Consider the following 144179-nt stretch of genomic DNA (forward strand, 5'->3'; position numbering starts at 1 on the left):
TTGATATTAAGATCTAAATGGTAAAAATCAAGAAAATTACCTCCAGTGAGCAGAATTGCCAGTCTGTATGCCCAAGGTAAGCCCAAGTCCTGACTTATGTGTGAATAGGGCTTTGGAATGGATGTCTCAAAGCCTTGCCATAAAGGGAAGGATTGTCTGCGACTTCCACCCAATGCTTTGTGGCATGGGGCAAGGAGGAGGGTGTGATTAGAGACACAGAGACACTACGGGGAGACTGTATGAGAAGGAGGCTGAGGCTGAGGCTGAAGCTGATGCTGAACCAAAGTGTTTCAGTTCCAAACAAGGGTTTCTAACAGCCTCAAGAAACTAGAATACCATGAAACATGGAACACACCCCTGCTAACCTTTTGAATTTTTGTAGTGTTCGGGATCAAACCTAGTCCCTCAAACATGATAGTCTAGCACTTTTACTACTGAGCTATATCTCTAGCCTGACACTGGATCTCCATCTTCTATAACATCAAGTTATTGGATATTTAATGTGGCAGACCTAGATAAAGACAAAAAAACAAAAATACCCCTTCTGCACATATTTACACTTGATACAGAATTCTCAGGAGATGTAAGAGAATAGACCCCAAGTCTTACCCACTTTGCTTCTTTGGCCTGTAGATAGCTTCTAGAAGATTCTCCATGGGTGTTATGGATGGACTAAATGGATCTGTCTTTCCTCCCCTCCCCACTAAGAGAGATAAGACCAAAGGTAGATAACACCTTCCCTACAGACTCAGTGATAAAATACTTAAGGTTGGCCATTTTGACTACAGGAATCATGCTGACTGGTTGGTATATCTTTATCTTCTTCTCTTATATAAACAGTTGAAGGCTTTGTGAGGAATGAAGGTGGTAAAGGGTATTACAGGATGTAGCCTAGCATGAGAGTGTAGGGATAGGGAGGAGAGAAATGGGTGGTAGTGACAGCCAAACAAAACAATGTATGAAAATGCAAAGGGAACTTTGCTGCTTGGCATGCTAATTTAAGATAGATACAGAAGTTCTCAGATGACCATAGTTAAAGGAAGACAAGAAAGATTACCTTGCTCTATTTCTACTCCTGTACAATGACAGTGTGAGCAAGACAGAGGGCTTGCACAGGACAAGACACTCGTTCATACAAATTTAGTTCCTGAGCCCTGTAACTGCAGGAAGTCTTTTGCTCAATATTGGGTTCAAGGCAAAACAGTCAAAGGTCCGAGGAACCTGAGGAAAAAGAAGACAGTTAATAAAAAACTGCACTTGTATCTCATTAAGGACATTATAAAAGAGCAAGAGGTGTGGTAATGGTAGTGTGTGGTGTATGTGCATGTGTGTGTGCAAGTGTGTGCATATGTGTGCATGTGTGTGCACAAATGTGAGTGTGTGTGTACATGTGGGGAGAGTGTATGTGTATGTGTGTGTATCTGCATATATTTGTAACTGCATGTGTGTATGCATTTGAGTGTGTATATGTGCATGTGTGTGCATGTGTGCGAATGTGTGTGTCTATGGAGTGTGTGTATGTGTGATATTCTGGTCATAGGACATTGATTTGTGCAGTGCATATCTGTAACTCACCCATGAAGAAAAGGCCAAGAGCCATTTCTTTTCACACCTTTCTGATTACTCAATTAAATAAATATGTACACATTAGCATTTGATCATCTAGACTCCTCCAGTTACAATATTTGGCCCTCTTCTAAGTGGCTTTCATTGTAGAAAGATAAATGCTTTCTTCTCAGAAGATCAAAGAGAGGAGCCAGAATTTCAGGAAACCAGACATCTGTAGAGAGGCAGTGAGCACCTGCTCTCAAGGACCTGGCTCAGAGGTGAGGACAGTGGGCGGAATTGCAGGGACTAGTGTCTTCGCAGCAAAAGGAAACCACATCTGCAGTGCCAGAATCCTGCCAGGCCATCTGCTTTGGCAGCCTCGGGCACCTGTTAGAACATGCGCTATCATCCAGTGCCGTTATCCACATACACGGTCTCCGAGGGGGAATTACCAGTTGAAGGAAAGAAGAAATCAAGGTAAAATTTTCATGAGACAATTCTACAATGTCTTTATTTTTGTCTGTGATAGATGATATTGATTGACAGTAAATATGGGTAGCTGCCACTCAATTGGGGTCCAGGCAAAACATCCAATGGATGCATAAACAAGGTTTGACCCCAAGGAAAGCACACAGATTTTTTTTCCTGGTTTTGCTTATTTCTGGGTGGGGCAATGGGCCTTCTTGGGGTGTTTGCATCTCTTACTGCAGAATTTCTTCCTTTTGCTTTGTGTCCACTCTGGAATGTGTGGCTGAGATCAAAACAATCAGCACCATCTTCTCCATTGTCTATGAACTTTGGCTGGGAACATGTTACCCAGATTTCCCTGTTTCCTGTGGAGTGGGCCATGGTAGCTACTGACAATTACCTTATGCCCATGTGAAGCCACAGGCATAGAACTGGGACACTGAGACAGGAAAAGCAGATTTTAAGCACAGCTTTTAAACTCTGCTCAAATCCCCCCTGAAGCCCATGAGCCAGTTTCATTTCTGTGTTTTAAACTTACCTAGTTTGGTTATTTTTCAATCACCGACAACCCAGCAAATGTCTTAATTTACACAGAATTGCTAACATCCAAAGGGTGTCAGCCAAAAATGCACAGGCCACCAGAACGGCCCACATGAACTCCAGATAGTCATGAGAGGCAGAAAGAGAGTTCAGGGGCTCTCCAAATGGGCTGGAGAGTGGAACAGTGTGACTTAGGAATATCTTGGTGGTTGTAGAGGAGACATGCTGTTGAGGCCGAAGCCAGTCCATTGAATGGTTGAAATGTGCATTTGGAATTGGCCTAGGGGCACTGAGGGCTTGGACCTTTTGGCATGGGAAACGATGTTACAAAAAGAGACGAATGTGTAGGTGTCCTCCTCTGTACACAGCCAGGAGGGACGGCCAGCCTGGCCAGAAAAGCAAATGGATGACATGTTTGTTGAGCTGTCCTTGTCAGAGACCTATAGCCCATCACAAAAGAGGGTCTACATTGAGACAGTTCTCGTCAGTGACAGAAAGCAAATATAAGAAGCTACCCACTGAGGAGAAAGAGCCAGGTAAGGGGGCTAATTATCCCCAGAGACTGGTGGTGACCAGTTTCTACATATCTGTGCTCTTGAAAGTGCATCCAAGATAAGGTGAGGGAAGTGACCCAGGCAGGAGTCTTGAAGTCTTGTATGTTAAGGATCTTCACATAAGATCCTCTCAGCACCTCTTTCTCTCAAAACATAGAGACAGATGTGGCTCAACCACACCTGATTAGAACCAGACCTGTGACTTGTCTTTAGAACACTCCCAAGTGAGACCTACCGTCACCTCATAGCCCTGCTTTATAAATTGGGTGCAGAAGAGAAAAAAAATAAATCAGAGGGGTTGTTTTTCTCCCCTTCCAGTAGGTCTGTGGAATCTCTGACTCTACCACTGGGGTGATTATCTTTCAACAGCACTTGATTTCAGAATTACAAAGCAGGCATAAACAGTCCCTTTTCTGTATGGCCTGCGTCTTAACGTATTATTAGGAACAGAGAGGAAGGGGGGGTTTCTTACAGGTAATGTTTCAAAGGAAGAGAGAGTGATTTCAGAGGGGCTGTCTAAAATTTTGTAGGGTTTTAAGGATAACATGAGACTCACAGTGGTATTATGTGAAAAGATGCAGGAACATCTGTTATGTTAAGTATAACAACAACAAAACCAAAATAAACCTCCCGAGAAGAAAAACTCATCATAGATTTCAAAGGGGCTTCTGCCTGATTTACAGGGAAATCGGCAGAAAACCACGGCAGTTAGGAATGTGACCGGCAACGGTCTCATCTGAATAAAGTGGTGCCAGCTTCCGGGGTCCGCTAGCTCAGCCCTCTCGTGCTTGGCATATTTGTGCAAGGAGTCCCGAGTTACTGCTGCCAGCTCCCAGGGAGGCTGCTGTCGGTCACGTATAATTCTGCTCTTCTGTGTTTGCTTCATTGTTTTTGACATGGGCTTTTTTTTTAACCTATTAATAAGAAAAGTGTGATCTGACTTGTGACAAAAAGAAACAAGTGTGTTCGCGATCACTCACACACACACACACACACACACACACACACACACACACACACACAGTGGAGTCCGTCTTTCTCCGTTCATTATAATGCATTGCCATTCGAGATGAAAAGACTTTAATCTGCCTAGATATTGAGAAACAAACAGATGAATTGCTAAAAATCACAGCAAATGTTCAAAATCCAGATTGGCTGAATCTGACTTAGGAAGATGGTCCTGAATAATTTCCCAAGTGTGTCTAATTTGGTCACACTTCCACACCCTTGGGGTGGAAAATGCCCCTCTTTTGGCTTGGATCTGTGAAATTTTAGCAGCCTGTGATATGTTTCAGCATTGTGTTTGTGTGTGTGATACAGGAAGAGATAGATAGATAGATAGATAGATAGATAGATAGATAGATAGATAGATAGATAGAGAGAGAGAACATACATGCACACACGTGTGCAAACTGAAAGACTAAATGGGAGAGACCCAAACTGTATAAACAGCAACAGCATGTATAGCTCTTAAACCCTAAAAGCGCCAGCTCTTGAAAAGTTGGTGAGCTACAAGCCCCCAGTCAAGTGTGACCACATAATTCTGTGCCACTATTATTTCCTTTTTACATTTATTGATTGGTTAATTGACTGGCTGGTTGGAGGGAGGTGTGTGCATTCATGTGGAGGCCACTATTTGGGTCCTGGGGATCAAGACCAGGCCATGAGACTCGGCAGCGGGCCACTTTACCAGTAAACTTGCTGGTCTGTGCTGTCACTATTAATGTAGAGAGTATGTCTCTGTGGAACAGAGTAGCTGCCCTCTCACGATTTTGGTGAATTTAAATAAGAAGAAACTGCTAGACAATCTCTTAAGTAACAACCTGTTGCCTACTGTGAGGAAAAGGAACCAGAACGGATTTTAAGCCATTTTCCTAGAACGTTTGGTGAAGAGAGCCGTGTGCACGCCTCCCACCTCACCAATGGCACTGGCACCCTGACACATCACCTAGGCGCACAGTGTCCAGGTGCTAGTCTCTTATGAAGAGCACACTTCTTGCTCTACTCTTTGCCTGGCTAGCATTTTTTAAGACCAAGGCCCTCTGTCCAGCAGACCTTGTATATACCTCTTGTAGTCTATTAGAGACTTTCTGTGCCTCACACTCAGCCAGTAAGATGTTGAAAGAAGCTGCTCAAATCTTCCCATGAAGCTAAAAGGCACAGACATAAATTGTTGTATGAGACTAGTAGCCAGTAAAGACCAGCCCCTACACTCTAGGAGCCAATGAAAATCACAGTTCTATTTCTCATCTCTCTCCACCCCCTTTCTTTTTCCTTTAACTGATTTGAACTCACTTATTGTATCTGCCCCTCCCATTCTCTTGGTAAAACAACTTTAACCACATGATGTGCATGCTGGCTAGCTCCTACTGTAACAGGAATTTCTTGAGATGTTAAGAATGCAAGAGTAGGAAAATATTTTGTTAAGTGGTCATTGTTATGCCCATGAAGGAATATGTACAAAGTAATGGTCAGATGTGAGTTTTCTTTAGAACAGACAAACTACAGAGTTCAAGACAGTAATGTGTTAAGAGATAGATGGATGTAACTGTGTGTTTTACAATCTGGGTCTGCTGCCTCTGTTGCTGTGGAAGACACTATTGGCTTAGTAAGAACAATGTTTCAGGGCTAGAGAGAAAGCTCAGTAAGTAGAAACTGAGTTCAGTTCCCAACATTCACAGGAAGAAAACAAAACAAAAACAGGTGTGGTAAGGTAATCCCAGAGCTGGGGAGGTGGAGAAAAGATCTCTCGGGTCTGATGGCCATTTTTCCTGTCATCTGTATGCCAGTCAATGAAGTTGTATTTTAAAAACTATGGGAAGTTCCTGAAGAATGACAACCAAGGTTGTTCTCTGGCTTCCACCAAAAAATGTTCATGAGTACTCACTTACAGAAGTGCATTTGTAAATACACACACACACAAGCACACATGCACACACACATGCACGTACACATGCACACACATACAGACATTAACAAATATACACATATATACACACATAAACAAATATACACATACATACAAACATGTACACAACATACACACATGGACACACACACACACACACACAAAGATGAACGGACAGAGGGTTTCATTATAAGGTCAGCTAAAGAAAGTGTTGGCTGAGCCTTGAACTTCAAACCTCCTCCTGATACACATCACCACTGGATTGATGAATCATCCCACCTCTGTGGTTTTGGATGGGACATGATTTCAGGGCACAAATCAGAATAGCAAGGAGGCAGAGCTGGCTTCCAATTATGGGAGCCTCAGCTGGGATTCTATTGCTGCTGTTTAAATTCTAAATAACTTTTAACAAGGAACTTCAATTTTTCATTTGTTCTGGGTCCCATGAATTACATTGCTTGTCCTGCCTAGGGGAGTTTGCAAACACACATGCTCAGGCCCTACTCCAAAACCTTGATACAGAAGAAGTCACACTGTTTTCAGAGAGGTCACCTCTAGCACAGAACCTAGGCAGTGCTATAGTGAGCAGCCTCTGGAGAGACAGCTGCACCAGTACTGAGCATAGACTCCCTTAACAAACGTCTAAGGAAACCTGAGGTCTGGGAAGAAGAGAAAGCAGGCACTGGAACCTCAGTAAACAGGAGGAAACACATTACTATTTCCTCTTGGAAACAACTTCAACTCTAGCTTGTCTCTGATCATTGCTTGCAATCTTCGGCTCCATAACTTGCTAAGAACTTCCTTCTATGGAAACTCAGAAATGCCAAAATTATTTTCCTTTGCTGTCCAAAAAAGAGAGGGAATACAAGGCTCCTAAGTGCATGAATGATTCTCATGGTAAGTAGACAAATGGCAGATACAAAGAACCAGTCTTTCCAAGGCCCTTTCCCTAGCAGACATTACTAATCATTCCCCAGGCAGTACTAATCAACCACAACATTTATTTCCTATGAGTTCAGCTCTTGCCTCAGCTCTGGTCTCAATAGACAGCACATATTACCACATTAGAATTGACAATGAAGTTTAGGACTAGTTCCTGTGTGTTGGGAAGTTGAATGGGAAGCTGAAGCAAGGCAAATATAAAACAGTAAGTTTTTCTAAGTTAAATTAGTGCCATTAGAAAGGTCATCCTTATAAAGGATAATTTTACTTACAAGTTACTCATGTTGAAAATAAACAGAAACCCAACAGTTTGGAGGATGATAAATATTACTGTTAGCTTCTTCCCATGGGGTGGTAGAAACCAGGGTCCATTTTGATAGGAAAAGTACTGGCTAATTTTTATTAGCATATTTAGCTCCGGAATGGAGGACCTCTCAAAGCTGAGGAGAGTTCCCTCTGTAGCCAATTCATTAACTACCAGTACTCTCAAAAGAAAATTAGGAAATTTGCACTCTTAAGTCGGAAGTAATAAGGGCCTTACCTCTGAAGTCAGGATCTCATTAAGAGGCAAGAGCACAGTTGTGAGAGTCTCACCAAACTCACATTCCTCTGAACTTGGCTTTTGGCTCCAAAAATGTCACACATACTAAAACTCACTAGAAAGTATATTAAATCCTGAGACTCTGCTCTTGGTTAGGGAGGAGGAAGCATATGGACTGAGAAGATTCTAGGATCCAGAGCTCTGGTCTCAACCACTACACCCTTATTGATCACTTCATCAAGGCAGGAATACTTTCTCTCAGGCATGTTCTGACACGGCGGCAAATAGGGGTCGGGCAGGGCCAGCTGTCAATCCAGATGCATCCTTGGGAGACTGTTGGAGTGAGAAAATGAACCCTTCTCCCTCACACACGAAAGCCAATGACAACAAGACCCTTTTGTGACTTTCTTTAATGTTCATAATATGATCTTAAGACATTGAATCATACTGATACAGAGGAGGATGCTTGCAGCTAACCATCAGACTGAACATGAGGACCCCAATGAAGGAGCTAAAGAAAGGACTGAAGGAGCTGAAAGGGTCTACAACTCCATGGGAAGAACAAAATCATCAACTAACCAAACCCACCACAGCTTCCAGGGACTCAAACACCAATGAGTTTGTACTGAGAGACCCGTGGCCCCAGGTGCATATGCAGCAGAGGATAGCATTCTCTGACATCAGTGGGAGGAGAGGGCTTTGTTCCAGCGAAAGCTCATTTTCCCAGTGTAGGGGAATGCCAAGGTGCTGAGGTGGGAGAGGGTGGTTGGGAGAAGGAGAACCTTCATGGAGGCAGTGGGGAGGGGGAGATGAAGAGGATTGCAGGAAGGGGATAACACCTGAAATGTGAATGCAGAGAATATACAAACAAACAACAAACAAACAAACAAACAAAAAACCGTCGAATCCGGTGTGTGTAAGGTGCAAACCTAGAAAGGCCATAGAGACGGATACTGAGCCCCAGGGATTTGCACATTTCAGACCAGAGGTGGCTCAAGCTATTGCCTCCATAGAGCACATTTCCCCCGGTCAAGAGCACCAGAACCCTACGTGACTACACACACACAAAGGTACAGAGGGGAGACTGGAAGGCAGTAGCATTTGGCAAACACATAGATACCACAGTGCTGGGCCACCACGAAGTGGAAATCCGTGGTGCTGATATCACTGAGAACTTGGCTGGATCTAGAATCAGCAGACAAGCCACTACGCATACCTATGAGAAATTGACTCCATTCGCTCTGCTTTGGTGAGAGGGAGGAGGGAAGGAGGAAAGACACGGTCCGGTCCGTGGGAAAGCTTGTCTTTATGCCTGCTTACCTTTCTGTCTTGATGGTCTACTCATCTACTCTGTTGTCGCTGCTGCCCCAGCTGCTTCCACCACAGCTGCCATCTTGTGTTGAGGTCACAACCCGGCTACTTCAGGGTTCCAACTTGGACCTGGGGTGTTGAGATCTAAACCTGCCCAGTATTACAGCAACATCCTGGACTTTACAGGATATGGGGGCAAAAAAAAAAAAAAAAAAATAAGATGAGCCTGTAAATTAACCGCACATGGCGAGAAATGAGAACATGGAGAAGAGCTGAGGGCCTGGGTGTGGTGAAGACAGCCTTGAAAACAAGCCAACTTAAGATGCATTTTGTTTGTGTGACTGTAGTGTGCATGCCTATGGAAGGGCACATGCCTGAACACACATTCAGAGGCTCAGGGAGGTCAGGTGTCCTGTTCTATTGCTCTCTGATTCATTCCCTTGAGACAGTGTCTTTCACTGATCATTACCCAGGCTGGTGGCCAACAAGTCCAGGAACTGTCCTGTCTCTGGCCCCAACAACACTGGAGTTACAGGTGTGTGTGAGCAGTCATGCCCAGCTTTTTACGTAGGTGCTGGAGATTTGAACTTAGGCCTTCATGTTGGTACAGCTAATCCTCCTCTCACCTACTGACTGGAGATTTGAACTTAGGTTTTTATGTTGGCAGAGCAAATTCTCTTCTTACCTACTGATTCATCTTCCCAGCACCGTGGGCATCTGGAGGAGAAGGAATGAGATGTGGCTGGTGAGAACTGTGTTAGTTACTGTTGCTGTGGCAAAACACCACAACCAAGGTGACTTAGAGAAGGAATTATTTATCAGGGCATATAGTTCCCAATAGATGAGAGTCTGGCATGATGAGGAAATATAGCAGCAAGCATGCATGAAGGCACGAGCTAAGAGCTGGAAGTTCATGTTCTCAACTGCAAGCGACAGAGAGAGCACACTGGAAGTGACACAGGCTTTTAACCGCAAAGCCTGCCACTGAAAACATACTTCCTTCATCAAGTCTGTGTTCTCTAAATCTCCCCCAAACAGCACCACCAACTGGGGACCGATTATTCAGGTGCCCAATACTACAGGGAACATCACTCATCCAAGCCACAAGGGCCTGTATGGGGTTAATCTTCTAGAAGCAGCTCTAAGCAGAGGGTGTGGTTGGAGAGGAGACCATCTATCTACATGATGTTAGCATCTACAGGATGTTGGCCGGATCAAGTAATGGGTTGGGCGAGGCAGCAAGATTGAAGGAGGGATGAATGAGAGAACGGGAGCTTTATGTCTAGTCTGGTCTGTGGACAGTCCAAAGATGATATCCTGAAACCTGGTAACATCACCGGAACTGCCATGTATCAACCGAGTTCTTTGACTATCTTAAGTTCTACAGAGACGCCACAGGGGAATGAAAGGGACTTTGTATCCAGATATTACAACCAGAACTCACACTGTTAAGTGCCTAGTACTGTAAGTGACTATTAGAATTTGCCCATTTTAAATTTCTCAGAGTGTAATGGGTCAGTTCCTCAAAATTAGCACACAATTATCTCCCTCACAAGTATTGATCCTGATCCTTCGACAGTCACATGTAGATCTGGATGTATACTTTACTCAGAACTGCAAAGGCTTTTTCCTATTTGGCTATAAGATAGTCACACATTTCCCCTTTGAGTGATGATAAAGCTCATATTAAATAATGTTATTAGTGTTACTGAAACATCAGTGAATATTGTTTCCACTAGAAAAGGGCACTGGGGTAAGAGCCAAACACGCCCTTCTGCTTTCTTAATGAACAACTGAGCTATCCCAGGGCCCACTGCAGTATCATGTCTCATAAGGTCACTTGAATCATTTCTCAAGCTGTATTTTCCACAAGCTATGTCTGTATTTAAGGGATTGAGTATTTGTCTGTATTCTTAATGGCAATTACTTCCATAACTGATTATCATCTGAAAACAGAGTCCTAAATAAAATCTGCTCACCCCAAGTGAACTAGGGGCACCCCCCCCATTAGTTCTCTTCTTCCAGAACCTCACCAAGAGGGGTATGCTTCTGCTGAATAAGTTTGGCATGTGTCAAAAATGTACAATGATATTCTCTTAAAATTAATACATGGGATCTCTTTAGTCCTACTATGTGCCTGATGCTGTATGATGGTGTTTACCCTACTAGGTCACTTTCTTTTACAGCTGGCCTCTCTCTCTCTCTCTCTCTCTCTCTCTCTCTCTCTCTCTCTCTCTCTCTCTCTCTCTCTCTCTCTCTCTCTCTCACACACACACACACACACACACACACAAAAGTCACCCAAAACTCCAGAAGTTAAACTGACCTTTCAGAGGCAAACCCAGCTGCTGTGTGTCAGGGCATGGATTCAAGTCCAGGTCTAGATGCCCAAGACTGATCTCTTTCTAAACCGTTACCTTCCTCCTTTGCTGTAAAGAGGACTTTGCTATGTACCATTAAGTCTGTTTAAAGTGTCTACATTTTTCTTGTTTGACATCCCCAGTACACACACCTTCGTGTAAGGGTTTTGGATCTGACTTCCCAAGTCTGTAGACAAGAAACCTCTCACATAAGAGTTCTGAAAGAGGATGAGCTGGAGGACGAGTTCAACTTGTTCTCGGGTGAGGAAGGTCCAGAGACTGTCCCGGGAGCTGTTTGGCCACTTCCATTAAACTGTGAGGATGGTTCCTATCCATGGTGACCGCCTTGTTCTCACCTCCCTCCAGGAGAAACTGAACACATCCATCTGCAACTGCTGTTCATTTTCTCTAGACACGAGCACATTAAAGCAATAGACGCCCACGGACACCTCCGAACCAAGAAAACCCTGTCTTCTATTATGTGTGCCTTATGACCAAGGTTCTGTCACTAGTTATTTCCTCTTGGACTGGGGTATTTACTCTGACCATGCAAATCCCTCTTACCATACCAGCCTGGGACAGCCTTGAATATATTAAAAAGATTATTGGTGTCCACTATTCAATTAAATATAGGAATACTGAAAAATCCTTGTATTCAAAAAGTTTGATCATTTTCAGATTGCTCTTCAGACCGGGACTTAACCTTATTCTCTCCCAACAACTTTCAAGTATGCATTCCCTCAAACTCTGAGTTTCATAAAATGCAGTAAATAACCTTAAAGCCCTTTATGAATAATTATGAGTTTTTAAGTTTTTGTGAATCTGCATATTAATTCTTTCCCATAAATAAAACATGAAGCAAAATCCACCATGTTCAGTGTCAGGGGAATAGAAGAAGAGAGGGAAGGATAATTATCAGTTTAATGTGGGAACAGACTTAACCTAAAAGATTACCTTCAAAATTGGTGACATCCTAAGTATATATAATTTACAAGGATGTTTTCATTAAATAAAAGGGGAAAAGATTGACGCTGAGTCTCGGAGTCCTTTCACGGCTCCCTCAATGGACTCTGGTTAGAAAAGCAATTGTCAGAGTTTATTTGCTGGGGATTAATCCTCCTCACAGGTGTGGTTTCTTTCACAAGCGAAGGGTATCTCCTCCATGATGCCTAAATTACATTTTCACATTCCTTGTGTGTTACTGGGTTATTTATCTGGAGTGATAGGTTTGCTCAGAGAAATGAGTGCTTAAAAAAATGGCTTCCTTTTGCTCATTCTCAAACCTATTCCGTAGGGGAGGAGCATGGTCATGGTGGGTCATGCCTGAGATTTCAGCACTCTGGAGGCTGAGGAATGATTGTTGTGTGTTTGGGGCTATCCTGGACTACACAGTGAGGCCCTGCTTCATAGCAACAATAATAGAGGTAAATAAATAAGCAAGGCAGGAAAAACAGAGCCAGTGCCCAAGCCATTGCAAGTCACTTGCATTTGCCGTTGATGCCATAGTTAGCATATGACCAGCAGCACCCAAGGTGAGAACAGGGCCCCCAAATCTCTCCAGGGTGGGATGCTTCTGGGGCACTGCATTTCTTCCTCATGGCAGTTTGCACACACAGGGATTATGATAAATCAAAGCTTGTAGGCTTACCGTCTTACCAAACTGTTCATGAAAGCCGAACAAAAGCATCTAACACCTCAGGCACCTGCTCATTTTCCCGTGCCTCCGAGGACCACTAGGACATAGCTAACATCTAGGAAGAGATCAAAGTCTTCCAGGACTTAGGAGGTACCATGCTTGCTTCTGTCTCCAACCCAGACTTACTGGGCAAATTTATACTGTCACCAAAGTGACCCCTCTCGGAGAGTCTGAATTGCTTTCTCCAGGACATATGGTCACCAGAAGTACATGGGGTTCAAATGGCTTTCAAGCAGGTCATTGCACTGCGTAATGGGTGAAAAATAATGTCAGATTTTTTTTAATGTCTAGGAAGAGCTGTTTAACTAGTGTTGATTCCAGAGAACTGCAGACCCCGTATGTATCAAAAACTGCTCTTCCTAAAACATTGACTGCCGCAGAGCAGAGCAGATGGGACAAGGAGGTATCTTTCCCAAAGTGGGGCCAGCGTGCATGAAGTCCCATTCTGACACTACCAGACTTGCTCTCCTGGTGTTTTCTCTCATTGTCTCCTAGTTTTTCCTTACCCAATTATAAGGAGATGGGACACTTCAATCTGTGGGACAATGAATAGTTTAAGAGAACAAACAACCTGGAGACTTAGTTTCACCCACTCTGCCCTCTCTGGCAGCAAGGCTCACATTTTATGCAGCTGCATGACCAATACAGACTATACATAGAATTCAATACATACTGGGAAACCTCTCATAGGAAGCCCTTAAAAAATGGTGATTTGATGCTAAAAATTCATCAAATAGACTAAAATTTGGTAAGAGGAGGGAGGGGTTTGACCTCATTTCAAAAATAACTCTAATCCCATAACACCCCAGTGTCTAGACAGAATGGACTTCTGACTTAGGGTCTTGGAGTCCTGGTTTTGAGATGTGTAAAAATTGGGGTCACTTGAAAGATGCTATGGGAGTTAGAAATGAACTGTGTAACACCATTTTGAGAGGGGTCTCTGCTAAGTTCACTATATCCTAGAATGACTGAATGAGAGACAAGTCTTTCTCTCCAAGACGGAAGAATAGCATCTTTGTCCAACCTATGACCTTCTGGAGACTTTTAGATCTCTGGTACTGTGCTTGGTTCAAGAAACTCAGAGTTGAATGTCACAAGATCTCTGGCTTCTAGATGGCTAAGGGCACAGACAAACACAATTAATTTATCAGAGAAGAGAGAGTGGCTGGCATTTCTGCCCTTCTCAGTAAGAGACCTGACAGTTGAGTTCAGAAGTTAGAGGAAAGATTGTTAAAGATCTGGTTGTAGAGGTGGGAACAAAGGTTGTTAAAGATCTGGTTGTAGGGTGGAAACTTTACCTGCAAGGACATTGCCCACCTACATTAAATGTAGACAAAAAGATGATGCATTTGAAAAGAACTCATTTTCAAAAAAATAGATGGCAGCTTCCCATCTTAATCTTCTCAAAGATGAAAAGAGATGTAAAAACCAATAACTGTAAAACCAGTAGCTGGTGTGTTCTGTGGGTGGGAGCTTAGACTGACAAGGGCGTTCTAAAGAACTTTGGAGCTGAAAGAGCCCATTTTAACAATCATGCTGTAGCTTATAAAATCTGTCACTTAATTATCAACTTCCAATAGATGGCAAATCCTTCCTTTGAACTGTGCCTTTGACCTCATTGTTGAAATCTCCCTTAATTGAATCAGCAATTTTATTGACAGTACATAAATCCTGCCCAGGCTGTGCCTTTTTCTACTTGTATTCTAAGATAAATCTTATATGATGAAATTTTACTTTTTCTGGTGCCAACATAACTGTCATAAAAAGCAAAATTTTGGTAATGTGCCTCTATTAAACAAAATCAAAATGCATCCCATCACTCAACACAGTCAACAGATACTGTGCTCCACTTGGAAGGGCCCGAGACTCTGCCCTTCTCTCCCTATATTAAGGCCTTTCCAGCTTGTACTCTGTGGTTAGCCACACACTAATTCTGCCATGTGCAGGACACTTGTAAAGCAGAACAAACTTAATGGTGCAAGCTCTGCTGCAGTTTAAACCATGGAGCAAACTCTTTTCATGAAGCTCCAACACTTTCAAAATCCACAACAAAAATAGTAGGCCAGCTGCCGGGGCTGTAAGGAGAGACCCTCATTAGATGTCATTTGCATTCCATTATCCGCCATGAAGTGGGCCGGTCACTGCCTGTCAGACGTTCAACTCATTCTTTTTGTGTTAATTAGTGGAGAAATAAGGAGTTAATGAAGATCTTTGGATCTGCCATAACTCATCTGGCTGATTCTTCCCAATCCCAGGCTGGACCACTGCAGTCACTCAGCTAGGATGCTTGAAGTAGGAAAGAGAGGCAGGCAGAACCTGGGGCAGGCGTTCTGAGGTTCTCAGGGGCCTTCAGCCTGGTGGGCTTTGTTAGCTAAAGATTAGAAGGAGTTAATTGCTTCAAGATCACTGGGAGATTAGGTTACTGGGTGGGACGTATCTATATAAGCATATGTCTGCACTAGTTAGAAGATAGGAGGTGCTTATTTTAATAAACTTATGAAAAGAAGAATTAATTTGTCATTACATCTGAAATCTTATTTTATTAACTTAATTTGAAAATGTAAAGCTGTCTGAAATGCCGGGTTTTCACTCACTTCTTCTGAATATGTATGAAGTGAAGATTAGTTCATGTGCAACACTGTTCCCTCAGGGCTTCCTTCCCAGGCTCCTCCCAAAACTCAGTGTGGTAGTAGATCTCTCTTTCAGGAAGCAAGCTGACCACCCTGGGTTCTCCTTCTAGATAGGAGGGCCTTGGCCTTAGAGAGACACAGCCTATCCTGGGACTGACTGGAACTCATCTGCTTCTCTCTACCCAGCTTCTTCCACAACCGTGACAATCAGGAAGAAGTTGCTACTTGTACTTGGGCCTAAATGTGTGTGTGTGTGTGTGTGTGTGTGTGTGTGTGTGTGTGTGTGTGTGTGTTAGTTTTCTTGTTGTGATGACCAAACACCTGACAAGGAGAGGCTTATTTGGGCTTTCAGTTCCAATGGATACAGTCAATTATAGCTGAGAACACATAAGAGCAGAAGTATGAGATGGCTGCTTGTATTGCATCTGCAGTCAGAAAACAGAGGACAGGGAGTGAGATGGGCTATCAAACCGCAAGGCCTGTCCTTACTAATTTATTTCCTCCAGCAAGGCTCTATTACTTGAATATCCCAAACATCAACCTTCTAAGCATCACTTGTCCAAACACATGAGTCTGTGGATCATTTCTCTCCCAAACAATAATACAAAACAAAAGTGAGGCCACAAGGACTCTTAAACTGAAGCTGGCAGAAATGTTTGTTAAGTGCTCTCTTTACAGCTCAAAGAGAGAATCCACCAAACTAATCGTTTAAAGACAAGGCTCAAATAGTACGACTCTTCTACATCCTTAGGAGCAGACCTGTTTATAGAACAGCTACTATGTGTCTATGTTATTGTCCACAGTATGTAGAATCACCTGAGACATGGGCTTGAGGACATGCTGTGGGGAATTGTCTTGATAGTGTTGAGTTGGAAAGACCTGCCCACTGTGGGCAAAACTATTACCTTATTGGGCTCCTAGACTGTGGTGCTTGTGGTTGTTGATACAATGCTACCAGCTACTTCAAGCTCCTGCAGTCTTGACTTGCCCTTGAATTGTGAGAATAAAACATTTCTCAGTTAAGTTGCCTTTTCCAGAATACTATATTATAGCAAGAGAAAAGTAGCTAAGGTATCAGGCAACTGAGATACATATTTATTCTTATTAGTTTCCTCAATCTTTGCAACAAATACATACAACAGGGAAAGTGTCTCAATTTTTCAGATCAAGAAATGGACACAGGAAGATTCAGGAACTTGCTACAGTGGATACAGGAGAACTACCAGCTGTTACCTTACAAGATGTCACTCACTAAAATAGCTTTACACACTGAGACATAACCGAAGGAGCCTGGCGGATGAAAGAGTTGGGAGGTATGTGGGTGGCAGTGATGCTGATGAAATCTGCCCTAAGCACATGATTTGCCCCAGTGTAGTGTAGGCAGGAGATACTGTCTGTTGTGATGAGGGTTGTAAAAGTTTCTGGCCTTTGTTTTCACTCTATCAAAAAGACTGAAAATATGGAGTTTTAAATAAGAGCACCGGAATTTTATATTCATCTTCCCACCCCTCCGCCCAGTTTTTAAAAAGTACTATGCAGGTCAGAGGGGAAAAAATGTAGACAACCACTACAGAATAGCAAAGCTTTCTGAGATGTTTCCCATACAGCACCTTGCCGGGGTTTTGAAAAATCAATGAACAAGTCAGTGGTTACAGAGGCGAGTATCTACCCTGTTGACACACTAAGGCAGTGTGTTACAAAGCGGTAGTTCACTTTTTAGCTCCCTATACCAAGAGTCCCTTTATCTGCACTGCAAAGGGGAAAGTGGTTACTGGGACTACCGTTTCCATAGAAATTACTTAGACCATCGTCCTGGACATCTCATTCAGTTTCCATTTCCTTATCAAGGTGTATATGTGCTGGGTCAAAAATATTCCTCAACTATTAAGCAACCACACTGTGATGGCTTGCTCTTGGGGCCCTGAAGACTACTAGAGAATTGTGTGATTCTTTTGCATGAATGGTCACATGCTTGGGGTTAAATTAATTTCACATCATCTCTGCAAAGGGGTCTAAATGCAAAGAAGAAGGAAAGGTATGTGGTGATGATTCTTTACCAGCCCTCAGCGAGATGACAGTTCCCATTGTGGGTTCATCGTCCTTATGATTTATGTGCATTGTTGAATTTTGTATAACATAGATATATGGTCATCATCATTATCACTACCATCTTCATCACAATACCATTCTATAGATGAGGGAATTGGGTTACTTTTTAGGATGACACAGATAGAATTGTACATGTGATAGACTTGAGATCAAACCAGCCTTGCTCCCTTCACAGCACAGGCTGCCTGTGTGCCCAGGACCAAAATGTATTAATATTTTCCTTTCTCTTTCCTTTATTGAAAATTGTTTTTTTCTCAAGTATTATACCCTTGATACAATTTACTCTCTCCCTTTACCCCCCCCCCCAGTTCCTACCTGCCTTCCCTTCCATCTGGATCCATTCCCTTTCTATCTTTCAATAGAAAACAACAGACTTCTAAGAGGACAGTAATTAAATTAAATTGAATAAAACTAACACATCAGAACAAGACAAAATAAACAGAAGGGAAAGAGCCTGAGAGAAGGCACAAGAAATAGACACAGATGGAGAGACTCCCTTGTTTGTGCATTCAGGAATTTCATAAAAATGCTGAACTGGAAGGTACATGTGCAGATGACCTGTAGAGTAAAAATAGGAAAATATATAAATATATAAAATAAGCATTAAAAAGATATTTTTTCCCAAAGGTAAAGCCCTGACATATTTTGAGACAAGGAGCCTCCAAAGATACTGTTGAGTTTGTTTTCTGCTGGCCATCCACTGCTGGGTAATATGCTTAAGAGTTGTTTGCTTCCTGATTGGACAGTCCCTTAGAGAAACAAAGTTATTTGCAAGTATCAATTGGAGTTTGCTTCAAACTGGGTTAAGGATGGAGGCATGTGTCCAGTTCCCTCAGCTCTAGGACCATCTGTGTTGGCACATGCCCTTAATGGTTCTTCCTCCCACATAGCCTAAATTTCTTTTTTTTTAACATTTTCTTTTTCTTTCTTTTCTTTCTTTCTTTTTATTGTTTTTCAGTGCCAAGGAGTGAGCCCAAGGTTTTATACATTGCAAGCAAGTACTCTGCCTGCGAGATACCTCTTAAACTTATTAACAAACTCTTATTAACTATAATAATCTAGTTAAGTAGTTCATGCTTAGATGACTCTAACAGGTTTGTCATAATCATAAAACTCTAACATACTAGAACAAAGTTGTCTATAAACAGCCTATAAACAAACAGTCAGGGGTGTATCCCGATAAAGCTTTACTTAAGAGTAGATAGCATCTGGGTTTGGCCCACAGGCTGTGGTTTGTTGAGTCTTATCCAAGACTCTACTATTTCTCATGGCACACATTCTACTTCTCCATCTTCTCACCTTGTGTGCCTCTAATTTACTAACCTGTTTGCTCTGAACAGGTGGATTTTAACTCTCAATGATCTTTCCCAAATTGTACTTAGACACATGGTCCCATTGGACTCTCCTTTCCACCCAGAACTCATGAGGAGCTGAAGCTTTGTGTAATATTGGCCCAACCATAGACCTCTAGCCAGTAGGACACCTCATCACTCAAACTATAAGTCAACACCATCAGCATCTCCAGGAACTAGCCAGGAATACAGGGTGACTCCATGCCAACAGAGTCAGCCTGCGCCCACATGTATGAACTGTGAATTCATATGTATTAATTTAATTGAGAAGCACCCACTGGCATAGTTCTGAAACAGAATCTGGGTGTTGTTTGACTTTGGTTCCAGATGTGAAACAAGACAGATGAACGAGAGTATTTTAGCCAATAGTAAGTTATATGACGGATAATTTCTCAGAGGCCATTGTCCAGAGAGCTCCCTGTCAGGTGCTCAGATAGAATAACTGAGTAATAACTGCTGTTGCTGAGTTTATCTGCTGTGCTAGCCAACTGGGATTCAGGAAACACACTCAAGGGCACAGCTCGTTGGCGAGAATCTCAGGCTGAGGATTGTGTTCAAGATAATCCCCCACAAATGCCAATAAGAATTGAAAGTGGATTGTGCACCAGCTTCTATCTGTCACTGGGTAAGAAAGCTGAGTCCTGCACAACAGCTGGACCAGCCCTGAGCGCTTCACTTGTGATGATGCAAGAGATGACCCAGGAAACTGTTCATGATGTGGAGGAAGAATCAGCTTAGAGAGGCAAAACCTCTTTTTTGGAGACAGAAATTTTCATTTTTACACCATTTTTGTCCCAGGGGCTTTTGTGAATGACAAGATTTTGATCATGGTGTATGAAAATGGCAAAACAGTTTGAGTCAGTCTGTGAGTGCAGTTGGCATTGATTTGAATCCCACCATGTCTGCTTCACTCCATTCCGCATCTCTCTCTCTCCCTCCCTCCCTCCTTCCCTTCCTCCCTCCCTCCCTCCTTCCCTCCTTCCTTCCTTCTTTTTTTCCTATCAGAAAAGTTTGGAGTCTAAATCCCTACACTCTTAGCTAGGTGATAGTTCACAGCCTCTCTGTTAAGGAACCGTCTTAGTTGTGGTCAAGTCAAGGATTCTTAGGCAACTGTAAGCAATAGAATTTGCAGAGGGGTTAACTCCAGATTGGACCTGAATCAAGCTTTGACTAGACTTTGCATCTCCATCTTCTGGATCAGCACTGCTCTGGCGCAGACTTTCTAAAACACCTGTGCCCATGACTTTGCAACTCAGACCAAGACTGGCACTTACTAGTGCTAAAATTGTCTCTTGTTTTTACATTCTATCAGCAGTATATTTTTAAAATCCCAATGTTCTCTTTATCCTGCAGTCAAAAGGTTAGTAGAAGCAGATTGGGAGGGAAAGAGAAAGGGGGGAGGATTGAGGGAGGAAGGGGAGGGGAGAAGGAGAGAGAGGGAGGGAGGAAGGGAGGGGGGAAAGGAGGGAGGGAGGGGGGAAGGAGGGAGAGTAAGGACAGGCAGGTACCTACCCACCTACCGAGAGGGAACTTTACACAAACATGGGTGAAGAAGTTGTGAAGCATTTATAGTTTTAAAGAACGTGCCTCTTTGCAATTAAAATGTTCCTGTCATGTTTAATCACTTTTTTCTACAATCACGGGGGCTTCATGAATCATCCTGGCTTTACAGAACCATAAAAGAGTTGCTGAAAGATAATAAGACATACCCCCTGAGGAGAGAGAATTGTCTTCCCAAATGTCTCATATTTTCTTTATTTCTCCTGACCTTTGCCAAGGAGACACAACCTACAGGTGGCTGAGAAAGGCTGAAAATGAATGATGCGTGTGTTTATTTGTACAAGGACAGCTACGCCTGACACCTAGACAGGGTCTGACAATGCCACCATCCCATCTCTTCCTCTGGTTCTTCTTGCTTTAATGTACCATTCTGCCAAACTTCAGGTGTCATTGACCTTTGGTTGTCACTGTCCTCGAAATAAAATTCCTAGAAAAATTACATCCCCTTGTTTTAGTAATCGTTATCATCGCTATGATAGAATACCTATTAAAAAGCAAACTAAGGACAAAGAGATTTGTTTTGGCTCACAGCATGAGAATACAGCTCATCAGGCTGGTGAGGGATATCAAGGCAATAACAGCTCCAGTTGTAGAGGCAAGAATGTTGCACTGCACCTACAGTCAGGAATCAGAGAGGAGTGAATGCTGGTGTCTCACTATCTTATAATACAATCTAGAAACCCTGCCATGGGATGATGCCCATTTCTAGAGTGGGGCATCCCCCTCTGGAAACACCCTCAAGGACCCATCAACAATGGATCTCATAAGTGATTCTAAGAAACACCAAGCTGACAATCAAAATTGAGTATCTTAAGTCTGCCACCTGTTATGGACATCCCAAAATAGCACTTTTAAATTGCACCATTCCATCCCTGGTACAGTCTCACAATTATCCCATAATGGAAAGTTACATTTAACAGTAAAAACTTAGTTTGTCTTTAGTAGTTCTCCAAATCTTAAGAGTCTAAGACTTATCTTAGGCAAGCTCTGCTCTGTGCCTGAAGCTTTCATTGGCAGATGCCCCTCGGGGCTTCACCTTCACAGCTCCAAGCAACAGTGTGTCAGTTTGAGGTGCAGTCTGGCAGCCTTTCATTGTAGATGTAGCAGCCCCTGTGCACCTTGGGCTGAACCTAAGCTAAGGCTTTCTTGAGTGGTTCTTTTCAAGCAGTGAACATCTGCAGTGACATTCTCTCTCTGCTATAAATAATTTGAATCTTCACCAGCCCGTTAGCTGAGAAAGCTTCACAGATTATGTCATTGGTCTATAACACAGGTCTCGAGGTAGAGGTAAGAGGGTATCTTCAGTTTCAAAAAGATGGAGAATGGTTAAGAAGGCTTGCAGATGCAGCTTCAAAGTGAGAAGCTAGAGAAAGAAGAGAGAGAGAGATAGAGGAGGGGGGAGGGAGCAAGGGGGGGCTGAAACACAGAGTAAAGTTAGAGAAACTGGAATTGAGCAGAAGACACTATGACCGAGAATATCCTCTGGGTTTCTATTTATAGATGAGAAAACCAAAGCTTTGAGTAGCTTTTGGGCTTCTGTGGTATCTGGCCAGTAAGTGGTGATGGCAGATTTCAAGGTCTGACTCCAGAAGCCAAGCTTCTTTCCTCTGCTTTCTCAAACACGCAGCTGCTGACTGATGCACTCTTCTTATCTGGGGGGTTTGACCATGTTCTAGTCCTCTTCCTTAAGAGCTGAAAACACTGATGGTTGCTGGGGCACACAGAAGTCCTTGGCTGCAATCCTGATCCTGTACCCCAGTGTCCACTTATTCCATATGCTGGGTAAGAGGGACCATTAGAGGTTTCTCTTAGTGTCTGAGTAAAGAGTGGGTGTTCTTCTCACTTAGGAAACATACAAAGATTGGAACCAAGCAGTTATGTGTTCTGAATTCCACCTACAGTCCACTTCACAGCAATGGCTGCTGTCCAACTGTTCCAGGATCCAGTTTGCATGGGAAATAGCTTCGTGGGTAGCCCAGACTGTGCACAAATGACTTTTTAAAATGTCTGCCTGGGTCTGTGGACACTGGTAAAGTACATGCTGAGCATGCAGAAATTTATCGGCTCTACCCAATACGAAAACAAAGACACTCAATGCTTATGAGTAGTGACACAGTTCATGGGCATGAAGTTGTTACCGTCTATTGTATGACCTGCATAAAAGCTGCTGGACCAGGTTTTTCCCCAAGTTCGGAGAGTATGTGGAGGATGGACAGATGGACTAAAGTAAAGGCTTCTTGGCATACATTAAAAAAGTTAATGGCTTGGGATGCTAAGAACACTTCACCAGGCAGCGATCTTCCAAAGCACCAGGAACTGCCCCCAAATCAAGAAGTCTTGAAGACTTGTAGAGCTCTGTCCTGCCCATAGGATGCTCAGAAGAGAAGAACATCAACAAAGCCTTTCAACAGAGGTGAAATTAGAAGGAGGCTAGGGCTTGTGCTGCCAAATACAAGTGCTGTTTCTCACCCAGGGATCTGCATCAGGCTCCAAGCAAAGAGCATCAGGGTCCTCAGATACTCAGCAATGCCCAGAGTTCCCTCTGAGTAAAACAACAGCTGAGGTGACTGACAGCTGCTGACTCTAAATAAAGTTTACAATAAAGATGACATTTTGAACTGTCAATGTAAAAACAAAATAGCAAAACAACAACAAACAACTGTTTAAAAATAAAACACAAAACAAAACAACAACAAAGCACATCAGTACTGTGATGTGCTGTGCAGCATAAAATCTAAGGTCTGAGGTTTATTTCCCAGAAGAGCAAGGTCCCTAGCACCCATTCTGTCTTATGGACACTGGTGCAAACGTCAATCCTTACGGCCATTTACTGCCTTTAGCCACAAGGCCCAGACACTAACTGCATTTCTTTGTCCTCAGTAGATGGAAAGCCACACACAGTTTTTCTCCAAGAAGTGAGAAACTGACAAAACCTCTTCCAGTCTTAAGAACAAGCCAGAAACTCTGAGATGGATAGTCCAGAGTCAGGGAAGCTTAATATTCATGAGGACTGTCTGACCACATCATGAATGGATAATGAGAATGCCGCTATCACCAAGGGATCAAGCCCAAAGCCCTGGGGTAGCTATGAAATACAGTATTGTGTTTACACACTGTAACCTCATCCCACAAAAGCGAACAGCAAAGCCAGGCTTCTGTGTCCTGCATCTGAGCTTTCCTCTCTCTGGGTGGGCAGTGCCCACCCTGCCCTGCCCCGGTGATCCAAGAAGCACCAAATGAACAAGAGGAAAAGAAAAGACCAATCAAAAGTCTGTTATGTCAACATCAATAAAACCAGGCTATTGACATGTTTTGAATTTAACAGCAGAAAGAACATACAACAAAAACAATTTGCATTCTTTGACACACACACACACACACACACACATACACACACATACACACACATACACTCACATACACACACACATATCAGATCCATAAATACTTGGTGTTAACTTGCTAAAAATATCCTGATGGTGGATCTGTATATGATTTACATAAATGAGGTATTTACATAAATTAAATTAACAAATATAAATACATGCTTATAGAATGCTGATACCACTTACTACTCTCATAAAAATAAATTATGAGGTCTGATATTTGATAGACTATGTGGTTTCTGGGTAACTGACTCACACTCCTGATGAATACTCCACTCTCTGTTGCCAAAATGTAGCAGGAAGCTACAGTAAACTAGTCTGGAATTTGCAGAGGCCTTGTTCTCCTGAGAAAACTATCAATCCTGGGAGAGAGGCAGTATAGTCTATGCAACGGAGAACTCACCTTTGAGCCTTGACTATCCTGGTGGGCTCTGCAGACAGATTTTCTGAATTCCTGTCCTGACTCTACAGCTGAGTCAACGTTCAGTTAGGACAAGTCAGTTCATATATTCTTCCACTTTCTCATCTTATAGATATATAGCTGGATGGAGGCAGTACCTGTCCCTAAAGCTGTTAGTTGAAGGGAGTTAATATATGAAAACTTAATATAGTACCTTTCCTATGGAAAAGCAGACAGCGACTGTCTGCTCTGTTAGTGTTAATATGCTGCCAGTGGCTTGTTGGAAAAATAGTCTTCCAGAGCCAAATGCTCGCCTACCTACTCCCTCTAGCGCTAGTCTCGAAGCCCTGGTGTTGTGAATCTATTTGCTCCAGTTGAAACATTCATTTACACTTTGGTAAGCAAACAAAACATATAAGAATAAGAACAGCCTTGAAACTCACAGGATCCCTAAGCCCCTGCCCCAAGCAGTAACAATTGCTGAGGAGAGGAAACTGTCCACCCAGCAGAGCTGGGCCATGAAGTGGTGTGGCTGCCTTCACGTCATCCACGCTCCCGAAAGCAAGACCAATAAACCCAACGGTTCACTGAGTTAGACTTGGCTGGAATCATTTCTTTGGTTTTTCATTGGTACCCTATGTGGGTTGAGGTTTGTCTATGCTTCCCCTGGAAAAGTCACACAACACCTGGGATTTGAGGAAGAAGAAGGAATGCCAGAATTTAAGCTTCAGCTGAAATATGTCAGCTGGTGACTGGGGTTGGGCGATCATGAGAAATAGCAGATTTTGATATGAAATAGATTTAAATAACACCACAAGTGATTAATTTGCTTCTAGAGCATTTGATGGATCATTTGGCTGACTTGTGACTAAGAGGACTATTAGTGGTTAAGTGGCTCATCCCGTTCAGATCGGGGAAGAGACAGGAGAACCTCATCCTGCCAGTGTGTGTTCCTTGTGACCAGTTCTGCTCAGCCTTTGTCACAGCCATGTTACCATGTCACCCTTTGATGCGGCCTTTGATGCGGGTCACCTCAGAAAACCGAATACTGAATTCTATAGGGCTTCTCAAAAACAGCTTCACTGTTGGCTACCATCTGCTTCCATGCTCACCTGTGGGATGATCACTTCTTTAAAGGCTGTTATTTTCTTCCCTAAATTAAATTGGGTAGTTATTTGTGTGTTTATCTATACAAAACGTAGATGTAAACATATTGGGTCTCCCTATTTTGGGTCACTGGAAAAATGGACTGTTATCTGGTGAAACCTCGAACTTGCTTAATGAGTCTGGACCAGTCCAGCTACTCATTTATGATTATTAGATGTTCTCCAAACCCTTTTACAAATCAACTTCCAGTTTCTCCTTGATAGCCCCCCCCCCATTTGAGAACAAAGTTGTCACAATGCCCCTGTTAATTAGGTCAGGTCTCCATGGAGGTCACCTACCTCCAGCTGTGGGGCCTGGGGGCACCAGAAGTATGTTCTGCAACCATCATACCTGTTTCACACTGGACCTGGCTGAACTGTTCCCTCAGGCAGTGTTTTGGGGTCAGGATCATATTTATCATAATAGCAATTCTCGGTGACTCAGCCTTCAATGGGGTCCGGCCATGTGCTTTATACATGCCACCTCAACCACTCTCCAAAGCAGCTTTGTGAATTGTATAATCATAGAGACAGAATATTGGAATTAAGGCTGTAACACATCTCATTTCTAGCAATGTACTGTTATACTGATGGTAAGCCTAAGTTACCTTGATGGGACCATGGATGTCACAACCACAGTGCGACTTCATGTTTAAAAAAAGAACTACTCAGGATTCTGTTCTCTCCATGCCACACTGATGTTCTGAAGTCTTCTTGTCCATAGACTCATGATTTTCATCAGACTCTCTGCATAGAACTATTGTACAGCTTCTTACATCTGTACTATGGGAAAATTAAGGTCCTGCTCAGAGTTTCAAAGAGTTGTTGCAACGATCAAAAGAGGAAATGAGTGTGTAGAACACTAGCACCAATGCCAGCCATCAATATTAACATCCCACTGTGACTTAGGCACTGAAGACAAATGACACATGATTGAGACTACTGCTTGAATTTCAGTTACAGAATTCCAGACCTAATTCTTCTCCTAAGTTCCAGACTTAGATGACCCACTGCAGGCTGGACCAACATCTGATGGAGCAACATCAGCTAAGGCTCCACATGCTAAAAGAGCACTGACTGGCCCCAGTTGTTACTGTGTAGGGGAGGGACATGATGGTTCCTCTCTTCCCTTTCATATATCTAGTCCAGAGTCCAGAGGCTTCTCTGTGCAGGGCGGGGGGAGGGGGGCATGATGATTCCTCTCTTCCTTTTTGTATATCTAGTACAGAATCCAGAGGCTTCTCTGATGTGTGGATTTCATCCTGACAAAAAGATTTGAGCAACTTTAAAAGAAATTGCGCATTCCCATAAGAGCATCATCAAGTCTCCTAGGGTGATAGATACTGGACACAGTAGTAGATTTCTGAGCTCATCCATTTGGAACCTAGAAAGTGTATTCCACTAGCTTTTTAGACAATGTTTCAGAACCACAAGTGTGGTAATGACCACTCTGCTGGTTACCTCTCTCATTTCTGAGACAAAATACCTGGCAAACTTAGTTTAAGAAAGAGGTTTCCTTAAGGCTTATACTTCCAGGGGATACAGTGTATCATAGTGGGGGTGGGGGAGGGAAGTAGTGTGGTATTAGACAGCTAGTCACATAATATCTACTTCAAGGGGATACAGTGTATCATAAGAGGAGCAGCCCAGTAGGAGGCAGCTTGTCACACTGCATCTACAGGCAGAAAGCAAAAAGAAAATAGGAAGTTCAGCTTGGCTATAAAAATCTCAGGTCTTGCCTTTAGTAACCCTCTTCCTCCAGCAAGGCTCCACTTCTTAAAGGCTCCACAACCTTCCAAAATAGTTCCACCAGCTAGGAATGAAGTGTTCAAACACATGAGCTGTGGGGACTTCTTACATTCAAACCACAGCCACCACTGTACTCTTCTTCAGTGACATTTATGCTGAGCACTTAAAAGAGAATGTTAAGCGGTATTTAAACTTATTTTTGTAACTTAAATAATTGTGGAGCTTGGAGGCATTAAGAAATGGATAGGCTTTTGAGAAAGTCTGCTTATAGGTCTGAATTTTATTGCTTTTGGTCCCAAGAGGAATTTTCTTTAGAAGAGAATGAAGTGTTTACATTCATTCATTCGCACATGCATACATTCAGTTCACTTAACACTTTCATATGTCAGTTGATAATGAAATGGGTGAAGAAGACACAATTCTTGTTTTGAAAATAAGAGCCGTCATCTGGCAGAGGAGAAAGACAACTTATTTGGAAGGGCAAAGCGACACGTCTTAGATTTCCCTCTGGGTCACCCACTGCTTGGCCACACTGTTCCAATGTTTGCATGACAGAGGGGGAGGGTGGAACCAATGCTTAGCAGTAATGGCTTGAAATAGATTCCTGCCACTTGTCTTACTTAACATGATGCTATAATCAGAGTCTGCATTTTATTCAAATGGCAGGGTTACATTTTCCACAGAGCATATGACAACCCCTTTGGCAATGGAGCTCCAATTTAAAGCAAGCTCTGCAGTCAAAGCAACAAATCGGTAAGAGAAATGGGTGGGTGGGATTTGGAGTGTGTATCTGAGTGAAAAATGGAAGGTGGAGATTCCTCAAGAACATGAGGCTGGAACCGTAGCTCAACAGTGTTCGCCTAGTGTGTGTAAGGTTTTGAGTTTAATCCCTAAGTGAGTAAAGTTGATGGTATGCACCTAGAATTCCATCACTCAGGAGACTGAAGCAGGAAAATCGAGAGACTAAGGCTAGTTTGGGATAAATAATCTGAACCTGTCTCAAAAACAGGGTGATGGGTGTAGTGGAGCACTAAGTCCAAATTGTACAAGGCCCAACTTGATCCTTAGCACTACAGAACCAAACCATACTATCCAAGCAACCAACCAATCAATGGGCTGAACAAACAAAACCCACCAAGCAAAACAGCTGGGAGATAAAGTGCTCAAATGTGTGCCTCAGATGAGAAACAGAAGGCGTGGGGAGGGAGGGAGCCACAGACAGATTAAGGTGTGCTTGCTAAACTCAGGCCATTGACTCACAGGTAAGGGCTGGTTCTTGTTCCCAACCCTCTCCCATTTCACAACAGTCCATCTGGTCCCCTCAAAGTGGAATCTTCCCACAACAATGACAGCAGCCACCAAGGAGGCAATGGGAGTGGGTTGGGACGGGTGCCCCCCTCTCTCTGTGACATCCATCAGAAAGGGCTTGCTTTTGAGCACTGAGAGAGGAGGGAAAATAAGCAGAAGTAATTTATTCGGGATCTTTGAGAGGATAATAGCCAATTATTTGTTTATAACACTGGTTAAATTTTCATTAGGCAGATTAATGGAATATCATGTACTGTCAACATTGGACTGAGGGTGGTCTGTAAGAGATAAACGGGCAAACAGGCGCTGTGTCTCTCTGAGTAAATTAGTTTCTGCTTTCCTGTTTTTTATATGAAAATGGGAAAGGTGGTCAAGGTGGCGCATTTTAAAGCAGGTCTTGAGATGGGCCAAACTGGTTAAATAGGAAAGCAATCCTGGTAATAAATACATTATAATAACTTAGCATCTTGGACATAATTTTGACTTCATAAAAGTCTGGGATAATGTCGATTTTTAACCCGCTCTCTTAATACACATTTCCTCTCCCTGAACTCAGATGCAGCTTGCTGTGAGGTGAAAACACATTCCTTCAGGGGGGCCTAATGTGTCTGTGTCACAGGCTCAGCACTACAGCTGGGAAGCTAAGTGTATTCTTGGCGCTCTTGAGTCTAGCATTGTCAAACTGGATGGCAGAATATGCTCCCCCGGGGGGCTGCTGTAAGGACCAGAATTCCCTTTGCTCAGCAAGCCAGGAGAGTTGCTTATCCTGGAAAGGAGACTAGAAAGCACCCACTCAAAGGAGCATTTGATGCCACCTCTCTGGTCGAAGTGAAGGCTCTTAATGGCAGGTGAAGAAAAGTGACCTCACTCCATGAAGGAATCAGCAGGTTGAGCTTTAGGTTAAACAATTCTGCTAGCAAATTGGATATTCTTCTTCTCTCTATGTCTTTGTCTCTGTCTATCTATCTCTTTGTGTGTATAATTCCCAATTAGCTGTTTAATAACAATTGATATCTTCACTTAAGAAAAGCAATTGGCAGTTACAAATGTTACTGTAATTAGCATTCAAAGGCCATTAGTCTCTCTGTGTGTAGACTTCGACAGAAAACATATTTGCAGCAGAAATCTGGATTTTTTCAGAGCTGTTACTCAGGCTGAGGAGGTAGCTCAAGAAGTGAAGTGCTTACTCTGCGAACAAACAGACTGACATTTAGATCCCAGCATCCAGATAAAAACAGGATGTGCCAGTGCATGCCCTGGAAAATAGACAGGGATCCCAGAGGCTCACTGGCAAGCCATGCTAGTCAAAATGGAGAGCATCAAGTTCAATGAGAGACCCTGCCTCAAAGAGAGAGAGAGAGAGAGAGAGAGAGAGAAGTGATTGAGGATTTTGACAACTTTTGGTCTTTGCATACATAAGGGACAAGGGTGTAGATGTGTGTGTGTGTGTGTGTGTGTGTGTGTGTGTGCACATAAACACATGAACACACACAAACATGCATATATACATATGCATGCATACACAGACAAACACATATACACTCACAAACACCCATACACATGCATGCATGCACACACACAAAAGTGCATACACACATATGCAGGCACACACAAACACATGCACACACCCATATAGGTGCACACACATATATGCATATACACATATGCACACACACACAAACATGCACACATGTACACACACAAACTTACATACATGCATATTCACACAAACAAACACATACACACATTTATTTAGAAGGCAGATGACAGAATGTAACTTGTGTGTCATCACGAGGAGGCAAGGAGAGTTTGAGAGATGGAAATGTAGAGATAGAAAGAGGGGAGAGAAAGAAAGGGAAAGAGTGAAGGAAGGTTATAGGGGAGAAAGAACGTTTGAAGGCTGGCGAATCAATGAAATGAGAGCTATTGGTTTCGGTTTTGCTTTTGGTAAAATGTCATTATTTTTTAGCAAATACACCATTTCTGGCCTACCCCTAGAAACATAAGAAACCGTAAGCAGCAGCAACATCTGTAATTGGGCACTTTTGGGATAGGGGCATTACCGGGCCTGTCTGCAAGGCATTTTTCAAGTTTGTATATGAACTTCTCTTCACAGGAAGACTGTGGCCCTAAAGTAATTCCCTTCATGAGATGGTTGCAAAACTACATGTTTTCTAAAAAAGAAAGTTGACACAGGTTAATGGTCTGGTGTGAAAGGTCCTTTTGAAAGGTTCTACTAGGATTACCGGCTTCCTGTGCAGCTAGACATGGGCAAGACAGTGAGTGAGAAGACAAGTTATGTTCACTCCATGGCCTCTTCTCATTCTTCTCGATCATATTTCTATGCTTTTTCACAGCAAGGGCAGAAAGGATGGTAGATGAGAAGTTACCTGGATAGACCGTAGTAGGTATCGGGTGTGATTGTGTGACCAGGGTTTACAAGGGAAGCTGGTTGGTTGTCTTGCTTTCAAACCAGATCACACCCATGCTTAGTTGTAGACTCCAGGTCAGAGAGCAAGTAGGATGTGTGTTATTAGCAGGTGAATTGCACTTGGGTGAGGAGGAGCAGCATTCTGAAGATCCTGTCTGTCTGTCTGTCTGTGTCTGTCTGTCTGTCTGTCTGTCTGTCTGCAGGATTGATGCTGTGGGGAGATTCTTACACAACTCAGGAAGCAGGACAACAACCCTCCAAAGCTTTAGGGAGTTCACTTCTTCCACGTCCAGCCTCTGTTTGTTACACACGGATGGCCTCTCGACCACAGCTTTGGGAGAAGTATTACCACATTAATGAACAGTTCAGTTGGAGGGCAAAGTAAGTATGAGATTATTTTAAAGTCTCTGAGAACTCAGGGAAAACACCTTCAGATAGAAGCTACGTGGATCTCAGTTCTCAGTGACTGGACTATAAGAACTCTTCTTTGATTATTTGAAAACTAAAACCCGGAGCCCAGGGTTGAGTCAGTAAAATACTGGCTGTACACATTAGGACCTAAGTTCCCATGTCCAGAATTCAGGTCAAAGGCTAGGCATTTAGCCATGGGTTTGTAAGCCCAGAACTAGGGGACAGAGGCAGAGAGATTCTCCAGCCCAGTGGGCAGTCAGTCTAACTGAACTGGTGAGCTCCAGGCTCTGTATGAGGTCCTTTCTCAACAAAACAGAAACAAAGTAGGGAACAACTGTGGACAACAACTAACACCAGCCTCTGGTGTCGTTGAACACCTGCAGGTACTTGTGCACACATGCATGTGCACCACATACACAGAGACGGGGGACGGTGGAAGACATAGAGGGAAAAGAAGGAAGAGAGAGGGAGGAGAGGGGAGAAGTGTGAGAGTCAATCTCAGGTTTCCATGAACACCATCAGGCACATGTTCACACATGCATGTGCACCACAAACACAGAGACAAGGGGAATGGGGGATAAAGATGAATGGAGGGAAGAAAGGGAGTAGAGAGGGAAGGAGTAGAGAGGGAGAGAGTAGAGAGGGAGGGAGTAAAGAGGGAAGGAGGAGCTAGGAAAGAGGCAAGAGAGAGGGGGAAAGAGGAAGAGGGAGAAAGATAATAAGAAAAAGTGAGATGGATAGAGAGGGGAAGAGAGAAGAGAGACAGAGAGACATAGAGACAGAGAGAGACAGAGACAAAGGCGCACACACAGAGACTAAGACACCTTTAGTGGGAATATCCTTAAAGATAAAGCCTACCAATCTCTTAGTAGCTTGGGAAAGGACAGTGGCAGAGAAGAAGGCAATGCTGGGCTTCCTAATTTGAAATGTGAAAGAGATTCTTTGGGCTATTACATCCTTTTAGTGAAAGCAATTCACATTCTTTTGGTGGTTTATCCTACTTATAATGATCAAATCCCAGAGTCAGAGCTTTTAACGCAAACCACTTTTACAGCTGTAATTGGATCTAAGGGGAGTATAACCACCAAATGGCCCAGAACTCTCTGGCAATGTTCAATCAGGATATGATATCACTTATGAAAGTGATAGCTTACTATTGATACTTCTCCCGAGAGCAGCACAAATTGGAGACATATTCCCACGATTCCGATGCCTCTCAGACAGCATCAGCATATGCCACCGTGGAAGGGGGAGCTGGAAATACAGTCAGATGCACATGGCAATGTGGGCATCCTGTGGAAGCATCATGAAAGCGTTCTTTCGGGGATGGGGGGGGGAAGAAGCTCTAATATTTATGGGGCCTCATGAAATGTGGTTCTTTGGAAAATTCAAAAACTGATACTGCTAACAGCATCTGAAGGCAGACTTCAGGAGACAATGGAATACATGGTCTCAAAGTGAAAACACATGGACCTTCCTCTGCAGTGTCCACCGGGACGGGACTCTGCTCTGAGCTCATGCATGTACCCACACAAATCTTCTTTCTCCCTCCCTCCCTTCCTTCTCCTCTCCTCTGTCCTCTCAAAATCCCAGAGGCTTGCTGATGTCACTAATGATATCCAAGGTGCCCACATGTGACCTCTATCAAGACATGGCTTTTGCTTCTGAGATTTCAGATGCTGACATAATAAATAGCAGGTATTCATCTCAGCCTGCAGAACTGGGTCTATAAGGAAACAGGATGCCGTGTTGATATTTCATAGATGTTAAATATTCAGTCTATGGTTCCTGTATTTTGTATAATTTCTGATCTTACCATAACCTCACTTGCTCTCCACCCTCATCTATCCTGCAGACTGTAATACAACTCCAGGGTCTTAGTCAGTGAAGAAGCAATGCCAGGCATTGGACCACCTCACACCAGCCTGCACAGGTTGCAATTGAGACATCGACTCATCAATCCCCCCTCATCTGGCTCCTTCAGGTCTGAGCTCTCTGTTGCCACCTCACTGTTCTCAGAAAATGGGCAAATGTCTCAAGTTCCCTTATTTTTGTTTGGTTTGATACTATAGTCTGGCTGACTTGGAAGTTCTGGCAGTGGGTAAGACGTCCCTTTGCTGCCATAGAAAGAATCCTCTTCTCTTTCATTTAAACCTCAAGTTCTTCATTTGTACAATGGGAAGGATAATATCTTTATGAACATTAATGTTCCAGGATTTGATGCAGTTACTTGTGTGTGCGTGTGATTTTACTCACAATTGCTAGGCCTAATAGTGCTGCTCTGCTATGTGTTCCCAGATGCTACCATGGCCTTCCTTCGTGATTTCTAACGCTGTATCAAAAACACACGTTAGTGTGTAGTTCAGATACCGAGTTCAGAGCATAAACGGGTCCCTCAGAACCTCCCCAACCACATCCTCTTCTGGTCCTTCTTTATCCTTCCAGGATGCCCACTGTTCTGATTCCAAGCAGAATAGAAGTTCAGCTCTCTTCACACTCTGTACGAATGGGGTACTAAGCCATACATCCCCTGCCTCTTCTGTCTTTCACCTCTTTGCCTGTTTGTAAGGTTCAACCCTGTTCTGTACATAAAGTATTCTCTCTGGTTACAGGACACTACTCTATTTCCACACATTTTTATTTTAGGAAATTTATAAGTTACAGGCTTAGAGTTAATGCCCCTCCCCCAGATGAGCCTGTAGGTTGCAACTGTGGCCCGTCACAATGTAGGTGTCTCTTACATATCAACAAATCTGGGTATGCTTGGCCTTGTTTGCTGGGACCTTTCTTGGATTCTGGAAGTTCTCAGCTCAGCTCATTGTGTCTTCAGTACTGGTCCTCCTGATGTGTTTCTAAGCTGAGCTTTGAGTAGCCCTGTATGGGGAACTCTCATGAAGCCTCTGACACAGAATAGCTAATGAGGACATAACATTTACATGGTGACAATGATGACTTATGTTCTACAACACATGTGCGCGCACATGTTACTACCTTTAAATCTCACAAAATCTCCTGTCATGGTGACTCAATGGGTTGCTGTTTTGGACAAGCTCTTTCTATAAAGTCTGGGATAGCCTTGAGTCTTGCCTTTCTACCTTCACTTCCCAAGTATTGGGGCTACAACCTTGTATCATCACACACCTAGCTTATTTTTTTTTTTTTTTGTTATATATTGGCTGTTATTGAATGCTTGAAGTACCTACTGTGCCCCTGGACTCAGAGAGCCTATGGTCTGAAGAGACACATGGGGATAAATTAGCCATATTTGTCATATCAGACAAGTGTTCAGGGACAGATGAGTGGGGACCTAAAAGAACAGAAAGGTTAGAAAAGAATTCCTGGAGAGAGTGACAGTGGCTTTTTCATTTCTTCTTTTTTAAGGTTAGAAGAAATTTACCTACAGGTGTAAAATCACAAGAGCAAGGATATATGGGACAGGAAGCAAAAACTTACATTGGCCTCAAACCAAAATGGACAGAGAATCATCCTGCACCAGCAGTCTCAGAGAGGTGCATAGAGAAAAGCAGGATTCAAAGAAAGAAAGGCTCAGCTCAGGTGTGAGGAGAGGTAAATGTAAGACAGGACAGAAGCAGGATAAGCCAACACTTCTGGTGTGTCTTCCATCCCTTCTTTTGAAGCTTGTGGAGAAAGCTTGAGGGAGAAGCATCTGTAGTACCGGCATGAAGACCTGAGTCCAGGTGTCCAGGATCCATAGGACAGCCTGGTTTGGAGGTTCATCTTTAATCTTAGCACTGAGAGAGGAGAGTCAGGAAGATCTCAGAGGTGAAGCTTAGCAACCAGCAATCTGGTCAGTTAGTGGGATCTGGGATTAGTAGGAGATGCTGCCTCAAAATAAGATGAAGTGTGATTAAGATTAAAGGAAAAACCCAAAGCCAATCTCTGGCCTCTAAACATGTTCACACACTCACATTAACATATATACATGTATAGAACACACACACACATCATAGGCAGATTTCGGAAATCTCATTGTTGGAAATACAGTTCCATTTAAAAATTCAAAGAAGGAGGCAGAAAGAGTCATTATTACTCACTCACGTACATGGACAGACAGACAGACAGACAGACAGACAGACGGATGCTGTCTCCCTTTAATATAATAAAACAACCTTTTGTTTAAAAGTTTAAAAAAATATTATAGTCCACATCAAATATGGTCAACCAATGTAGTAATGCTCATGACAAGAAAGCGAAAGTCTCAGGTCCCCTCTGCTTCTTTCTGTCTCTGGATGTGCAATACCTTGGTCCATACAACGAACGGAAAGCCTTCTCTGGCCTTCTCTGCATATGTGTTACCATGGCATCTGATTCACGGTCTGTGGAACTGACAGTGGTCTCAACCCCAGAGGTCATGGAGCTATTACAACACACGTGACAGCCTGACTACAAATAGTATTGTTTTCACACATGCAAAGGACAGCGAGCTGTTCAGCTGGCAGAGGGATGGTTGCCCTTACCTGACCACTTCAGTGCAATGGGAGGAAGCCAGTTATTCTTACCACATTTCAAAGAGAACTGGAACCAACCAGCTATGATGAAAGGAAGGGTCAGTCAAACACACTCAGGACAAAGGAGCCTGCAGCTTCCCCGACTGTGCCCAAAGGGAGGGGCACTCATTGACCCACAGGATGGATGAAGATTTCCTGAACTAATTTCCCCAATTCTGCTTTATATAATTTAAAAAGAAGTGAAAAACCAGTCAATTTGAGTCAGTTTCAGAGGTGAGATTTTTAGTTATCTTCTGATGGGCCTTATAGATCAATCAATCAATCAATCCAACTAAGTCAGATGGAAAGCCAGTGACCAGAGGACATGGGTTCAATTCCCAGCACCCCCACAGCAGCTCAAAATTGTCTGTAACTCAAGTTCTAGAGGATCTGGCACCCTCACACAGAAAGGCATACGGACAAAACACCAGTGCTCATAAAAATAAATAAATTTTAAAAAACAAAGGAAAGAAAAAAATGACCATCCAGAGGAGACACTCAGATTCCCAGTGCTCTGTGGAGATCAGTATCAGCTCATCTGGCTTACACCATGTTTGTCTTTGTCCCTGGAAATCCAACAATTCCTCAGAAGTTGCTCAAACATATTTCTATGTCAGGTTTCCAGCTTTCCAAACACTTTCCACAGTCAGCGAGCTTCATGTTTTCTCACATCTTTAGACCCTTTTATATCACTGTTCCCTCTGCCATCCCCAGGAAAGGCTGATTAACCCTATCCCACCCTGGTACCTCTGCTCCACCCCCTCCACCCCATCCCTAACCCCAGCCCCATGTAGGATGGCTCTCATACACTGCACTCTGCAGATATGACAAACCCAGGCTCGATCTAAGATAGTTTGATCCCTAGGATAATGGACTGCTTTTTGCATACAACCCACAGCGCATGGAGGTACTTAATAATATTTCCCCAATGAATGGATAGTTGAATGAAGGAGGGAAAAAAGATTAGAAAAAATGGAGGGAGGAAGAGAGCCAGAGAGACTGACTTATGTTCTGTTTCGATGGCCCACTTTGCTTCGAAATCAATGAAAATTTTTATTATCACTTACTCCTTTTGGGTGGTGACCCAGCTTCTAGATGTTCCCCTTTAGGGAAACACAGCAGTCCTTGGGTTGTGCTGAGAAGTTGTGTTCTCTGCACAGTGGACATATAGAAACAGACTAGAGCCGGACAGGCCCAGATGGATGTGGCCGGGCTGTGGAAGAACATCTTGAACTATTTTTCAAACATTTCAGTTTTCGGCAAAAACCAAAACATGCATTGCCAATCACTTTCCCTTAATTTTAAAACCCACGGATTTCAAAGGAAATTTAATCTGAATGTTTTTACTTCATTTACCCCCCATCTTTTCAAAATGCTCTTGTGCAAATGTGAACTGATGTCCTCAAAGCTTCCAGGACCTTTACTTTTTACTCCTCTGCTGCTTTCTTTTGAACAAGGACTCGTTTTGAGATGAGGGGTGGTGGTCGGGGTTAGTCAAAAGCCCTAAACCATGAAGTCAAAAGGGAAAGGCAGTGATAATTTAATTTGGGGTGAGGAAAGCGGGGTGATGTGTCTTTCCATGTTGGGGGAAAAAAGAAGAAAAATGGCTAAAATTTAAAATTTAAACAAATGCAAATCTTTAAGAAGTGGATATAGCCCGATTGGCCAATCAAACCATGCAGAGATCATTATGGATACTGGCTTTTCTATAATAGAGAATAATACAGCCTAGGGCCCTGCCATGCCTGATCTCACCTGAGCACTGATCCTTCAAGCTAGGCAGAAGCAGGTCTTGTTAGTACTTGGAGAAGAGAACATGACAGAGATTATTACACATAGAGATTTGTCTGTGCTGTTTGGCTTGGTGCAATGGCGTCTAAGCGTGTGCTGTCAATAGCTCCTTAAACAGAAGGTCAGGGCATAGACAGAGCAGGCAAAATGCCATGGGACATTAAGGGGAAGTCACAGACCTTAAGGTGTACGGATCCCCTTAAACTCCTTATAATTAACTAATTATCTTCCTATTGATCTGTAAGTTATGTGGGGTGTGTCAACAATCTACTTCCTGTCTTTCGGATATGGAGTGGATACTCCCCGAAGACCTTACCTGATGTCCTTTTGTTCTTCCAGTGTTTCTGCTATGTTAAGTTATGTACAGAGAAGTCACAGGAGGACATTTTAGGGACAGCAGAGAACCAGTCAACACTCTCCTTCTCAATAATATAGTGTCTGACGCCATTGTGGCCAACAGAAGAAGGAGTCCATCATCCCCAGACCACCCACACTGCTAATGGTTAATAGCTAACACATGGGGAGACCATGGCTAATACAGTCCCTGGGTTCCGTGGTATGGCATGTTTTGATCCCTCACCCTGTGTATTAGCATTTGTTCTTTCAATTAATTATCCACAGAGCACCGCCAAATGCCAGGTGCTGAGCAGGGCATTTTGGAGATGAACATGCTGATGAAGAAAGAATAGTTCCATGAGCCCTCCTTCATGATCACCATTATTAACGGGATGCATGCTAAGAATGTTTTAATTTTTTTCAGGCACTTCTACATTTGAGAGAAAATTTTGTCCCACTAGGGAAACCTCCAGAGAAATAAACTACACAACTCCAAGAACCCATTTATTCACAGACTTGGGCAAGGCCAGCCCAGGAACAGACTTATAACTTAATAAGGCTTTACTTAGGGGCTGGAAGTATTGTCAAAGCCTCTTCTCAAATACAACAGGAGTCCTGGGGATAACTAGCCAATATGAGGAAGATCACAAATCAGAGATTTCTAGAAACAGCATCCTTAAGAAAGCTAATAACACTTCCACACAAGACCAATGATTGAAATCTCCCATCAATCAGAACACCATCTTCTGACCAGAAGTTATTGACTTCTGTGAGCTTGCCAAGCCTAGTTGGCAACACCCCTGCCCCACATTAACTTGCCTCCCAAACAGAGATTCCAAGAACTGCACGTTTTTAATTATATAAAGTAAAGGCTGTTGAATGATTCATACAACTAATCTAAACTTGGGCCAGGTTAAAATAATACCGTGTAATAACTTATATTTAGATAGCTTGTAAGAGGACTTTCCTTCAATACTAAGAGTTAATTCAGATACCATCACAGTCCTTCTCATAATAGACCCCTGAAAGACAACCAGACCCTCCTTTTCTTCAGATATAAGACATAAAAGAGCCAGAAACCTTTAGGGTGAATATGAGCTCATATGGGATGGCAGACAAAAGTCAGGACCATGCTTGGGTTAAGTTAAGAAGTGAGTTCAACATCCAGGGGACCAGAGGAGAGGAGACAAGAACTGGAAGAGACAGTTGGGTACACTAGTAGTTGGGGGTTGGGTAGTGACAGCTCTTGGCTGTAACATCCTAGGTTTTGATAGCTTTGGAGTATGTGGGGTTGTTTGAAGTATACCTTTGTGAGTCCTACCCGATAGTACATCATAAATTCCAAGAATCCCCAGTGGGAGGTGAAAGATAGCCTTGTAGCAGAATCTGTTCCTTCCCTGACTCCCTCAGCCTTCCTTCCCTGTACATTTGTTCTATAGCGTTCGGTGTCCCCCGACTTCACTCCCATACCTGCACAGTTATATCTCAGCATCCCATCTCATCATCTTTTGGGCAGGAGACCTGAGAAAGACAGAGTTGTCCCTGATGCTTCTCAGAGTCTACACAGCCGAGTGTTCCCAGCTGTCTATCACGAATTTTAGAACTATCTACTCGAGTCTATCTCATCCTGTAATGGTTTAAATATGTATGGACCAAGAAGTGGCACTATTAGGAGGTATGGCCTTGTTGGAGTAGGTGTGTCACTGTGTGTTTGGGCTTTAATACCCTCGTCCTAGTTGACTGGAAGTTAGTATTCTGCTAGCAGCCTTCAGATGAAGATATAGAACACTCAGCTCCTCCTGTATCATACCTGCCCGGATGCTGCCATGTTCTCTCCTTGATGATAATGGACTAAACCTCTGAACTTGTAAGCCAGCCACAATTAAATGTCATCCTTATAAAAGTCGCCTTGGTTGTGGTGTCTGTCCACAGCAGTAAAATCCTAAGTCACATCCCATTGGGGTGACTTGTACAAAATTCCTGCCTCGGGTTCTGCTTCTTGGAGAGGATGCACATGACATCCTGGACGCCTCAATGGTTTGTGGCCTCAGTCCGAAGACCAATCCTATATGGAAGCCTGCACCTGCCCATCTGCCAGGTTCTACAGCTCCCTCGACCCCATAGACCTGCTGCAGAAACAAAATTAGGAGTGAATATGGATGTGTGTTCTGAAAATCATCTCTGCTTCTATCCAGATGTCTTTGCAACAGTCAGAGCTGTGTTCAGAAGTTAGCAATGAGTGGACCTCCGAAATTCATATCTTCATTTATTCTAAGTAGCTGAGGTTTTTGTTTGTTTGTTTGTTTTGTTTTTTTAACCTACTGTATAGCCAGTGACATGTGTGAGAGGTACCATGCTGTCTGAATTCATTCATAGGTATGACAACAGCATGTGGCACTGCCCTCCATGTGCCGTCAATATTTGCCCTCTAGTGGCCTAGTATTTATATGCAGAAAGTCAATTCACTCATTCCTTCCTTCAGTCAATCTGTTAGCCAGGAGCCTACAAAGCTCATCGATAATGCTAAAAAATAAATCAAATTAAGAGTTTTTGTCTGTCCCCAGCTTTGGAGAACTTACAGTTTTATGGAGGAGACACAGAAAATAAAGGAGCACTCACATTCATTGATGACTATGACCAGACCTGTGAGGAAAAGCCCTCTGTGAGAAAATCAGAACACAGCTCACTTTTGTGGTACAAGATTCACAGAAGCTTCTCAGAGGAATGTGGGCCGAACAGCCAGTTAGACAAATGGTGATAGAGGGTGTTGTGCAAACAGGAACAGCATATCTGAAGTTCTTTAGAATGCCAAGAATCTAGAACATTCTCAGAGGGAATATAGACTTGTAGTTAAGGCACTCAGTCTGATCCCAGCGGACTGTGTGCAAAACACACTGCTTCTCAAACTAGCTTGGTGAGCTTAGGCAAACAAACTTCCTGTTTCCCATCTCTAAATCAAGTTGTGCTAACACAGACGGTCTCTCACAGACCCCAGCAATCTTTGGGGACTCAAAAGTGTTCTCTATGTCAAAGTTATTTATTGGAACAAGTGTGTGAGGTGGCTTTGAACTGACCAAGACTTAGGAGGTCATTCTTACCACATCCACATGCATGTGCACATGCACACACATAGATACAGACATACACAGACAGACGTGTAGCTGCACATAGACACAGACACACAGACATGCACACACACACAGAGACACACACAGATGCACACAGACACACACAGACACACACACAGACACAAACAGCCAGACACAGCCACACAGATGTGCACAGCACACACACACACACACACACACAATTCTTGAGGTCCCACCTTTCATTATCTTGAACACCAACATCCAATTCTCTTTACAGCTCTTGATACTCAGGATGAGGTCAATGACCGCAGTGGTATCAGCCTTATTTTTGGATAACCACTCCACATCTGCTGACACAAAATTTGCATTGACCAAAACACAGTCAAGGTTGAGAAACACTACTTTAGAGACTCCAAACACCAGGCTGCTCAAAGTCTAGACAGAACACATGTCCCATGATTACAGGGACCAGGGGACATCACTATTTTGACTTCACCACAGTGACTCTGACTCTGAGGAGAAAGAATTCCTTGCTCGTTGGAGATTGGGATCAGTGTCATTGTGGAAAGGTCGAGGAAGGGAAGACTGAGAGGAAAACCAAGAGGCAGCACAGCTTTTCTCTGTTCTACTCCAAGTGTGTCTTCTGTCTCTAAAAGTTATGGATAAACATGATTGAGAGCCATCACAACTGAAGTCTACTCTCTTGCACCTCGAACCCGTGGCTGGCACCACCATTCCGGCTGTGAATGAAGGCTTCTGTTGCTATGAGAAAGAGAAGACTTTCATTAACATGATGAACACACAGAAAAAGAATGCCTATTTGCAGTCCAAGACTAAAAAGTATTGAGTTCTTTTTTAAGTCATCTAATTTTTGATCTGTATTTTATAAATAACTCACATGCTTCGGATACAGCTAATATTATTTACAACCCACGGCACTAAAGCACAAAGGCTTATAAACTGCTTATCGTGTGAACATCAGGCAGAGGTTTGCATGCTGCCTCTCCTGGCTGTGTACAGTTTCTTTTTCGCCACATTTGGTGTTACTTTGAACACTTCATGGGTACAGCTCAAAAGATTCCAATGTGGCATTTCCTTTGATGGCTATTGTGCTCTGTGGGAGCCGTAAATCAAATCTCCTTGTTACCAAGAGATATTTCTCGGGAGAGGTTTCTCTGAGCTTATTTGCAAAAATGGATAAAGAAAGCCCACAGTCATTTCAAATGGAAACAAATCCAAGTCTTAGTAAGTTGACACCGTGCTCAGTTGTTCGTGAGATAAGATTTGGGTACCCCTTAGCAGAGATTGGCTGGGAAGTAATTTACCAGCCGGACAAGCCAGACTCCTCTTAAAACTTTTAAGTGCATATTTTAAATAACATCCTTTCCAGGATGGCTCTCTACCTGTGTTTAAAGGCCACTTTCTGGGAGTGTTTGAAGAGTCTTGGTTAGGAGCTCTCCAGAAAGCTTTCCTCGAGCCCAGTTCCCATGTCTGCGGCAGAGTTCTGAATTGCTGGAATACTGAGTACTCAACAACTCTTCCTGACCCCAGTCAAGTGTTTTTCAGGGACAGTTCAGAAGATGTGCACATCCGAAGGGAGCTTAGATTTGAGAAGCCATTCCTTCAGAACTATGTGGCTTTACTCAGATAAGGGGGGACTGAGTACAGGAAATGGTAAGAATTCTTACATTTTAAAATGTAAGCTATTCACCATTTTTTAAATTTTAAAGATTTATTATTTTATGAGTATTTTGTCTATATGTGTTCACACATACCTCGTGCCTGCTGTCCTGGGAGGTTAGAAGAAAGCATAAAGGCTCCTGAAACTGGAATTCCAAGTGCACAAGACACAAGTGTAGCACTTACGCATATGTGCAGACAAAGCTAAAAATGCAAAGGGTTGTGAGTCACCAAGTGGGTTCTGGGAACTAAATAGAGGGTCCCCTGAAAGAGCAACAAGTGTTCCTAAATGCTGAGCCATCTCTCCAGCCCCCTCCACACTATTTTAAGAAACTGTAGACAGTTGGTATATAGAGATGTTTAAGAAACTGTCCCTAAAGAGGCGTCACTCCATCCGTGACATTACGTTTTCAGTTATTCTTCCTGAGGGCTGCGGGAGGTTTAGTTATGCTAAATATGTCTGTGTCTCCAAAGGGAGGGATGTGTGTCTCATTCATTCTGGTTCCTTCTGTATGTGACACCACATAAGTGCTCTGTGGAGAATGGATGGATAGACTAATGGGTGGATAGATGCTATTGTGACTCTTTGACTATGTTTAAATTATGGGAAAACATAAATGAAACGAGGTGAAGGGCGTACTGTTTAAGACTGAATTCACAGTTGCCTATTCAAACTCATCAGAGCCAAAAAGGAAAAATAAGAAAAGTTTATGGGTCATCATAGAACGATGAGGTAAAAGAAGTTAAACCTGGTTCAGGCAGGGCTGGACCAAAATATCAGAAGTACATCCCTGGGGGCTCCATTGCTCTCTCTCTTCTTGGCTTGCCTCTGTTTCTGTCTGGGTTGTCTTCAGCCTCAGATAGAATCTTTCCTGTGTTCTCTCCTCCTCCCTTTCTGAGTTAATTCCTTATTTTTCACTCCAGCAACACACAGAGAATGTTCCCCTTAGAAGTATGTGCAGCATTTTTAAAATAATGTCGCAGCATAAACTCATGTATAATATGATGTAAAAGATTATTTTAACGTGCATTTGACAATATTCCTGTCATGAAGGAGAAATTTTTATCTCAAACACCCTCAACTATAATTTCACACTGTTAACCAAACCCCAGAGAAACAGCATCTTGGTAGCAGCTGAAATGCAGGGTGCCTCAGAAAACTTGCCTAAGTCCACCCAGCTGTTCTTTAAAGAGCTGGGTTACAAACCAAGGGAGGTCATCTCATGGAGACAGAGTCATGAACAGTTCTTCCCTGGTGGTACAAAATTTGGTAGGATAATAGTGGCTAACCACAGAGTTACAAGAAGCAGTCTGTGTATTCAGGCACAAAAAGGTGCATTTCCCCAGTGTAGGGGAATGCCAAGGCGATAAGGTGGAGAGAGAGGGAGCACCTTCATGGAAACAAGTGGAGGGAGAGAGGGGATGGGAGTGGGGGAAAGGTGATAACATTTGAAATGTAAATACAGAGAATATCCAATAAAATTATTAACAAAAATAAAAAGTATTATCTATAATTTTACTCATACCCAAAATTCGGGGCATCATATTTAATTTTTTTAACATTTAAAATTATCTTTTATATAGTTTCTGTATTTATATGATGAGCCATTTCATAATAAATATAACTTTAAAAACATTTTAAAAGTACTTATTAAAGTGTGCAACACCCAGTGGCATTTAATAAATACCAAGTGTTCTATGCTCTTGCATGTCCCTGGGCTAGAGTCTAGGCAAGCTGAGAAAGAGGGAAACCAGAGCCTAATTAATTGAGTGTTCTAGTTAGTAGGTTTCTGGCTCACTGATAGTAGACTATATTGAGTTTGTGGATGTCAAACATTCCTCTGTCAGACTGCATTCAGCACGTGTTTAGGCAGCCTGGCCAAACCTCACAGAGCAGGCTCTCTCTGTGGGACTGACTTCTGCAGCCAATCAGAAACGCAATTTTTTTTTTTCCTGCAGCTGAGGATAATTTTAAGTCTGTTATGGAAACTGTGTGAATACCATGCAATAGAATTCCAAATGCTTTACTTTGTAGGGGGAAAAATAGCACTAGAAAATAAGCATATAGCTTCTTAAGGGGAAAATACTGATGCCAAAAGAATACAGAACACTTAAACTGTGGATTCATAGCTTGCCCTGGGCACATGTCCCTCCTCTGTTTTCTAGCTTCCGCCTGGAGAATGGACACCTGACCTGTATAAGAACGTACTCCATATCTGGCAACTCACACAGCCACAGCTAACATTATCCTCCCCATGAGTCTCCTGTATCTCCCCACACCAGGGCTTGTCTGTAGTGACCAAGTATTTATTCTACAAGTGATGAATTCATTCCTGAACTCCCTGCAATTCCAGGATTACTTAAGATGGTGCATCTAAACAGGCTCCTGGCTGGCACTGACATCTAATAACAAACAGCCAGGACAGGTGTCTTGCATTTCTAACTGAGAACAAAGAAGGGGGTCACAGCATTATGATAACAGGGCTATCCGGGTTGCTATAGGCTGTAGTTGTGTGTTCACACTTCCATAATAAACCTATTTTCAGGGGCTTATGATTCAACCATAAAAATCTGTTCCACGCTTGAACTTGGCAGGCTGTGAGCTAGGGATCCCTCTCTTGCTTTCAGACATGTTTTGAAGAAGTGTTTTGAGATGAGTTTAAATTTACAATGACAAAAATATTAAGGATTTGAAACGTACCCCCCCCTTTTTTTTTTCATTGAAAAAGTCCAGAGAAAGCTAATCTATTTTCCTGAAAAGGGAGCTCGAGCTTCATGGAGCAGGTTTTCCAGAAAGGTAGTCAAGTTAGAAAGAAGTTAAACACCAATCTGAAATGAATTAGAGAGCATTAGACAATAATTAAACTGAAATTAGGGCATCATTTATTCATTAAGCCATCACTAAGAAAGAATCCAATCCTCATAGACACCTTTGAAATATTTAGATATCTTAAACATCTTTGCAAGAGGGAAGAGAAGGGTGGGATTGTTTCTGCTCAGAAGGGGTTGTCAAGGCTGAATTTTAAATGGTACTGAATGAACTGTGGGCAGGGGCAGTGGGAGAGGGAACTGTGTTCCAAAAGATGTCCTACCCTCCTGTTGAGAGGTACAAGTGGAGGCTGAGGGTTGCAGCATCCCTGAGGTCCTATCCGTGGGTGAGTCCTCTAGCTTCCTCCTCTGACAAATACAGAGTGCCTCAGTAGGGCACTGAGGAGTCCCACATAGAATGCAACTTAGAATTGTGTCTCTAGGGGCAGGGCTTGCCCAGCATTCCGAACATCCTGAGTTCAACCTACAGTGCTACATAACCAGGATGTAAAATGCTTGCTTGTAATCGTAGCACTCAGAATGGAGGGGCAAGAGGAGTTCCAGGTCATCCTAGGCTATATAGTAATTTGAGACCAGTCTGGGGTACACAAGACCTCTCTTTTTTTGAGAAAAAAAAAAGTCTCTCTAAAGAAGAGGCTGAGGCTAATCATTGGTCCATCTGCAGGTGGTAACTCAGTCTTTTGGGAGCTTTGGCTTCTCCATCTGTACCAAGCAAACCTTTATGAACTTAGGTCCCAGTACTCTGGGAAAAGCCTTGGTGCAGAGAGGACAGTGCAGTGGTGAAGAGGAGCCCTTTTAATCCCACAACCAGTTGTATCTGAAGCAGCTGAGGGAGAAAGAAGCAAAGGGAAAACCACACCAGTCTGATTTGACCAGGACTTTCCCATCGTAAGCAATGTGAATACCACCTTTTGGGGATCCCTCCACTGTGTGGCACCCCGTCCTTTATCTGCCAATGGAACCCATAGCAGCTGCTGGTGGGACTGACAGCATACAGGTCAGTGGTCTAGAGAGGTGGTCACTAGGGGGACTGTTCTAGAAAGAGTGCATCCCTAGGGCCTGGGTTCTCTTAAACAAGATGAGAGAGCCAGGACCTGGACACTGTAGGCATTGACACTTATGGTCCAGGCTCCCGGTCTTCATTCCTCTAAATAGATACTTTATTTTCTCCAAATAGATACTTCATGTATTTCAAAAGGATACTTCATTCCCTCCAAATGGATTGCTTCAAATGGATACTTCTTTCAGCCCAAATAGATACTTCACAGATGCAAAAGACATTTATTTGCAAGAAAGATTTCTTTCCCAAATCTTTCCTGTGACTAGTGTATTTCCAGTCTTGTATCTTCTACCCCAATTTTCAGGCTTCAGGATACCACTGTGGCCTACACTCACCCTTTCCTAGGTCCCTCTGTTCCCTGCTCTACACACTCAGCTTGTAGTTTCAGTCACTACCACCACTTCTCCTACTTGACAGTGTCCTTCTGGACACCTCAGGTGTGTTCCTGTTTCCTGTCTAGATAATCATCAAAGACTTCCGAATTTCCCGATTTAGCTCAGTTCCCAACACGACTACTTCTCTCGGACCTGAAGCCCCTACTGTTAGAGTAATGTGTCTGCCCATCCCTGATTATTAATAAAAGTGCGTACGTCTTTTCCAAAGTCAGCCTGTTCCTTTTGCAAACCTACCCCAGAGAATACCTGTTATGAAAACTTTCTTTCACAGAGCAATCAGAACATGGGTATAAGTTTAGAGCCCAGTAGTCTGAAGGCAAACACATGAGCCCTTCCTGCAAATGTGCCTGGTGTCTTGCAATGATGGACTCTCACTAGGTGGTTGGTGAGTATTGGTGGTGCTTTAGAGATAGTTTGAAAGAGATATTTCTTCTTGGTTCAGGTGGAAAAGATAAGGTTCAGGAATGAGTACAACAACTTCTGCCTTCAGTAAGGAGATGCAGCAAGGGAGCCCCACTTGTGCACTGCACCCTATTTTGTTCTGTGAAATGACAACTTTTGTTCTTGGAAGACTTTGACGCTGAGATCTTGATGTCTCCCCAAGCCTCCCTATCCAAATTCTGATGCCTGGACCTGTATCACAAATCTCACCCTGGGTCTTGTTAGAAATATAGGCTTGGGGTTCTATTCATACAGAAGCAGTAGACCCTGGTGCTGGGTATGCATGTGGGCATCCCAGAGGCACTGAACACCTTAAGTCCTCTTGGACCCTCTTACATAGCCCTACCCCACTGCAACCCTAAATGTGTGAGCACACCCAGAAAGTGGCCAGTCAATTCTAATGTGCATCAGCCTTTAATTAGTCATAGTCTGGCTCTTTGTGTACATGGGCATGCCCACGAGCCTCTGTTTTAGCCACACTGAAGATGGAAACCTACTACTTCAAAGCTAGCAGCACCTGCTCACAGTTAGATTCTCCCATGGGTGGTAGGAAAGGTCTATGGGGTGGCCCAACTGCCTTGGTATTCTTGGCTGACTTCCTGGTCCCTGCTTTGGTTCATACTGCAGGAAAGTCAGTTGTCTTTGAGGGAACCACGGGCTTGGCACAGATCTTTACAAACTTGGTGTCTTTCTTTCTTCATGTCCTTCTTTTATATCTGAGGTTTGTGAGCTCTCCATTCAGTTACTGTTTCTGAGAAAGCAATGTTTCACAGTCCCAGGCACTGGGTAGGAACAATGTCAGGAAGAAATCTTTTCTGTATAGTTTTCAAGCAAGGGCTTGTTGTAGTTTCTTTGCTTTCGAATATGCTATGTTAAATAAATGGACTTCCTAAAAAAAAAAAAAAAATCAGTGTTGCTGTGCTGAGCCTTATCCATCAGTCCTTCCCTCTGTCTCCCTGATGGTATTGTTTTTAGTGTGATTCAACTTTTAAGATGTATCTTAAAACTAACCTGAAAAGAGAAAACACTGGAAGACTCCTTATTCACAGTGATCTATCCATAGAGGTAGGCGAAGTGAGTGTTTCCCACCGTGGTCTCTGGGTGAATCCTGGTCACCTTTCCATCCAATGTGTTCCTCCAGCTTTTGGAGTTCATGCAGTTCATGTCCTGTGGATGCTGAGAGAGAAGACAGCTCCTTCTGCTGAGCCAGGAAAGTCCCCTCAGATGAGGAACAGATGAACACTCTAGAAAGTGTAGCATTTCAAAGCTGCCCAAAGCTTGCAGAATACTTTACATTTCAGGGGATTCATCTGTTTCACAGCCATTGTGAGCCTAGTGTATGCCCCCTTTAAGACATGTGCTTTTGGTTTGGCCCTTTATTGGGTTTGTTCTTTATTCCACTTTTTCCTTTACACAGGCTCCTAGGAAATCACGACTGAAATCATATTCGTAAAGTGCTGTATGGTGTGAATAGAAACAAATATCCTTTCTTCTGAGGAAGAGACAAGTCTAAAAACAGTTAGGGGCGATTGATCATCCATCCCGCTGCTGGGGCTGCCTTTGATAGGCACGGAGGAGGAAAAGCCCTGATTAAAGGCCATCTCCCACTCTGCTCCATCAGGCCAGTGAAGGTTCCAGAAAGTTCAACTCATGGTCATATTCATGTGACTGCCATCAGAACCAAATCGGCACTTCTGTGTTCATAGCTTCATTCACTGCCCCGCCACACACACACACACACACACACACACACACACACACACACACACGTGTTAAGCTGCATAAGAAATGTGGGTCTTTGAACATATTAACTTGTGCCAAGGTAGTCATTTGCTTTGCTGGCTCCTATAGACAAGGCATGGCTGGTTCTGCATGTGTGTGCTGCACTTAGGTGTAGTGGCTATTTCTGGTTGTCAACTTGACTATATCTGGAATGAACTACAATCCAGAATTGGGAGGCCCACCTTTGATCTTAATCTTGAGGCATAGAGGCTGTGAATCTTAGGAAACTAAGGCAAGGAGATCACTGAGCTCAAGGTCTGTGACTCTAGAGAACCTTGACTAATACAGAAGGTGTGGGATTTTATACTAGACTGCAGGTTTATAGAGAAAGTGGTGAGAGGGAGACCTGAATCCAGTAGGAGAAATGAAATAAATAAATATCCTTACTATCGATGCCCTTGCATTCCATTCTATGGACCAGCAAGATGTCGTAGCAAGGGTCACTAAACTAAAGTAACAACCAAAACCCCCTCACAAAACTCACAGGCTAAAGTCTATTCGACTCTCACCCGCAAAACATATACACAAACAATCAGGAGATTCATGTACATGTTTTGGTCAAGAATAGTTAGCAGTAGTCTCATGAATTATAATGGTGCTGAAAATTTTTATTATTTACAGTTTATAGTATACTTTCTTGTTATGGTTGGATCTGTAATGTTCCCTATAGCTTGGATGGTCAAGGCTCAGTTTACATCTTATGTCACTGTTGAAAGGTATAATGCAAGCTATAGGGTTTCATTGCTCTTAGGGACAATACTGGGACTCCAGTCCCTTCTTTTTCATCTTGGCTTCCCAGGTACCATGTGAAAAATTCCCTTCTCTACACACTACTGTTCCAGTGCCTTATGTCACACTGGTGTAAGGTAACTGATCTCAAGACCATGGACTGAAGCCATGAAGCAAATAAGCCCTTCTTTCACCCTTAAAGCTTGCTAACCTTGGGTATTTTGTCATAGCTGCTGACAGCCAACTAACTCATCTCCATATTGAGATATGCTTAGACCTAGTGATACTTACCATTGGACTGTAGTTGCCCACAGCATTTAGCACAATAAATGCTGTAGGCTCCGAGCCTCAGAACAACTAATCATCATATAGCTTAGGCATGTGGTAGGCTATACTGCTTGGGGCTGTGAAAGTTTGATGGCCTCACAAAGATGAAAGTGCCTATAAAACACTTCTTAGAATGTATCAAAGTAGTAATACCTGGAAGTGTGTGTGCATGTGTATGTATGTGTGTATCTGTATATGTGCGCATATGTGTATATTGTATGTGTGTGTGCATGTGTGTGAGGTATGTATGTGTGCATGTGTGTGCATGTGAATGTAAGTATGTGTGGATGTGTGCATGTGGATGTGCCTACATGTTTGCATTTGTATTCATACATGTGCATGCCTGTGCTTGTGTGCATGCAAGAATGTGTACATGTGTGCTCATGTGTGTATGTGTATGCATGTATGTGTATGAATGTGTGCATGTGTATGCATGTGTGCTCATGTGTGTACGTGTGTGTGCACGTGTCTGTGTGTTTATGGTTGTCTTCCTCAGTTACACACTACCTTGGAGTTAGTTTTTGGTCTTTGGTTTGTTATGTTTTGTTTTGTTTTGATGACAGGGTCAGGCACTGGCCCAGAGATCTAAGAGATTCCAGGATCCCCTCTCTGCCTCTCCAGCACTGTATTACAGGTGTGTACCAGTGACAGATTCCATGGATAAAATGCAGATCTCTATGATTGCAAAGCTAGAATTTTACTGCCTGAACTATCTCCCAGCACGTATTAATTAAATTCTGAGTCTGACACAGATTTGATGAAACCAGATAAACTTGGTAGTATAGGATTGGTTAAATTATAATTTCATATTATTTAATCTTATTCCTTTATGAACATCAAATTACATCAAAATACACACCTAGCCTTGGGTAAAAAAAAAAAAAAAAAAAAAAAAAAAAAAAAAAAAAAAAAAAAAAAAACTTGAATTATTACCATTCTTTCATTGGTTTATTTTATTCAACAAAAACCTCTGTGTTCTCTCATAGGCTTTAGACCCTCTGAAAAGCACTTGGAATGAGGGAGTAACCCCACCACACACAACCCAGTGCATTCTGTTTATATTAATACACTGCTCAACTAGAAGAAAAAAGTTTGTGGAGCAGGAGTTTTTTTCCTGAAAACCAAATCCTGTTTTTGTAAACCCAGGTTGTCTTAAATCTAACTTCTCACTATCAGAGATACAACCTGCATTGTTCACTTCGTTATATTTCTAAAGTTAGAAGTGACAGGTGCATTAAAAAAATAAAGATTTGCCTCATGCATTTTAGAAATGAAAATGCCTCTAGTGGAAAACATACTAGTCACTTAGGTCTTTTAAACTGTCATAAAGTGTAGCTTCCTGTCAGAGCTCTTGATTCCTAAGAAGGGTCCATTTGCATGTAATTTGCATATTGCTCATAGAGTTACTAAATGAACCAAGATTTGCCCAGTGCACCATGGACTCATTCTATCTGCGGTGTTTCTCACCAGTTTTAAAACAAAGGTCACTGAGATGTTGAGACTTTGTGACTGGGAAGGTCTTTGAGAGACTGCATGGTATTTTGCAACCTCATTATAATGAAGAGGTGAGTTTTACAGTAAAACATGTAGTTTGAAATGAGGATCTTTTCAGTGGCATACAGCTGAGTCTACATGGTTTACCTGCTGGTGGAATTAACATTTAAAGTGGGTCTTTGTGGGGTGGGGGTAGTCATTTTTGACTCATAGTAAATTTGTGTTTATATATACTCTCACCAGCCCCCTGCAGATGCTCTGGAGATTATCACCACCCACCACCACTACCATGATCACCACCATCATCAACAGCATCATCATCACCACCACCACCATCATCACCACCACCACCACCATCATCACCACCACCATCACCATCATCACCACCACCATCATCACCACCACCATCACCATCATCATTGTTTTGTAAAGATGTTTGGAGCAGAAGGGGAGGAGGGAGGGAGGAAGGGGAGGGAGGGAAGGAGACAGACAGAGAGAGAGAGAGAGAGAGAGAGAGAGAGAGAGAGAGAGAGAGAGAGAGAGATTATTAGGAATAGAATAGACTTGCTTGAATCAAGATCACAATAAATTCAAACCACACACATTCACTTTATGACTTCAGAAAAAAATCACCTCAAATGTCATAAAGTAGTACTAAAAGAGAAAAATCACAGACCACACTCCTGTGTGGTTACAGATGTGTACTGAATCTTGCAATACATTTGTAAATGAATACATCACGGCAAAATAGAATTCAGCCCAGGAGTAGGAAAATGATCTAACATGGTGGGGGGGGGGGAGTGTATCTGACAGTATAACTCATTACATCAGAGGAAGAAAAACATTACTACACTCTATCATTTGGGGAAAAAACTGAATAAATGTTCTGGATAAAATGTAGTATAATAAAAACAGAAGAAAATTATTTTAATACAGTAAATTCCATTTACCCCCAAATCATATCAAATGGCAAAATGCTAAAGTCATTTGTGTGATATCACAGTGGCCTGTATATTTTTGTCATGGCCTCTGGGAACTCATGATTAATAACTCATCGGGAGTTATCCATACTTGGAACTCGATTCTTATGGAATAACCCATGTGTCCAGAGGGGAAGCATTGTCCACCCATGTTCAAATACCTTCTGAGACTCTTTGCATTCACAGAACTTAGTTAAGTGACTAGCTAAAAGAGATGCCATTAAACTTTAGTAGCTTCAATACTCGGAGTGTTCTGTCAGCCTGTCACAAGCTGCAGTTGTCTGGGTAGGGAGACCCCAGTGGAGAAGATGACCCATCAGACCATCCTGCAGACAAGTCTGTGGGGCATTTCCTGCATTGATTATTAATGTAAATGGGCCCAAGCCGTTGAAAGCACAGTCACATTGGGCCAGTAGTTCTGGGTTCCATAAAAAAGTGAGGTAAGCAAGCAACCGGGAGTGAGCTGGTGAACACCATTCCTCCGTGGTCTCTGCTTCCAGATTTGAGCTCTGACTTCTTCCCTCACAGGAAGACCATAGGCTATAAGGTAAAATGTACCTTCAAATACCAACTTGCTGAGCAAGCTGCTGTGGCAACGGCATGAAGGTTAGAGTATAGCTCACTTTCTGACTCTTCCCCCAACACAAACACAATTTTAAAAGAAAAGAACATAAAAAGTATTTGTTAAAAGAAGACTTGTCAGCTATGGCTATTGGGACAATGTGGTGTCCTGTCCTACAGGACATGGTAGGGTTTTGACCAAAGCCACCAACACCTCATTTCTGTTCCTATGGTCTATGCATTCCTCTCCTTTGTAGGTTCAAGTCTTTTCGCAAAAGAACAAGTCCAACATTTCAAACATTCACCCCAGTGTGTTCTGAGCTCCTACCTCATCAGACTATTACTGTTCATTTGTGGTTACCACCAGATACAAAGAATTAATGGAATCCTAGGTATAATCTTTGTCATCCATATCATGAGCCAGAAACTGTCTGCATAAGACAAAAGGTCTAGTTACTCCTGATATTACAGACCTCCCCCCCAGCCTTTCACCAGCTGAATAAGTTACTTTTGCATCTTCTTTAATAAAATAAGAAGCAACTCAATGGGAGAAATGTCCATTGTGGATTACAGTTTGAAGAGAGCCAGTCCATCATGATGAAGAAGGTGCAGTCAGGAAGCGGAGAAATAAATATTGATATACACCAGCCTCTCTCCTTCCCCTAGCTTTTATTCAACCTAGGCTCCTACCCATTTTAGGTTGACTTTTCCCTCTTCAGCTAAATCTCTGAAACACTTTCATGGACAAATGCAGGGGTGTATCGACTGGGTTCTTCTAACTTCAGTCAACTTGGCAATGAGTATCAAGCAGCCCAGATGGGCTTATTATGTGGGACACAAGGATCTTCACATGACCAGCCTGACCTCTGGGACCTACCCACACATCTCCTCTCCAGATTTCTGTCTCTTATTTAATTTTTCTCTTTTCTAGATTTTTGACCAACCAGATGACTATTTACCACTAGGAGTTCAAATATATCCTTCAGTAACCTTGCCTTCTACTACAGCCAAAACATGCTTCTTAGAGCAATACTCAGCAGGAGAAGCTTCCCTTGCTCTCTTTTTAGGGGCTCTCCTAGTGGAGGTATAGCTTCAACATGTGGTTTTGTAGACTTAGGTCTAGTTCTACCTCCCAGCCTCATGCTCCCAGAAATAAGACTCAGACTCAAAATACATTTACAAATACCAAGGCCACATGGCTAAGCTATTCTCTGACTAGATCGTGACTTAAAACAACTCATTTATTTTAACCTACATTCTGCCATGTGTCCATCTTACCACATCTTCCCAGGCAAACCTCCCACACTTCCTTTATCCCAGAATTCTTTCGGCCTCCTGGATGGTCCACCTTCTATTCTACCCTTTCCTATAGGCCATGAGCTTTCTCGTTGACAGGTGACACATCCATACATTACACAGAATACATACATTACACTCTCTACATGCTATAGTCTCCACAATCTTCTAAGCTAGGATCCCCCCAACCCCTATCAGTTGGTCCTCAGGAACTTCCTCTGTAGATATGTTGGGGCAGAGGTGGATGTCTGGACATTAACTGTATCTGCCATCATTCTTGAAGGGAATTTTTATTCTCTGACCCTTCAATAAAGTGTGGTTGGGAGCACAGTCATGGAGAGATCTTGAGAATGTGATTCAACCCAGCACAGCAGGGCCCATGACCCTAAAAACAAAGAGTTACAAAGTTACCATAGGTGCTTACCTGTAATGTTAACATTCAGGAAGCTAAAGAGGATTTTTGAGGGCTGGAGAGATGGTTCAGTGGTTAAGAGTACTGACTGTTCTTACAGAGGTTGTGAGTTCAATTCCTAGCAACCACATGGTGGCTCACAACCATCTGTAACGGGCGTCTAATGCCCTCTTCTGGTGTGTCTGAAGACAGCAACTGTGTACCCACATACATGAAATAAGTAAATCTTAAAAAAAAAAAAAAAAAAAAAAGAAGAAGCCTGGTGGTCTGCATGGAAACACTATCTCAAAAACTGCAGCAAAAAAACAAAATACAGCTTCAAGCTAGAAATTCTTTAAAAATTGACATATTTAGCTGCTAACAAGATTAAAGGCATTAAGCCTGTATTGAGAAAGCTGTAAAATCTTACTGAAGATCTTCAAATGAGATCTGAAAAAAAAAAAAGAAAAGAAAAAAGACATATCATGTGTAGGGTTCAGAAAGACATCATACTGTAAGACCATCTTCCAATCAACTTAGAATCAGCATTGCAATACTGCTTCTTCTGGGACTGGAGCACATGAAACTATTTTAAAGCTTTTATAAAATAATGACTGGGAATGGCAAGGAGAAGTTCACGAGAGGAAAGTGTTCAGGAGGTTTCCTGAAAGTTATTAAATTCTATTATATACACATATATTTACATACATATATAAATAATACTAAATTACACTATTATCTAAACAATATGCCTCCCACAGGGAAATGAAACAACAGATTAACAGTAAAACAGACCCAGAAATGGTTTGCAGCCATTATGGGGACAAAACACATGTACCAAAGGCACTTACCTCTGATATGAGGAGAACCTGACATTTAAGTCATAAGGGGTAACTGGCCATTTGGGCTGGGGTTGGACAGAATGTCAGATCTCAGGCCTCACACCAGAAACAAAATGACTTTAGAGGAAGCTCAGTCCCTGCTGTCAGAGAAGTGGGAAAAGACTATGTGCTCAGTGCTGCAGAATCTGAGGCTCTGTGACTTCCTGACAAAAAAACTCCAGGGGACTGTGATGGTGAGTTCATCATCCCAACAGGAACCTGTCCCAAGCCTGGGACTGCACATGAGTCAAACCCAGCCATTTCCAGAACTCAGTGGCCCAATCCAAAGGAGACTAGGACGATTCCTTGGGGACTGAGCATGCAGCTCAGTGGTAAAGGACCCAGGAAGAGATGACACAAGAGACATTCGAATAATCTGTCAACACCCAGGGAACACTGGGCAGGACTTTTATGCATTCATCTTTATTCTTGCCTTTGGCATGTCTTCTAACAAACTAGTCATTCCTGGGAGGCCTCTTACCCAGCATCCTAGACACCAGTGGCCTCTCTTCCAGTCATTGATATCCAGACACTGGCCCTGCAGAAGAGGCAGAAGCAGAGGCTCCTGGCTCACCTATGGCCAGTACCGCTGGCATGCGCTGCTTGGTTTAGTTGGCTGTTCTACAGTCAGCACTGCAGTTCCCATGGCTCGACGGCTTCCACCTGTGGGACTTTCCTCCACTGTTATGCACAGTCATACCTCACTCTTGATGAAAAGTCCAGCCTCCCTGACATGCCATCTCATTTGCTACTGGTCTATGTTGTTGTTTTCTTTTTCTTTTTATGGTCAAAAAATTTGTCTCCGCTCACTTAGAAAGTGACTCCATTGAGTTAGACCAGTCCCTGTGTCACACCGAATTCTCCTCATTAAATGTCCCAGCAGCTTTCTTAGTACAAAGCTGAGATGCCTTAGAGGTCTTGGAGAATATGAGATTGTTCTTCCATAGAGTGATCTTAGAAAATCAGAAATCCCAAAACAAAGCTGCTTCTTTATGTCACTGAAGACCACGCCCTAACAGAGGAGACATTCTAGTAAAGGAATAACCACAAAGTGACTTCTTATTGACCAGGTTTGATGCTCATTCCCCCCCCATGTCTACAGAGTATACCAAGAACTATTGATAATTATGTTTATTTTATTTGTATAGGAGTGTTTTGCCTGCATGTATGCCTGTGTGCCATGTGTATGCCTGGTGCTCATGGAGGCCAGAAAGAGGGCATTGGATTCTCTGAAATTAGAGTTACAGACAGTTGTGAGCTCATGTGGTTGCTGGGAATGGCACCCGGGTCCTCTGAAAGAGAAACAGATATTCTTAACCACTGAGCCATCTCTCAGCTCATTCTCAGAGTTCTTAATTTTAATTGTCATAAAATAGTTTAAGGTCCACACAGAATGGAAAGAAAAAGATTCAGAGAGTTTCTTAGCTCCTCTCACCCTACTCTCAATCCATTGCTAGCTTGCTTGAGACTGGGGAAGCATCCAGTGTCTGTGGCAGTGTCCCTTGATGGTTCACAGTATGGGGGCATTGCTGTGAATGGAGAAGAGCAGGAAGTCAGACATGTGAGGGTAGCAGGTCACCCAGGGTGTGTCCTTGGGGGCTGTATCTCACCCTGGGTCTTTTCTATACCTCCTTTTCTCTGCCTCCTGTCTACCAGGAAGCGAGGGACAACCTCTGTCGCCGGGTTCTCCCACCATGATCCTCATCTCAAGTGCAAGGGCCAAGCAACTGCGGCCTGTGCCCTCTGAAACCATAAGCTAATGTCTTTCCTCTTTTGATTCTTTTTCCAGTTATCTGCTCACAACAGCATGAAAGCCCAATATGCCCTCTCTCAATGATTAAATATTCTATAGCCATGGCATAGTTCCAAATGTAACACTAGTCAGTATTCATTGTCCTGTTGACCTAGGCATCAGCCCTTTAGAGTTTAGCTGTGCTACTTAGATATATTTTCTCCTCCTCTGACTTCAGGGGTTTGATTGTATAAGACCTCTTTTGGGTGACTGACCATGATAGATGTAGCAATGAACCAGTCTGAGGGCTGTTTTCTCACCATTTTGTTTATAAGAATATGACTTCTGCCACATGAGTAAGCCCAGGCTAGACTACATCAAGATGTGTAAGCCCAGGCTACCCCACATCATGAGGCAAGACTCATGACCAAAGTCACTTATAATCTTAGCCTCCAAACCCTGGAGGGAAACGTGCCGATTGGCTAACAGAAAATAAAATATCAGAGCCCCAGGATGATTCAACTGGGTCTAGCCAAGAACTTCAAATCTCTCCAAATCTCACTTTCGGGAGCTCACAATCTTTGTTGGTGAGCCTACTACTACTATTTTGCTAAGTAGACATAGTGTCAAACTGTGCTCTAAATTCGTTTCTCTACCCATTGGTTAGTGCAGCTCTTAGATCGTATCAGAGAAGTATTGTTGCATAGTGGAGAGTAATTAATTAACACAGAAGCTCTCAACTACTCAAAGTGCTGGAAAAAGATGCCCATGAAGTGGCCAGCCATACATGGGACAGCTATATGACACATCCTCCCCAAGGCCTAAGAACCTCTACAGAGGGGCTAGAAATACCGTAAGAGTCAGAAGTCAGGAATGACCAGGGCAAAACAGTATCTCCTAGACATGACAGGAGCCTGCAGCCATGACCTCACAGCAGCTGTGGTTGCCTGTACAAGACCAATGCAGGATCAGTCCAGTCAGTGTTCCTGCAAGAGTAGAGTCCGTGAGCTCCTACCCTTAGCTGGGGATCGGTAGACAGTTGATGGCATCTTGTGGAGGAAAAGGAAGGTTTCTGGGCTCCCAGGAGGTTGAACATGCACACCCATAGGTGGTCTCATACCTAGGAATACATGAACAGCACAAACTGAAGTCAATGGGTTATTATTTTTTAAAGGTATACAAGGCTATGTGAACAGGGAGATGGGAATGAATCTGGGATGGGTTAGGAAGAGTCAAGTGCAGTAAAAAATGCACTGCATAAAATTCTTACAGAACTGAAAAAGTATTTTTAAGTTTGCCAGCAAGCATCTGAGCCTAGCCCAAAGATAAGTTTGATTCCAAAGCCCTGTACTGTTTACCACAGGAAAATCTCTCTTTGCTCTCCTCTGCAGCTAGATATTCAAATCTAACTTACCAGGGTGAAAACAGCAACACAACAAACTCTGATCTCACCTTTCCCCATTCCACAGTGGAACCCACAACATTTTCTTGTTCAGAGTTGGTGATATGAATATTTATCCATACCTGTATATTCATAAGCAAGGGAAGTTGTTTGTAATATGTAGTTACTCATTTAAAAGGGAGACATTCGAACTTCTCAATGTAGGAAACATATGGGACAGGGCCCAGAGAGCCCTAGGTGACCATATATTTGGAGTGTTACCATTGTTTTAAAGGCTGGGAAGAAGCCAGTTGAATGTTCCTGAGGGGAAGCAGGAAGCAAGACAGAATGAAAATCTCCTACATGATGTAATATAACACCTTGGTGCTTTCTCTATCCCAGGGCATAGCATACACAACCACTATTAGTGTAAGTACATAGGCAAAATCCCAATAGAGGATGTCAGGGGGTGGGGACAGGGTGGGGGCAAGAAGCAGGGGTGGGGAACCAAAGTGGGGTTGGTTGGGGGAGGGTGATGTATGAACTAGATGTACTGTTTCCATTTTGATGAGAATTTGTTTTCTAAATACCACCAATGGCCAAGTGTGATCATAGCTGACAGCCAGTTTGTAGTGATGCTTGTCTGAGCATCTTGGCTCTTGGCCTGATTTCCCTCAGTTAATATTTGAGTGACAGCTTAAACTTTGCTGCACTTCCATTTCTTCATCCCTGGAGTCTGTAGAAGTGTGTGGATGCATCACAGGTGAGGTCGGGCCACACGTAAAGGGCCTGTCGCAATGAGCGGCCACCAGGAAAGCCTGGTGATAGGCGGATGCGTTCTGCAGAGGTGTTACGGGTAGATAAGGGTAGTCTTACACTGCAGCTGCAGTGTCATTTGAGGTAATAAAGCAAGCTGAGAGCTAGCATGTGAAGTACTCTAAATGCTATTATAAGATGTTTGGATTCTAATCTATGTAAAGAATGTATTCACATCATCCTGAGAGGGATAGTAGCGTGAGACCATCCATGTAGTATCTGACAGACAGTGTTAGAGATGAAATTAACTTGATATCAGTTATTAGCTTCAGGGGCAGAGGGTGTTAAATGAGAGACAAGACTGTTGTTTGCTCAGAAATTAACTCAATATCTTCAGTAGCAGCAATGAAAGGGTTCGATGGGGTGGAAGGTTATTTCCCACATGATGTCTGCCTCATGGGGGCTGATGGATCCCTGAGTGGGAACTTGCAGTTTTCCCAGTGCTTAAGCTCTGGCTTGGTGTGCTCCACAACCCCCTCCAGTGGACTCTTCTGTACCCTCCCCAGTCTACTATAGACACCATGGGTGGTTGGTTGGTTTTTAACTCTGTCATTGCCTATCACCTTCTCCAAAGATCCCAAAACACTTCAAATCCCAGGTGCAGCAACTACCATTGTAGCAGACACCAAATCACTTAGTGAGAAAGAGCATTCTTCTAAGGCCATTTTTGGCTTGAAAACAGGAAACTGTAATTTGCTTCCAATTTTGAAGCTAGCCAGGGTTCCACCTTCAAAGAAATGATGTATCATGTTTTAGGGAGGTGTTCTAGGCACAAGCTACTCGGTGTTAACAGTCCTGTCAGGGTTAGATTACATAAAAGCCACCATTGAGTAGGTTTTGCTTTCCCTACCCCATTTTGATATAACCAGAAATCCAAAGTTATAGTTATTGTTCATTAAATCTACCCCAGCACTTAAAAAACCCAATGAAGAATTTGAGCAAAATGTCAGATACAGCCTCTGCTGTTACAGATGTATGGGTCCCCAGATGTTTGGACTTGAGAAATTTTTAGCCACTGAGATGCCATAGGCTCAATTCTTTCTACTGTTCTGGGGGGAAATATCCTGCCTAATGTTAGAGGGAACCAACTTCTGGAAGTTTTGTGTTTCCAGAACCAACACTGTCAAGCTGGTAGGGATTTCTTGGAATTTGTGGGCTGAGATTGTGTGAGGTCCAAGAGGGGCAATGGACTTAGTGGATCAGTAATGTTTGCCACAGGTCCACAAGTGTGGTGAGGCACAGCAAAGACCAGGATTGTTCATTCCTGAGGATACTGTCTAAGAGAAAGACAACATGGAATTGAAGGAATATCAGATTAACTCTCTGTGTGTTCACTGATAACCATTTTGTTCCCAAGAAAACTAAAGGCACCTTGAAAACATATAGATTATATGTGTGAGAATACAGAACTTTTGATCTAGGGAAGTCTTCTGGCTTTTACTAGCTAAGATTGTCCCTTTGGGCAATTGAATGCCTTAGGGTATCTTCAGTTTCTTTACAAAATTAAGTGAGGTAGGCCAGATAACTCTGAGATCATTTTTAACATAAACTCATACATTGTATGTGTGTACATATATGTGTACATGTATATACATGCATGTGAATATGTATATATGTATACATGTATATTATACACACACACAATAAAAAGTCATCTATGGGATATGACCCTTTAAAACTGTTTGCTCAGTGCCAGCTTCCCTGCTAAGCCTCGTTCCATCTTTAAACAATACTCTGAATTAAGCAGCTAATGTCACCCCAATTATAAAATTAGGACTCTTAAGTGTAGAGAAAATTAGGAGTTTTTCCCAAGATCAGAACCTTAGTGAGGCCAAAAGCAAGAGAAGCAAGTTATGAAACTTAAGGTGAAGTGGGAAGGCTGAGGGAAATGCCATTAGAATAAATAGATTCAGCAGAATCTCCAATTCATGCCTGTTGTGGCTCTTGAGTAGCTGCGTCACCAAAAATCCCACCACAGCCTGAGTACTGACTCATGATGCTGTCTCTCTGAAACTCCCTGCTCAAGTTGCAGGCAGATCTACTAAAGAGTTTCATTTTCCTCAGCAACCGATTGTTGTTTATGTGACCTCTGAGCACATCCTTGTGAGCTCTGACTTTCTGAGCCAGGTAAGTATCCTTAGCTTCTGGAGTCTTATAAGCCACCCTCTTCCTCACGAGGTGAATGTTTCTCTGGGAGTAGGTCTCATTGTATCTTTGCTACCTACATCCAATAGGATGGACTTTTTATCTTGCTTGTGCCCTGTTTCTGTAGTATTGTCTTTAGGATTGGCCAATAGACAAAATGAGGTAAAGTTGGAACAATTATAAAAGGCAATGGTAATTAGGTCATATTACATTCTTGGCTTTACCATATCCTCCAGCATTGTCTGGGTCCCTATGCCAAATTTAAGCCTTCTGGTCTACCACCGAAGGACCAAGGTAACTAAAGAATATAAATGCAAACAAGCAGCAAGATGTACCAGCGGCTACCTCGAGGTTAAGGATTTGTAGCCAGCCTTGGAGCTGTATCAGTCTTATCCAAGACAACCCTCCTAGCACGTTCCCAAAAGGAGTGAGCCCCCCTCCACGAAATCAGGCTGGAAACTTTGCAGGCCCAAGGAAAAGCCCTGGACTTCTGCCAAGTGCCTAGAAATCTTGTAGTGGAAATATTTATTCTTTTGGCCTTGGTTCCCTAAGTCTATGTACCACTACCAACAGCATCATCAGAGAGCTGCTTAGACAGGAAAAATATCCATTCTCACAACTGATACATATGTGGGATAAAAATCTGTATTTGCACAAGATTGGAGATGATCTGAAATTGATTTCTGAACATTAAGGCAGTGGTTAGGAAGTTAAGGCCATAGCTCATTTGATGCTTGCCCTGCAAGCATAGGGACCTGAGTTCAATTCCCAGGTTAAAAAAAAAAAAAAAAAAAAAAAAAACAACAAAAACCAGACAGACATGGTGGTGTATGGCTGTGAGCACAGTACTTGTGAAGTTGGCCATGTGGATCCCTGAGCCTTGCCAGCTACCCAGCCTGGCCTATTTGGTGAGTTTTAGATCAAGACAAGACCTTGTCTCACAAACAAGGTAGACAATCTCTGAGGAACAATATCCAATGTCCTCTGTCCTCCACATGCATGAGTACACACACACACACACACACACACTCATGAGGGGAAAAAGAGAGAGAAAGAGAGGGGGAGAGAGGGAGAGAGCACAGTGAATTTTCAACCATTTAAAAACTTCTGATATCTGCTTGCTAAGTTATATTAATCAAACCCCTTGGGTGGTGCAGGAAGACGTCAAGACTCCCCCAGTTAATTTTAAAGAGTAGCCTATATGGGGAGCAACTGCTTCAACACAACCTGCCCCTTATTCTTACACCAAACTCAGTATTACCACTTCTTGACATGAAGTGGCGGCACCATAGCAGGGAACTCTCCATGTGAACTAAGAACAGCGTAATGAGTTTCATAGACATAAGCCGATTCCATTTAAAGCATTGGCTTTTTCTTCTGCGATTACATCCTTACTATTTTCTTCTGTCGTGGTTTAAAATGTCCTTTCTCTTATGAGAAGTTATAAGGCATAAATACCACCCACTACAAAATAAAGAACAAATGTGATTTGAATGGCAGGGAGACAGGGTGTCAGGTAGTCTGGACTAGCCTCTAACTTATAGCTGGGGTTGCCTTTGAATTGATCCCTAATACCTGAGGGGTATTTGTGTACTCCTAAGGGCTGAAATAATAGGCCTGTTCCAATACACCTGGTTGATAATGATAATGGTGCAGATACTCGAATCCAGTGCCTCATGCATTCCAAGCAAGCACTGTGCCTCCTGAGCTATCCCCCTCAGCCCTCCAAACTTATTTTTAAAGACAAGATGGTACTAGCTGATAGATCCTGGGTGGGAGGGGGACCTCTTATATTGGAACTAAGGGGCCAGTTTCACTGGGGAGTGGTCTTCTTTGAAGTGTGACTAGTGGGCATTTCCCTGAATCCAACCTCTACTTGTCTAGGGCCTTTACCCTCTATGGCCCCTGCGGACTGCAGCCACCTGCAACCAACCACAAGGCTTACCTCATCCAGCTGCGCAGTGCTGGCCACAGCGCCCTCTACATTCAGCGGAACTAGAGGAGGTCGGCGCAGCAGCTCCACTTCGGGGTACACCTGAAACCTGATGGACAGCCATCCGGCTCCCCAAACTTCTTAGCCAAATGAGGCTATCTTTCATTAGTTATCTATCACGAGGCCTCCACCAGGCTGCAGGATATGAGGGCCATTTAATTAGGCCCTGCACCACTCTCCGGTGTGAAAAGGCTCTCAAACGCTTTGATTCCCTGCCGCTTCTCAGCAGGAAGTTGTCGGCGATAATTGACATAGGATTTCCTTGTTAACCAGCAGCAGACATGCCGGATTAAAGCGACAGAGATCTCAAGAAGAAAGTGGAAGAGATAAGGAGCTTGGGAAGACTTCTGCTTATTTGGCACTCGAGGACCGGAGGAAACAGCAATAACCCACTCGAGTGGTGACTCCGGAGTGGAAGGGCGTCCCCTTATCAGGCCCATTTCAGCTTGGCTGATCAAAGATTGACTCCCCGTAAAATCACATAGGCCTGGGGTTTGTTAGTTTATTAAGCGGCAGGTTTTGGAAATTATCACAGGTTTAAAGATGGATTGCAGTTTATGTGAAGGGGGAGAGGACTATCGGGTTTTCATCTTAACAATTATAAAATATCACAGCTGAAAGCTTACTTGCAAATGACATAATTTTCCACCGCCAACTAAACAGGTCATTGTGAGGCTGTGTGTAGGCGTTCTTTCTCCAGGAGGGAAGAAATTAACTCTGAGGAAGAGGGAGGACCAGAGGCCTCCAAGCACCTTGTTCTGCTTCAGGAGCCCGTGTGATCTCATTTGCCCTGTGCGAGCCTATAGGTAATTATATTTAATTTCTTACTGGGGCCATTTGGGTCAGCTTGCATTAAAAAGAGAGATATAAGACACACAACCTGCCGAGGCGAGTCTTGCAACACTGTTGTGATAGGGAAACAGAGCCTCGTGAGTGGAGGGAAATAAATGTCTACTTTGGAGTAGAGACAATTATTATGTGTCAGTTAATCAGCCAACCTTACGAGAGCACACGTGGCATTAATATAGGGCTGGGAGCTGTGAAGGCATGTTAGGGGTCTTCCTTTTGACAACTATATACAGGTCCTAGAACAGTGGGGCCAGGACACACATTTGAGCCCATGCTTCAAATAAAAAATAGGATCATACCAGCTCACACATCTGCCAGCTTTTTTAAAATTGCGTCTATTGGTTTGGGATTTTAAATTATCCAAGAAATAGGTGTTTGTAGTAAAGGATTTCAGAATTATGGCACAATACAAAGTTTGACTGAAGACAATATTCCCTCTTCCCAGTGCAAACACTGCAAACGGCCTGGAGGTTTGTGAGATTTCTTACAAAAGAAAGCTTGCTCCTTACTTTAAAAAGTGCATAGTTCACCCAATAAGCCGTTTTTTGTCTATCTAGTAAATATCATTTGAGAGTCTTATTTGGGCTCCTGGCATCATATAGGATAACATAATTTCCTTAGCTAGCACTCAGTGGGTCAGGCGTCCAAAACTGAAATGACCTGGTCTGTGTGTCAGTCTCTGCCTGCACATTTTACTGTTTCCTTGGCAGAACTCCCAGAGGGCCATGGATGTGACAGCAACTCAGATTCGCATCTTTCCCACCCAGCCTACAGACCATTTCCTACGCTGAGATCCCAAGCATTGTGTATCTTCCAACATGAAATGCGAACAGAAGCCCGCTTTCTGTCTCCCTCGGCTGGGTTCTGCTCCTGAACTGACCTTCTCCAGCTAAGTCAGGGGACAGTGGTAATAAATGGTGCTCAATAACCCATGCTCAGTGACCCAAGTTCACGGGGCCAGAGTCTAAAGGTAACCGCATCCGCACTGGGGACTTAAATACATCTTGTATTCAAGAACTCCAGGCTAATTGTCAAGCCCATGTGCAGATAGGGTTGATTTAAACAAGCCAGCAAACTGAAAATGATCTAGGGAGAGGAGGGGAGGGGAAGCTCACTTCCAACAAGTCTTCAAAGGTGAGGGGGTAAAGCTAAACAGAATAACTCCCCCCCCCAAAAAAAAAAAAAACCCTGAGAGAAGTCATTGATGTTACTCTTTGGCAAGTTTCAAAAAAGCCCTATGGCTCCTCAGTTGAGATGTGCTCAATATCTCTTATGTGATGCTCCTCAACAAAAAGGGGGAAAGGGTCTGCAGAGACCAGAGATTTTTTTTTCCTCGTAGATTAGACCTGGTGATACACTTCTGTAATCCCAGGAGTATAGGTGAGACAGTAGAATTCAAAGTTCAGTCATTTTCAGCTACCCAAGGAGTTCAAGGATAGCCTAGGCTACATAAATCGCCTTCTTAAAAAAAATAAGTTAAATTAAAATGAAACAGTTTTTGTTACTGAAAGATCTTTTTCTGGCATACTTTGTTGTGAAGAAGATGTGGGGAAATTGGCCTCAATACATAGCTCTATGAAAATATTATATACATGTGTAAAAATAATCTTTAGGAAAATAATTCTATTATATATATATATATATATATATATATATATATATATATAAAATCAATGCAAATGCGCCTTGTGGTTCCTGTTTGTCCTATGGAATTACGTTTAAGACCACTGTCTGCTACCACACTGTCAGCAGTATTTAACTGTTTGTTATTCTGAAATCTTTTGTGCTGTTCCCTCTACATACAAAGCTGGACCCTGGCCACTTAACTCCTCAGATCCAGACTAGAGCCCACTGTTTGTTGCTCACAGTGAGCCTGGACACAGGCTGTCATGGGCCAGGCACCAGTTAGCTGATTCTAAGCTGATTGCCTTTTTTTTTTCTATCTTAAGATTTCTGGTTCCTTTTAGTTTGGTGGGTCCCCAGTGATAGTGTAAAACAGATGCAATGACATCTTTATCCACAGTGTAGCCTCAAAGATGAAGGCAGGTGTGGCATGTTTCTGTACCAGTAACTTTCAACACTTTGTCCATCTAAAGGGCTCAAAAGGAACCAGTATTTTGTCCCTGACCCTGCTGATGGGCGACTTGGAAATCGTCTCAGCAGTTGATTTGCTCAGACAAACATCTGTCCAGTGAGGCAGGCAAATGGAGTAGGATCAGAGACTTAAATAAAACACAGCAAGGATGTCACCCATCCACCTGTGCTGAAACAGGACTTGGGAAGAATAGCCCTGGACCCCTTGAACCTCTTGTGCCCCTTGTAATTCAGGGTGCCAAAACCAGAGACAAATTGATTTGATTGTAATCATTTTCTCACCTCAATCTTGGGAACTTTCCCGCCGAGTCTGGGAAAATAGCACAATGTCCCCAATGCCAGCAGCACTATCCAACTCTGGCTCTCACAGCACCATGAAGATGTATGAGAGACTAAAGCCTATGCCAGAGTTTAAGGATAGATGTGCAAATCACATCACAGAGGTGGCCAAGAGGCTGCGTCTGAATGTCAGTGGTGAGTTTGCTTTTTTAAAGGAAGAAGAGGTTGGACTTTCAATTTCACACACAAGGGAACCCCAATTCTGAAAATCCCTAGCTCTTTCCTTCCAGAGCCCAGCAAAACGAGATTTGTTTTAAAAATCCTTCCCCTTGAGAGAGCCTTAGATTCCTTCCATCTATTATTAAGCTGCTTATTTTTTACCCATAAGGGAAAAGACATCGTATAATAGGTGGTATAGTCTATGGTCTCAATGTATAATCAATAAAGTATATGTAGCATTTAGTAGATAACATATAATTCTATATTAAAGTAAAATAATTTTTATGTGAATTTGTTCATGGGCACTTTGTTAGATCGTTATCCTTCCTTCAATCCTTCTGTAGCAGATACTCTGCTAGATTTTTCTGCAGGCTGCTGAAATACCTCCAGGAGAAGGAGCAAGAAGAACATGCTTATAGGCAAGCCAATTTCCTCAGCACTCACAATGGAAGGACCACATAAAGAGTGAAAAAAAAGACACAAGTACATAATCATTATTAGCATCCTTAGTATTGTAACAGCCCAGGAAAACATTATAGAAGAACAAGATTTTAGACAAGAAGTTTCCATTTGTAACCTTAAAACATTACAGAGTTACAAGATTTTACAATGACAAGTTTCCATTAGTAACAATGCTCTCACTCCTCAAAGACTGCCTAAGACTGTGCAGTGGTTTCTGTGCCTGTATCCTAGAGCTAATAAGTGAGACCACTTCTTCAGCTTTTCCCCTTCCCCGAAATCACATATGCCAGATATACATGACCTTTTTATGTTCTTTTAAAATTTCATGTGTGTACAAACATTTTCCTTTATATGTAGGATAAAGGGAAGCTCCACAGAAGAATAGTAGGAAGTCTACTGGAAATCTTATACAGAGAACCCCTCCCACAGTTATTGCATCATTGGAATCCCCAGAGCAAGACTGTAAGGGTTAGTAAACTATGCATCTGCTTTTCATGTCTCAGACATTAGCATGGAACAGAAGTCATCTCTCATGCACTAGGTTTTCTTTTTCTTTTTAAATAGCCAGAAGTCTTGATGATAAAGACAAGCAGCCATCTAATAGAGAAATGATTCCAAGACAGCGTGCCCCGGCTGCCTGGTGTTGCCTTCCTGACAACCTATAAAATCGCCATATTGATGAAGTGAATGAGACCCTCTCTGGTCATTTTCAACTAGGAACTAATAACCCCCCTCCCATGCTATCAGGCATGCAATAACCTCCATGAAAACTTGGCTCATCCCATAAATCACTCAGGAATTTTTCTATTTTTTTCCTCGGGAGACATTGCACATCTGCTCAATGAAAGGAGGAAAGAGGCAATATTTCTTTGATCAGGATTGCTCTCTCTCTCTCTCTTTTAATATTCTCCTATCTATCCCTCGGGATGCTATCTTTTCAAGTGGGTGCCGAGAGTCCATCACTTTCTAATGAATGCAGAGAATTTATGAATTTGAGCTATAAAACCAAATATGAGGGATTTTTAGTTCATCTCAATCTATATTTTACATTGTCACAAGAAAATAAAGTGGGCCACAAAGCCGCATTGTGCCCCGTTCACTAAATCTCCTGATTTCTCATGACCCCTCAATGTGTTCCATTTGTGACCACATATGGAAGAGGGTTACAAACAGATGATTGCTTCGTGTTTTTCCTCAAATATGTCTAACTGCATAGCATGCTTTTCAGACCATCTCGGTTGTGGACAGGGAGTGTTTGGCCAACACAGCTGACATCAGCCTCAGCTAGTATTGTCATACATTAACATCTTACTGATTCAGTTACTATTTGCTAGGTACTGGAAGCACTTTGGAATTTGTAAAGTGGACTTGGTTGTCATCTTGAGTCCTGAGGAGGTTTAAAGCCTGAGGTCAGCTCCTGAGTTAGAAGGAATTATGGGGAGAAGATATCTTTTCTGCAGATGAATTAAAAGAAGCTGTGCAGACAGCTAGGGAACTGTGGGTTCTTGCTCTGTGGGGAAAGAATGGGCTGCTCTTTCAGGCTGCTCCTGCTGCCTCTTGCCCTGGTATAGAGAGGCTGATGGCAGAGAGGGCACAGTGGTCCAGAAGGCCCACATTCTTCTGAAACTCCAGTTACCATGGGAGACATTTATCATTCAAACCAACATGGCAGTGCTATGGTAGGACAAGTCCACCAACCTGGAGCCCCTCGTTTGAGAAAACAGCATTGACCTGGTGGAATGGTTACAAGATACTCAATAAGTTAAAGAACCAGCTGTAAGGCTGGAGAGAACAGCCTTACCCATTACATAGTAGGTGCCCCTGAAAGTGGTAACTGCTTTTCTCTCTCATATTGAAAGCCCCACCTTGCCACTTTCCAGCTGTGTGATCCTGAGCATGCCACTTACCCTCTCTGATTTTCAGCATGCTAACTGTAAAAGACTATCAAATATACCCCAGAAGGTTGCTATACAGGAGATACTTAGAAGCAAAATGTGGAGGACAGGACCTGGCACAGAGTAGGTATTACATAATGTTACTTAAAAAAAAAAAAAAAAAAAAAAAAACAGATACTAGGATTTCACCTTAGCTGCTACTGTTCCTATTCCTGTTCTGTTTTGTTTGTTTCTTTTTTTTTTTTTTCCTAATGGGTTTCCATTTCTTCCCCTAGAACACAAGATGATTGAACCTAGCCACATGCCCATCCCTTCTTGTTCAAAGCCACTTTGACTTCCTGGTAAATAAAGTTGGCAGGAACCATAGTCCTTTGTGAATTACCAAGAAATGAAAGAATTTGCTTTTCCAACCAAAAGGAATAGTGATTAGCTTGCATTGAATTTGGAATGCTTGTTTTAGTTTAACACAGTCATAGCTTTCCAGAAACACACAAAGCGCATAGCCTTCTTGTGTCTCTGTACTGAGTTTCACTGTCCATTTGTGACACCATCTTATGTCATCATGACACATGTGTTTAAAACAAGAATCCAACTCATAAGGCAGATTGAACATTCCTAATAAGAAAGTCTAGAATGTTCTAAGAGCAATGACTTGTGTTAATGTTAATACAGCCTCAATGTTTTATATGGATTCTACCAGGTTTTTTATTAATATATTTTTTGATAAATGAGATTATGCATATTCTACTCCACAATTTAGCTCATTGATTTTGCTCTGTCTTCTCTTCTTATCTCCCTCCCTCCTTCCATCCCCCTTCCCTCCCTCTTTCTCTTTCTTATTTCTTTCCCTTCTCTTATTTTTTTCTCCCTTCCTCTTCCCCTCCCTCCCTTTCTTCCTCTTTCTCTTTTATTCCCTTTCTCCCTCCCTCCCTCCCCCTCTCTCTCCCTCTTTTTCTCCCTCCCCCTCTCTCTCCCTCTTATTCTCCCTCCCCCTCTCTTTTTCTGTCTCTCAGTTTTGCACTTCTTTGCTTTACTCCAAATGTTGCTAGGGCAGGCTCACAAGCCTATTTTCAGGCAAGCAGATGAGATTGACACAAATTGATTTCATTCCTGAGCCAGGACCCAAACTTGATTCTCATTCTCTGGGAACAGAAGAAGAACAGTCTAAATTTCAGATACAGTAGGCACTAGGCACTCATAACACTAAAGTTCCAAGGTGACTCTAGATTGTAGTGTCCAGAACATCCTACTTCTCCCTACTATAAAGGGAGAGAGAAGCCACTGCCTGGGCTCCAGGGAATCTGACATGGACCCTGATAGGCTTCCTTAATGCCTCAACTCCTCTAGTAACTACAGGAAACATTCTGATTCACACCAGAAAGAACACTGCTGGATGGTACCTAAAAGGGCTGTAAAAACTCTCTTTGGGGGCCTCATTATTAAATGAAGAAAATTGGCTTATGAAACTTAAATATTGTAAATAAAATAAACACATTTAAATGGATCAGGCTAGTGGATGTATAGAAGCATCCAAATTCATTATATACTTTACATTTAGAAAATAATGTTTGGACTTGGGGAGATGGCTCAGTCAGCAAAGTGCCAAGCAAGCAGGCATACCTGGGTTCAGTGCTCAATTCTCATCACCCATATTTATCTTTTAAAAATCTGGGTCTAGCACTGTGTGCCTACAAACCCATCACTGGGGCATTGGAGACAGGATTATCCCTAGGGCTCATTAGCCAGCCAATCTAGTCAAATTGGTGGCCCACATTGCTCACAGGACTCTGTAGCCCATAGAAAGTGCTGTTCTAGAGTTTCATTGACAGGCACACCCTGTCTCAAAAAAAAATAATATTGAATAAGATACCTAACACCAACCACATACACACTGTGTGCATACACACAAAATCATACACACTAATACATGCCCCAAACAATTATCACAGTAATTATTTTTTCTATTATGAAGAAACATTTAACAAAAACACCACAATAATTTTTTTTCATGCTGAGCACTGGATAATTTCAGTGTATAACTTAGAGTTCAAAATTCAGCCTGGTAAAGAAAATTTACCCAAGACCACCTTAAAGGAGTATTAATCCATGTGTAAAAAATATATTAGTGTATGTGTGTGTGTGTGTTTAAATTATAAAACATTTAAAGCTCTCCAAATGAACTAATGTCAAAGAAAGATACATTTTATCCTTATCAAGTTCAATGTTACTAGCCTTGCCTGTGGTGGATTTGCCTAGTGTGAAACTAAGGCTGTTTTCTGAAATTTAAGCATTTTCAATAAGAACTTGATATGACCCAGCTGAGCTGTAAAACACCTGTCAGGCCTGTCCCCCGGCACCAGGATGACAAAGGAGGTCTGCCAAACACAGAGGGCCTCGAATGAGCCTGGTAGAACACACCTTTGTGGGGGCCCTTGGGGACTTAGGACTAATGAATTCAAAGCTGTAATTTGTAATTAGGGCAGTGTTAGAGCTGAGTGGGTGTTTCCAGATTGACTGAATGTATGTAAGTTGGAAAGAGCTAATGCTAATTACATGGGGCCTTTTCTCCTCCCCTCTAAGAAAATCTATTTTCTATGGACAAAGGAAAGAGATGAGTAGCAGCTATTTATAATTAGGAGCCTACTATGTGTTTGAGCACCTACCACGTATTACCTTACTTGAATGCCACAGAGAGTGTATAAAGACAGTCCATTCTGAGATGAAGGGCATTCAAAACCAAAGTTTCCAGGTCTCGCTGAGGAAAATGAGGTCATTTCCTATAAAGCCATGCTGCCTTACAAAGTTCTTGTAACCCACAGAAAGTGCTGTTCAGGGGCTTCATTGGCAGGCACACCCAGGAATTTTATCTGAAGTCACTGTCCAGGTTGGGCAGTCCAGGTTGCCCCTTTCTAAAGCTCCTGTCCTGTGGTGGGCGAGGTGATATTCTTGTTATTATCAGGTGTTCTTATGCTTATCTACCAAGACCTGGCCCAGTGGCTTCAACATCACCCACATCTACCAGAAAGCTTCTGAAGGCCCACCTCAAGGGTTAAGCCAGTTCCCACTGCCTATAAGAACACAGTGCTTGTTTACTGACACATGGACACCCTGTGCCTGGATTGACCCACTTTGTTACTTACATTTCCTAATATTGGGACCCAATTCCTGGTAAGTAGACTCGGGAGAGGAAGAATTTATTTGAGCTCTTGGTTTTAGAAGAGTGAAGGCCCTGCCTTGGGAATGAACAGGGCTGTTTATAATTTGTCAGCCGTCCACAAGCAGACATCAGGAGGGAATGGGACAGAACTATAACCCTAAAGGCTGGCCTTTTGTTGATGTATGACCCCTATCTGACCTCCACCTCCTAAAGGCTTCACAATGTCCCAAAATGGTGACACTAGCTTCAAGCATGCAAACCTGCCGGTGACACTTTACATGGATGTAATCATATATTTTACTTGTAATATAACCACTGCACAAACAAACTCTTACCCTGGCTTCTGAGTGCCACGTGGTCCCTCCCCTTTCAACTTCCAGTCCCCTTTCCTCCTATATCTGGCCCAGCCCCTCAGCTCTGCAGCATTCCACCCTGTATCCTGCGCACTCTAAGCCCCGCCCCCTTTCTCATCCCTTAGCTTAAACACTGACTTGTCCAAGTGTCCACGTGTCACCTTATTTAACAGCCTTCCCTGGTGGCATCAGTAGGTGCTTCTTCAGTTCTGTCTTATGCCCTGGCTATTTCTTTTGTAGCATTTATTCCTTCCTCTAATTATACAGTTACATATTTGCATACTTGGATATTTTTGTTGTTGTCTTTGCCTGTCTCCTTTTGCTAGCTACAACACCCTACTTTGTTTTCAGTACCCAGGGGGTCCAGCACACATCAGACACCAGAAAGGCATCTACTGAAGGACTGAAGATGACGATTGACACTTGAACCAGGTCCCGGGACTGAAGCACAGCCAGCATGGTGGAACTGCGCATGCTCGGTGGCCTTACATCCCTGCAGACTCGTCACATGCATCCCTGTGTGAGACAGGAGCTCAAGGCTTAGGCAGACCCAGATTTTCTCTCTGGTGGTGACTCAGGGGGAGAGTTGCTCCATCTGGAAAGCAACATCTTACCTTCCATGTCTACTTTCAGGTCTGGGGAACTCTTGCCCAGCAGTGGTACATGGATACTTTATGATTTACTTTCCCTAGTGAGATGGCCAGCCAGGAGAGATGCCTCAGATCAGCAGACATTGTGTTTGCAGCTGAGTATAAGGCCCGGGTGGTCCAACGAGGATTCTCAGAGGCCCTCCAGGATAGGGAATGGGAACACACATCTACGTAGAGGAAAAAAGAAAATGAAGACCAAGGAAGGGGCGGCACATGGAAGCTACCATGATAAGTGCTTTCAGTGGGTGCTGTACCATGTCAGAATAGGGTCCTTCATTTAGAGCCACAGAAGACATGGTGGTACAAAGTGCCTGGATTACCTAGCAACTAAGTATCGTAGCTGAAATCAGATACCTCGAAGATGACGTCATTTTCTAAGAAAAGTTTTTATTGGCTGAGCAGCTAGCCAAGCTCCTTGCACCCTGGGCTCCCTTCTGTCTCAACTCTGCCTCCTCATACGGATGTATACAGACACATACAGATGATGCTCTGCCCTGTGACTGACGAGCTGAGATGGGAGTCCCAGGCAACAGACGATTAAAGATTAATAACAGCTACTGGGACATTCTTTCTATAGAAATCACATGCTCGTGTTCCCGCTAGGATGCTGGTCACAAAGAGGATAATGCTGAGTCATGGTGGTAATATATGACTAAACCGCCGTCACCATGCCAAGTTCTAGAAGTAGGTACTTGCTCCACTCAGCAGTTGTGAAAACTAGGGTGTTCACAACTAGGGAGTCTTAGGACCTGCTCAGTCTCTCTCAAGGAGCTATAACTACCATGAGGCGCTTCAGAGGAAGTTGTTAAAAGGGAAACTGACGTTTGAAATCTTTGGTCATTGTTTATCATGTTATTTATCTAGACATGGGGCCTCAAAGGTATGACTAGGAAGCAGTGGTCACAAACCACAAGCAGCCTCTAAAATGAACAGTCCCAAACTCACCATCTTGTGAGGTCTACTTCCCAGATACCCCACCGTACCCCAGTGAACTCTCTCGGCTGAGTGGAAAGCTAATGGTGACTTGCTATGTTCTATTAATGTCCCTCTGCCACCTCCTTCCCCATTCATGATCAGGAAAGGCCAATTCAGAGTGTTTTCACTTTGCTATGCCTCACCTACTCCTTGGCAGTGCAAAGAAAACCACTTCTACACAAATCAGGATCAAAGATGGTGGCCACCCAGAGGCAGTGACTGCCATTTTGCTGACCAGCACCACTTAGTATACCTTTGTGGTGAGGATATCATGTGAGGGCCAAAGCAGGAGTGTCATAGTTAACACCACTGCCCCCTTCAGTATAGATTTGTTTGTTCCCACCCTCTGGGACATGAAGCTCAGCATTTGTATCTAACCAAGCTAGATTTGGCGTCTGCTCTGCGGCCTGTACCTGGCTGACCCTTTGCATTTTATTTCTCAGTTTCTTCAGGGTGAACTAACAAAGAAAAGCGACGTCAGAGTTTTCCTGCCTCTGGCATTACTCAGAGATGGAACCATCTTGTCTCCAGGAAATCACATCCTGCACAGCCTTTCCCCCAGGAAGTCTGACCCAGGATACAACAAGTCCCTCAGCTCACAACTCTGGATGTCAACCACCTCACCATCTCACAAGTCCTGTATTGTTCCAGTTTGGGCCAGGTAAGGAGAAACAGCTGCCTACCTGTTCAGCAGCCACCCTGCCCGGAGGAAAAGCTGTGTTCCTCAGGGACTGGAGGAGGAGACAGTCCATTGAGTGACACACTTGAGGGCCCCACCCTGGGGGAATTCCCAAGAACAGATTCCTAGTTGATACTTTTAATGATGGGTGGGAATGGGGAACATGGGCTGAATGGCAGCTTAGACCTGGAGGTGAGGAGGGATTGAACTATTTCCAGGTAGCTGACACCTATAGGCTAGCCATTGTTACAGAACTCTGTTGGGATGGGAAGAGAAGCAGGTAAACAACAGTAATCCTAGAGAAAATGGGACTGATTTAGCTGAGGCTGAGATGGATGTCCTGGTGGGCTTCCATGAGAGGCATCTCTGAGAGTTCATCTCCTCTCTTGCCCTCCTTTTCTGAATGGTTGATTCAAGGGAACCATGAGACCCAAGGCCTTGCCCTCTCATCCTCACCCTGGGGTTAAGAGCAAGGGTCTGGAGCTGGATATACCTCCTTTTCCCTGATGACTTACTATCCCTTATCACTAATTCTCCAACCTTGGCAAGGGCTTTGGCCTTTGCAAGCCTTCCCATCATCTCTTAAAAACCGAGGCAATGGTAGCATCTGTCAAACATTCTGTGAGAGAGCACATAATAAAATCTCGGGATGTGATAAGTGATTTTTTTTATTAAAGTTTTAAGCCAGACTTTTAAATCTTTAGGTTGACCTGACAGGACCCACATAGTAGACATTCACTAGTAAAGCCATCCTGCCAACTGAGGCTGGGGAGCAGGACCCCAGCACCCTGCAGGGTACACAAGAGAAAGGCTCTGAAGCCAGTTTGACGTGATGGACTGAGTGAGAGGACACTGTAGCCTACAGGGAAGAGCAAGCTTTGGAAGGCAGGTGGAGAATGTGCCACACATGGCGGATGGATGAAGTGTGAGCAGAAGATTATGGGCTGCTGAGAGCAAGCATGAGGCAGCAAGGAGGGAGGAGGCAAAAAGGAGAGGCAAGAATTCAGCCAGGATCAGGCGAAGGATCGGTGGTAATGATGTGCCAGCTGGGAGCAGACACATGGGAAGCAAGACATTGAAATCCAAGCTATGCTTCTCAGTGTGGCTGAGAACAACAAAAACATCTCCTCACTACCTGCTTATGCACAGGCCCTTGAACTGGAAGCCTCGGGCGTACACCTTGATCTCCAAGCACAGGCAGAGTCAGCACCTTGAGGTCCCCATTTTAGATGTAGCAGTCAACACTCAAGGCCAACGAGCTGTAAGAGATGGTGTCACACCACCTCACTGACTTGCCAGTACCGTGGCCCCAAACAGTCAAGGCAACAGGCATGGAACAAGCCAGGAACCCAAAGTCTCCACTTGACATTGTTACAGAATAGTCATTTCATTATTTGAGACAGGGCCTTGCTGTGTAGCAGAGGGGTGCCTGGAAAGGGAGATCCTCCTGATCCAATCTACCATGGCTGACTCTCAAAATGCTTTTTAGTAATTCTGTAGGAATATAGTGTGACAGTGACTGGTAGAGTTTAAGAAAAGTGATCCAGGGAAGGGTGGATACAGGTGGCTTAGTTTGATCGGTACATATTATATACAGAAGTAGAACCCAGTCACGCATAATGTCATGCATGTTAACACAAACATTATTGTATATGCACTACCAATACAAAATGAAACAAGACATTAGTAAATTTTCATTTCTTGGTTGAAAGTAAATAGCCAGTGACCATAAGAGGCAACCAGGCTGGCCAAGGGTTTGCTAGTAAGAATAAATGACCAATCCCCCAGGATCTCTAGGGTCTCAAAATGCCCCCTGACACTCATAGAGCATCATTGAAGAATGAAGCCAATAAATGTCTATTGATGACACATACTTCAGTGCCAAGGTGGTTATTATCACTAAGCATGAGACAAAGATACCATGTCGAGATGATATGATGCTCATGTCATATCATATAAGGGTTTATTGCACTCTGAGTATAGAGCAGTGCTCTAAGCCTCCTGTTAACTCATAGGAAATCAAAACCTTGAAGCAACCTTTACAATACACAGACCTTGCAAACTGAATCAACCCCAGATTTCCCATGACTGTAGTAACATTTGTTCCTAATCTCCACGTATCATATTCATCACTGAACTTGGAATAGCAATAGGCTGGTGGCCAGACACTCCTGCGTTGTGATGCTTGGTAACCCCAAATACTACATTTACCAGCATTTATTAACACCAGCCCTGGTCGGCTGTGTTGCCATTTAACAGTTGGGGTGTCATTTCTCAGTGTTTAACCTTTCCTGGGTCCTATAAGAACCACAGGACATAGGAGGAAGATACTGAGAATAATAGGCAGATAGGAAGACAGAGATTCTGTCATGTATTGAACACAGATTTGGCCATGGGGTTTTGAGAAGCCAAGCTCCCAGGGCTGCTGCAGACATTGAATAGGATGGTCTGTGTCCAGAGTCCAACAGAATGCTACATGGTCACCAGTGTGTGCAAGTGGGGCTGTTTCTCTAATTTGCTTCCTAATGCTATAGATTTGGCCAAGTCTGAACTCAAACCCGAGTGTTTAGATTTCATCGTGCAGCTGAAATATTTTATCCATTTATTGTGTATAGAGAGGGTATGTGAGCTGTGGCGGGGGAGGGCACCTAACATAGGAGAGACACATGAGTACAGCTGTACTTGCTCATGGATACTCTTGTGGATGCTAGAGGCTGAAGCCAGGTGTCTTTCTTAATCACCACCTCGTGTTTTGGAAAAAGTCTCTCACTGAACGTGGAGCTCGAAGATATGGTTATATCAGCTGTCCACCAACCCCTGGGGATCCTTCTGTTTCTGCTCCTCCAGATCTAGAATTACAGGAACACAGCACACAGGAAATTCAGACATGGGCCTTGTAAGCTATCTACCTAGCATCATGCTGCTGTCTTTACAGAATTGGGGACAGAGGTATTCGTCTGAATCCAATAAGGAATATATCCCTACTAAATGTTACACACTAGCCTTACACAGTCCTGGAATAGTCATTGCATATCAACTGAACATTGACACCATCTCCTCTGGGCCTTTAAGGAAGTTAAGTCTGATGTTCAGCTCTGGTCTTAGGATCTTAATACTCCATTTATTTATCATTCAGTTGTGAGGAGGAGGCAGGAGAGAGGTGTCTGCCCCTTTTTCATATCTATCCTGAGAACAATGTGTCTCCAATATGGATAGTACCCACCCATGGAGGGAATAATTGCCAAAGACTGGAGGCATTTTTGGTTGTCACAAATGGGTGGGACTACAGCTGGCATCTGGTTGGAAGAGGCCACAGTTACCGTTAAACATCCATTTGAGGACACCCAAAGTCAAGCATAGCATAGCTAAGATAGCAATAGTGTCAGGGAACATTGCTTTAATGTTTTTGATGGCTCAGAGAGAGAGAGGCACTGAGGCACCAGCAACTTAGACATGCTCACATTTAAACAAAGGCAGAGACCCAAAGAGACCTCTGTGGTTAGTGTGAACCACTGTAAGAACTTGACCAGCCCTGAGCTATTCTGGTGATCTCAGGCAGCCACTGATACCAACGCTCTACAAACACATTCCCACCTCAGGATTCTGATCCCTCCTGATGCAGCCAGACCAAACACATCAGGAAGCAGGTCAGGCTTCTAGAGAGTACTCACCTATAGCTGCAGTAGCAATCAAAGCATACGGTACATGCAAGCTAGCCTGTGCTACTCCAGGCTAGCCTATGCTACCCCAGGCCAGCCTGTGCTACCGTGTGAGACCCTGCTTCAACAAAACAAGACCACAGTGCCAGAGAGATCCAGGCAGAACAGGACAGGGTGCCCTCCAAGTCAGTGTTAAATGCATGGGAAGACTGAGGAACCACATATTTACAAGTGGTTAGTTCTGAAGGACATGGGTGAGACTAGGTGCTTTCCTTTCATTTGAGCTGCCAAATCTCCAACATTAAACAGGTTTCTATAGGGCTAAGTCTCCAACATTGAACAGATTTCTATAGGGTTCTCACTTAATTGGATATAATTTCAAACTTTAAAAGTTGGCTACTAAGACAGACCCATAAGCCTGCACCCAGGTTTACAAAATTGGGTGCATTTTGACTGCGTTCATCTTGTGTGATCTCTGCTTCTTCTCCATTAGATCGTAAACCGCAAACACTGCAGATCCTTTTGTAGGTGAGCGGCAGGGACCTAGAGGGAGAGCCTCACCATCTACAGCTCTTAACCTTGATGGTTTTGGAAGAATCTATGGCTTGTTTGGCAAAATGCCCCTTGATCTGGGTTTGTCTGTTACTTCCTGGGCACTAGACTCTAGTTATCACTGTCATTTTTTTCCTTTTTCCTTTTTTTTTTTTTTTTTTTTTTTTTTTTGTTTCCTTTTAACTATGAAACAGAAAAGTCAATGGAAAAGATCCAGTTTGACCTTTATGTGTGGCTCCCTTGCTGCCAGACCTCCCAAGTCTCATGTCTACCAGCGCAGGAGCTTGGCTCTCCCTATCATGTGTCCTGTCTGTGTTGAAAGTTTATCTATTTGCTTTTATTCCATTCCCTCCATTTGGTAGATGTTTCTGGAATATTAGCTCTTTCCAGCTTGGGCTATGACTATACCCCAGGTATAGGAGGTGATTAACTTCTTACTGAATTGAATTATGGCTTCCTGTCTCATCCTGGCACATTTGTGGGACTTTCTGGGGGGCCCCACATGGTCTTTTCTACCTCTCCCTAACTGCATATGATGTGACACAATATCAAAATAACAGTCACAGTGCCTGGTGTCTCTTCAGCTCTGAGGAAGCCTGCCCAGTGCCTGAGTCACTGTTGGTGCACACTTCCAGAGTACAGGACATTTGCAGAGCCGCTCCACACAGGTTCAGGGCAGGGTGCATTGCACCCTGATAGAGCTTCTTGAGATCTGGGTTCTCTGAACTAATCATCATGGGATCTAATTCTGAAATAGCCAACTGCCACAGTAGAAACCTGTAGTCCGTCTGCCTGCCTTTGTCTCTCTGTCTCTGTCTCTCTGTCTCTCTGGGCTTGGTGCTGCCACCCGGATCACATGTCTTGAGTCAAACTGGCCCACTGTGTGTGCCCAGCCTGGTGAGTTCTGTGCCTCCTGTGCCTAAGGAATGGGACAGCATATTGCTTTATTTGATTAATGTTTGCTTTTTTGAAATCTTTGTGTGTGCACATGTTTGTGTATGTGATTTCAGGTACCTATGTTCTGTGGAACAGGTGTGGTGGAGGTTGGAGGACATGTTAGGGTGTCAGACTCACCTTCTGTCTTATTACTGCAGGATCTCTTGTTTGATGCTAAGCATTCCATGCCCAGTCCATGAGCTTCTGCGGTTTCTCTGTCTCTGCCCTCCATCTCTTCATAGGAGTGTTGAAATCACAGGCATTTGTGACAAGTTCCTGTTATCCCCATGGGTTCTGGGGATTTGAACTCATGCCCAAATACTGTGTAGTGTTTATCCCTTCATTGGTTTGTGTGTGTGTGTGTGTGTGTGTGTGTGTGTGTGTGTGTGTGTGTGTGTTTGAACTCTCCTGTGCATGTGGAGTGGACACTGAATGTCCTGCTCTACTACATTCTGTCTTATTCCTTTGAGATTGTGTCTTCTCTCTGGTGACCAGCCAGCTCCAGAGATCCTGTTGCCTTTACCCTGTTCAATATGGGGCCCTGCTTTCTATGTAGGCACTGAGATTTGAACTCAGATTCTTACTTTTGTGCAGAAAGCACTCTTGCTTACTAAATCATCTCTCTGCTCCTCCTTGCTTGACTTTGAAGAAAGGGTCTCTGATAGTACATGCCTACTTCCAGCTTCCTGTAGCTGAAGCTAGCTTTAACTCACGGTCCTACTGCCTGCACCTCCCCAGTGCTGAGATCACATGCTGTACCGCCATGAGTGGCCACAGCAGCATTTCATTAAAGTCACGGGGATCTGAATGTGGCCATTCTTAAGCTGTCTCTGGCACTGAGAACCTTGCATCTTCATTTTGTAACTACGGTTTCTCTGGTAACATTCTTCACTTTTTACTTTCTTCCCATGCAAAGTAAATGGGAATGAGCTGCTTTAAATAAAGGGAAGAGGGAATTAGATTTTGACATTTTAATTGCATTCTTTCTCCAGCCTAAGGTTCTAAACAAGGCACTATACATATCAAGTACTCCGACTGTATTTTTAGATTCTCTTACAATTAACAAGAGTCCCCGAAGGAAACAAATTAGACTTGGTGTCCCACTCTCGGCTCCTCAATGGTAAGGCATGGTCTCAGAAGGCCCCAGAGAGCAGAGCACACCCAGAGGTAAGTGATGGATGGTGGGTGGAGCGCTGAGTTCCACTCCTTCATCTTTTTATTATCAGAAAACAAGTTGATGCCCCATGTCTTTCTACAGAGTCAAACTGAAGCATCACAGACTCTCCAGCAGCTAGAATTTGAGCCAATACACCTCGGGTATTTTGTTAAAGCAAATGCAAAATGAGCCAATAAATCAGTATTGATTGAGTACCTTGTATATACAACCACTTGTATGCTGAGGTAATGAACTGAGCTCAGATCTCGCCTTGCAGGAGTAGAGCTAAAGAGACTGGAGCTGGCTTGCTGACAGTTCAGGGCAGGGTCAAAGGGTCACAGGAAAGATGAGGAGGAGTCTGCTCAGTTCAGATAGCTTCATACCCATCCCTCACCCACTCTAGAAACAGGAACTACTGGTGTAAGGCGTGAGATGCTGGTCAACAACAGGCTTGAACCCTGTTCTCTGCCTCCTCTTTCTACAACACCTAGCCGCTGCCAGAAGCACTCCATGTGATTTCCCTACAGTTAGCACAAGTGCCAAGGGAATACTGAGCAGGTGCGTGTTGTATTCACACCTGGGGATTAGCGAAGGCTGCAGGTGCATTGTGAAGCAATTTTAAAGGCTTATGTTTTCAGCATGAGACTCCTGAGTCACACAAGTAGAAGGGCATATGATCCCTGAGCCAACAGGACAGGGAGCACATGGCCAGAGCTAGAGCTGCCTGGCAGAGAACGCATCGGCCCTGGATATTTCCCATAACATTAGATGTGACTGTGTCCCTGTCTGTCCTAGAGCTGCATGGGCTTCTCCAGGAATAATAATGCCTCTGCATGTGTGTGTGTGTGTGTGCGTGCACCTGTGTATGTGTGTGTATGTATATGTGTGTGTCTGTACATGTATGTATATGGGTGTCTGTATGTATCTCTGTCTTTGTATGTATGTGCATGTATGGTGTGTGTATATATGTGTGCCTATATGTGTGTTTGTATAAGTGGTGTGTGTCTGTCTGTGTATGTGTGTGCCTATATGTATGCATATGTATGTCTCTGTGTGTGTCTGCATGTATGTGTGTGTATAATGTGTATATGTGTGTATGTGTATATGTGTATGTCTGTCCATATGTGTGTCTGTGGGTCTGTATGTGTGTGTACAGTTTGTGTCTGTGTGTTTGTCTATATGTATATGTGTATTCTGTCTATATGTGTGATTGTTTGTATATGTGTATTCTGTCTATATGTGCGATTGTATGTATGTGTATGTGTATGTTTGTCTATGTCTGTCTATATATGTGTCTATATGAGTAGTGTGTGTGTGTGTGTGTGTGTGTGTGTGTGTGTATGTGTATGTATGTCTGTATATGTATCTGTCTGCGTAGTGTGTGTGTATGTGTCTGTCTGTCTATGTATATTTCTATATGTGTGTGCCTATGGGGAAGGTGACAGTGGAGGAAGTTGGTAGTTCTTATTGTTTCTTTGTTTCTTTGTTTGCTTGTTTATTTGGGTTTTATTTGCTATTTGGATTTTGTCTATTTGCGTAAATGTCTCTCACTTTTAATGGGAACTCAGTGGTTTGACCAGGCTGGCTGGCCACTGAGCCCCAGGGATCCACCTGTCTGCCTTCCCAGCTCTGGAATCAGTACATTCCACCACACCCAGCTTTCACAGCCTAGAATCTGGGGATCCTGTCCCCAGCCCTTTCATCACTGATTATATACCTGTGATTAATTGTCCTTTTTAATATTTTGACCAATATAAAGAGATTCCACCTTCAGAAACTGAAATGAAGATAAAACCCAACTAAAGTAGGAAGTAGACCATTTCATTTCCATTGGTAAGGAGACACTGCTGAATGTGCTACCAATCAATTCTGTGGTCTGATGGGTTTTGCTCAGTGCCTGAGACCATCTCCTTCATTTGGCTCAGAGAAGTGGGTTCCTCCAAAGTTCCTTTTCGTTGTTAAATATGGCTAAGCGGTAGCTAAGATCAAATCCTACCTTACCCTCCCAGCAAGTGAAGCTGTCCACCACTGCCTGCACCAACCAATCCCAGAATCCTTTCTCCAAGGAATAGCGGCTTCCTGCACCCCGCTGGCCAGTTCAACACCATTCTACTTACGTGTCAAACTCACTCAGGCCTGTTAGTCTGACCGCCCCACAGGCCATCAAAAAGAGGTACCAGACTCTATTATAATGTCTCTTAGCACTTTCTGCACTTCTGTGCCTTGCTGGTGGGGTACCTGGCTGAGTGACAGGGGACTGCAAATGGGATTAGAGGCATAACATCACCTTGTCTCTCCGTCCAGCCGGGTGAGGGAAGGCGGTCACACTGTGTGATCATACACATCTTTAGCTTTTCTCAGAGGTCTCATGCCAGGTCTGCAGCCTCCGAAGTTCCGCTCTGGTGGATGAACCAGCAATCTTCAACTCAGAGGCTGCCACCTGGGGCTGCTTAGCTTGGGAAACGGTGGAAACTGAGGCACATGTATGAAACAGCGCATTTCTGTGTCCAAGGAAGGTTCTGACACCTTATTTCTGCCTCGCCTGTGAGTCATGATGGTGGTGCTTGTGCTTGGGTGAGGATTGTTTTATTTCTTTCTAATGTCTGCAACAAAAATGGGGTAGTCTAGAGAGGGCACATGATATTCTGGTAAGCTGAGGCCAGATGAGGGGGACAAATATCTTAGCAATATAAAAGAGAAAACAGCCATAGCATGCCCAAGTCACTGGGATTCATCCGAGGGATGGGAGGGGGAGGAGACCGGATTTGAGTCACTAGCCTTGCCTACCCAAGTTCACCAGAGTTGACAACTTGAGGTGTACTTTGTGCCACTTGGACCTTGCCCCACAACCCTCCCAACTGTCCCAAGCAGAAGAGAACAGGCCCTCGGCTAATTACCCCAGAGGCCAGCTTTCTGCTCCTTTGAAGAGCTCGCTTTGATGTGATGCAGCTCCACTGCCAGGCCCGGCTGTGCCCAGATTAAGCACATAATGAGCAATTATCAGCCAGGCTGGAGGAGCGTGGCTGAGGCAGCCGAGTGGAAACCTGCCCTGTGTCTGCCTATTCTGAGGTTCCTCTGAGTCCCTTTGGGCTGGAATAATTCACTTACCCACTGCCCTTAGTATGGTTGTTCCCATCTGCAAAATGGGACCAAGGAGGCTCTGGAGATTACACTTCTGTTTCCTTACTGGAACAGTGAATACTGAGAGAAGACCTGCAGACTTGTTGGAAGGAACCTTTGGTCTACGTACATGCAGTTCCTAGTGCATGGTCTCTTCACTGGCATTGTTAGGGTGCTTTTATGATTATTCACAGTGGGGTAATATTTCTGGGGTCATTACAAGAATAAGGCATCTGAGGCACTGGCTGTCTAAGGGTCTGCTAGGTCTGTCTGTCTCAATTTCAATGGCCTTCTGTAGAAGGAATCTCACCAACTCTTTTTGGCTGTTAGGGATGGGGTCTGGGGTGCTTGTGTGACTGCTGACCAATTTTCTGCTTACCTCAAGGAATGAAAGGCCCAGGCCTTCCAGGACCCGTCTGCTCCTAAATTATCTTTTGTCCCCACCAGATTGATAGCCAGAATTCTCTAGCCCCCAGCACTACCCCGTCTTTCAGTGCTGACCTGTGTCTAGGACTCCAGCTTATCCCTAACTCCCATCACCTCCTTCTTGAGCTCTGACCTGTGAAGGCTTACAGAGATACCTCTGGGGAAAGTTAGTAGGTTCTGCACATCTTGAAGCAAAGGCCACATCTTGTCCCTATGCTGAAAAATCTATCTGGTTTTTAAAGACAACAGGCTGACCTTATCCCTCGGGGGCAGATCTGGAAATGAAGGTAGCCAGCAAAGGCAGACACACAAGGAAACGAAAGGCAGGCCCACCTCTCAAATTTGTGGAAAAGCCAGCCTTGGCAGGTTCTAGAATGTTCTATCTGCTCACCTTCCAAGTCTCTGCCTTGGCCCCAGCCCTCCTTCTGGACCCTCAAGTGAAGCACATGCTTCCCTTGACCTGTTTCTCTCACAAACCCTGCTGCTGTTTGCGTTTATCTCCAACTGAAGTCTTTCACGAAGAACCTTCTCCTCAGGGAGGCTGGGTTTCGGGCCATCTCCACTTCTCCTCAGACCCCTTGCTTTTCCTTCATGGTCCTCAAACCACCCCTCCATCTTGTCTACTCATGGGACTACCAAACTGATACATCTCTCTGAAGCCCTCTACAGACGGGTCGCTGCAAGGAAGCCTGACTGTGCTCTCCCAGCTTCCCTAACCTGGTGGGTGATGGCAAGAGTGGATAACCAGCATAATTTGGGGAACGGCTGCCAGCATTACACAGAAACCCAGAACATGTGGCACATAAGCCAGAGAGAAAGGAAGGGTTTTAATCTGTTCAGAGAAGAGCACCTCCAAACCCAAGTGGGGCCCAGCCCTTCCCTTCTACCTGTGATAAACTCAGATTTATGCTCCAGTGGGATTCTAACAATAGCCAGCTCAGCCAGTATTTTCTTCAGATAAAATGTTCCATGTATTCTGTAAGCAGGTTTTGACATTTGCCTCATTTGAATTCAGTCACCTCCCCTCTACCCTAATACCCAGCTATCTTCCCTCCAACTCTAAACCTGAGGCCACATCCAGGAAGCCAGAGAAAGGGGAGGGTGGTAAATGTGGGAGAGAGGGGGCAGGCAAGCAGGTTTTCACATCTTGATCTGAGATGATTGCCTTTCTCTCTTTTCTCTGTGAGCAGGGAGGTGTGTTATGAGCTGGTGACTTCAGGCTGGGCCTAGAGACAGAACAGCCACAAGCCACAGCAGTAGTCAGAAGCGGTTAGCACATCCCTCCACACCTATCACAACGGAGCCCCAGATCGATCCACAGCCCATCAGCAAGTCTTTATGAAAGCGGAGCTGGGGGCTACAAAGGGATGGTCATTGGGCACCCCCAGGGAAGGGAGAGGCCTGCTCCACAGGGAATGTATGGCCTTGGAGAAAGGCAACAAGACCTGCTGAGGAAAAGTGTCTCTGTTAGAGCTCCCTGATGCTTTGAGAAGGCACAGGCCTCTCGTAAGATGTCATGTACATGTCTTTCCCTCCATATCTGTACAATCAGTATTGCTCTAACACATGAAAGCTTCATCCAGCAGTAGGCATCATGGAGCTTAAAGGACAGTTTGGGGTTCGAATCCATACATAACCAGTAGCAGCCAGATGATCTTGAACAAGCCTCTGTTCTCTTTCAGCCTCTTTCCTGTGGTGACAGGTATTCTCTGTGAGGTTGATGTGATGGTAGGTTATGCTTGTCCACCCCATGTGGCTAGCACGAGGAAAGACTAAGCAGATAGTCCTGATCTTGACTGGGCTCTGTTATTCTCCATGTTCTTCCTCCTCAAGACAGAATTGAGCTGTTCTTTCCCTGAGCCCGAAGCTGTTGTTCACCTGAGAAGTCACTGGTCCTGTGCACCCTGGTGTTAGCACACAGGGAGAAATATGTACATATCACACCATGTGACCCAAACCCAGTCAGTGCCTGCATTCTGAACAGTGCCTCAGAGCCGACATAGCTCCTCCCAAGTGAGCCACTCAGATGAGCAAAGCAAGGCGTTTTGTTGCAGTCAGGGTACAGAAGAGGTGGGAGAAAATCAGGGATCAATCAACCTGGGAGAAAACCACTCCCACAAACCAGGAGCCTCCAATTATACCTGTCTTCAGAGCAGCCTGTTTTCTCTGCCAGTGGCATCTAGAGGCCTTTGGAGAGGCCCTGGCTGTCAGGTTGTAATGTTTCCATGTCCACACCCAGACTCTTTCATAAGAAGTTGGAAAGACCTAATGAAAATAAAGAAATACCCACAGTCATGTGCCCTGTGCTGTTTTCAAGGGCAGCAGGTATGCTTGTGACAATGGTCCCAGAGGATTACAGTGGAGATGAAAGACCCCCTACAGTCTCCTGACAACAGAGTTCCCACAATGAAGCTTAAGGCATTCCTCACACCTTTGCAATTGTAGTGGTAGATGCAGACACACTGCTGGACATGCGAAAGTGGAGCTCAGTTATGTGCCTGTGTGATACTGGATGTCAGTAACTGCTACCAGTCTGTCTGTTTACTGTGCTGTTTGCAGCCACTATAGACCGAGTGCATGCCTCTTCTAAGGGGTATGTGGGGCTCCTGTTGGTCCAGATTATTTGTCACCAAAAGGTCAGGTGGGTGACAGGCCCACAGCTCTGAGGCTTGTGAAGTACTGGCTATGCTGCCCCCATGACAACAGGAGTCACCTGATGACACATTTCTTAGAATATGTCCTCAACATATGAGTGTACACACGAGAGGGTGTGAGGAGGGAGAGTTCACAGGCAAATGAACAATAATAGATAAAGAAATATTAAGGAGACACAGAACACTATTTTAAACCTTGGTGAGCCTAAGGATTCAGGTCACAGAATCTGGAGCCCTGTGTGAGGGTACAATGATACGGAGAATCAGGCTTCCAAACTCCCAAATCCCAAGGACCAGAACAACTGCAGGTGGACGCAAGGCACAGGTCTCCATTCGGCTGGGCCACCCCACAGTAATGCTTTACTGGGAATTTGTTTCTTGACTCAAAATCCAGACATTAACTACCTTTAGAGCCCATGGTCTCAGACATTTTTTTTTTTTTTAACCTGGCAATTCCCTAACCTGGGTTTCAGATGACTTCCAGCCCTGGGTGCAGTGTATCCCAGCTTGTGGAAGAAAAGCCAGACTAAGCCTCAAACACAGCGTAGCTGGAGTGAATACTGTTACTCGGGTGCCCCAAGTTTTGCAGTGTGCCTGTGAGCTTGAAGACAGGCGGGTGGTATGTGTCTGCTGTTTGCAAAAGGTCAGTCTTTAGGAACAGAAGACAAGTCATTCCACACGGTGCATTTTTTTACCCTCGCTTCCTTTTTAAATGTGGGAACAAGACTTTTTATCCTCACAAATCCTCAAAGACAAGTTTACCACTGGGGGAACTGCAAGGGAAGGTTGGCACAGTTTCATTAACATTTTTTAATTCCTTAGCTGCATCCTTTGTGGGGGAGTTTCTTCAGCCCCCTGTGAACTTTCACCCCCTTGCATCCAGACTTCCTTCCTTTGTACAAAGGAGCAAAGATGATGCTTCGAGAGTCAGCATGTGGTCTGAAAGAATGTGTGCCCAGTTCTTCATGATCTCATTCAGTAAGTGCTACGGTCGGTCGTTCAGACTGACTGTGATGATAAAGGAAATGGTGGTGATGATACAGCTTTCAGACAGTTTCTCTCAACCAGGGGCAAGTTAGCCTTCAGGGGACCAATGACATTATCGATAACCCTGAGAGAGGGTGCTGTCAGCCAAGGATGCCAGTAACAACATACAATGCATAAGGTAGCTCTTACCACAAAGAACCATGAGGAACTAACAGCCAGGAAAGCAAAGGTTAAGAAAACCTTCTGTAAGGTGTAAGAAGTATAAAAGGCTCAGAACTAAATTCTCAAATTTCCTTTTTTTTTTTTTAAAGAAATTCCATTCCATCACCTAGAGAAAACACATTCTTAAAAATTAATTGATTAATTATAATTTAGGTGATTTAATTTTAATTAATATTTAATTGAAATTAAAAGGTAGATGGGCTAGGGAGATGACTCAGCCAGTTAAGTTTTGACTTTGCAAACAAAAAGACCATAGTAGATGTCTAAAACCCAAGTGAAACCTAGGTATTATAAGCACAGGCTTATAATTCCAATACTAAGCAAGCAGGGGCTGCTATAACCCTGAAGTTTGCTGCACGGCTAGCCTAGCCTATTCGGTGATTTCCAGGTCACTGAAAGACCTTGTCTCACAAAAAGAGGCGGGTGGTACTAAGGACCAACTGAGGCTGTCCTCCAGGCTCCACACAAATGCATGGGCCTACATAAATGCACATGTGTGTGCATGTGTGCATGCATGCCTGTGGTTAGAATACCACTGTCAATGCACTAAGTGGCTATGTAATTTGATTTATTCTACTCATGACTCAGTTTACCACCTGTGAAATGATCTGGTGGTATTCGTAGATTTCTAAGTATCCTTCTGGCCCCAAATCACTCAGTCTTTGTGATTTTAATTTTCAACAGCCCTCTTCGGAGCATGAAGGAAGAGGGGCCGGGCAGAATCCTGCCACACTCAGGAAAAATATAAGCTCAATCGAATTCCTCCTGGCAATAAATCATCTTTCCATATAAAATCTTCTGAAGACCATTTCAAGGAAGAGTAATAGGGCTGCCAGTTCAACACCTGCAAGGTGGGTCATAATTTACTTAGCCCACTGACTTGGGGGCAGGTCTTTCTCTTGATAAATGGCCCAATTAAGCGTCTGTTAATCAGAGCCCTATCTCATTGGAGGGAAGAATACCTACATCTCCTGAAGCAGTTTCTCAGAGAGATAACATCACAAATTCCCAAAACTGTGAAGGGAAGGGAATGAGCAGCCTTGGGAACCATCAGTGCCCCTGCCCTCTCTGGGCTTCAGCCCCTGCAGGTTCTGGGAATAGTCCAGTGACCAGGCCTAGCCCTTCCCCCAGCAACCTCCCCATAACCTCGGCTCCTGAACCCTTGTGTTCATCTGAAGCCTTGATAATAAAGCGACATCTGCAAAAACCTACAAGAACTTTACTGCACTTAATTGAGTAATTGAAGCAAGATGCAGGGAGGGGTGATCTATGGGCCTGAGTTGAGGGCGGAGAAAGGGAGACAATGGATTTATTGCAAAGGCCGTGGGCGGCCTTGGGTCCGGGCCCTGGTTCACGGGAAGTTTGAGGTCATGTGGGATTAAAATATCTTTAGAAACAAATGGAATAATTTGACTGAGATATCAGGAGTGCTGTGCCAGTTCATGCCAGGAGACGAGATATGATTTATTCTCTCGTGCTCAACACTCCCTTTAAATGTGTCCCTTTAGCTTAAATGTATAAATCGGAGTTCTTTGTGTCTGTCTGTCTGTCTCTGTCATCCTGTGGGTTACATGAAGTCAAGCTTTGTGGAACTCAAGAGAGGGAGTTATGCCTTAAAGGGACTGAAGGCCCAGAAACCGTAGGGGGTAGGCAGAGCCAAAGATATTTACAATCTAGCAGTTGGATTTGCTCAAAATGTCTTATTAGAGCGAATTGGAATTGGTGGTAATATCTTCTTGTAATCTAAATAAATCCATAAATCTATGTGTAAGCATAGTTCACCACCTTGAAGTCATTGGGAAAGATGTAATTGACTTGCCTGCCTTTCGAATGCCAGATAAACCCGTTATAGATACATTAACTCGCCGATGTGAACACCTGGTGTGGGCCCTGGCCAGGCAACCAGCCTGGGCGCATGACCCCAGCGCACAGGGAGACTGGCTTGGCTGAAGCTTATTGTTCCTTTTGTAGTTTCTCTGCTGTTTTATTAAATCCCAAATTCCTTGCAAAACTGTACAATTTTAATAACTCAAATCCGTGTGGATCATAAAGCTGTCTAAACATAGCTCACGCCCGGGGTATCAGACAAATCCGAGGGCGATGATGTCACAGGGCCTGATTAACCAGAACAGGTCACCCGACAAGATTTTATTACAAGTGTCATTTAGGTTTCTGACAACTTTACAAGGCTTAATGGCTTTTTATTAAATACATTGTGTTCAAGGGAGCTGACAGTTGGGGATGCCTTGTAAATACAATACAATGGAATTTCTTTAGAAGCTTCATGAGAGAAAACAGAAAGGTTACAGGACGGGACATCCCTCCCTGTCCCCAGTCCCACTGCTCAGGAGGCCCTGGGTTCACTGCTTCCTGAGACCAAAAAAAAAAAAAAAAATGACCCGCAGATACCAACTCCTGACAGCTCTCTAAACCTAGTGGGTCTGCCCAGGTCAGGCCAGCCCAGATGTCTGTATCGGAAACACATCAGAAAACCAAATTCCTCACTTCAGAAGGTGACCCTCACCAGCCCCTTCCTGCCGCCCTCCCCAGAGACAGGCATGCTCCCAGCAACTGGACTTCCTGAAAGTTTTTTCATGAGTCACTTGGATAAGCTGTTTCTGTCTCACACCTGGAAGGAAGACAGGAGGAGAGATGGATGAACTAAACTGTACACACACTATCACCCCCAGGTTCTGGATTCCAAGCTGGATGCTCTGGGTAAGTGGCTTTGCCCATGGTGTACCTGTTAGTGGAGATATATCCTTCAAGACCCAGTAGCACCTAGAGCAAGACACTGCCCACGGTGGCAGCTTCCAGGCAGAAATGGCTGTGGGATGCTGGAAATGTTGCCTGAACTTTGTGCATCCTACTGCTTAGTAAAAGAGAAGTGTTGTCCTTCTCCACCTGGTGCATAGCATCATCATATCATTGGGATGTCAGTGGTTGCTGCGTGTTCCATCCTCCAGTTGGGCCACTGAGCTAGAAACGTAGTCACTCTCCTATAGGCCTACTTGCCCAGAGATGGTAGCAGCTTAATCAGGAACTGTCTCTAGGAACTTTAGTGGACACACATGCCACCTCCAGGTTTCTCCTGTTTTGAAGGTAGGCTTAGGAGAGAACAGGGGAAACACCATAGGGCCCAAATATTTGCTCCCCATTCAGATCACCCCACAGCCTGTGGGGCTGAGGCAGAGAGGCTATGCCTGTCTCTGCTATTTGCTCTAGTTCTGATCTCTGAAGTAGGTTAATACCATTTTACTATGTTTCTCAAACTCAGTTCCAACATTTAAGGAAAAGTAGCCCAGGGTTCTAGAGACATCCTTTCAGAACTCAATTTGACATATACCGAGATAATGGTCCTGCAATGCAGAGTATTGTATCAGACATTTACCCAGATGTCTGCTTTAGAGAATTTTAGTTGTTATTGTTGCTGTTACAGAAAGGAAAACATGAATTTTCAAGTTTGTGTATGGCTTCCAGACAATCTATCTTTGGAGTATACTTTGAGAGTCAGTCTAAGAGGAACCTGGAGTAAAGAGGTCACTCAGTATGGCCAAGCCTACAGGGATAGCTCAAGTGGTGTCCTTGTCATCCATCCATCCCCTCAGGGAAGGAACACCTGGCCCAGGCATCTATGGCTACTCCCAGACTTTGGATGGCAACTTGGGGCTAATTCCTGTAGTATACTAAATCTACCCCTCACATTTGGCAGGCCAGAACCTGTCCTCTCTGTCACTTGGAGACAGGTAGAGTCTTTGTGCTCATTTCCTGTCTCCTGCAGAAAAATGCCCTCTGTAGGTCAAAACCTTCAGGTCTGCAAATTAATCAATAACTGGGTGTTTTCAAAAATACCCAATGTACTGAAAAATCATAAAGTGGTGATTTTTACAGACGAGGATTGTCTACAAATGTGAGCTTCTAAACCTATTTTTCTACGTCTCCTAAAATAAGTCACACGTGCCCAAACCCACTGTGCTGTGTGAGAATGGACCACCAACAGCCATGAGGCACCAGCAACCATGGGGATGACCTGGAAGTGAATTGGTCCCAACTCACACTGAGATCAGTCAAGGTAAGCTCCACCCTGAACCTCTGGATTCTATGTGGACTACGATAGTTATCTTAGAAGGTGTGGGGGAGGGACAGTGCTCCTTAAAACCTTCAAGGTGCCTGGCAAACTGCCAGCACAGAGTTGAGACTCGGTGTTCTCTCTCTGGCCCCTTGGTATTGGCTGTACAGGCAGAATAGGGTTTTGATCTGTCCATCTAAGTGGGCAGAGCAGTCTATCTGGACAACACACTGTCCAAGACAATGCTAAACGTCAGTTTCATGGAGCTTGCATCTAGGGATTTTGACTTCTGGCCGCTGGGTAGTAAGCCCCACATCCCCTGTCTCGGCTCCTCACAAGTCAAGATTGCTATGAGGTCTAGCACCTGTCCATATGGCCCTGGTCCCTGCATCCTTAGATACCAGTGTAGCATATCGGATGGCAGTGGAAGCCATCTCTAAATCGCAGGGTATCCTCCAACTTATTTGTCCCTAACTCCTCACGTATTGGAAAAAGGTACAGGTGGCCAGGTAGGCCACTCTTTCTCCTGCCAAATTGCTCATGCCACAGGATTACACACATGCAAGTGAACAGTGTCTTCCAAGGCAAGGAAGGGGTTCAAGACAGGACTCTGTCCTCCAAGAGGGCCACGATGCTTGTCAGAGTTTGATTTCATTATCCAGGATCCCCACCATGACCAGCCTGAGCAGCCACCCATGGTTGCCTGGGATAGCTTCTACAGAACGCATGTCTACAGTCCAAAATTTGTTCTTGGTTTTCAGTTCTTAAGTTATTGCCTCCAAGGATTTAGTTAAAATCCCACACTAGTTGAGAAAGGCATACCTTCCAGACACCTTCTGAGTTCTTTCTTCCCTGTGGCTGTGTCTACATTGCTGAGTTCTACCCTTAAGGTGTGGTTCATTAAATTACTACAGTCGTGTCATTAGGGACACTAAGGGACTGTCATGTCCTAGGAGCCAGCCATGGGTGTAGATATCTCTAATGTCCCCTGGCAGCACGCACATCTAGACTTGGTCCTGCTCACCCCAAGTGTCCATCTACCAGGTGCATGTGTCAGACTCTAATCTGGTCACCCTGGACTATGATGACTTTTGGGGTATCAGTCTACTTGTGTTTCCCTTTCTCCTCTTAAACCTCATCCATGCTCTCCTGCTATATTCAGACAAATTTCAAATTTTTCTCTTTTGCCCTTTGCCCAGCTTCCTTCTCCACCCATTTGCAATTTAAGCTCAGACACGGCCTCCTCTGGGAAGCCCCTGCTTGTCCCTCTTGTTGACCAAATTAACCTACTTCCTATGATCCAGTATCTAACCCTGAATGGAACCATCTATAACATGAAGACCTTAATAGATTCTCCATGGCTTCTTCTGTAGCCAGTACCCAGAGGTTCTCTGGCCATCTCAAGACAAATATCTCAGAGTTCCCATGATGCTCTGGGAGATGTCAGAACTCTCTAGCCTCTGGCCCCAGCAGAGGCTTGTGGTTTCACTGCCTATGGAATTTGAGCTGGCAGATCAAAGGCAGTGGTGACTCTGGTGCAGACTGCTAGCAGCCAGCATTATCAGGATATCAGCATCAGTGGAATTGATCATTCAAAATTAAATGAGTTAATGATTGACGTCAATTCGTAAAATCTGACCTACCGCCTCACCTCCTGCAAACAGGGCCTTTCCTACTCTGCCCCTGCTTCTACAGATATGCCAAATAGAAGTGCAGTTGCTGCTTACCCAGCCCTGCCCTGCCCAGGCCTCAGCCAGACTTCACAGCTCCCCTATACTCAGATCCCCTACAGCAGGCCTGTTAGATGTCTCAGGAGAGTCTTAGCACCTCCGTTCCCTTTCAGAGCTGAAAGCTCACAAATCTGACTAAAGGGGAAAAGCCTGGTGCAACTTTGCACCTGTAATACATGAGTCACTTGATTAAAAAAATACTTCCAAATCAGGTTCATGATCCTCTCTGTGTGGGCAGGAAACTGGTGCAGGCGTAGGTGAGAAATGTCTTCAGCTGCATGGCCCAGCAAATGGTGACCTGGGTCTGCATGTTCTCTGGCTGCCTGCATTTTGGAGAAAAAAAAATCAAAAATCAACAAAAAACCCTCTTGTGTCAGGAAGTAGGGCAGGCAAGGCTGTTTCCCCTTTCTGTGCAGAAGCCAAGGGAGAGAATGGGAACCTCGGGAGGAAGGGCTGGAACTCACTATGTCAAATGCTGTCATGAGCACCCCTCTGGGAAATCTGCACAGGGGAGTTGAACATCTGTGTCAGAATGTCCCTCATGAAGACAGCCAGTGTGATGGAACTTCTAGTTCAAACCCCAGTTCTCCAGCCACAGCTAGCCCGGCAACACGGTCCTCTGAAGGCTAGATTGCTCTGTAATGACCCACTAGCCTGACATAGTCCTCACTGTGTCTTCTTCTGCAGAGTAGTGATGATCTCTTTCTTCAGCGATGGCGACCATTCATGCAGTGAGGTCACCCACAGGAAGCTGTGCTGGCACCCTGAGGCAATGCCCAGTGCCCAACCCACTTCCCTCCCTCCTAAGGGGTGGCTACATTCATTCTTAATGTCTGCATGGCACAGGTCACCTGGAGTCACTCCAGGAATGTTTTTCTTCGTTCCTTGTCTTAAACCTTTCTAGAAAATGAGTCGAGGACATAGGAAAGCTGGGGCTCAGGTTCCCTGTCACATCGGGCCTGAGGGACATAGGGATGGTTCTCCCCAGAGTTCTGAACAACTGACTGGGGCCCTGGCCCAGGTGCAATGGCGTGGATGTGGGAGGTCAGAGTAACACAGATGGCGGGGAACGGAAGGTCACCGCTCGCCACCGCCTCGGGTCCTCCAGCTCCACTTGCCTTTTGGGACCACCTATTAATAAAACAATGGAATTTTTATTTCTCTTTCCCATAAATTACATAATTCAAACCTTAAAACACCTTTAATGAACAGTGAGTACCCATGTGACACTTAATAAAGCAGGCTCCGCTTGGTTTCTGCTTGACAGGCTACCAGCCGTGAATGTGCCTTGGGAGTAAATGATTAAGAGGTAGAGGCCTTTCCCGGGTTCTACTATTAAACACTTCAAAGGTTTCCCAAGCCAGAAAAAATGGAAAGCAAATGTGTCCACCGCCTCTCAAATGCCTCGAATGTTTTAGCAGGTGCAAGCAATGAAGCCGTCCACAGCGACAGCGGTTTGGGGTCTGCAAAGTGCACCCAACTGGATTCTGGGAATTCTGGCCCGGCTTCATAAAAATTCATGATTTCCACAGAGGGGAGATGGTTGTCTTCAGAGCCCATCTGCATACGTGGCACAGAAGGAAAATATCACAGGGCCCTATGGGTCATAGTTCAGCTAAACCTCTCGGGTTCCTGGCTGGAATGGCCGGCCTCATTTATGCTGCAAGACAGAGAGCAATCTTTTAGTTTGGTCTAGACTTTCTTTTTTAAGTGTGTGTGGGGGGTGCGATGTATATTCATGCAAGTTTGTATGTGGGCATGGGTACATGTGCATATATGTGCATGTAAGGGCCAGAGAACAGCTTCAAGTGTCATTTCATTGAGCCATTGTGTATGTTCAGACAGGGTTTCCCATTGACCTGGTGTTCACTAAGAAGGACAGGCTGGCTGACCACTGAACGTTTTTACATGGACCTCAGGTCCTCACACTTATTGGTCCAGTTACCAACAGTTCTCAGCCCACCCTTGGCTTTGTTTTCTAAAAGTAGATTTATGTTCAGGTCAAAGACATATTCTCTATGAGTCTGGGGACAGGCAGGTGTATGGTGACCCAGGTACATTTTTGCATGAGCTAGGAATGCATCACAGACTAAAACCAACGCATTTCTCACACAGGACATGATTTTATTTCAAACCACTTCTTGGGACGTGATTTTTGCTGGTAAGATTGGAAGAATGGTCTGAGTTTCCCGTGGAAATATTAGAACCACACAGCAGAATTCGGTATTTCAGTATGAACTTAGCCTTCTGACACGTCTCCTTTAAGTCCTTTTGTAAGTTAGCTTTATAAGTCATAGTCATCTCTCACATAGACATATAATATTTTACAGTTTATAGTGGACATTCTGAGACATTACCTCACCCTATTCAGACACCCGTGAAGAGCTGAGGGGAGATGTCCATTTGTGGACCAGTGAATATGTCCTGCTTCAGCTCTCTTGCTTAGAGCAGGACCCCTGAGTTGGATCGATGTGTCCTGAGGGCACCCATCTGTGAAATGGGTACAGACAGGCTCCATCTGCCACTGGCACTCACAGGGGTGTCTGCTCAGTTCTCAGAGCTCACTGGCTCTGTCTCCTCCCACGTCCTCTTTCTTATTCATGCAGTAACTCAGAACTATTGGCATATCATCTCAAGGATCTAGCCAGCACCTGTTTAGGAGACCTCCATTTTTATTCCTCCCCTGCCCTAATGAGCAAGGTAATGAAAGGGCATTCCAAGAGTCAGTGAAGGAGAACCCCTTGATTCTTTCCTTGGGGGTAACTGATCAGCGATTACTATCAGAGAACGTTCTGATTCCCAAGCAACACAATGACCTGCCTTGCCTCCTCCCCCACAACACCGAGGTGTACTCCCAGAGTTCATGGAGGCTCCAGAGTGCTCAAAAATTAAGATGGATCCCATAAGCTCTTCCTGATCTTGTGGGTAAAACCTACAGCCCCAACCCTACTGGCTTTATGCTTTTTTTTAATTAAAATAAAAGAATGTGAGCATTTTATTAAAATTATAGTTAATATGGGACAAAATAGATTGAATGACAGTAAAAATAACTGCACTTTGGAACTTACCAATGAAAACTGTTGTCTGAGGACTAGACATAGGCATTATCTCCCAGCATCAAGGGTGTCTAGATGTCCTAGACTACCTTTGTGCTTGAAGAACATTTAAGAGCGCAGCCAAAGTGACTAAATCTTAATTGATTTGATGAGCTTTTCTTGGTCACATCTGCCCACAAGCTTAATAATAAGAGCCAAAGCCACCAATGGGAGCTATGCTTAATTTTGTGGGCCTTGAGGCTGTTTTGGGCCAGATCAGCATCAGCCTGATGGGAGGCCAGAACCTAGAGCAGGTCCCACAGTCAGTTCATTCTCATTCCTGGGAAAGAGAAAACAGGCAGCACTTGTGTCCATCGAAGGGGACACTGTCCAGGTACATCCTGGACATGTTTTGAAATCTCTGGGCTGCTGCTGCATTCAGAAAGATGTTCAGGAGTTGGGATACAAACAGAAACCTTCTCTACTAGAACTTGGCAAGTATGAGTTTCATGTTGACTTAAGTGTGTAGCCATATTATCTAAGCCAGAAACATCAGCTTGGAAATCACAATTAATGCACCCTAGAAAAATGCCCCTGAGATTTTCTGAATGCTTCTTAAATATTACAGTATCTTTTACTTGGACGGTTACTGTGAAAGCTCATCATGTGATTTACATAGGCTTTGCTTACCCTTATTGGGCACTCCCAAATAGAGACGCCTGGAACAGGGATGCCCTTCCCTAAATTCTGGGCTGAGATTTTGACTTAAACTTTCTGCCTTTTCACACTCAATACTGGGCACACTGGGTCCGATGTCACTTCTGCTATTGGTCTTAGTGCTTGTCCCCCATTTTTGCTTCTGTAATCAGGACAGTGGAGAACAGAACAGTTGGTGTACTAGGGACTGGAATGATGGCTCGATTGGCACGAGACAATCACAGGTCTTGAGTGCAGTCACCAGAAACCATGCTAGGGACTGTGCATTAAAATTAATATCTGAAAAATAATGAATCACTGGGAGGTTTATCCCAGCATTGTTTCTGAGGCAAGGAGGTACAGAAGCATCTTCCAGAACAGCAGTAAAAAAAGGTGGAGCACACATATGTCCAGTGTCTAAGTAAGACACCAAGAGTTTTACATGACATGACAAATGAACGACAATGAATATATGACACAATAAAAGAAAGTGAATGCTAATGCTATGCATTGATTGATATGACCCGATTCTAGACATATACATTGTATTTATTTATTTATATGAGTCAAAGCCAGACTGGCAAAAGATGGCTTGGCAGTTAAGAGTTTCCAGTACAGTTCCCAGCACCCATGAGGCATCTTTAACCACACAAGCATCTTTAACTACAGCTCTAGGGCTCTCTAGCACCTTTGACCTCAATGGACACCCCCACTTATGTGTACATATCTACATGCAGACACACAAATACACATACACATACATTTTTAAAATAACTTTTTTAAAATGAGCCAAAGCTTTTACTTGCTCATTTCTTGCATACAAAGAACTCTTCCATGACACCCTAAGATTCATTGCCAAATTTTTTTACTGCTACAGCCCAGTCACTTTATGGGGGTTCCCTTCCAGTTTTGCATGGCCCTATTCCTAGCTTCTTCACATGGACTCAAACAAGAGCAATTCGGTGTTCAGCACAGAAAGAAAGGGCCTCCACCAACCTGACATTCATAGACTCACCACAGCTGAATGCAAGCACAGAAGGACAGGCTCGGTGCAAGTTCCAGATGCTTCTGTCTGTCCCATCAATTTAACACAGTGCTTGATTTGCTAACTAGATATTTTCCATACAATGCAACATATTCCATTCATAAACAATACAACTGAGGTAGGCCTAGTTTTGAAAGGCCTATTGGACCATAATACAAGTCTGTAAATAATACTGATTTCTCAGAAATGTGAGTTGAGACTTCATATACTTTTTTTCCATTTCTAATCTACCTTCATTTCTGATTTCTCTGTAGGAAACATACAAGTATTTTGTTACATTAAAATGTTTTCAGATGGAAAGGACCCATTGATTTCTGTAGCTGAGAATGACCCCAGAGGACATGTGATGAAAGGGCTTTGTTCCCATGGAAATAAACAGAAGTGAGGGTCCTACATGTTAGTGGCAGAGCCTTAACCATGACCCATAAACCCAAGTTCCTGAATTGTCTCTGCTTTCTGTGGTATTCTGTGATACCTTTGGGCTACACAAAGAGGGCCCTTATCCAGGAGCAGGTTGCTCACAGCCACCTCCTGAATACTGTCACCTGACTCAGATGAGCCAGAGAGCCTCAGATCACATCTGTCCTTTAAGCCTGGTTACAGCATACAGGGTTGAGACCAAGGACTGCTGGGCAGATTTCAGCATGTTGTTCCCCTAACTTCCCCTTCCAGGCTTCAGTGGAGATGCTTATGTTCCTCCCTGACCATATAGAGAAGCCGTCATCTTCAAACTCGTACGCTTTGAAAGTGGGGGACTTTTAGTAGTGATGCAATGCTCACAGAATAAAGTCCCTCCAAATAAGAACTGATGTATGTATGAGACCTATCTGTCCTCTCGGCTCCCCTGTCTCCTCTAGATGAAGACATAGCAGGATGGTGCTGCTCATGAACCAGACAGAAGACTCTGACCTGAGTCTGCTGCCACCTCAGCTTCTGAAACTAGAGAAAGTTTGTCACACCAGTCCCAGTAAGAAGGGTTGTATCCATGGACAGGGGTTGGGGCTCTGCTGGCCCTCTCCCAGTCTTTCCTGGGGCTCATTCTGGTTCAGCTGTGTGGTTAACGAACAACCTTGCCAATGAATGGGTTGAGATCGTATCAGTCTGTTTCAATCGAAGTTTTATTTGGTTTGGCTTAGCTTTTTTCTAAGTCCCCAGGCACTTGTAGTCTGTCTCTAATCTATGTGACTAGTTCATTTGTTGCTGTTAACGTGGGAAGTGGCTGCTTTGCTCAATTGCAGTCATTTCTCCTTCAAGAAAGGAGAGAATCTGTGTTCTAAGAGACCACAGTGAGGGAAGTGATCATAAGAGTGGTGAGGGCAACTTCCTGCCAAGGAGGCCCAGAGAATGAGCCCAGAATGGGATTAACAGTGCTTACCTCCTCTCAGGACATAGGACGTCACAGCCTCCCATTCACACACACACACACACACACACACACACACACACACACACTCGCTGCAGTCTCTGGAGATGGGAGTCAGAGCATGCTAAAGAGTAGAGTAAGTGGGGAATGTTTTCCTTTTGAGATAGTTTCTTTTTCTTTTTCTTTTTCTTTTTTTACTATTTATATATATTTTTAACCACTATATTTTAAAAAACAAAGATAAATGTATAAATTTTAAGCATTTTTGCATAAAAGTATATGAATACATTTTTGCCAGTGCTTGGTATTTTTGGTTGTTTTGTTTTTTTAAGGTTTGATAGTGTGCGTTAAGATCTTACTCATTACAATGAGCATAAAGTACATGTAAAACAGGATGTAACCTGGAATTAGTCAAAGTTTTCTTGGTGTGTAAGGATTAAGCATAATTGTTTTTTCTTTTTTTCTTCTCTTTTTTTTTTTTTTTTTCTTTTCTTGAACTTCATATAGTCTGTGAGTTGTTTCTGGAGTGTTCAGAGCTTTCTGGGGTTAGTATCCAATTATCAGTGACTGCATATTATGTCTGTTCTTTTGTGACTGGGATATCTCACTCAGGATGATATTCTCTAGATGCATCCATTTTCTTGAGAATTTCATAAAGTCATTGTTTCTGATACCTGAGTAGTACTCCATTGTGTGAATATACGACAATTTTTGTATCCATTCATCTACTGAAGGATATCTGGGTTCTTTCCAGCTTCTGGATATTATAAATAGAGCTGCTATGAACATTGTGGTGCATGTGTCTTTGTTGTATGTTGGAGCATCTCTGGGGTATATGCCCAGAAGTGGAATAACTGGGTCTTCAGGTAGTACTATGTCCAATTTTCTGAGGAATCACCAGACTGATTTCCAGAGTGGTTGTACCAGCATACAACCCCACCAACAGTGAAGAAGTGTTTCTCTTTCTCCACATCCTCGTCAGCATCTGCTGTCATCTGAGCTTTGGATCTTGGCCAATCTGACTGGTGTGAGGTGGAATCTCAGGGTTGTTTTGATTTGCATTTTCCTGATGGCTAATGATGTCAAGCACTTCCTTAGATGCTTCTCAGCCATTCAATATTCCTCAATTGAGAACTTTTTGTTTAGCTCTGTACCCCATTTTTTAATAGGATTGTTTGATTCTCTGGTGTCTAGCTTCTTGAGTTCTTTGTATACCTTGGATATTAGGGCTCTATCTAATGTGGGGTTGGTAAAGATCTTCTCCCACTCTGTTGGCTGCTGTTTTGTTTTCTTGACAGTGTCCTCAGCCTTACAGAAACTTTGCACCCCTAGACTTATCTCTCCTGTATCTACCTCATAAGTGCATGAACAACCACTTCGGTTTAGTCAGTGCTTGGGATTAAAGTCAGGACTTGTACCATGCTAGGTGAGTACTCTATCAACGGGGCCACATCCCAGATCACTCTGAAACAATAATGGTACTTGTGGGACTCATTGTTCTGTGTCTGACCTTAGAAAGACCCCAGGGATGCTTGGAGCCATTTAGGAACAAAGGCAAACTATTGCAAGTCATGCCCTAATTTCAGAGGCCTCAAACTTGGGGTTTGTGCCACACAAACCATTTTCTGATTTTCTTTCAACCCTTGAATGATGCCAAAGTCTACAAATTTTCACTCCAAGAAAGCACAGTTGCTTTCTGACAAGCATTAGAGGTAAACACCTCAAAATGACTAGCCACCTGTGTTTCTAGAAAAACAATAAATCCACAGAATGAAAGTATTGCTCTTAGCAGGAACTCATTCAAAAAAGTTTCTTTTCCCCTGTAAGAACTTTGATATTTGACTTAAGTATGATTTCCCTGATCCACTGGTGGGAGGAAGGGAAGATGCGTAAAGCATGAATCAGACGAATGAAAGGCATGCGTTTATATGATACATTGTTTCACAACGATTTGGTCCCAAACCAAAGGGGCAGGGCTTGTAGCAGGTTGCCAGCTTGTGTTACAGGTAGAGACCGTAGAAAGAAGCAAGGTTTTTCAAAGCCTGTGTTTAAACACAACCGGTGTGAACATCCTGAGTGTGGGCAAGCATAAATGCCAAGACTAGGAAAGAGGTGGCCGAGAATTCAGACTGCCAGGCTTGTAGAACTGTCAAGCCCAAGTTCAAAGCAGGGTAGGTGGGGAGAAATGTATAAAGTGGGATTCTACCTCTGTGAGACCAAATGAGATCCCTAAGGACATGCCACAGGTTAAAGCTGCACAGGAAACAGAACTAGCCCTGGAGACCCAGGTGGGACAGGACTTTAGAGACCCTCATATCTTTTTTTCTTTATGTAATACTTTGAAACCTGTTACATTTTTCATTTGCCCAGAAGTATCAAGTTGACAGATGATTTTATCCAGCACTGCTTCTGCTCTGGTAATTTCAGGGAAGCACCAACTGATTCTCTATTCTCAAACAGGTACCTTGTGGGTCCATCCTTGACTTTAGGAACGACCAAGCTGGGTATTTTTTGTGGCTCCTCTGAGCAGCTGGGCCTGCTTACAGTGACCTGGTGAAGGGCTGCAGGTGTCTTCTGTCAGGGTTGAGGTGAGGCCCGGATGTGGTACTGGTGGAAATGCATTCTGCTTAAGACCCAGGAAAGGCAATACGCCCTTTGGGGTCTTTGAAGAGTCAGAGAACACCAGCTTGGCCTGCTCTCTACTGTATGCATCTGGAATCAAACTGTAGGCCCTGTCGGGTCTTGTTGCCATGATGGTTCCACATGGAGGTGCTATTTTCTGAAGAGGCAGAACCAAGGTTTTGACAGAATTACTTACCCCACCTTGTGCAGAGTTTAGTCTCGAGCAGTCGGCCTGGGATGTTTTACTGTGGTGCTGAGCAGGCATGAAAATGGCTGACATGAAGGGTGTCTTGATTTCAGGCTCCAGGACATTCTCACATAGAGTGGAAAAGTTGACAGATAGTTCTCCAAATGCAGCTCTGACAGAAATGAGAAAGGTTGATGGAAGACACTCATAGCTACTACCCCAGAGAGAAAGTGCCAGACTTTCACAGGAAATGTCAGCCATGCTAAGGTAGGCTTGGGAATTAGAACCCGGTATAGGTCCAAGAATCAACAGGCAGCCCTCCACCGCTGTGGCATAAGTGGGCATATGAACAGAAAAGGCTTAATTAAAAAATACTATTTTAGTATCACTATATTTGACCATGAGAGATGTGGCTATGTAGAGATGTAAAGGTCTGGGAGACAGAAGAGAAAGACAGTATCAATCGTCAAGGAAGACAGTGACTGTGGTCAGGAGACAACACACACCTACCCACCATCCCTTCCTCCTTCCACCCCTCTGTACATCTATCTATCCCTCCATCCCTTCCTTCCTTCCTTCTCTCTCTGCCTTCCTTCTTCTTTTCCTTCCCCCTCCCTCTCTTTCTTCCTTTCCTGTTTTCTTTCTTCTTTTCCCCCTTCTTCCCTCCCTCCCTCCATCCCTTTCTTCCTTCTTTCCCTGCCTGTCTTCTTTCTTCTCCCCACCTATCTCTCCCTCCCTTCCTTTCCTCCTCCTTGACTTCTTTGAAACAGGCCTTCTAATCATAGCTCAGTCTAGCCTATTATTTTCTGTGACGACCAGGTGTGCCTCAGACCCATGATCCTCTTTCCTCCTGGTGCTGAGGTCACAGTAGTATAGTGCCACAACCAGCCAGGAAGCAGATTCTTAAGGGTTTGTAGATAGGACAGGTTTTCCCCAGTCAGATCTTTGCTATTATCAATAACATGTCCTCAACACAGCATTCCTTAGATCTAAATGCAATTCCTCCCTTTTCACTTAAACCAAAACAAAAGATCTCCATTATTACTCAATAAGCTTAGTAAGGCTCACGCTTGTGAAAACCTCTACAAACTTGTCAGAGGTTAGCTATTAAGGCATCCTTCATTTCTCCATCTTATACCTCAGCACACCCCCCACACACACACACAAAGTACAAAATACAGTCCTGCTTCAGAACATTGCCATATGACTTGTCAACCCCCAAGACTCCCTGTTTGCCTTCAGCCTCTTTCCAGGATGTCTGCATTATTGTCCAAACAGGGAGTTTCCTGTATATTCACCCCAACAGTGCTGGCTTAGAAGAAAACAGGGCTTTGTTACCAACAGGACTTATACTGAATTCTACCATTGGTGACTGCCTCAGTTTCCCTCTTTCACAAGGCCTCACGAGGCTGATGTTGGGGGTCTTCTGCTTCCTGGAGCCCAAAGTGGCTGCATTCCCCTAGCCCTTTCTCGCAGGCATTGTCCACTGCAGCTGCCCGCCGAACAGCTGACACCAGGCCACCAGTAAGTACATCCAGAGGGACTGCCCCGTTGACTCAGAAGGGTCATGGGAGAAGCAACTTCCATGCCCAATGCGGCCATTCTTCTGTGACAGCCGGGGAAGGGGGTGGAGGGGTGGGAAGGTAGCTCAGTTACTAGAATGGGTTTGTAGCATGAGAGAAGCCCTGGGTTCAATTCTTATTGCAGCATAAAGGGGCATGGGAGCACACCTGTGGTTTCTGCATTCATGAGGCCAGCCTGGGCTACACAGAACAGAGGGGTTTTCTGTGATCGAACAGTCAGGTCCTTTCAGACACAGAGCAGCTGGTTCAGAGTGCAGGCCACACACACACTCTGCTTATTGTTACATTAAAAAAACTAAAACAAAAAAACAAAATGAGGACACATTTATGGAGCTAACAGACTTCGAGAGATTTTTTTAATAAGATTAATTTGTTAACGGTTTTAAAATGTTAACACACGACCAGCCAGTTTTCATAACTGATGTAAGAACATCATTAGGTGCACTGTGTGGCTTCCTCATTAACTTCTGGTTGTACTTCCAGCTGTGCTAAGGGATATTAGAGTACCTGTAGGAGAGGAAATTCTTGGGGACACACAGATTTAAGTCCCCCGTAGGAACCTGTCTTTTTACTGCCTCTAGAGGAATGCAGAGCTTCCCTCAAGCCACAGAGTTCTGGAGAATTTTCCAAGTGTGACTGAACCACTGTGTTTCAAATAACACCAGAAGAATCACCAGTCGCTGTATCCAAAAACATCACCATTTGGGCTTGTATTCTTTGGAGCTGAGGTTCCAAGAAGCATGCATGTAAGTGGGGTTGCGTCTTTATTCATAGACAGCCTGCCTTGTGGATTCAATAAACGTCCTGTGTCCTTCCCTGTGAATATGGCTCAGAAGCATTTCCCCACTCCCAAACACCTTTATTCTTTTTTCTCTCTGGGCTAGAATGGAAACATTATTGTAGTAACTATTACTTTCAAGGAAAGATTGTAATTACTTCTAGACCCACTCAGGAGTTTCAAGAGGGATTTAACCTTTAACTTTCTCAGTACAAAGGGAGGCTTGCCGCCCAGTGAATCTAACAAGACCATCATTTATCGCTGGCAGAGTTCATTAGTCAATTGTAACAGTTTAATTATTAGCATTTTAATGCATGAACATTTAACCACACAGAACAAGACTTCTTAAAGGGAGCAGAACCAGCCTGCACAATTGCTTGTATTGTGATGTGTTATTAAAATGAGATAATTAAAATGCAAGAAACAAATGAGTCCACATATTTAGCCAGCAAACTAGCATTTTGTTTCTTGGCGTGGTCTGTGAGGTTGTTTTGGTTTTCTTTTCTTTTTTGGGGGGGGCGGTTGGTTTTGGTTTTTAAAGCTTGAATTTTTACTTTAAAGTTGTTTTCATTTTTCTGCTACAGGTCCACATACTGTCAAAACATTAGCCATGAGAGGTAACTTTTATAAGAGGAAAACCCAAAGCAGAGAGTCTACAAGAGGCCTTGAAAGGCGAACTGGAAGGTCCTGCTGCTGAGGCACTGGAGTCTGCCCGGGAATGGGGGAAGATTTTTCTAGAATACCCCACCCAGGCTGTCAGAGTGGTACTCAGGAAGATGTTTAAACTCTTCTTCTAACTGGGAGGAGGAGGACTGAAAGAGGGGGGTACCCATGAGTGTAACCATGTGCAAAAAAATCCTGTATGCATAAAACAGAACTACCACATGGATGTGTGCAGCAAGTGAGGAGGCGAGAAGGTGCCCAGTGCCCTGTTCTATTACCTTTAGCTTGTTCACTTGAAAGAGGGTCTCTCCCTGAACCTGCAATACATGTATGTGATAAGGCATTAGATAACACCATGTTATTGGCATGGTAGGGTAGCCAATAGGATGGGGGTCATTGAGCCTCCTGTCTCTACCTCCCCCAAATACAGAGTGCTAAATTGACAGATACCAGAGGCCATTCCCAGCATTTTGTTTGAATACTGGAAGCTTTGAACTTAGGACTTCGTGCTCGAGGAACAAGCTCTCTTGCCCATTTAGTAATCTCCCCAGCCTGGAGAGCCATTGTCATGTGAAGCCAGAGTTAGGAGCTCCCGTCTACCACATAAATTTGTAGCACCTCAGATGCATTGATGAGAAAAGAACACAGTTTGCCATTGCCCAGAAATCAGTCTTTGCAACAGCTGAAAGGGAGAAAAAAAGCAAAAAGTATCCACAGAGTGGGAACAGGGAAAGCACATGTGGCGGCATACCTGTGCAGCAAAATGTACTCAGCCTCTGAGACCGGTTGAAATCCCAATACATGCAGCAATGTGAATAAGCCTTGAAGGTATGCTAAGTACAAAGTCCAGGTATGAAAAGACGGTTGCCCCATGATTCATGTGTGAGGCTCCTAAAACTGTCAAGCACACAGAGACAGAATATGTTGGGCGTTAGCGGGCTCTGAGGGAGAGGAAACATGGTGTTATCTAATGCCTTATCACATGCATAAAACTATAGGCATATAATTCATTATAGGCATAACAATGGTAAATTTTACATTATGCATATTTTGCTATAATAAAAATTAGGGAAGTGGGGCTAACCCTCCACGTATTAACTTTATAGAATCACTGTACTCACCAAATGAGATTGTAGATAGAAGTCTTTTTAAGCTTGAAATGATACATGCACACACTTGTGGAGGTAGTGGTGTTCCTTAATTATTTGTTTTAATCATATTATTTTAATAAGAGGCTACAATATAAACAATTGAGAAGGTTAATTAATAATGTCAAACCTAAACGAGTGTAATTAATGTCACTCAACAAAAGCCTTCACTCGACTCAAAACATTTTCCCTCTAGGGGAATCTTGGTCTGATTTTTCAAAACAGTTTCTCCCTTGACTTGGGGGGGAAGCAGTGGAGAGGCTGGTGTGTCTCATTTGAAGCTAAGTAGACCAGTGATATCCATACGCCGCCCTTTCCTTTAAGGGTAGAACGAGGCTCGAAGGTCTCAGAACCACATCTCCTCTAAGAAGTGAGCAAGAAAGCACAGACAGCCATAAGCACATACAATAAGAGCCAGCACTGGGGACTCTCCAAACACCAGGCTTCTAAAGGACAGAACCAGGGGTGCCTGGGAAGGAATGGGTGGGAAGGGGCAGATCTCCCTATTATGAAGCAAAAGCACAGAACCCCCAAAACAAGAACATCGAAGAGTTGTCTCTGCTACAGACATGTGCCACAGGACCCACTCTACCCCCAGAGAAGACAGCTGCCCCCACCCCTTGCTCCTGCTTTCTCTCCCAACTAGCATTCTGGATCCTTCAGCCTTTTCTCCCACAGTGCTCTGCCTCTGGGAATTTACAAGGCTAAACCTTGAAATAATCTTTCGTGTGTGTGTGTGTGTGTGTGTGTGTGTGTGTGTGTGTGTGTGTGTGTGTGTCACCATGCCTGGTTCTGAGATCACAGGCACCACCAACCCTTGCTTTTAAAACATTGGTTCTGAAGCTCAGGCACACCTGTTTACAGGACAAGCACTTCACCAGCTTCAGTTTTGTCCCCAGCCCCTTTCTGGCTTTTTGTGTAGGGCTTCCAAGCCCTGAGCTCCAAGGTAGAAGCTGTTTGCCTACAGAAGCTGCCAAGGCCTGAGGCAAGCCTTCCTGTGCACAATGGCCCTGTGCTTTGTGGGAGGGCCCAACAACTCTGCCTTCTGCTCTACCTCGGGAGACTTGCTGCAGAACTGTGAGTACAGCATTTGCTGGGATATGTCAGGGCACAGCATGTGGAGACCACAGGGGCTTCTGGGAAGTCACAGCCCTTTCTGTTGGCACACCTGTAACCCCACAGTGGGAAATGTGGGGGTAATTTGGGGATACCCCCACCTCTGCCAGTTCCTTGCCCGACATTCTGAGATGACTAGAGGGATTTTCAGACAAGGCTTCTGTCCCTCCACAGAGGGTGGAACGTACACAGAACCCCGAGAGAAGCTATAACAGAAAGGGAGTGTTATGGCTCCTCACATGTTTGAGAAAACGAGTCTCAAATCTACCATTGCCAATGGGGGACACTGGCTGAGAGCTTGGCAATCCTTGAGTTCCAGTACCCGTGGAGCTCCAGTCCTCGAGATCTTAAAACCGGAAGAGCTCCAGACACAAAGCGGTGATCTCTGTCTTCAGCCATCTCCAGGAAGAACTTCACTCAGGTTTTCTAATATTCCTCCAGAAAATACAAGGGCCCTGCCTGAATTAAGTCTGTCTTAAAACCACCCTTTGCCACAGAGCAGGTGTTCACCCCTGCAGCTACTTTTGTTAAAGTAAATCAAGTTTCTGTGTAGGTCTCAGGCGCAGCAGGCCCCAGGTCTAGAGGCTGCTGCATTGCACAGGGCATGTGTAGAATTTTCCCATCAGAGTGTCTGGTCTAGAGTCTCAAGATGAATCACAGGCTTGCCCCCCTATGCCACCTGTCAGCTTTATGTCCTTTCTGTTTGCTGTCTGGTACCTGCCCCTTTGGGGTCCATGTTCACAGGCACACGCTCTGCCTGTGTGAATGGCAGACAGAACCTCTAATGAAATGGGTGCCCCTGGGACACACCCCAAAAGGAGGGTCTGTGCTGGCGTTCCAGCTAGGAAGAGATGCTGTCATTTCAGGCCAGCTTCCTATGCATGGGGCATTCTCTCTAAGCCACACCCACTCTGACATGCCTTTAAAAGTCACTCCCTGGCGCCATGACTTAATTTGGCCTGAGAGGTTGCAACTCCTTCTCTCTCTCTCTTTCTTTTCTTGTTTCTTTCTTCCTTCCTTCTTTATTGACTTCCTTTTAACTTAAGTCACAACTTTGTTCTTAAAACACCAACAACAGCTATAAACATGTGTTCCGTTTCTGGGCAGTTCCTCAAGTGGTGCCAACGTGTCACAGAGATGCTCACCACACCAGGGTCTTACAACATTATCCACATTTTTTTATCTTAAAAGAGAAACATTTTATTTAAAATACTTTTTCATATAACATATTCCAATCATGGCTTCCTCTTCCTCACCTCCTCCCAGACCCTCCCTGCCTCCCGACCCATCCAACTCCACTTCTTTTTCTCCCTTTAAAAAAACAAACAGGCAATAATAAATAAGTGCAAATAAATAAGCCATTATGTATAGCTAGACTCGAGCTACTTTGTGGGTTCTTCATTTTCTCCTACCCTTTCAACCACCTTCCACTAGATAAAAGAGAGAGAAAGGGACATAAAGGAAAAGGGATGGCATTATTATTAAACTATTTCTTGCACATTATTGTGGATAAGGGGCATCAAGTTCCTTGGGGCAAGTCTGATCTTCAATGTCAGTCAGGACACTAAATTTCTTCTTCTTCTGAAAGGCCCCAGAATTCCAAATGTCATGCAGTCTCAGAAACTATCTGCCTCTGGCAAAAATCACACCCCTGTTAGAGCACAAGGCAAATCAGAGTCAGCTACTGCAGACAATACAAAGCATATCCCACACCTGGGATAAAAATGAAACCATATTTTTATAATATTTCTGTGGTTTTTTTCAAAGAATCCAAAACTTCAAGATTGTCACTCAAGTTATAAGAAAATACAAACTACAAACAATGTCATTGTGGTCTACAACCATATCACCCTGAATGCAACAATCTTGTCTGATATCAGAAGCTAAGCAGGGTTGGGCTTGGTTACTACTTGGATGGGAGACCACCTAGGAATACTGGGTGCTGTAGGCTTTAAAAAAAATAATGATAAATGCCATTGTGTTAATTTTGTATTGATCTTATACTTCTTGGCATGGAGCCTGCCCTTAAGTGTGATTTGTATACCCAGTGAGACTCTGTTAGAGAAAACTAATTTTTTCTTTGTGAGTTCTTGGATAGGTTCTGGGTTAGGGATAGGGCCTCACGGCCACTTCCTTTATAAGCACTGGGACCCCATCTGGCTTAGGCTGTGCATGCCCCCACCATCTCTGTGGCATGGCTACTTGGGTGAGCCTTATTATGTCCAAGAGGCTATGTTTCCTTGGTGCCTTCCATTCCCAATGGTTCTTACAGTCTTTCCCCTCTTCCACATAATTCCTTAGCCCTGAAATGAGAGGCTGATGAAGACAGTACTTTAGGACCAAGTGTTCCAAGGTCTCTCACTCAGCTGAGACTTCTCTTAGGCTTGTGGAACTCAGGGCCTGTTTGGACATTCAGTAGTAAATAAATATTTTCATAATTGACAAAATCTCATGGTATCTCAGAAGTGCCTTTGTCCTGTGTCCTGACTGCCTTTCAGCAACAGAGCTTTTTTGGTCTATGATCTGAGGTAAAATCACCTAAAAAATGGCCCAACTGACAGAAATTAGATGTCACCTACCATGACTGTGTGTGTGTGTGTTTATACATAAATGTGTGTGTATAGAGAGGCCAGATTTTCCTTAACCCTTTTCCATCTAAAGTTTTTGCCATGGTCTCATACAGAACCCAGGACTTGCTGATTCTGCCAGACTGACTGTCTAGCAAGCCTCAGGGATCCACGCCAGGCTGATGATTACAGTGGGTGCCATCAGACCTTTGTATAGATGTTGGGGATTGAACTCAGGACCTTGAGTTTGAGCCATCTCTGGAGCTGCACCCACAGCGCAGCTCTTCCCAGTTCTCATGTGCTGATTGTCTGAGCAGCATTTTCTTAAGGAATGACAGTGAACTGCCTTTCCTGTTAATCTGGAACAAGGAAATTTTAAATATAAATAGGACCATCTGTCTGGGAGATAGAGACCCACACTCCCACTACCTTCCTTTAATATGTAAAAAAACAAGGTTGTAAGTGTCACTGTGTTACATAGACTGAAATTACCCTCTAAAAATTTCTATACCTACGAATTAGGGAAGCTCTCAGACCTCATCAAAGAAGTATCTCTCTCCAATTGGCAGTGGCTGACACAGAAATTCATCCCTCGTCAAAGCACAGAGAGTATGAGACCTTGGCTTCTTCAAAATTGGGCATCCACACCACATGCCTTCCTAATGCTCAGGGGATATCATGGAAGAGAGCAGACACTAATAAGGGCTGAGGTCAAGAAGACATGGGTGAAGCTGTCCTCTGGGCTACTGCATTCATGAATTTACAGCAGCTGCGGCTATCTGCACAATATCCTATATAGGATCCCGAAGGCCACATTCCAGGAGAGACCCACCAGCCCCATCCCTAGCTGAGGAGTGACTGACAGTTGATAGCTTCTAGGAGGAGGAAGAATCCGTCTGCTTTAGGGTTGTGGTTCCTCCTGGATCACTCACACCCTAGTGGATGACCCCTCCCCCAATATGGAGATTACAACATTAACTGGACTCGATGGGATATATGTATGGCAGGAAATTGAAAGGGAGAGATGCCGGGGAAGAGATCCAGGAGAGCTTGCAGGGGGGGGGGGCAGGGAGTAATATCATTGAAATTCTTCAAATGGCCGTTTGAAATTCTCTAAGAATAAGTATCCCACAAAATACTTATTTTAATTCTTTTTTTTTTTTTCAACTATGCATCTGGCAGGGTAGTGCTTGATACTCAAGGAGACCAAGGGTGTTGAATCTCCTGGAGCTGGAGTTGCAGGTGGTTGTGAACTGCCTGATGTGGGTGTCAGGAACTGAACTCAGTTAAAACTCAGTAATAAAAGCTCAGTTATTTATTCTTTGGGTCTGGAAAGACGGTCAATGGTTAGTAGCAAAGAAATCGTGTTCGTGAAAATGTCTCCTGCTTCATAGGAAGTATTCACGCCTCAAGAGTGTCTTTATAGGGCTTGTCTGAACCACTGTCTGTTTTTCAAAAGAAATGTACTGTGTCTGGTGTTGAGGACAACCCATGTTATTCCACTTAACTCATAACACAGCCAAGCCATGCAAATAACTAGACCACAGCCCCAAGTGCTAACTCCGAATATTGCTGGTTTGGCACACACTGGAATGTCCTCCTGTGAGCACAGCTCCCAGGGAAGCAGTCACTGGACTCTCAGCAGGTTGAATGATCATGGAAGAGGATGCCTTTTGGGGTACTTGAATCCCAAGCCACTCCACCTTTTTTGTTACAATTTATTGATTTATTTGGGGAAAGGTACACGGGTTGTGAAGGGCAGAGTACAGCCATGAGGCTTCATTCCCTCCTTCTATCTTGGTCCTGGCAGTTGAACTCAAGTCATTGGTCTTGGCTGAAGGTACCTTTCCTCATTGAACCATCTCACTGGCTCCCAATAGTGCTTTCAATACCTGCTGATACTCTCTATGTCGGGACAGCATCCCGTACCATGTGATGCTTGCCGTGGTGTATGTGTCCCGTATTGCACACATACAGGTTAGTGTGGAAAGTAGTCAAGAAAATCCCATCCTGGATAAACTCCTCCAGGCCATTGCTGTCACACAAGGTGAACACTTATTCTGCCCCCCTCTAATTTGGATTTCAGCGCAAAGCCCCCTGTCTCTAAGGCATCTCTACAGAGCCCTGCAACATCCAGGAAGGCTCAGCTAACAGCCTCGGTGTCAGGAGTCCCCGTCCCCTGCTGTATTTATCATACCTATGATCTGTCTGATTGCAAAGACCATGGACATAGGGATGGTGTCTTCGAATATTCTAATGCATTTGAAAATCTCAATAAAGCAAACTGGTGTTTTGAGAAAGAATTGTCAACAATACTTTTCTATGAAAATATCATATTTATATACGTGTCTTTTTCTAGGATTGTATGTGATTTATGCTTTCCTTTTAATATCCATTTTCAGAAGCTGTATTTTGTTTGTTTTTGCTTTGCTTTGTTCTGGTGGTGTTAGGAATGGCCCAAGACCCCATTCGTGCTAGGCAAGCATTCACCACCCCAGCCACACTTCTAACCCTACAATCTTTGGTTTGAAAGCTTTCTCTGGTAAATCTGAACAAATCTCACAGGCATAAATAAAGCCAAGAACACAGCTGTGGGTTTCTGTAACATTGGAATACAGGGCCGGTGTGACTCTAGAGATAGCTCACAAAAACTCGACACACTCCTTTAAGTCTCACTAGTCCAGATGTCTGTCTGCACACACCCTCTGTCAGCTCTTACTTTTACCAGCTTGGGAAGTTCCACACTGCCCACTGAGGTGCCTTTACTCTTTGTATATAACACTGAGCAAAAAACCTTTGCCTCGAGAGGATAGCCTCTAGTTAAGGAGGCCCAGAGAAGGCAGAGAGAATAAGGGATTAGAACTCAGGCCTCTCTGCGTTTGTAAGCCAACACCCTTTTCAGTCAGTGGGTGTGTAATTCTGAATTACCCCATCCTAACCCTGACCACCAAACGTTGCTGTGAGCTCTCTACAACAGGGTACGGAGGGCTCCCTCAAGATAAATTCACTCCGTGTGGAATGCACCAGTGTTATTGAAAAATAGTACCGAAATCAAAGGACTTTGCGCCACTTTATTTGCTGGTTTTATGGTCCTCCAGGATTTTTGTGGGATTTGTTTTTCATTTTACTTCTGTGAGCCTGCCAATGCTTTAAAGCAATATTTCAATCAGGGAGAGAAAAAAAAATAGTCTTCCCTGCAAAACTCCACAATGGTTTCCATCCCTCTCTCATAGGTTTGGGGAACTCCTCCCCAACTGCACTCGCCTGCCTCCCCAGTGCCCTTTAAGTGCAAATTGAATACTTAAACTACTGTTTAAAGGGCCCCCAGTGTTCAAAAGAAATTTAATTTGCCATTGCAGCGTTTGGAAATGATGATTATAACCCTAGCACCCCTGCCTGACAAGTCCCAGATCACCCTGAGGCAAACACAAGAAAAACCGGGCTTTGTAATCCCAGAAGCACCTCTGTCACCCAAACCAATAATGGGCAGCAAGGGTGAGGGGTGGCAAGGACCCAAGAAGCAGGAATCCTGAACCCAAATTAACTTTGACCCCATCCATCCACTGGTCTATGATCTCCACTAGCAACTGGCCTCAAGTCTGATATGCTCTTGAGCAGTGGATTAAGTTCAGGACAGCAAGATTTCAAACAGTGATTGAATCCTGCATGTGTCTGTCTGTCCTGCAGAACTGCTGCTGAAACCCTCAGGGATATTGAGAAGTACCCAGGATGAGAAGGAAGTACAGATCTCCACACACAGTCTTTAATCAGAGCACCTATGCCAGGGTTTCTTCCATGTACCCAGACCACCTACACAGACCATTTCATTCTAGAAGCAGGACAATGCAGCCTAAGGCAAAATGTTTGGGGTCAGAAGCCACTTTACTGAAAACTCTGAGACAGAGATAAAAAAACATTTTCAGGTTCACGAGATCATAATAACAGCAGAAGTGTTTTAACCTGTAGTGCCCAGAAGGACCCTCCTTTGTCCAAACTCCTAGGATACCAGGAGAAACTGAGGCCAGAGACAGGGACAACCATGCACAGGGCCACAAGTGAACAAGTATTAGTATCTGATGTTTCCCAGAAAGAAAACTCAGCAACGTACTATTCATAAGAAAATCACGTTTCCAAAATACATGTCTTCATTTATTCCTGCTTCATTTCAAAACATGCTAAGTAGAATAAAACCTACCACACCCCAAGGGATGACTTTATCACTATATGCTGAAATTCATTTCAGGCAAAAAGAAAGCCTACAGTATCCCAGAGTTCTCATCTACTTGTAAGAAAACATCATTTTTTAAAAAGTAGGATTATTTCAAGAAAAAAAGTTGTCCTAATGTAACCTCATAGAAAAAAGCAGTCCAGAATATTATTTTGAGAGGAAGATGCCAAGTCCAAAGACAGGAGCTTTGCCATCTAAGCTGACTCATATGGTCAGTTTGCACGTTAACACATGAACTCACCCCATGGATGTTTCAGCAGGCATTAAACATGAAATCATTGGTTTTGTAAAACTCTGTGTGTGTGTTTTCCCCCTTCTCCCCAGTTATTAGAGCTGTCATAAACTTTGCAATATCTGCACCCAATAGCTGGGAAAATCATCTCTCTCTCTCTCTCTTTCTCTCTCTCTCTCTCTCTCTCTCTCTCTCTCTCTCTCCCCCTCCCTCCCTTCCTCTCTCCTTCCCTCCTTTCCTCCTTCCATCACCACCCCCTGTGTGTATGTGTGTGTGTGTGTGTGTGTGTGTGTGTGTGTGTGTGTGTGTGTGTAGGGAGTGAGAAGGAGGAGAAAGGGAACCGTTTTTGGGATGAGGTTATGAGAGGGGTAGTAGTGAGAATGGAAATTGTTGGGGGGCATCTCTGGGACTATCTGAAGACTTGGAACAGGAAAGGCTCTGGGAAGTATATGGGGTGAGGACCTGAGATTCCCATCATTGTGGGGTATTGAGACTAAGATGACCACTTCCTGTAGTCAGGTGGATTTCCAGTGGAGGGAAGGGGCAGAAACCCACCCACAAAACCCCCAACCCAAAATTTGTCATGCCTACAAGATGTGCAGGGGATAAAGATGGAGCAGAGACTGAGTGAGTGGCCAACCAATGACTGCCCCAACTTGAGACCCAGCTTATGTGAGAAAGCCAACCCCTGACTCTAGTAATGATGCTCTGCTATGCTTGCAGACAGGAGCCCAGCATAACTGTCTCCTGAGAGGCCTCACCGATCATCAAATGAAAACAGAAGCAGAGACCCACAGCAAAACATCAGGTGGAGTTCACGAGTCTTGTATAAGAATGGGGTAGAATTGAGTGAGCCAGAGGGGTCAAGAATACTACAAGACTTACAGAGTCCACTAACCTTGGCCATGGTGACTCTCAGACACTGTACCAACCAAAGAGAATTCAGGGTCTGGATCTAGGCCCCCTTGCACATTTGAAGCAGATGTGCAGCTTGGTCTTCGTAGGGTCCCCTAACAATTGGAGTGGAGGCTGTATCTGACTCCGTTGTTTGCCCTTTAGCCCCCTTCCCCTAGCTGGACCGCCTGGTTGGGCCTCAGTGAAAGAGGATTGCTTAGTCCTTTGGGAACTGGATATCCCAGGACAGGTTGCTACCCAATCAGGGCTTCCCCTTCCCTGAGAAGGGGAAGGGATAATGAGGAAGGGATTTATAAGGGTAGGACTAGAAGGAGAGGGGGGGGAATAGGACTGTGATTGGGATGTAAAGTGAATGAATGATGAATGAATGAATGAATGAATGAATGAATGAATGAATAAACAAACAAACAAACAAACAAACTCTGTCTCAGTCTAGGGCAATGGCTTTCAACCTTCCTAAGGGTGTGACCTTTAACACAGTCCCTCATGCCGTGGCGACCCCAACCATGTTATTCATAACTGTAATTTCGGTATTACTATGAAACATAGTGTTATCTGTTTCTAGATGGTCTTAAGTGACCCCTGTGATAGCGGTTGCTACCCACAGATTGAGAACCAATAGTTTAGGGATGCTGGCACTCAGCAAGTGTGAGAAAAAGCAAGGGAGAGCATCACACACCGTCACATGCTGGAGAAGCATCAGAACAGGGTATGAGGTGGAAGGCTGGGAAGGGCAGAGCAAGCTTCATGAAGGCTTAGAGAGCTCTAACTGGTCAGGAATGGTCACTTGGAGGAAGGGACAGGTCTGAGGAGATCCAGCCTGCCTCCCGACTACTTTCTCCAACAACCCTATGAGATTCCAGGCTCTCCCACTGCTCATCCTCACAGTGTACACCGATAACCTTGGAGTGTCAGGCCCCAGGTATTCTCTTGACAGTAACATGTGTCCTACTGTGTACCAGCACTGACAATTCAGTCTGTACTGAATCATCCTTAACTACTTAACTACTGTTTATGTGTCTGTGTGTTTGTGTCTCTGTGTGTCTGTGTATATCAGACTGTGTGTGTCTCTGTATCTGTGTGTCTGTGTGTTTGTGTCTCTGTTTGTGTCTGTGTATCTGTGTCTGTGTGTCTATGTCTCTGCATAAAAGTCTGTCTGTGTCTGTGTGTCTGTGTATGAGTATGTATGAGTGTCTCTGTGCATGATCCTGTGTGTGTATGTGTGTGTGTAGCCTAGAGGTCAACATCAGGTTCATTCCTCATGTACAGTCCATCTTCTAAGTGCTCTCTCCTTGAGGTTCAGTGATGTGGGGTTCAGTAAGTACTTGAGACTAGCTAAGCTGACAGGCCTCAACCTGGCTATGCATCCCTTTAACTAGAATTATAGTGGTACCATCATGCCCAGTTTATTATGAGACACTGGAGATCAAACTGTACCATCTTCTTGGCCTCTATCTATGTGTTTCCCCTTCCTGCTCAGCCTCATTCTAAAAGGATATCCAACCCCTGGGCTTCCTGTGTTCCTGAGTCTTTTTTAAACACAGAACTCCATGCCTGAAACTGGGCTAGTGATGCAGAAATCCAAGGAAGATAAATCTTTCCAGAGTACAAGGTCTCACATACAAGGGTGACTGGCTCTGCTTCTCCTGACCCTTCTTCTGTCCTAGAGTGCTTGGGACACTCCGGTGTCCTAGGGATTTCCAGAGAGTACCATATAATATGACTACCATCAATTTTCCAGTGGTCTTACGAGCCTTGAAAATCTCGTTGGCCTTCCATGCCAATCCTCCCAACCAGACCCCTCCCACACAAAACCACCCACCCCCTTGGTGATGCATCAGATGTCCCTCGAGGAATCAAAGGAAGAATGTGAGCTCCATGGCTGCAGTCTGTCTCTGTGAAAACAAGATGGCATCACCACACAGTGTATGCCCTCTCTCCATTGCTGAAGAAGCTGCACCTTGGAGACGTAAGCTTATAGTAGCTATGAATGTTACTTCTGGCTGTGGGCCAAGGTTGTGGGGTTGATGAAACTCATTGCAACCACCCGATGAGATGCAAATAAATGGGCCACTTCCCAAACCTCTCGCATCTGCCAAAAGCAGGTATGTTACATCAGGGCCACCCAGGACCTACTCTTTTCCCAACCAGATGTGAAGCTAAGGAGGACCTTTCCTGAGTCATTTGCCAGATGCAAAAAAATGGGAGGGCTGCTATTCTTGGAGCTTTCATGGGCTCTGTATAGTTGCTTAGCCTTACAAAGGCCAAGATCTCTTCCCAACCATTTCATGCTCAGAATCTCTGCTCTGGTGAGAGTCGTGGTCATGAAAATTTAATAGCCGGGGAAAGGAAGGCATACAGAACCGGCATAATTAAACCAAGACGATCTGGCTAGAGCAGATGAGAGGGAGGAAGAGGTGGTGGAGAAGGAGGAGGTGGTGTAGGAGGAGGAGGAACTGTGTCCAGAGAAGTAAATGCCACACAAAGATGCAAAAGTCCCACCCTCCATACAAAAGCCATAACCTCTCCAGCTGTCACTACCAGCCAATGAGGAAAAAAAGTTGTCAAGTTGACATGGAGAGAGATTTTCATGTCTAGTTGTATTTTTTTATGCACACAAAAGGTACACATAGCAAAGAATGTGAGGGAAAACAAATAAAATGATCTTAAATATTCATAGTTAATTCCTTAAGGAGACAGCTTATATAGGATAGATACTTGAGGACAGCAAGTTTCTGACTTTGCCAAGATGAGCACTGGTAGGCTTTAAGAGCCTCCAGTGAGTTGTCAAGGGCAGGAATAGTAAAAACTCAGAAAGAAGCACAGCAGACAGGGCCTGCGCTAGTAACTACTAGCACTACGTGGGTACCCCGGCTCTGATCACCTTGTAGTTTGCAGGACAACAGGGATATTCCCAGGTCCTCCGGGTCATCTAGCCTGGTCTATCAGTGATCTTCAAGGAGCTGGGGCAGCCAGAATCTTTGCCCTTTGATAACCACAGGCAGACATCTTTATTCTGTACTGTGGTGTATAGTTTTGACTTCCTTACCTGAGGAGCTCTGAATGAGACAGAAGTTTGTCTTCATCCAGAGAGGTCACACCAATCATACTCTGGAGGCGAACCCTGACTGCCTGTACAGTGACATATCTGACTATTAGTTCTGCGAGAAAAGGGGGGAAAAGCAGAGACAAGCAGATATGCCCCCCAAGCCTTGCCTTGTGCTAGCAGGATCCTCGAGGGGCCTCAGGGAACAGGCAGTTGGCACACAGTGGGCAACCAGGAGTGCCAGGTACAACAGGACTCCTGAATTCTTATGTTCAGAAGGGGCCATCAACAACCTTGCTTGGTTCAGTTCAATAGAACTGGAATATGAGCTGCATAACTTGTTTAAAATATTCTACTATTCTATTTAGCCCACTGTATCTAAACATTAATTCAGTGTGGGAAATTGTCAGGATACTTTCTATTCTTTCTGTAATACTGTGTATCTCTTACTCACAGGTCATCTCAGTTTGGACTTAATTAACAAGCTACTTTTACTTGATACTTTCTGTGCGGAACATCCACCTTCTAAGACTATGAAAGTGGGACCCATGCTTCCCTTGATGGGTTGCTGTGAGATATTTCAAACACACTGTGAGAATCATCTATCTCCCATCTGTGCAAGGAGGTCTTGCCTGGTAGGGAGACTTTTTTGTTTATTTACTGCCTGTGTGATGGATGTACATGTGTGTACATGGTGCATGATCAACCCAGCCTGCATGTGTGGAGGCCAGAATTGCAGGGGCCTTCTCCAGTTGCTCTCTACGCTACCTTTGGAAGCAGAGTCTTACTGAATCTGGGATTACTGTTTCAGCCAAACTGTCTGCAAGCAAACCCCAGGGACCCGCCAGTCTCCTCAGCACCACACTGGCATCTCCACACCTTTTGTTTGTTTGGTTGGTTGGTTTGATTGTGTTGTTGTTCTTATTGTTCTTTTTTTTTCTGTGAGTGCTGGAATTCTCAAACATGTACCACACAGACTTTACCTGCTGAACAATCTCCAGAATCCCTCCCCTAGACCCTTCTAGAGATTTACTTCAATCAAAACTCAGTGTCTATCCATCCCCAGTGACTCACTCATACACAAATCTCTAAGACCCACATCTTCAAATGGGCACCACTGTCAGAAAAGCTCCTCTTCTTTCTTAATGGGTCACTATCAACGAGCTAAGCTAAACATGACCTGAAAGTTGATCCTCTGGGCCCTGCATGGTCTTGGGTCACAGCAGCTATCTGAGTTTCTGAATTTTATAGATGTGAAAACAGTTATAATAGGAACAAAGTGAACTTTCTCAGAAGCACAAGGCTGCCCAACCAATAACTCATCTTCAGCCCACATCCTTCCCTACTTCACCTGAGCCGCATCCAAAGCCACCTGAGGCCGTCCCCAGGACGGTACTGTCACTGCTAGACAAAGACTATCTCCAGTAGCATGGCACTCTCTCTTGTTCTCATCCATTACTCTTCCACTCTCTGACCTGTTGCATGAATTCAAGGCTGCTGCTACTTGCCCACTCAGAGCCTTCCCTATTGGACATTTAGAGGATCTATGGAAACTGGCAGCGAAGCAAACAGGCAGAAAATGCACCGAAAGTCCTGGGATATCATCAAACAGCTCAAAGGCTCGAGATTTCCAATTAGAGAAAGCACAAGGATTCAGAGAATTAGGTAAAGTGCACACCCAGTGTGAATGTGCCACGGAACTCCAGGAGCTATCAAGAGAGCACCAGTACAATGTGTGGAAGGTGAATGTGAACACAAGCCAGAAAACCCTTAGGTACCGTGTCTCCACTGATGCTATCTGCTGGTAAAACCCTTTGTTGGTCAGCTTTCTATCGCTATGATAAATATCTGAGCTAATTAACTTATAGAGTAGAAAGGTTCACTTGGGTACCCAGTGTTGAAGGCTCCAGTCCAAACTTGATGGATCTTGTGGCTTTGAACTTTCTGGTGGCTGGAGGGGTAAGTAGATAGCTCATTATGGTAGGAGCTTACAGCAGAGCAGGACTTCTCTCACTCCATAGCTTGGAAGTGAGAGAGAAAAAGAGGAAAAGACTGGGTCCTACCACACATACTCCCAACAACCACAATGACCTCCTAGTAGGCCCTACCTCCTCATATCCAACCCCTGACCCCACCGCCAAAAGTACCAAGCTATGATCAGGCCTTCATCACATGTGTCTTGAAGGACCTGCCAGATCCAAATTGTAGCATCCTCAGAACCCACCTGTCTTTCCACAAGCATCTAGATCTGTGTGGAATTTATATGACCAGGTAAGAGAAGGTAAGAGATTAGCCATAGTCACCATTTAAAGCATAACCCCTTTGTTCCGAGCAACCGTGGAAATTGCTAGAAACACTTATTTGTGTCAAATCATTTCCTCTTTTATTTGACTACAATATTCTACTTTCTGGGAAACTGGGAATCATTGTGGATTTGAGGAAAGTGAGCCACTCAGAAGACAATCACATGGGTGGGAGAAAGATGGAAGGAGTAGGCCCATCTCATAATCATGCCCACACAATCTGAACTGGATATTTTTCTGCCAAGCTGTTTCTGCATATGTGAAATACATAAGTTGGTCTTCAAATTTGAAATTTCATTCAGGATAGCTGGGCATGAGAAAGGTACTCTATGGCATTTATAACTGTCACTTGACATTCACACACAAGCATGCACACACACACATGCACACACGCAACTGCTTATAAGGAAGGTCTCTTCTGTTTCAGTTCACAAGGTAAACACAAAAAGATGCCGGGATCAAAGGCAGCTATCAGTAGTTTCCAAAGGATGTGGCTGTAAAGTCTTAACAGCATGGGATGGGGACAACTCAGATGTTAAAACATTTGCTTTCCAAGCATGAGGACCTGGCCTCGAACCAGAAGAATCCATGTAAAAATGCCAGGCATGGTAGTGTGCACTTGTAATCTTAATATTGGGAAGGCACAGACAGCCAGAACTTTGGAGCTCATTGACCAGTCAGCCTAGACTACTCCGCAAGCTCCAGGCCAGTGAAAGACTGCTTCACAACGAAGGTAGACAGCACCTGAGAAGGAACACACAAGGGTGATCTCTGACCTTCACATGTATACTACACACAGAGAGACCTGCACATACACACTACACACACATGCATACACACACATATACACACCTGCACACATCTATACACACATGCCTACACACACATGCCTACACACACACAACTGCATACAGACACCTGCACACACCTCTACACACACACATACACACACACACACACACACACACACACTCACACAGACCTGGATACAAATACAAAGTCTTGACAACAGCATCCGATTTACAGTCTGATTCGTGGTCTCAGTTGTCCTGATGGGGGTTATTTCTATGACTACAGACACCTGGGGTACTTAAAGAGATGGTTACTGGCCAGGGCTATCCCATGGAACTATGGTATCTGCACCACAGCCATAGTTCCTTCTTGAACAACATATACTGATATCTACTCTGGCTCTTCCCATGTATCTGTCCTAATGGGTGTGGGGGTGGGAACAAAATCTCATGAGTGAGAGTCCAGACAACCAGCCGGGGACACAACCAGTCCATGTCCCTAAGACCTAAGTCTCTGAGAATGAGCACTGAGATAAACTTGTCAAATGACCAGAGGCACAACCCCTTCTGAAGGTCACCACTTGTTGACAGCCCCCCCTCGTGTGCATTGGAGTGATCTTCGTCCCAGACAACATTAGCACACCCTGTACCCCTGCATTCCCCAGCTGGAGCAGAGAGCAAGAACTCAAAGCCAGGTCAGTCAGTTGCTCCTATCCAACCACCTGTGTGAGACAAAATACATATTCTGTGTCTGTAGAAGTCAGTAGGAACCCATGGTGTGTATCCAGGGGAGAGGAAAGGCCACTGGCACCAGTGACCGTGGAGTCACTCTTGGGGTCTGACTCTTGCTCCCTCTGAATCTGTACAAACCTGTGGTATTGAGCCCTGCGCACTAGGAACTGAGCGACAGGCTCACAAGCTCATCTAAACGTGGCACTAAAGTCAGTAGAGCTCTGCCCTGCTCACATGGCTGAGTTCGGCAGCAAGAGGGTGTGGGGACATCATAGACGCTGTCTGTCCCTAACAGCTTGGAAGCTGGACAGTCCATGCTAGGCCCCAGGATATCATGGAGACCAAATGTGTTGGAGGCGTGCAAAGGCTATGAGATCGCTGTGCGGTGATGTCATTGTCACTTCAGGAGATGAAGGCAAGACAACCCCCTCCAGGGCACCCTGAGTGTCCCTGTCATGTCTGAGTGTTCTGTGGGGTTCCCTCCCAGATGACGGGTTTTTAGAAGGTCTGAGATGAGAATGCTCATCATGGCCACATCTGGCCACATCTGCACAGCAGCCCTAGGTTAAAGAGTCCCACTACGGCCTCAGAGCTCTAATTTTGGTTGAGGGATGTGGAGAGCGGGATTCAAGAGATGGTGCAGTGGGTAAAGTGCTTGTTGGGCAAGTGTGAGGACCCACACCCAATTTTCAGCACCCATGTTGGAAAACTGGGAACAGTTTCAGACACTTCAAACCCCAGTTTCTGAGAGTAGAGGCAAATGTATCGATCCCTGGGTCAGCCAGCTTCATCAACACATAAGTCCCAAATCTAGTGAGACACCCTGTCTGGATAAGATAGAAGGCTCCTGAGAAATAATGCTCCAGGTTGACCTGAGTGTTATTTCTGGCTACACAGATATCATGTTTATGCACACAGGAATACACACTCACTCAAACTTGTACATGGACACACACATGCACACACTATCATATATATTATATATATATATTAGGGAAAACCTCAAGAGATGCTCATTTCAGCCAAGGACATACATGCCAGACCCCAACTGTTGTCTGGGCTACTGTGGCTCAGGGGTTAAATTCCCTGAGTTTAGCTGTGACTTGCCCTCACCTGCCTGAATAGTTCACACCCCAAAGGGAGCCTTCCTAGAGGCTCTTGCTGGACTCTTTCTGCAGAAGAGCCACTCAGCATACCCACCTCTCCCAGCCATGGCTGGGGCTCTAGGGAATAAGCCTTAGAGGAACCAATTTTCCGAAGTGCTGTATAATTAAAGTCTCCCAGAAGCAAATCTCTACTCGTCACCAGGAAGGGAAAACAGCAGCATTCCTATAACTACTTCCTACCTGTGCAGAGCAGGTTCATTTCGGAGCCAACTCAAAGTGCTAGGCTGTGGGCCTCGTCCCGGCTGCCGTTTGCCAGAGTGGCTTGTCCAGGCCCTTGCAGGCAAGTTGTGGCTTTTTCAGTGTGTCAGTCTGGTGGATGCAGAATCAGCCAGAAGTGCTGCTATTAATAGAATATTTTGGACAGGCTTAGGGCTTTGGTTTATGCTACTTTGTTTTGCTTTTCGCTACTTTGTTTTGCTTTTCGCTACTTTGTTTTGTTTTTCTCTGAAGTTTTGTGAGAGAGTGACTGATGTAGTTCATGAGACACCTGGCAGTCTGGACATTCTTAAGCATAATATGTTTCTACATGAAGGTTTATTCATTGACCCACCAACTACTTAGTGATTCCCTGATGTCCACAAGACAGCTGGGTAAATGCTGGAGAAAAATAAAATAAAAATCCCTGCCTCCATGTGTTCTTGTGGGAGAGTGGAACGATGATAAAATAAGGTACAGCTGTTAAATATGATTATTAATAGATGTCCTGCCAAAAAGCAAACCAGAAAGGTCTAGTGATGCAAGGGTAGGTTTTGGAGGCATGAGGTTTAGCTTGTGCAAATGTCCTGGGGCAGGACTGAATGCAGCTGAATTGGAAATGCTGAGACTTCTTGAAGCAAGGGTGGTGGACAGGGGCCCAGTCAGTAGCCCTGCTCTGAACGTGGCTCCTCCAGTGTGTCTCACTCAGCAATGCACCACTGCATCACCATAACAGGTCTCCCCCACCTCCAGCCCCCCTGGGGTACCTTCCTGAAACTTCGGAAAAAATAACACCCTCCCTCTGGCCACCCTCTGCTTTTCTCTGCAGCTTCCACAGTGATGAAGAGGCTTCATAAAAAGAGTTCCCTGGGTGAGTGTGTTCTTCTTCCCACTCCATCAAGCCAACCCAGGGTGGCTGCTCTCAGTACACCGCCTCGGTCGTTGATAATAATTGTTGCATTAATTGGTGCTGTCCGGACCAGACAGAACGTAAAAGATCCCACTGTGTCCAATAATTAATGTTTCTTTCCTCACTGCAACGCCATTAATAAGGGGGCTCTTCCAAGAATCGGGTAATTGGCTGGCTAGGTGTCATTAGAGTATTTATAGATAAGCTTGGGTCTAGAGACAGAGAGGAAGGCTGACTGTGTTTATTTAGACACTATTATCTATCGCTAATGTGCTATCTGCGTGCAGATCGTCCCCATTCTCTGGGCTCTAATGATACAGAGCACACGCACAGTGTGACTTCCGTGACCTGCAAGTTGCCTTTGTCTCCTCTCTCCACAGAGGACAGAGAGGGCGAACAGAGGACTCACACACAGCCCCCTATAACTCTTATTCCTTCCTGGTGAACTTCTCCTTTCCTCTGAGAAATTTAGAATGAGGATCTCAAAGTACCAGAAAGACAGTTTCTCCTAATTAAACCTCGGAGGAGGGGAGCTTTCTGGGCTTTGTGATTATCTGAAGGGTTTTTGAAAATGGAAATCTCTTTGCTTTGTAGAAAGAGGAGGAAGAGGCAGGCAGCTTGGATTCAAAGTGTCTCTCTGTGGCCTCCAGCAATAAGTGACTGGAGCAGGCTGATAAAGTGAGTGGAAACACACACACACACACACACACAGAGAGAGAGAGGGGGGGGGCTTCCTGAACCCTGGGGACGAGGGAACAATCACCAGGACAATGGTGAACACATGCTGGCTGACATATACACCGTGAAACCATCTTCAGGGGATACAACTCACAATCTGACCCAAAAGTTATTTTAAAAATATAAAAGAAGGAAGGCATAGTGGCACAAGTGCTTAATACCAACACTCAAGAGGAAGAGGCAGGCAGTTCTCCATAGGTTCAAGGCCAGCCTGGTCTAGATATCAAGTTCCAGACTGGCCAGGGCTACACGGTGAGACCCTGTTTCAAAACAAATAAACGAATGAATGAATAAATGCTCTAACTTTACTAACACCTAATGTTAGTGTTAGAAATAAAAGCACCCTGCAAATTTTCTCTTTGGTTCAAAAAATCACCCCAAATCTCACACACACACACACACACACACACACACACACACACACACACACACAGCTGTAGATGCTGGCACACACCAGTTGTAGCACAGAGGAGATGAGGACTGGGAACTGCTGGTAATTGCTGCCCAGGTAATCTGGCTGAATCTGTGAGCTCCAAATTCAGTAAAAGACTTTGACTCAAAAGTAATATGGGGAGAGTCATTAAAAAGACACCAGACACACACAAAAATTGACACTTTTTAGCAGCAATGTGTCAAAATCAATCTTGCTATGGGGGCTGATGCTCCAGCTTCACATCCACTTGACCCATCTCACCCACTTCCTGGCTTGATTTTAAAGCTTTCCTTGTTTTATTTTGTTGTTGTTGTTGTTGTTTTGATTTTTCCTTTGTGTGTGTCTGCCCATGTGTGCATGTATGTGCATGTATCTGAAACGGCTTCTCATTGGTCTATAGCTATATACCTCATCAGTTGGTTAGGCTGTCTAGACAGTGAGCCCTGTCTCTATGTCTCAAGAGAAGAAACCCAAGGCAGCACCACTGCGTTTTTACATGAATTCATATTGGCAGGGCAAGGACTTTACCTACTGAGCTATCTCCATGGCTGGGAATTTCTTGTTTACAACTGTGAATTCATGTAACCTGAGCTGTCTTTGAACTTGATTCATAATGAAAGGCAGCCTTAAATGTCTGTTCCTCCTGCACCCATCTCCCAAGTGCTGTCTGGGATTATAAGTGTGTGCCCCCATGCCTGGCACTAAAAGCTCTTCTTTGTTCAGTCTGACTCTAACCTCATATGGCTTCCACAGTTTTCCATTACAAAATAAAGCCACCAGATTGTGGACTGATGATTTCCTGGAGACATGACTGGACAATACATGCATATGGTACCCCCATTTATACCACACCTCAGCAAACACTGCATGGCTCAGAACCACGTGCTCAGGGGTAAGTGCTGCTCTGCGTCATACGGAATGGTAGGGGAGAGAAATACAGGAGAGCTCATGACCTCAGCTCCTGCCTCTGAGATGAGGCTGAGGCTGATGATGCTCAAGTCGTGGGGCTGGACTTGGGAAGTGAGGGCAGCGGGTATAGAGCCAGGGATTCTGCCTTCACATTCATCTCTCTCAGGCAGAAACACATTGGCCTCATCTCTGAATGTGTCTGCCTGGTAGATCCTCTCTGCTTCTCTCCTGTCTCTCCTGCCTTCTCTCAACACATACAGTCAAGAGCTTGATTTGTCTCTGTTTTTGAAAAAGGGTTCCCAGAACATTGACCCGTGTGTGAACGTATGATGTAATTTGCAAATTAAGTATGTAATGCTTTTAGCAACAATGTGGCCTTTCCTCCTGTACACCCCACCACTGGGGACCAGCTAATTTGTGGGCACATCTGCTGTAGGTGTTGGGGAATACTCTGGGAGATATTCTTAGCTCCTGGCCTGGGGTCTAAAGGTTGAGAGGCTGGCTCCTGAGATACAACGATGCCTGAGGCAGAAGTCAGGTAACAGGACCAATCAGAGATTGACAAGACATGGGCAAGTGGCCTGAGTAGATCAGAAAACCAGAATAAGAATCCTACCACTACAAGCAAGTAACCCATAGTCACAGTAAAGGAAGGGAGCAAGCTGTTCCACTGACAAGCAAGGGGTGAGGGTGATTTTCTGGTAGCACCTTAATTTGCAGAGTGACTGCTGGGCAGGTGGCTTCCTGCAGCTTTCGGAGAGAGGGACGAAAGGGAAGAGACAAGGAGGTCTCATCATCATGCTTGCCTGAAAGAACCGCCCCTCCCCTTCATTCTTCAGATTTAACTTTGGCTCCTCAGTTTAGCTGGAGTAACATACAGTCTTTCTTGAGATCTACATATGGTCTGGGGACCCAGGTTTGGGGTTCACCCTATTAAAGTTCAGAGATGACATAGTTTGTCTACACTTAGAACAGGTTCAGGAGCACAGCACCTTAACCATGACACCGAACCAGACAAAATGACATGTGTCATGTTTCCATAGGGTGCTGACGTGATAGCACTAGTTCACCCCAGACACTATTTAGGTATGAAATCAGAGTGCTGATACAAACCGATCAGTGTATTGCTTTGGAGAGTCAAATACCAAAAGAGAGGTGGGAAGATGGCTGATTCTTAAAGTGCTTGCTAGCCAGTGTGCCAGCCTGAAACTCATGCCCAGGATCCAAATGGCAGAAGAGAAAACTGAACCCTGAAAATTATCTCCTTCCTTCCACGTATGTGCCATGGCATGCCCACTCTCACTGTGTGAGCACACACGAACACACACACACACACACACACACACACACACACACATACACACACATACACACACAGACACACACATGCACACACTCACACAGAATGTACCAACAGAAGAAAAAGTCACAGGTGCCCAATACAATGACTGCAACTTTACATAGCTCAAACAGAGCAGCTTCCTTCTCATCCACAGACCACGTACATTGTGCACTGTAACAAACCCTGAAATGGAACAGCCTGGGAAAATGACACAGAGCCCCTCCCCCTTCCCCTACACAGCGAGGACAGGAACAATATACCAGCCCCATACTGGTCTATCCTAGAACAATAAATGGGAAGAGGAACACCCTTCTTCCATCAGAGACCTTGGGAATACTTGCAAGTGGGCTGTGTGAGACAGGTGTCCCTTCCACAATTCAAAACCTTCCAGACCTTTCTAAAGCTCAGCTCTGCTTCCTACAAGTATCAACCCTGACAGTGCCCTGTGGCTCACCCAGAAAATTCCAGGTCTGTTGAGAAGCAGAGACCTTCCAGGACCTGACAAAGAGAACTCATTTTTCTGCATGTATCTTGACCTAGAACCAGGTCAGGCAGGGGGCCTAGGAGGAGACACCCATAAATGTGAGAAGCAGAAAGGGTCTCTCAGCCCATCTGTGGCCCAGAGACTTTCCAGACCCTCACAGACTGCTCCTAGCCAGAAATCAGGGTGAGAGTTTAAGGCAACTAGTGGCACCTGACCTAGCAGCAGCAATAGGCTCGGGGAAGCTACTCCACCTCAGCATCCTTTTAATGAGTCAAATCCTCTAGCTGCTGCTGGGACCTCAGGGACTAGCTATTAATGAGCGCTTGGAATAGATGGTGCCTGTTTGATCCATGTACGGTGGCCTGGGAGAGACACTTCAATTTCCATCCCCCATCTGCTGCCATCTTCAAGTATCTCCTTGAGGGCAGGAAAACACTTTGCCAATTTTGTCTTTAAAGAGACAAGTTCAAAGAGCGCCGTGCCTCCACCAGCCACATTCTATATGTGAGCTGCTTTGGTTTTTTTTTTTTTCTTTTTTCAATTTTCAAAGTATATATTTAGATTATATGCTGAAGCCCCAGACACACAGGAGGCAGCAGGGTCTCAGCTGTATAAATCTCTTCCTGACTGCTGGGCCTGTGGGTACCCATTTTTCCTTAGCTGTGGGAGCTTCATTCCCTGAGGTGGAGACATGCATAGGGTGCAGGGGCCACCATGTTGGGATCCGATTCATAGATCCTGTTGTAGGTCAGCTGGCCAATGGGTTCTTGATTTGAGTCTCTCACTTGTATATATGACCCCTGAAGTGTGTGTGTGTGTGTGTGTGTGTGTGTGTGTGTGTGTGTGTGTGTGTGTGAAGAGTGGAGGGGTGGATCCTCCAGAACACTGGGGCCATACAAAGGGTGTCTTTGGCCCAGGTCACTAGCAGAGTCAGGAGAGAGAACTATATGTAGGCTGTGATTTCTATGGGACCTGCTAAAACTAGAGGCATATCCTAAGTTGAGAAGGGAAAAATGAGTACAGATCTTTAAAGAAAGTGTTGCTAGGAGGTTGTAGGACAACTGACTTGTTCCAGGAAATGGTTGTCAAACAGAAGAAGTGAGGGTTGAGCTCCTGAGGGGACACCCTAGTGGTGTAATACAGAGTAGAGTCTCTGGCTCTGACATTAGCCTGCTGTGTGGTCTTGGAAAAGTTGCAAAGCCTCTCTGAGCCTCTGCTTCTTATGTTCAAAATGGATACTAATTCCTCTGTCTACAGAACAGTTATAAGGATAACCAGTTAGCTGGGTGCAGTATGTGTGTGTGTGTGTGTGTGTGTGTGTGTGTGTGTGTGTGTGTGTGTGTATGTGTTTGTGTGTGTGTATGTGTGTCTGTGTGTGTGGTGGTGGTGAGGCTGTGTCACACTGTGTCTGTCTCTGGACCGGTCATGATCAGAGCAGCAAAGCACTTTAATCTCATTCATGCAGGGCTCTGAGCATGCTATAGTGGAGAGGCCCCTGTCCTCCCATACCCACTGCCCACTGCAGGACGAGTGAACAAGGCTCCTCACGCCTACAGTTCTTCTCATGCTTGATGCTCTGCTGTGGGCCTCTCAAGGGATTGGTTCACAAGCATAATCTCAGAAGTCAGAGACTGAACCCAAAGACTGGGACAAAAAGAACTATAGGAGAGGTGTTTGTCCAACCGTAAACAAAGCACTGGTAATTAATCAGATGTGCAAGCAAGATGAATTGTAAGGTGCTTGGAAAGAGGCTGTGTAACACCTACCTCCAGCTGCTTACCTGCAAATTCCACAGGGAAGATGGCAAAGGAGTGGTCAAGGGCCTTGGCTGTCATAGTCCAAGCTCTGGAACAGATAGTTAATGTGTATAATTTAATGCAACCCCCTCAGCCACAGTTCCATCCTCATCTGGACCATGGGAGGAGGGGCAGGGAAACTTTTACTTAAGTTTATACAGAAAGTTCAGCTAGGATGATGGCTAAATCAATTAGAGCACTGTTGTACATGTGACCCCAACTATTGATTCCTAACATGAGGATAAAAGGCTGGGCATAGTGTCATGCATTTGAATACCAAAGGTGGGAGGCAGAGAAAGGGTGATGCCTGGAACCTCCAGGGATCTCAGTGAGAGCCTTGTCTCAAAGAATAAAGTGGAGAACAGTCAAAGAAGATACATTGACTCAGTGTCCTCCATACACACACACACACACACACACACACACACATACACATACACAAACACACACACCTACACACACAAACACACATAAACACACCTACACACCTACACATACACCTACACACACTAACACACATATACACCCCTACACACCTACACACACACAAACACACACACACCTACACTCACATACCCCACACCACACTAGACACTAAAAGGTCACAGCAAAGAGTGAGTTAGAATTCTAATCTACACAGAATCTTGGTTGTATGTGTTATAGCGTCATCCTGAGCATGAAAGAAAAACAGCATCATGGTGACAACAAGCAAGTAGACCACCAAGACAGGACACCTTGGCCACAAGGACTCATCATGGGTTGGCACCACAGAGGGGTTTCCATATAAAGCTTTCTATGGAGGCCTCCTCTGTGTCACAGAAGGCTAAAGGTCTTGTCACTCTTCTCTCCTTCCCTGGTCCTTACTGCCCATCACTAGACCCTTGGACTCTCCCAGTTTGCCAGCCCTGGGGACTTACTTCTAGCCCTAAATTGGTTTCACTGATCTCAGGGTCTACCACAGTGCCTTCAGGAGTCCGCTGTACTCCCCTTTAACCCTTCTCCCAAGCATCTCTATCTCACACGATCTGGGAGGGCACCTCCTCTCTGATGTGCCCCAGACCGCACCTAGCAGTATAACCCCTCACTAACGTCTTTACTACAATTTTTGTCACATGTAAGCAGTCTGGCTTGTGGTGGTGGCGGGGTGGGGTTGGGGTGGGTGGGTGGTTAAGTAATAATAAAGCAAATTGACTGTTGAAAGTTTCTGGCTTTAACTATATTCCTGATGGCCACCAGTTGTCCAAAGCATCTCTGGTCTCCTAATTTGATTTGCTTTCTCTGTACCACTCCCAGTGCCTACAAGTAGAGGCAAAGTGGTGGAGGCCTCCAGATGCCATGAGGCTAATAAAGCTTGCTTTCTCCCAGCATGCTCTGTGCTGTCAGAAACCGGCAATTAACTTAATAGGGTTCTTGAAATGGAGTCGATCCGGGAAATGTGGCATGTGTTGACACTCTCCTGCTGATCCAAGCTGCCTCCCGCCACTGACTCGCAGGGTCTGTTTGCTGTTTGAATTATTTAGGAGCTTGTTATGTGAATTAAAAAGCAGCACTTTGCAGCGTTAAGTCTAATATTTTATGATCTTCAATTGATTAGGTAGGCTTGCAGGATTACAAGCAAAGGTTAAAGGAAAGCCTGCCTGAGACAGACAGGCGGCTCTCCCCAGCACGGCTTGCATTTCAGATACCTGCATGTGATTCCAGAAGGAGCCCGCCTCCCTTGCCCCCACCCTCAGCACACCTTCCGGAACCCTGTTTCTGAAGGTCAAAGAGCTCTTCCACCCTGAAGACAAGCAGATTCCCTGGTCTCAGGCCCTAAAGGAGGCTGGTCCCCATGTCTCTACCTTGCTACAGTGGTCAATGCATAAAGGAACTAAAGCCCAGACAGGACCTGCAAGGATAAAAGCTATGGCAGCCAGCCACCTGACAGTTCATGGGATGGATGATACCACTGTACCAACTCTCACCAAGGGAATTAGCAGCACACTCTGTGCATCATGAGCTCCACAGACTGCCGAGCCCACAGAGGCTCCTCCATGAATGCCCTGCACGTTCTCACCCACCTGCCAGACAGCTGCTTGCTGTTCTCTACCCTATACTCTGCAGCTAGAGGGGTGTTTGCAGAATAGCTCAGGCCATGGCATCCCCCTGTTTAAAAACCTTCAGTGGCTCCCCACTGCATATTACACAGCCACGGACCACTTAATGACAGGTACATTCTGGGAAGTGTATCACTAAGAGATTTCGTGGTTGTGAAAACATCATAGAATATACTTATCCAAATAACACGACACCACCAGACAATGTAATACTACGAGACTGCCAACATACACACTACCCATCTCTGAAAGAATGTGTCAAGACAAACTCCCCTAGCCAGTGTTGCCTCTCTTTCCAGCCGCTTTTCCTATGGGCCCCAAATGGACCTATAGACAACACCCTGCAGCCCTGGAAGGTTTGTGTTTGCATGTCTTTTGTGCACTGTGCCTCATACTACCTGCTAAAACCCTTCTGGTTCTAGATGGTAACAGACAACTAAGCACAGCGTAGAGCCTGCTATTTTACACACTGCTGACTTATTTCCTCATTTCAGCATCATCAGATTGGTGCCTTTATTATCTCCATCTTATAGGTGGAGCAATAGACCTAGAGTCTTGGAGTAAATCGCCCAGTCATTCAGCTAGATGATGTGCAAATGGGAACAGCCACGGTCATTCTGACTTCACTTTTTCATGATACATGCTTGCTCCTGCTTGTGCATCTTCTCTCTGCTCTAAAGCAGCAGTGTGTGATGGTCCACGGTACCCATTCCATATTGTGGACTGATATGGGACAGAGGTAGAGGTCAGCTTCTTTCTCAGTCCGGCAGTTTGAGGATGGGGCTCTTTGTTGTCATCCCAAGTATGAGGCCTTTGTGTGCACATTACGGGTTGGCTCCAACAAGTGGTCCTTACTTGTTCTCAGAGTCACCATCTGTACTGGCTGGTTTTCTGTGTCAACTTGACACAAGCTGGAGTTATCACAGAGAAAGGAGCCTCTATTGAGGAAATGCCTCCGTGAGATCCAGCTGTAAGGCGTTTTCTCAACTAGTGACCAATGGGGGGAGGGCCCAGCCCATTGTGGGTGGGGCCATCCCTTGGTTTTGGTAGTTCTGTGTTCTATAAAAAAGCAAGCTGAGCAAGTCAGGGGAAGTGATCCAGTAAGCAACACCCCTACATGGCCTCTGCATCAGCTCCTGCCTACAGGTTCCTGCCCTGTGTGAGTTCCTGTTCTGACTTCCTTTGGCAATGAAGGCAATGTGGAAGTGTCAGCTGACTTCCTCCTCAACTTGCTTCTTGTTCATGTTTTGTGCAGGAATACAAACCCTGGCTAAGACATCATTCATGGAAGAGCATACACCTAGTACTATTGCTCTTTCTAAGAGGCAAGAGGAGACCAAATAAGGAGCAAGGTTGGCCGGCTCAGGAACTCATCTAGCACCAGACTCCCATTTTTAACCATGAAAACTCTGGGGAGAAATGAACCTCTCTGAGGGAAGAGTTCCATCTGGAAAATGCTGATCGCAGACTCCACTGTGGAAGAAAATATGAAACTAGATGGAATCATTCCTCTAAAGCATTAGCAGACCACATGTACTGTGTATAGACAACAACATGCACTGTCTATAGGCTGAAGCTGCCTGGTGATCTAGTAGAAGCTCTATCCGAATCAGTTTCCATGTCCTATATATGTGCTGGGTCCCAGCCTGGCATCTTTTCATTCAAACACTTACCCAGAATCTTACAGTGGCTGGATAATGGTGTTGGTTCATGAGATCACAGAAGCACTTGGAGTGACTGAGAACCACTCCATTCTGAATACTTCCCTCATAGGATTGCAGCTGAGTGACAGCTGGGACATATGTTCTCTGGGCCTGTGTCCCCACCCATAAAGATGAGGCAGTACTGAATTTACTTCATAAGATGTTTGGGAAGGGGGATTTCTTGATATGTGGCATATTATAGGGAAGGATTGTTCAAGGACACATATAGCCAGGAGGCAGAAGCAGGTGGGTTTTTGTGAGTTCAAGGCCAGCCTCGTCCAATAAGCAAGACCAGGACAGCCAGAGCTATTACACAGAAAAACCCTGTCTTAAAATAACAAACAACAAAATAATCCTATAGACTCCCATGAAATATGTCTGGCTACCCTACTGCCTTTATGCATGAAGAAACTGGGTCTGGAAAAAAAATTTAACTACTCCAGGCCCCACAGCTGAGGGAGAGTGGGATGTCGCTCTTCGGTGACTACACCGCTCATATGGTGTTCAAGAATTTCCATTCAAGACCCTGGACACCTAACGTGGCATTCCCCTTGCTCACCTGCTGAGTTTGAGGCAAGTAGAACACATGACCCTCTCATCTGTACCCTGGGTCTAAGGTCAAGTCCTCCAAGGGTGTATTTGATCTCAGCACAATCACTAGCCGCTTATAACCTGTTAACACCATGCAGAGCCTGCCAACTTATTTAGGGTAACACTATAAACTTGAGACCATTTTGTTTCAGAACACAGAACATGAAACATCAAACATGACTCAGTAGTGGTGTGGTGGTTTGAATATGCTTGGCCCAGGGAGTGGCACTATTTGGAGGTGTGGACTTGGAGTAAGTGTGGGCCTTGTTGGAGGGATTCTGTCACTGCAGGTGTAGGCTTTAAGAGCCTTGTCCTAGCTGCCTGAAAGCCAGTCTTCTCTGACTTGCCTCCAGAACAAGATGGAGAACTCTCAGCTCCTTCTGTGTCATGCCCGCCTGGATACTGCCATGTTCCCATCTTGATGATAATGAACTGAAACTCTGAACCCATAAGCCAGCTCTAATTAAATGTTCTCCTTTATAAGGGTTTCCTTGGTCATGGTGTCTGTTCACAGCAGTAGAACCCGAAATAAGACAAGTGTCAATCCAAAACATCTAACACAATCAGTAGTAGCAAGTTCAGTCCAATTAGCAAATACCCAACACGAATCAGTAGCACCAGATAGACCCAGAAGAAACTTCAAGGTTCCTTGAAGTCAGCACACAGAAGTGGCAAAAAGCAGCCAGAATACCACAAGAAGTTCTTTCATGCATTTCTCTCTATGAAGTCCCGACAAGCAAAGACCAGTGATGACCAGCAAAGTGTTGCAAGGTGAACCAATGCAAGAGTGTCATCACTGTGAGTGTCTACTTATTTATGCTCTTTCCAAACATCACAGATACTCTCAAGTGTCTGCCTCAGCAAGACATCCTCTCATAAAGACAGCTTCCAGAAAAACATCACATGACACAACCAGGTCTCCAAAATAACCAGGAATTTCTACTTCAGTTATATGAAGAGGAGACCTCTGAAAACAAGGAGGTGACAAGTGGGAAAGTGCTGACGGTGTCACTCACTCAAGACTGATGCAGCTAACGCTCTAGTCCAGGAGGGCAGAACAGCCCTTTATACCTGGTGAAGTCTGTGAGACAGCAGCAAAGACACTCAGACTGGAACCAGGCAGATGTGGCTCAGAACCAATGTCTGCCATTCACGATGCTGGGTTGCTGCTCCTCAGTTTCTTGGCCTGTAAAATGGGTAGAAGGTGAGGGTGATTACAGGAGGACTCATTGGAGTCCCACCATGCAGCAACCTTGGAGTAAAACTCTTTTTTGAAAAATCTAATGATGGTGATGGTTAGGGGGATGGGGTTATGATGGTCTTAATTTTCTACCACCTGTATCATCCAATGAAAATTGTCAATTGTCTTTTATAGATATTTTGCAATCACACTGTGCTCATCAGAGACCCAAGCTGCAGAACAAAGCACCTGAGGCCACAGACACATGTCTTCCTGTACGGGGTCTTTAAGATCAAGCCCGACCTGGAGGCATAGGCCTGTAAACACTAGCCACCTAGAGAGGCTGACTTGGGAAGATTTCAAAATTAAAAAGCTGCATGGGCTACAGAGCAAGCTCAAGGCTGGATTGCAACACTTACTGAGATCTTGTCTCAAAATGAAAAAACACAAGAAAGTGCTGGTTATGGAGCTCGGGGTACAGTGCTTGAGTGGGGCCCTCAGGTTTAACCCAAGACCACAAAGCAAAGAGGAAACCGTTCTTAAAAATGTTGGAGCTGGAGAGATGGCTTTGTCATTAAATTGCTCCCCAAATGAGCATGAAGACTGCCTTTGATGCCTGGAACTCATGTAAATACCAAGTACAGGGGCCACGTGCCTGTGAGCCACTAAGCAGAGAAGAGGATTCCCAGATTGGCCAGCCAATCTAGCTGATCAGTGAACTCCAGGTTCAATACGAGCCCGTCTCAAACACTAGGTGATGTGGACCTCTGGCTTACACACACACACACACACACACACACACACACACACACACACACGCACGCACACACGCACACACACACACGCACATGCACACAGAGGTACACAAAAACACACATGCATGCACATGGAGAGACACACACATAGGCACACACACAGAAATGTATGCACATACCCACACAGACACACACACACACACACACACACACACACAAAAGCACACAAAGAGCCCCTGAGACCACAGATGAATGGCTAGCCTATCACATCTATACTGGGAATGATGCTTCTTCCCACCACCTATGCTATTCCAAGGGTCTCAGAAGCAGAGATGGCACGCAGCTCGAACAGGGCTTGGTACATAATGAGAGTTCTGGGTGATAACTGTTCCTCATGCATGAAGCTCTGCCACCTACCTCTCTCCTCACTGCTGAAGTCCCCAGTCTCTAGAGAGTAGCAATTGCATTATGTGCACCTGGAGACTCACGGGGACTGAAAATGGCCACTTGTTGAATCTCAAGACCTAGGAGGAAATCTTAGAACGCAGGCTTTGCTTCCAAGGCCAGTCTCCACCACATCCTGCCTGGGCATCTTTACTAACCAGTTAGTATATTCTGTGCCTTGGTTTCCTCCTACATAATGGGTTAATAAGAGTCCCGCTTTGATAGCTATACCTTACACAAAGCACACGATACAAACTGGCCACCGTTCCTGGAGAGGAGAAATGGGAGCCTGTGTCAGCTGTGATATTTATGTTCCCAGCTCCCACCACTGAGCCGGATGCTGCTAAGCAACTGGGATACATAAATGATCTTATTTTGACTTCTGGGTCTCTGGATAGATAGCCAGAGATCTTCCACAAATTCCTTCCTCAAATAGGACCCCAGGATGGGAGGCATCACCAAAGGACAGTCATGGTCTGCAGTGATCCCACAGAGTCATAAATAGCATGACATGTGGAGCCAGCCCTTCCAGAAATATGCAGACCCTGGTTCTAGACATGACACTGAGACCCAGAGGCTCTGGCCAGTTTGTTCATCATTCTACCCACTGGGCACTAAGCTCCTATGGCTTCGCTTGACTCTGATTCCATAAGCCAGCAACTGGTGCAGGCTTCTTCTTGGGTTGGCCCGACTAGCCCAGCAGGAGCCAGTCTGGGGCAGCTGGCTTCAGAGAGGAGGAACAACAAGTAAGACTCTGTTACCAAGGTCAAATCAAGCAAGGCCAATCAAAGATCAAAAGAAGCTTTGTTACAGAGGATAAGGACTGAAGTCTTGGGATGTGTCACTAGGGGGACACTTTGAGGTACATGGTAGAAAAGTGAAGATTGCTGATCTAGGAGTGAGGACTGGGTTCCTAGTCCTTCCAGGCATTAAAGGCTAAAGGCTGGGCTGACCCAGAGCCAGCACGGTTCTCAAATAGGGAGGAAGACAGGAGGACCCCTGCGAGTTCCCTTGGCCACCTCTCAGGACCACCCTCAGGCTCAGCGAGCAGAAGGACCCATCACAGTGCTTGTTCTCCTCACACCAGAGCAAGGTGGGCAAGAACCTGCATCTACTAAGGAATTGTAACTGTTATCATTCTAAAACATCCAATCTCCAAGCTGTGTAACCAATCTCCTGTGTAACCTTGAATGGCAGACCTTGGTGCTTAGAGATGATGCTGTTCACAGGGTCTGGTGTGTGTGCTGCAGAGGGAGTGGCTTCACCTACCCATGCTCCATGGTTTACTGACTACCTCCCACTTATGCTAACCAATGGCCCTTGGGAACCTGTCCCTCTCAGCATACCTTCTGGAGAAGAAAAGATAGACAATCACACTAAACAAAGAGGCCATTTCTCTTAGAGCCAGTATTAGGAAGGCAGTGACTTCACCATGGGGAGGGGTAGGATGGATAAGAGCCATGAAGGATCTCTTGGGTTATGATAGATGAACAGAAAATGTACAGAAGCAAGAGAAATATGTCTGGAAAGGCAAGGTTTTGAGACAAGGGCATGCTTAGAGAAGTCAGAGACAGTGGAAAATGAGTTTTCCTGAGTGTACCAGCCACTTTATTCCAACCAAGCACCATTTGAATCTCTCTGGCAGATACTTGAGGCTTTACTGAAACCAGAGCGGGCAAGTAAAAACATTCAAGACCTCTCACCAAGGAGTCAAAAGCTCAGTGTCTGCCAGAGGGCCAGCAATAGAGCAGCCATCTTCAAGGCTCTTTCCTGGGTCCAACCAGGTTGTTCCATGCTGGGGTCCCCAGAGATGAGCAACTCCTGGACTCAGGACCCCAGTTTCCATCCCCAAAGTTCAGCATAAGGCAACTGGAGAGTCCCCTGCCTGGTGGTGGCAGTGGATGAACACCCCCTTCTGAGGGACTGGGGGACCCAAGCAAGGCTATTGGAGGCCTTGCTGTTTTTATTTCTGCCACTGTTAATTCAAGTATTGATGGAAAAAGTGGGGTCCCAGCCTGCTGTGTTTTGTGTCACGTCCTCTCTGTGACTGACTTGACAAACATTAAGTTGCCTCTGCTTGTCATTTGTTTTGCATAAAAGCTTCTGAAATGGGAGAGTGCTCACAAGGACAATGGCCCTATTGTTTCAACAACAACCTTTTCCAATTTGAAACTTTAAACATCCGAATTAGCAAGCTTTGTTTGACTGCAATGGTCACAGAGCGCAAGACTGACACCCACCCTAGACTCCAGACGACTGCTAAGGAGCATAATTTTCCCTCATTTCAGTCTAGACCCATTTTTTTTCCAAGTCGTTATTCTTATTGTTACTCACCCCACCCCCAATGTTGGAAAGGCAAAGCACAGTCTTTTACCTGCTGCCTAGCATTGGTGATAAATTATCCAAATGCCACGAAAATCCCTTTAGCCGAATTCAAAATCAGACCAAACTGTCATTAGTCTGCCTGAGATTTGTTCAGGTGTCCAAGGAAATCAGCTTCTTAAATAAAGTTAGCTTCTAATTTCATTTTCTCCCCTTTCAGAAACAATGGGCATCTGAGAATAACTGATGAGCTTACAAGTCAAGATTTGAAATGTATGGAGGAGAATTGATTCTGAAACCAGACCACCACTGTCAAGTGTGGTGTTCAGAGCAGTCAGCAAGGCTGATATTGTATTGTTAATGAGTTTTTGTTTGATTATTTATTTATTTATTTATTTATTTATTTATTTATTTGTGACAAAAATGTCCTTGGTCAATCACCTGTGAGTATTTCAAAGAACCCCATTCCTACTGGTGAGAATTAAGAGAGGCACATAGAAAGCAGGAAAATACCATTGACCACACAGGATGATGCAGAACAGAGTGGTTTTTATATTTAAAAACTGCAAATGAATGGCTGGAAAAAAAAAACAGGAAAATTAAAAGGGGAGATTTCTTATTAATCTGGTAATCTGAAGTTAATTAGTCATATTAATCTTAAGTTTGGACCCAGTGTAGAGAGTAATTAAAATGGGAACTACAACCCAGTGCAATCAGGAGAACAAGCTAGGGAAGAGATGAGAAAGCGCATGTCTGCTGACATCAGGATCTTCCTACCTAATAATGTGCAATTTTATAATTGATACATTATTATATTTTAAGGGGTTGATTTTTCTCTACAAAAAAAGAGAGCAAAGACTACTTATGATGAAAGAAAAAGGATAGTCTTCTCTTTCAAAGAAGAAAATACTTTGGTGCAAATGTCTCTTACTTTTAAAAATGCATGTGATTATATTATAATCTCAAAAAATTAAATGTTTCTTTTAAAAACCAAAGTGATAAAATAAAGCATAAATTCAAATTACCCAAAAAAGGTATGTGAAACATTTTTCAATTTTTTTCTTTCAGCAACTTTAAATGTTTAGAGTGACTTTCCACTTACTCTCTAGGAGAGGCTGGATGTTGGCTTCTGCAGAATGCACATTCCGTGTGGAACAAACTGACCCTACTTGGGTTTTTCAAGCCCTGGTTTTTGAACAGTCCTGTGTGGAGGAGGCAGCCAGTCGCTTTGTCAGGCGGAGATAACCATGTCCCTGATGGAGATTCCTATTCTGATGTTGCCTCCTGGAATATTGGAGACGTTTTTTTAGTTCCAGCCGAAACCACGTATTTCTTCAGAACAAATCAAATGTCTTTAAAGAATATTTCTGTTTGAAAAGGAATTAAGCTCTCCTGAAAGAATTTTAAAGGTTGTGATTTTCACAGTCTGATAAAGCAGCACCTTTAATGAAATTCTAATTAGCAATTTCATGCACTTGCTATTAGTCATATCAGATTAGTGCACATTTTCACAGCCTTCCTTTAATTAAGTGCACTTATTTCGAGTTTCAAACACTTTCCGTATAAGATGAAAACTGTGCTGAAATGTTATTTAGTAAACAGAGGAAGTGTGAACGTGTAGGTGTGCGTGTGTACGGGGCAGACATTTTATCTGCCTACAGCTTTTTACATTGAGAGTTTGGTGACGTGGTTTCCGTGTCCTGTTCCCTGGTCATCTCAATGCTGTCTTGAGCTGTTCATGTCTTCATTCCAAGTACATGCAAGGAGTTTGTTTGTCTCTTTGTGTCTTTAGAGTTTTGCTTTAAATCTTTCCTTTTTCTGTGTGTGTTTTGTGGTGATCGTTACTTAAAATATTTTTTCAATGTGGGTTTGCTGGCTGGGAGAGAATCTGAAAGAAACTGTTTCTTCAGAAAAGTGATGAGTGATCTTCTAACCTTACCACCTCTTTCTTGCAAGCACCTTCTTTTCTTTAAAAAACAGCCATTAGATCCATCACACCTCCTCTATTTATGAAAGTGCAAGAAACAGGCAGACATCATTATGAGAAGGATCCCTGCTATATCCGGACTTCACTTTTCCATCATTCCAAGCAAGACAGAGCCAAGCTCTGAGAACGAGGTCTGAGATCTCCTGAACCTTCCTGGCTCACCCTGCCCTACCAGCCTTCTCCAAATCAAGGAGATTGTATTGTCTGGAAATTGGTCCCACCTTATCTATAGCCCTTTGTCAAAAGAAACTTGTATTGCCTGTTTTGCTTAGAGGTTTGAAACTGGTAATATATTAACTAATAGCTTCGCATCTCAAGCCTGTGTAGACTGTTGGTGTCCTTCATTTATACTGTAACATTTTTGACAGTTTTAGATGGTCTCTTGGGAACCCCCGGTCTCTTTCCAGGGCCCTCCATGAAGCATGTTTGCGTAATGGTTACTGACTGACATCTCAATAACGTGTGATGTACAGCTCCGGTGCATCAGTTGAAGAATGTGCATGTATGTGTGTGTGTGTGTGTGTGTGTGTGTGTGTGTGCGCGCGCGCGCGTGCACGCCTTTTAATTCATGGTCCATTTTGTCATGCATGAGCCATAATTTAAGCTAATAATTACCAGACATGAATTCAATGAAACATTGGTGTCTACACTAAAAAAAGAAAAGAAAAGAAAGACCTGAATTTTAATGCATTCAGAAAACGTTTGCCTAGGGCCAGCCTGGTCCAGCACGCATATGGAAGCACTTTAAAAGTGATAAATGGTTTGGAATCTACCCTGTCTACTGGTGTGCTACTCAGGAAAGAAAATTAGAGCTAACAGGTGTTAGATAGGGAATGCAGGGGCATTTTAATAGAATTGTCAAAATGTTGGTACCAGATGTTGACATTAATGCACGCAGCTCGGAATGTAATGCTGAGCTGCCATTTAAATGATTATTTGTTTAAATTTCAAGTTCCCTGCAGGAAGCCC

Source organism: Micromys minutus (assembly GCF_963924665.1).
Source record: "Micromys minutus genome assembly, chromosome: 2".
Classification (NCBI taxonomy): Eukaryota; Metazoa; Chordata; class Mammalia; order Rodentia; family Muridae; genus Micromys; species Micromys minutus.